The following is a 125,546-nucleotide window of genomic DNA, read 5'->3' as shown; positions in this document are numbered from 1 at the left end:
GTGAAACTCTAGGTTTATCTCAATCTAATAATTGAATTAATGATAGTGTTACAATCAAAATGAAACTCTAGGTTTATCTCAATCCAACCAATTTGTTTTCCTAATTTAGATATGGATTTAAAAAAATTGTGTCTTTTGATATTTAAATCTAGAGGAAGGTTATACTTACAAATTTGTTTTTACAACCTCTTACAACCATATATCATAACCGTTAATTTCCGCCAATCAACGGTTGTCATTTATTATGAATTGATAATTAATTAATGAGTTTAATTTGCGAAAATCATATCCGTTGATCGGCGAAAATCAACGATTATGATATATGGTTGTAAGAGGTTGTAAAAAAAAAGGTTGTAACTATAACCTCTCCCTTAAATCTAATATATCTCGTAAGTTTTTTTATATACCTTTTGAGTCAAATTTGAATCAAAACTTTTTTCGATTCAAGGTTTACTTTTTGAAAATCATTATTGATAAAAGATTAATTATATTTGTTGAAGAATATTAAAAACAATCAACTCATTAGCTCCTATTAGGGTTGGCAAAACGTGTCATCACCTCAACACAACTCGTCAAAATACGGGTCGTGTCAACCAATGGAATAAATGGATCGTGTGCAAGTTTAGGTAAATGTCTCAGGTTGACTCGTGTGTCGACCTGTAAATTTCTTTGAAACTTTGGTAATTTTTACATACTCCATTGCGGTTCACGGGTCAACCAGCATATTTTATTCATCTTTTCCTTTTAATTTTTAATATTTTTAGAAAAAATCAAATTATCAATTTTTGCGAATCAACTCGTGTGACCATTGACCGGTGGCGGGTCGTGTCCAGGTTTCATTTTTGACCTGCAAACAAAAACAAGTCACGTACGGGTTGGACAATTTGACCGTGGATCAAATTTGACACGACACGACCCGCCGATATATTTTGCCACCCCTAGCTCCTATTCAGTTGATAATGACAATATTTAAACCTAATATTTCTGGTAAGTCTTTCTTGACATGCCTTTTGATTCAAATATTAACTCAAAACTTTTTTTAGATTCAAGGTTTATTTTTTGAAGATGATTATTGATAAAAGATTAATTATATTTGTTGAAGAATATTTAAAAAAGACGAAAGTGGATCCTCTCATGTGTTATTTAATATGACATGGTCATGGGAATCATAACACTATACAAAGGTGAATTAATGGTTATAAGAGAGGAGATAGAAAAAAATATTGGAATAGAGGTAGTTACAAAATCATAACCATTGATTCACCTTTGTATGTGCACATGTCCATGTCATATTAAATAAAACATAAGAGGATCCATTTTCAAAAAAGAGCGCTCTTGTAAGTCCTATTTTAATTTAAATTTTAATCTTTTTTTGGTAATATTAAATTTCTCTTTACTTCTAAATGATAAGGGTAAGAACGCAACAAAAGGATATTTAAAAAAATTGGAAAATTTTCAAAAAAAAAATAACAAAAACTTCAATAGTTTTTAAAGAAGGAAAAAATTATTACAAAAAAAAAAAAAATCGATTTAGTTCATGAACTGATTTTAAAAAATAACTTAGTTCATGAATTATTACCAATTTTTTTTAAGTGTAATACAATTCAGTTCACAAAATGAGTTTAGTTCTTTTAATTATTTTAATTTGATAGTTTTTAAAAAGAAGGAAAAAATGGGTTTATTTCATGTACTAGTTTCAAAATAACAATTTAATTGATGAATTATAAAAAAAAATAAGTATAGTACAATTCTGGTATTTGACCCATTTGCCTTTTGATTAATAAAAAATTACAACTTCGTCCTCATTTATAAACTATTTAAAATATTTGACATTTTCCTTAAACATAATATCAATCTACCCCTATTTGACCGTTGATCAAAAATTATACTCGAGTACACTAAACTGCCACTAAATAAAATATACTCGAGTATATTTGACCAATATACTGGACTATATTGTCTTGCTTGAAGAAGTTCATCATTTATTGAATTATTTACCCGAGTATGTACCTTGATACTCGAGTATCAGGATAAATACTCGAGTATCCACCCCCCAATACTAGAGTATATGTCAGCCAGAAACCCTTAAATGAGTGGGTTTCGGCCTCATTTGTCACTCACCCATTTTCTACCCCGCAATCTTTCTCATTTCTCATCACTATTCCAAGCCATCAAGTTTGTATTCTATCTCATGGTTTCCAAAGCTTGTATCTTGTGAAATCATTGTCATTACACTTACAAATTCAATTTTTTTACAAAAAAATCCAAATCCAAGCCAAACCCTAGACCAAATTTCATGTTGAAAAATGAGCTCAAATTCAAACACTTATCCTGCAGTTATCTACCACAATGGGAGGCAAATTGAAGGTCTCAATGGTATCCGATTTGAAGGAAAAATAAAAAATCAAACGGGACATCACATACAATAAACTGAAGAAGAGAATTCACCAAAAAATGGGGTTACAAGGTAGCTAATGTATTCATTGCTTGATAGCCTGGTTAGAGACTCTAGTTGATAAAGATACAATATGCTACATTGGTAACGATATCAATGATGATGAAGATGTAGAGTTTGTCACAGATGCATTTGATAACCAAAAAATTATTGAGATATATGTTGAAGTTAATTCTGGTAAGTGTTTATCTTTACCCATGCATACAAGCACTCCATAGTATGTTGGTCAAGAAGACACATTTGTCGATTTATTTGCACCTACACAAGGGTTAAGTCATATAACATTGTGGGAGGGAGATGAGAATGAGGAGGAGGAGGATATGGACAACGTTGAGAAAGGAGAACCTGAGAGTGTTATTCCACTAGGTGATTTGTCAAATACTGACGTGGATGGTGATTTTGACGCTGACACGAATACGATAAGCCTGAGTTCCCCAACTATATCACCACTTCATGTTGACCTAGTTAGTAGTGGTAAGTTGTTAAATTACATTTTTTTATTGAACATTTTACATTTGTGTTGTTCGTGACACTGGAATGAGTGAAATAGCCGGTGAAATTTGAAGGAAAACTGGATGAAATTGAGGGGAAGAAAGACTAGGGTTTATCCTCTAACAAGTTGTACCTAGGTATTGGTTAGGGGGAAAATTGAGGGAGGAGAGGGTTTTTAAAAAACCCAGTCCGCGATGAATACTCGAGTATCCATGGTGATACTCAGGTACATAATTCGAATGATTTCCCATAATATAAACACTATTCGGGTACATAATTGAGTCAATAGTCGGGTACTTATTTTTTAAGCCAGTAAAAAAATAAGATCATTATTTCAATTTGTCTCCACCTTTTCATACTATTTATCCCCTTATGTAGAATAAAATTCTTATTCAAATTACTACTTTTCTTATTTTTCAAAATAAAAACACCTTCCACCAATATTCGCAGAACTACCATCAAATTGATCCTTGTTAAAGCATAAAAAAGTTCAAAATCTTTGAAATAAAAACTGTTATTGAGTATAAAAATTCAAAACGCTGAGGAAAGCAAAAACCATATATGCTAAGTGATGGCAAAAAAAAATTAAAATATTACTATTTTAATAAATAATTACGAATATATAGTTGTTTCAAAACTATTTACGGATCTATTGTACTCATTCACGCTCAAATTATGCGTGACAATTCACATCTAAGTTAGGCGTGACTCACAAGGATTCACGCCTAATTTAGGCATGACTCGTTTGGTGTTGACACGTGACACAAAAAAGTCAATTTACGAACCGTAAAATTTTGAAAAGCCATAACTTTTGACTCATGTATCAAAATCAGGTAAAAAAAATTTTGATTCCACAAAACTTTTTGTGATCTACGCAATGACACATCATTTGACATATTTTATCTCTCATAAACATAGTTCAAATTTGCAATAATGGTATTATAAGAGCGTTTAAACCCAGAAGCCTCCGAATTCTGGGTTTGTGATTTAATATAAAAAATAAATAAAGATTTGATTTGTGATTTAAATTAAAAAAATCTAAAAATTATTAATAATAAGGAAAAAAATATTTGATTTGTGATTTAAAATCAAAAATCAATTTGAAAAATTTGTATTAATAAAGGAAATAATTAAATAAATATTATAAATCTCTAAGGAAGAAGGATTTTTTTGAAATGTGTTTGTAAGAGATAAAATATATCAAATTAGATGTCATTGCGTAGATCTCAAAAATTTATGTGGAATCAAAATTTTTTTTATCTTATTCGGATATCCGAGTCAAAAGTTACGGTCTTCTGAAGTTTTACGGTTAAACTGTTAATTTTTTATGTCACATGTCAACACTAGACGAGTCCCGCCTAAATTAGGCGTGAATGCCTTGTGAGTCACCCTTAACTTAGGTGTGAATAGTTACGTCCAATTTAGGCGTGAATGAAGCTGCAAAGTAGAAAGCTAACGATAGCCAACGATATTTTAATTTTAAATTTTTTTTTAAAAAAATATTTTAATTCCCCCCTACCTAAGTTATACTAGAAAGCTGCAAAGTAGCCAACGATAGGCCAAGTATTTAGACAAATAAAGCCAAGGGAATAGTGACCAAAATGCCACTGTTTCCAATCTTTTTTACCTAAATGACACGCCAACAATGTTATTTCCCAATCTGCCACGTGGACAAGTAGCGAACTCTGCTTGCTGATGTGTCACGTTCCTGGTGGTGCACAAGTTCGCTACATGAGGTAGCGAACTAGTGCAATTAATACCCCTGCACGTTCCCACTTGCCCAGCCACGTGGCAGACATGCAGAGGAGTTCGCTGGCCAGGCAGACGAACTCTGCGTAACAGCTACAATGACACTTGGCAGACATGCACCAAGTTCGCTGGGTGGGCAGCGAACTTGGTGCAACGGCTACCTTTCCCTCCCCTATATAAACCCCCCTCCCAATTTCCCCAATCCATCTCCTCACTCTCTCTCACTCTATCTCTTTTACATTTTCTCTTCCTCTCTCATTGTGTTTCTCTCTCTACATTAAAGGTTAGTATTTTATGTAGTTATTTTTTTATAGCTTTGTGTATTGTATTTAAATGTTGTTAATAATTATTTTTAGCATGAAACCTTAGGTTAGAAGACAATTGTGACAATAGGATAGAATTGTTTGTTAGGAATGTATGATTTAATATTAGTGTTGTTAGGTTTTTATATTTATACTAATGTATTAATGAATAATATTAATTGTTTGATATTATATAAAGAATTTAAACTAGTTTATAAAATATTTATGTTAATGTTGTTAAATTTAATAATTAATAATTGGTAATTAGGCATTAATTACTAATATTAATTGTGCCACGATATTTAGCTATTGGTTGGTACCGTAGGATAGGGAAAATTGTATATTAATGTTGTTAAAATTTGTATTGAATAAATTATTCTTTATATTATATTTAGTTATAGGTTGAAATGTAGTTTAGAAAAATTTTATTTTAATGTTTTTAATTGTATTTAATAATTTTTTGATTATGCAAGATTTAATAATATTAAATTAGAAAACATTATTTAGTTATTGGGTTGCAAAATAGGTTACAAAATTTTGTAGATTAATGTTGTTAAATTTTGGTATTTAATATTTTTTTGTTATGCAATTCTTAATAATATTAAATTAATGACATTATGTAGTTATATAATATTAAATATATTTATTGTGCTAGGGTTTCCTTGGGATTTCCCCCATGCAGTCGGTCAACGTACGTAATCTTGCACCTGATGAAGCCGATAACCTTCAAAAAGCAAAAAAAAGTATAAGGGAGAGGGACAATCCTCTAATGATCAATCGCTTAATCTGAGGGAGGAGGCATGGATGGATGGGCAATCAAGCTTTAAAGAAATCTTCATGAGACATAATGGGGAATGGGATGTAGATGAAGAGACAAATCTGGAAGGGGCGGACAAGATGCTGTTAGACGGAGCAGATCGAGCTGCACAAGGGGATGAAGCTAACCGAAATGGAAACGAGGATGGAGAGCTTCAATCAGAAGTCACGCTGGAGATCCGTGAGGATGGGAAAACAAATTTCAAATTATCGAATCAGTTTAAAAAAAGGCGTGGCAGCCTTGGAAACAGTCACTTATTGTAAAACTGATGGGGAAGAAGCTTTCCATTAATTTTCTGAGGAAAAGTTTGGAGAGCATGTGGGCACGAGATGGTCATATTTTTGTCATAGATATAGAGAATGATTTCTATCTCGTTCGTTTTGAAAAGAAGACTGATATGGAGCATGTTTTATCAGGTGGTTCATGGATTATTTTCGATCATTATTTGGCAATAAGGTCATGGGAACCGGATTTCAATGCTTTTCAATCGGCAATTAACAAGATTACAGCATGGGTGAGGTTGCTTGGGTTTTCTATTGAATATGTGAACACTCCTTTGATTAAAAATGTTGGAGATTGGATTGGTAAGTTTAGTAGGCTGGATGCTGCGACTACTAACCTTGCTAGGGGCAAATTTGCGCGAATATGTGTTGAGATAGATCTTGGAAAACCTTTAAAAGCAGAATATTTGATTGAAGGGCGTTATAAAAAAGTGGAGTATGAAAAGCTACATTTAATTTGATACTCGTGTGGCAAATATGGCCATCGATCAAAATTTTGTAAGCAACTTTCTGAGTCAAATGATCCAGCTGGAGGTGATGGAGAAATGGCTGTTGATGATGTTGTAATAAAGGAAAAGGGGGTAACAGCAGTGGAGGAAGAGGTTCAAGATGGCTATGGTCCTTGGATGGTGGTCACGATAACTAAAAAAGGAAGGGTGGCTTCTGTTAGACGAAAGGGTGGAGTGGGAAAGGAGATAAAAGGGGATATCAGTAAGAGCAATTCTGATCCAAAGGAAGAGTTAAGGGAGCATGTAGAGAACTCAAGAAATAATACGCAGCATGAGGATGAGGTTAAGGAGTTATCGAATAATATCAGTGCATGGGACAAAAGCCTGGTATTAAGCACACATAAAAGGCGTGTTTCGAATGCTGGGGTGAGACTGGTGGAAACAAAGAATGCGTTTAATTTAGTCTGGGATGACATCATGAAGTATGATGAAGAGGATGTGATAGAGCCGATTGATCAGACGGAGGTTCTTCGGAGAATCCATAATGCAGTAAAAGTGAGATTGAATCCTGTTTTTGATCAAATTAAAGAGGATGCCAAGAAGGATCATGTGGAGACTGTTTCTAGTTCGGACTTACAACGCAGTATTTCGGTTATGCAGATCAATGTAGAGAAGTCTCATGCGGATGGCCTTGGCCGAGTGCAAATCCTGAAACCACCTGATTCTCGATCAAAATTTCCAAAGGATAACAATGGCAAGCCTAAAGGTAGTGTTTCTCAACGAGGAGTGGGAAGAAGTTATACTGGTCATTTGTCACAGGTGCAATCTCATCCTGTAAACTCTACTAAAAGTTCTTAATGTCAGTTCTCTTTTGGAACTGTAGAGGTGCGGCCAAGCCTTCTCTTGGTCGAATTCTGAAAATGTTGGTTGATAAAGATGATATTTGTATGGTTATTCTCTTGGAAACTCGAACTGGTAGCTCGAACAGTAGCAGATTACTTAAGAAATTAAAGTTTGATTCTGCTCTTTTCCAAGAAACGATTGGTTATTCGGGTGGCATCTGGGTTCTTATAAATGGTAAGCGAGCGAAGGTGCAATTACTATCACAGTCGAATCAGTTCATGCATATGAATGTGAAGATTGGTGGTCATAGTTTCTTGTGCACGGCTGTTTACGGAAGTCCTCGTGAAGCTGAGAAGCATGAAATGTGGGAGGAGGTCAAGCAGTTAAGTCAAAATATTACTGTTCCTTGGATCATAGCTGGTGATTTTAATGATATCAAAAGCATCGGGGAGAAGAGAGGCGGGTCACAACCTGACGTTGCTAAGTGTAGTAGATTTTCTTATTTTTTAAATGATTATTTGGTCGATGATCTAAGTTGTTCTGGCCCGATATTCCCCTGGCAAGGACCAAAGTGAAATCATCTGCAAAGGGTGTTCCTGCCCTCTTTTTCCAAAGGCAATGGAACAATGTGAAGGATCAGGTTTTACAGCCGTAACTAAGTTTTGGTTAAATCCGGATTTGGTGGAAGAGATCAATACCATCCTTTTGGTCCTGATTCCCAAGATTAAAAATCCAGATTGTCCAACGTTTGAAGCCTGTCATGGAAATTCTCATCTCTCCATCTCAGGTTAGTTTTGTTCCCCGTAGGCAAATTCAGGATATTCAAGAACTGGTACACTCAATGCACAAAATTAAAAATAAAAGGGGTTTTATGGCAGTGAAGATAGATTTGGTTAAAGCTTATGACAGGATATCTTGGAATTTTTTGAGGAAGATTTTGGAGGAAATTCAGTTTCCTATGCAGCTCATTAATCTTATCATGAAGTGTGTTCAAACATCAAAGATAAACGTCATGTGGAATGGAAGCAAGACGAAATATTTTAGTCCTTCTCGAGGTATTTGGCAGGGTGATCCTCTATCTCCGTACCTATCTGTCATTGCCTTGGAGAAGTTAACTCACATCATTAATACAGCTGTGAGTGGAGGTCTTTGGAAGCCCATTCGGATTGGTAAAGATGGCCCAACCATTTCTCACATTGCATTCGCGGATGATTTGATGATTTTTATGGAGGCTAAGAAGGATCAAATTGACCTGTTATTGAAATGTCTCAATCTTTTTAAGGAGGTGTCAGGTCAGAAGCTCAGTGTTGACAAAACAAGTGTTTTTTCTCCAAGAATGTCAGTGCTGAAGTAATATCTACAATTATGCAGAAAAGTGGTTTCAAACACGTGAAGAATATGGGTAGATACTTAGGTTCTATGATGCAACATGGTAGAGCTTCTAAGGAGTTATATGCAGGTATAATAGACAGGATAAGGGAGAAGCTGAATGTCTGGAATCAACAAACTCTCTCACAGGCTGGCAGAATTACTCTATCTCAGTCGATTTTGGCTTCTATGCCTTATTTTCATATGCAAAGTTGTAAGATTCCAGTGTCGGTTTGTCACGATATTGAGAAAATACAGAGAAATTTTATTTAGGGTGATAAGGAGGGTAAACGAGTTCATTATCTTATTAACTGGAGCACTGTAACGCAGCCAAAGGAAGTGGGGCGTCTCGGTCTTAAAAATTTAACGCTCATGAATGACGTATTACTTGCTAAAAGGGTTTGGAATTTTGCAAACAAACCTGATCAGTTGTGGGTTTCTGTTTTGAAAGCGAAAAATGAATGGGGGAACAGGAGAGGTGCTGGCTTCATGACTCGTGATGGGGATTCGTCCTTGTGGAGGAACATGTGTAGAATTTGGAAGGATATGGAGGGGAGACTTAAATGGGAGGTTGGAGATGGAAGAGATACTGCCTTCTGGTCTGATAAATGGTTAACTTGGGACTAGCCTCTTCATGATCTAGCTTTTACCACTGTTTCCAACTTCAACAATGAGCTTCGTGTGGCTGACTTGTTTAAACAAGATGGTGAGTGGGATTTTGATACCTTAGATCGTTGGTTTCCTACAAATATAATAAATATTTTCCTTGGGACATTGCCACCAGCTGCTGACGACGGTGCAGATATCAAGCTATGGGATTTGGAGGGTGCTAGTATCATTACGGTTAAAGATATTTACAAGGTGCTTACTGAGCATAATCTTAACGTTGATAACTTGTTTGACAGGTGGAGTCGATTGTGGAAGTGGAAAGGACCTGAGAAAATTAAAATCTTTATGTGGAAGGTCCTTCATGGTAAGTTACTTAATAGAAGTTATACTGCTTCTTGGGGAAACGGTAATGATGTCTGTTCGATTTGTCTAAAGGATAGTGAAACTATGCTGCATGCTCTCCGAGATTGCAGTGAGGTTAAACCTATATGGCTTCATTTTGTGCATCCTGATAGGTTAGGCAATTTTTTTCTGGAAGATTTCGATCAGTGGTTAATATTCAATATCAATATGGTTGTGACTGGAGGGGACGATGGATGGCTGTCGCTGTTCTTCGTCATCTGTTGGAAAAATTGGAACTGGAGGAATGGTTTGGTGCATGGTACTGCCCTGCCGAATATGAACGTGAGAAAGACGATCATTGGCGAGCTTGTGAGGAACATTCACGATGCTTGGAGGCATGCTCTTGGTAATATGTCTCAAAAAACTTCGATGCAAATTGATGTTGCCTGGCAATTTCCAAGTAGTGATGCAGTGAAGATTAATACGGATGGAGTAGCAAGAGGTAGTTCTAATCTAGCTGCTTGTGGTGGTTTGATTCGTAATGCCAAAGGGAGGTGGTTGGGGGGTTTTCTTATAGATAGGGTTCTTGTTCCTCTTTCAAAGCTGAGTTGTGGGGTGTTCTTCGGGGTTTGGAGTTGGCTTGGAGAAAGGGGAATCGCAACATAATTATCGAAAGTGATTCATCCAGTGTGATCATTGTGCTTACCATGAATGGTGCAGCAGTCCGTGAGTGTCATTTGATAGCTCGAATACGGACATGGTTAAACAGATGATGGTCCGTTAAACTCTTGCATATGTATAGGGAAGGGAATGTTTGTGCTGATTGGATGGAAAATTATATTCTGGATTTGGAAGATCACATTCCGTTTAAAATTTGGCGTGATCCTCCTCCTGGCATTCAGAATCTGTTGTTTGGTGATTTAACTGTTGTCGGTAGATTTAGGACAGTAGTTTGTAGGTTTTAGTTTGTTTTGTCTGTTTGTTTGTTGGGCTTAGGCCTTTTGTTTACCAAAAAAAAAATATTAAATATATTTATTTATAAGTTGAAAATATAGTGTTAAATATTAATTGTGTGATATTATTTATTGATTACCCATTATTATACAATATTAATTGAGAATGTAAATTTATTTAGGATAGAAAACTTAGGTTAGAAGCATTAGTAATTGTATCATATTAATTTTTTAATAACATTAATTGTGTGATATTATTTATGCATTATTTAATAAAATTAAGTAATATTTAATTATGCACATTTTTCTATGTATATTAATGTTGTAATTTTTTATTAATTAATATTTATTTATGAATTATAGAATATTGTCCAGATGTTTGATATTTAATTATTTCTTAATAATTAGAATTTAGTTTTTACATATTATAATTTTGTAATTGTAATATAATTGTTTTTGTAAATAGATCGATGGACCAGCACGACCCGCATCAGACTTTCATCGACCCGGGTCCATCCGACCGTACTCTCCTTGTGTTGCAGGAGAAACCCATTTCCATTCATGTGTGGAACTTATCGGATGACCCATCTGTACGTGATCGTGTCCTTAATGTTAGGCATGCTGCAACATATGATCACCTGGATATATCGGATGATATCAAGTCGTACCTTAAGCAGGCTAGATTTTATCATGTTGCGCGTTTGCGCAACCACGAGGTTAGTGAAAATTGTTTTTGTATAAGCTGCATTCATAGTTGGATGTTTTATAAATTTTGGTAAATTATTATTGTTTCGTAAACAGATTGATCACTCGCTGATATCGACCGTGGTTGAGAGATGGCGGCCTGAGACGCGTACATTTCATATGCTGATGGGTGAGGTGACAATCACCTTAGAGGATGTTCACCATCTGCTGGGGATGCCCACGGATGGGGAGGTTATCTGTGGCCGCGCTGGAGGCCATCCTTTCCAGCAGATGATTACAGATTTGTTGGGAGTTCAACCTGGGCGACAACGAGATTTTCATAAAAACCAATTGTCACTGACATTTCTTCGTCAGAGATTTCTGCATTACGCAGACCATGCCGGCACTGAAGCTGATCGGATGAGATACATGTGTGCCTTGATCCTGCGCATATTGGGGGGGATTTTATTCGTTGAGACTGCATCCAGCTTCGTCCCGGCCTGATATTTATTAGTCTTCGATGATTTCCAGCGGACGGGGACATTTTTTTGGGATTCTGTCGTACTTGCTACCTTGTGCAGGGAGTTATGCAAGGTCACAGAGCCCGGTCGATTCGATGTGCTTTATTGCTGCAGTTGTGGGCATGGACGCGGTTCCCTACCATCTCACCTGGTGTCCCTAAGGTTACTGATCCCGACGCTATATATGGAGTCAGGTAATTGTTTGTTTGCATTATCATGTTTTTATTCCAATTTGGATATTGTCTTTGTTGTATAACTGCTTATTATGTCCATTATATAAATTGGTAATCTTGTTTGCGCAATTTTTTTGCAGGTTTAACATTTATACGTCGAGACAGTTCGTCTACTCTCACATCAGACGCTACCGTCATCATATTGACGTTATGCCCAGCCGCAGGATACGGTGGAGGCCTTATGATGGATTCCCAGCACATCCGCTGTCAGGCGTCGAGTCGCGCAGATGGTTAGCTATATGTCCACTCATACACTACCAGGTTGTCGTGTACCAGCAGCCTGATCGAGTACTGCGACAGTTTAGATACAGGTCGCCAATCACGAGCGATCCATTACCATGTTCCGAGCTGCTGACTGTCACCCCTACTGGTAAGGGTGACGTGGACTGGAAGGACCGCCACAGTCTTTATATAGCGTAGTGGCATTCGAGAGATGCCCTTGTTGTACAGGGACTTCAGGCTAACACATCCGATGGACACCTCTCTGTCAACATTACTTACATCCAGTGGTTTTTCTGACATACTCGTAGGTGGATGACTCAGAGATCGGCGGTTCATTCCCATATGGTATGCATTTAGGTTTCATATTATACATATTGTTGAGTGATTTTATCGTCGACAAATTAATTTAACATATTTTACTGTGTTCTACATCGCAGAGTGACCGTATGGAGACTGTTGCTCACATGTCATCGGACGAGGCAAGGGGAGCATTCACATACCGTCAGATATACGACGAGGCGCTTCAGGCTCTGTCTTCCTTTGCTGAGTTTGGTAGATTGACAGACCCTAGAGAGCCTGCACCTCCGCCTACAGCAAACTAGGTGCATGTCAGACACGTGGCACACCTAGTTCGCTTTAAGGGGCAGCGAACTTGCCAAAGCTGTCAGCATTTATTGCAGTCAAGTTCGCTACTTCAGGTGTGCACCACCAGGAACGTGACACATCAGCAAACATAGTTCGCTACATTGCCTAGCGAACTTGTCCACGTGGCAGTTTGAGAAATAACACTGTTAGCATGGCATATAGGTAAAAAAATTGGGAACAGTGACAAAATGGTCACTGTTCCTAAAGCAAAGCATTGTTCCAAAAAAAACAAGCAAAAATTCCTCGAACTTACATCTTGAATATGGATGGAAAAAAAATTATTCTTTTGAATCTAAACCCACATTCAAACTTCGAAGTGTGCATGGCAATAATATTAATGAGGCGGCAGCACAGTGCACAAATCTAGAATTACATCTCCACAAAATAGTCAGTAATGGGACAATTACCTATCTACAACAACAAACCAAACAGACATATAACAGTACTAAATGGGAAAATCCCTACCGGGATATATTATTTTATCTATTTATTTTTATGTTTATTTTATCTATCATTTTTCAACACCGTTAGATAAGAATCTCAAGAGAAGAGATAAATGTTAAAAGTCAATTAAGATTCTTATTTAATGGTTTTGGAGAGTGATAGATGAGGTAAACATAAAAAAATAAGTAGATACAATAACCTATCCCTAAAACAACAAACCAAATTACATATAACAATACTAAATTAATAAAGAGAAAATATTTTCTCATGTTGTCGGAGACATCTTACATTATGTCATAGAGATAATCATACGGAACGATGCCAACCTTTTATAAAAAATAATAATAATAAAACTAAAGGGACCTACATATTTATCTTTATGACATGAGACAAGATATCTCCAATAACATGAGATTAATAAATCTCATTAATAAACACTTAAACAGTCACGCAGTATATATCACCCACGAAAAAGTAACAATCCAGCAGTTTAGTGATCCCTTATCCATGGACCTTGCTTCCTTTGGCAACTGCTAGCACTTTTTTCCATAAATATGACTATGTAAATTTCCATAATTGGATAAAATGGTATTCCGAAGGCTTTTATGCAGAAGACCCTGCAATAAACATAAAAAGATAAAAATGATTAAGCATATATGTGAAAGTAATTTTTACAGAAACAAGCTCTGAATCAAAACATCAACAATTGTTAAGAGTATGTGCGGTATTTTATGATTTAGAACATGCTTCTTTGCCTGATATAGATATTAAAGCAGGAGAAGAAATAAAGGATGACAAATATTAAACACTAAAGAATGCTAGCAAGAGCACTTATTGATCTGTATTAAAAAACATTCTACAACATAATTGGAATTTTCATAAAAAGTTTCTTATTATGAGGGGAAAACACAAATTAAAAAAATTGATGAAATAAAAAAGAAATATATAATAATACAAACCGTGGAGAAATTCAGTGCTTTCTGAGCAACAAAATTTCCGTAAGGATGCTGAAGAACATTCAAGAATTCACGGCTATCTATAATCTCCCGAATTATAATAGCAGCATCCTCTCCAGAAAATTGCAAGAGATCTTCCACCACATGGCTACCAAACTTATTCATAGATAATTGAACATATTTTCCGCGAAGTCCTGATATTATTGATGCATTTACCGTAGGCATCTTCATTCCAACTAAAACCTTCACCGCATAGTTCCTATTTGGGCATAAAGAAAGAAATTATTAAATATTAAAAATTAAAAACGAAGGAACATTCAAACTAAAATAAATATACAAAATTTACAAGCTGAAAGTTCAAAAAATGAATGAAGAATACTATGATAATCTACATTGTTATAATTCTTTTGAATAAATAATATTAAAAATCCCTGACTTGTTTCATTTTCATATACGAAAAAGAGAAAGAAAAAAACCTTATTCTTCATGTAGTTGATCGTAGCTTTTTTTTTTTCTTTTTTTTTGTCTTACTAGTAACATAATATTCTTTATTAGTAATTTTTAAAATTAGTTAGTAATCAAACTTTTAGACACTTGGGGAGAACCCAAATTTTTTATTTATTCAAAAATCACGATTTTCAGGAATATGGTGATAAATTGAGTTTTCTGAAAATATTATAAAAAGGTTATTTGGTAGGCTAAAATATTCCAAGGAATATTGGATTAATTTTCTTAATACTATGTTAGGTTGTATTAAGTTTTCCCTTGTCATGGGAATCCTAGAATATCATCCTCTTTAGAGAATGGTATTCTTAAATGGTATTTTAGAAAATTTCACACACAAAATAAAAATTCAAAAAAATTAGATTTCTAGATAAAATTTAAAAATCTCGTATCAAACGTGGATAAATAAGATTATTATCTTTAATTTCCCTAAAATCTTAAAAAAAAAAAAAACCTTCTATCAAACACCCTTTTACAAAAAAAGTTATCCCAAAAAATAAATAAAAAATAGTTAGTTACAACTAATCATATGAAGGTGTAAAAGCACGCGGAATGGATCCTCTCATATGAAAAAGTGATCCTCTGATCATGTTATTTGATCACAACCACTCATTGATGATGAGATAAAAGAGAGAAAAATGTATAATTTTTAAATGAGTGATTGTGATCAGATAACATGATCACATAATCACTTTTGCACATGAGAGGATCCAAAAGCAGCAGAGAATAGGGGTGGTAAACAAACCAGGGTCCTTTGGCTCGGCTCGTGAAGGCCTGAACTTACATGTTTGAAATTGGTTATTGGAACCAGGCTTGGACTTGTATAAAAGCTCGTTTAATAAAAAGGCCTGAGGCTCCAATTCAAAAGCTCGACCTAGTATATTAATTTTTATTTTTATTTTTTATTTTTTATTTTTTATACTACTTGTAATAGTCTCTTCTCTCTCCTCAATCCATTTCACTTTTTTTTGGTTAAAAAGATTTTTTGAATAATTTTGTTCTATATTATGTTGTTTGGATATACATTGAATTTATGAATATTTATGAAATTACTAGTGCTGTTGATTGTATATTCTGTTTGGATAAATTTTTGTTGTCTTATTTTTTTTAAACAGGCTAACAGGTCAAACCAGGCTTTTATTTTTTGTAAATAAGACAGGCCAAAGTCGATAATTATATTCGTAACAGGTAACAGGCTAGGTCAGGTCAGGCTGACACATTTAAACACAGGCTTAACCTTTTAAAACCAAAACTCGGCTCGGCTCGGCCCGTTAACCAGAGAACATCGTTGCCCTTTCAAATACGGGATGCAAATAAATTACAAAATAAGCAATAAAATATAACGAGCAGTTTTTGAGAGTTGGAAGTCAAACCCATATTTATCTTCTGCTAAGACTGCAGCATTGACTATAATTTCTTTAACCAGCAGAAATATAGCTTGTACCCGATCAACATGGCCCAGACAATTTTGAATAGCAGTAGAACCGCTTTTATCTGTTGCAATATCAATGCAATTCATTGCAACTTCATCCAAAATAACCTGAATGAAAAATCGTCAATTAAAAATTGGATGAAAAAAAAAAGGTCTTATTCATGTTCACTTGTGTGACATAATCAGTATTATTATAATTAATTAACTGCAATGTTGAAATAAATACAATCTCTTGTATCCATTCTAGGATGTGTAACCAAGTTTTTTTTTTTTTTTTTTTTTGCAATGTAAGAACAATTACATATGTAATGTAATCAAAAGAAGCACAAGAATGGGATATTATTATTGTGTGCATTACTTTTTGATATGCTGGTGGGAAAAGCTTCACACAGTGCTCAATGACATTAGCACCATTATCATTTTTCACCAATATGAGAATGATGGGATGAAATGCACATAAAACTGCATATAATTTATCTTGGGTTTCTACATTCAGCTCCAGCATTCTCTGCATAGCCCGACTCCTATATTATACCAAGAAAATTAGAACGCAAGAATTCCGTAAAATTCAATAAAGAATTCCATAAAATTCAATAATTTTTTTTAAAATTTCAAAGAAAATTAAGAAATATTAAATGTAATGGTACCCGTATTTGTCTACGCAGACATATTTCAGTTTCTGCATATCTTGGATAATCAATGAAAAAATTGCATCTTTCTGATCCACAGTGACAGTCCTTGCCTCAAAAATCTTCTGAACTACGTGATTGCCAAAAGGGTGTCTCATTAGCTCATGCAAATGATCCTTCACTTCAGAGAGGATCATTCCAATTTCCTCAGGTGTCCCCACATCAATCTTCCTCTGCAGTAAACGACAACCATATTGATCCTCTGCCATTGAAACCACCCTTCTCCTCACACCGTCAAGTGAATTAAAATTACAACGACCCACTTGTGATTGTGAGCGTTGCATCATTAACCTGTAACATTCTAATAACCTAACTCTATTCCAATTAGGATATTCAAATGAATTTCCCATCCTCCAATCTGGGGCAGCAGCAGCAGCAGCAGCAGCACGCATCCTTAAACTACTCAAATAGCAATCTTCTTGAATAAAAAGATTGGTCCCCAAATCACGGGAATAGTGATTCGTGGACAAGTTAAGTCCTTTCATAGCAGACTCAATGGCTTCTACACCAACAGTAGGGTTAACAGTGTTCTGAATCTGATTCAACCAATAAGACTCAGAACTCTGAACTTGGTGCAGATTCCATGGGGGAAAGGGATAAGGGGTTTCCACCACGGTGCCGTTTTGAGCACCGCGATTTTGAACAGAAGGATCAAGAATGATGGGTTTGAGATGATTATTGTTAGGGAACATTGTGGAATCTCTGCGTTCCATTGAAAGAGGAAAAAAAATACAGAAAAAACACAAACTATGGAAGCAGAAGAACGAGTTGAAGAAAAAGCGGGTTGTGTTTGAATTTATATGGAAACTATAGGATTTGATCATGAGAGTCCTGGTTTATCAAGAAATCATAGGATTTGATCTTGATAGAGATTTCAAGATTTGATCACGTACACATCTCTTTGGACTTTTATTTTATTTTTATTTTTTTCATGCAGGGAAAGCTTTTAGTTTGAATATTTGATTGGTAGGTGGACCCCACTTATACTAATTTGTTATTCATAATGGCATTATCATCTCTCCTTAAATTTGAATTTTTTTAAATGCATTGATTTAATATTCTCTCGAAATACTTTTAAAATACACCGTTTTATTTTCAGCTACCATAAATTTATGACTTGGTCAGAAGACAATCTTACTATAAATTAGGAAATTGTATTCCCGACCTTTAATTTCTTTACTTGATTGGAGAAGAGCGTTAGAATTCTCAATCAAATACAAATAAAAGGGAAAACTTGCCTGATTGTCCCATGTGCCTGATAATAAGTGCTAAATATGTTAACAATCTTGGATGACTCAGGGTAAAACTTGTGCATTTCTTCTAATTGCGTCTACGGTTTGATCAGATATAGGTTAATTGGATAGGAAAATGTGTCACGGGTTAACTTGATATTGGATCATTAAAGGGACTTTGTAAAAAAAAATCTTCTTTTTTAATTTTTTTTCTTTTCATTTTATTTTTATAGACATTTTTTATTGAATAAAGTAAAATTGAACTCGATCAAAATAGAATGCTCAACAAGATTAAAACCAAGATGTAATTATAAAGAAGGAATGAAAATAAACAATGAATTTTTTATTTTATTTTTTACTTTAATAAGTAGAGACATGATGCCTTATTAGTCTTTGCAACAATTTTTTCCGCTTCATTGTTGAACTATTTTCCAAAGATAAATGAACTCTAAAAAATAAAATAAAAAAAAAAAAAAAAACACACAATAACACGTATATTGGCCCCTTTTTCGTACATTAAATCTAATAGTATATATATATATATGGGATAGGATATTGTGACACACAAATAATGTTACGCACAATATTACGACCACATCTTAACCGTTGATTTCCGCCAATCAACGGTTATTATTTTTCAAATCAAACTCATTAATTAATTATTAATTCGCAATAAATGATAACCGTTGATTGACGGAAATCAACGGTTAAGATGTGGTCGTAACATTGTGCGTAACATTATTTGTGTGTCACAATATCCTATCCCTATATACATATACCTCCCAAAAGTATAACCTAGATGCTAGTCCAGGCATTAAAACCCTTCTAATTTAGCAGTTTAAGGGTCATGATTCCTTTATTTTTGGACAAATAGTATTTCAAATTTTCAAGAGCTTTTAAAAAAAAAAGTTTTTTTGACCAGAAAAAATATTTATTTAATTTATTTTTGAAACAATTATAAAAAATAATGCGATCATTTCCGCATGTTAACCGAAACAAGTTTGGCACGTCAACAATTTGAGATTTAGGGAGTATATTGGATTGAGATTTCGATGCACGTCAACAATACCAAATGGTGGTAGCTCAGTTGACGCATGAGAGCTAAATAGGTGAGGATGAGAGCATGCGTTCGAATCTCTCTAGTGCCACTTTGGGAGAGGTTTAAAGCATTAATCATGGACCCGCTCCGAATCAGATTAGTTGCGAAATAATAAACCGATTAGAATATTTTCAAAAAAAAAACACGTCAACAATTCTGATTTCCTCCTTTTCTTCCTCTCTCTTTCTCAATAAATTCTCTGTCTAGCTTCTCTCTCTAAGAGATATTTCAAGCAAGTATTCGCTTATTTAATTTATTTAATTTTATTATTGAAATAATACTATAGTAATTATTATTTTTAGGTTTAGGTTAGTGCTATTAAGATAATTTTGGTTGTATTTAATACAGTGACAATAGATTAGGCATTAAAATATAATAATTATTGTTACGATGTAACCAATAATAGAGGAAGAATCTTTTGACTCCGATGTAAAATTAAAAAAACTTATTACCCATCTTAGTCGTTGTTCTCCATGCACCATATTGTTATATGTTATTGAGTTATATTCATTAAGTATTATTAATGGAAAATAAATTATATCAGTCAGAAGCACGCAAATTAATGACTCAAATGAGAAGTAAGATTTTTCAATCTTACACCAGACTATTGGAGTCAAAAGATCCTTCCTCCCAATAATATATGTAGTGAAAATCATTATATAAATGTAATTGATTAATATGTAATCAGTATTTAAATCAAGAGTGTAAAATAAGTTAGTTTATTTATATTAGTAGTGATTAGTGTTGGAAATCGACACATGCAAACACAAATCGCAAAACAGAAAAGAGGAAAAGGAAAAGAGAATATTCACACAACGATTTACCCTGGTCCACCCTATGTAAACTACGTCCAACTTGTCTGTATTATATTTTCACCTTACCGCCAGTCATTACAAGTCACTCGGTTTACAAAAAAAAATATAAATACGATTAGAAAACTCTAACAACAGTTATTTATGGGTTTAAGCCCAAACTGTTAAGAAAAATAAAAAATTTAATAAATTAGGGACCCACAACAGTACCTGGCCTAGGGGCAGCTCCCTTAGGACCTCAATTGCCTTTCTGCTGACCCCGACAACAAGGGCTCTCATCAGCATGCGAAATATGAGTCATATCCAATAGTCTTCCACTTGGTGAATGCTTCGCATGTTTCTTCAATCCTAATACAGTTGTACATCATTCAAACTTCTCTGAAGTCACTGCCTTGGTCAGAAAATCAGCACTGTTGATCTTTATGTCAACCTCCCCCAGCAATACAACCTTGTTTTCAATCTTCTCTCTGATGAAATGGTATTGTATGCTGATATGCTTGGTCATCGCATGGAAACCTGAGTTCTTAGTCAAGAAAATGACGCTCAGACAGTCACACCCAACAATTATCTCTCCTTGTGCAAAGCCAAGCTCTATGCACAACCTCTGTAACCAAATAGCTTCCTTGACAGCATGTGTTAAGACCATGTACTCAGCCTCTATAGTAGATAAAGCAATAGTGATCTTATTCTTACTTATCCAACTGATAGCTCCGTTGAATGAGAAAACAACATATCCACTTGTAAACCTTCTACTATCAATGTCACCTCCGCAATCAGCATCCACAAAACATCTCAGCTCTAATAATGTCTGTCCCCTTGAGCCCTTCACGCCTTCATAGCATAAACCAAGGTCAGACATACTATAAAGATAGCAGAACACACGCTTCACCGTTGTCCAATGCTCTTTTCCTTCCTTGGATATATACCTGCTCAATACTCCCACTGCTTGGGCAATATTTGGACGAGTACAAATCATTGCATACATTAGACTCCCAACTGCACTAGCATAAGGAACTGATGCCATCTCTTCTTCTTCTTCTTTAGTCTTGGGACACTGGTCAACCGATAACTTAGAACCAGTAGACATGGGAGTCAACACAGATTTGCAGTCAGTCATCTTGAATTTCTTCAGAACATCCTCTATGTACTTTCGCTGACTCAACCATAATCTTCCTTTGTCACGCTCCCTCTTAATTTGCATACCCAAGTTCACATTTGCAGCGTTTAAATTTTTCATTTCAAACTGTTTTTCCAACAGTCCTTTTACAGTGCTAATCATCTTCAAAATGTTTCCAACGAGTAACATGTCATCAACATACAAAGTTAGAATAACAAAGTCACCTTCTAACCTTTTCATATAAACACAATGATCAACATCACAGCAATCAAAGGCAAGTTTCACCACATAAGTGTCGAATGTAATGTTTGGCCACTTCAAGAATTAATTACAGTCCCCACAAACTAACATGAGACTTTTCGGTGTGCTTTGTTCTCACTCACACACTTCTTGAAAAAACTTCCCAGGAGGTCGCCCATCCCAGAATTGCTTTAAGTTAAGCACACTTAACTATGAAATTCTTTCGTTCTGGGCTATCGAAAAGTAGATGCATCTTGTTAGTCTAGGTAGTACCAATTAATTCTTATCAGTTATCCCCAACTATAGAGTCATATACTTGTACAGTCTTTTGAATCCCTCTCTTTCGGGTGTGTATTTGATTCATGCATGTACCCCTCCGCTAGAAGCCTGCCAGGAGTCGCTCCTTGTTCGTGCCTCTTTGCACCAACGATCACTCTCCGCCCTTGTCAGCCATCGGGATGTTATATGCCCCCCAGTTTTCGTCTGGTTTGTCCTCGAACCACATCGTACTAGGAGAGAGGCCATGCTCTTATACCACTTGTAACGCCCGACAACTTCAAAAATCGATGAATGTCCCTACAAACTAACACGAGACTTGTTGGCTTGCTTTGTCCACTCACACACTTCCTGGAAAAACTTCCCAAGAGGTCGCCCATCCCAGAATTGCTTGAAGTTAAGCACACTTAACTATGGAGTTCTTTCATTCTGGACTATCGAAAAGTAGATGCATCTTGTTAGTCTATGTAGTATCAATTAATTCTTATAAGCTATCCCAAACTGTAGAGTCCTATACTTGTACAGTCTTTGGAATTCCTCTTTTTCGGGTGTGTATTCGATTCACTCATGTACCCCTCCGCTGAGAACCTTCTAGGAGTCTCTACTTATCCATGCCTCTTTGCACCGGCGATCACTCCATACCCTCGTCAACCACCAAGATGTTAGAAGTCAGTTATCAAAGGAGGATAACTGCCAGTCGAAGGCATGCCATATAACATAATATGGTTGCGGCCCCGTTGGCCATCAATACAGATGGTGTTAATTTGTAGATAAGTTTTTTAGACTGCCATTATGGACACTTGTAGTAGCACGTTGATAACCTTGAGCAACAATTGCTTTACACCCACACATATCTTCTATGTCTGGAAGGGGGATTCTTGTTATGTGAGAAGTCTATATTGTGGTTGCTTAACATTATGTAAATTTAGGGGTGTCAATTCTTGACAGTTGACACGAAAATTCATGCTTGGGTTGACCCATATTAAATTTGTGTCGTCTTCGTATTGGAAAAACATGACACGCAAAATTCCATGTCGTGTTGCGAGTTGGGTCATGTCAACACGAATTCGACCCATTTTTTTAATTTTTTTTGTTAATTTGACCATTTTTTTAATTTTTTTTGTCATTTACCGTTTTGACCTATTATTTGCGTGTTATTTGTGTCGTGTCATCCGCAAGATTTGCGAGTCTTGTTTGTGTCGAAGATTCTGATACGAATAAAAATTCGTGTCGTATACGTGTTACATGTATTCGTGTCTTGTCGAGTGGTTTTGACAACACCCTATATATATTTGTTGGGATGAAATTTTGAGTATACTCCCACATAGGGTCGAGCTCGGCTCGGCTGGTCGACCTGCCCGTCAAACAGGACGGGGCGAACTGAGTTTTACAACCCACTCTCAAAAATGGGACAAGATAGGCTAACTCATTTTTTGACGGATTGATGACGGGGAGGGACGAGGCGAGTTAGTGAAAAATAGGCACGACCCAACCCGTCCCGCCCGGTTTGCCGATTTTTTCAACCCACTCTTAAAAGCGGGGCGGGCTTACTCGTTTTTGGGGGGTTGATGGCAGGGTGAGGCGGGCCGCCCACTTTACCACCTCTACTCGCACATATCAACGGTGTTTGTTATCCTATTTAGGGATATATTTGTAAGAATAGTCATATTAATTATAAACTCTAATACTATTAAGGAGAGACTTGGATTAAAAAAAGCACAAAGGGATAAACGATAAAAAAATATAGGAGACAAACCACAGTGGGTATTTGAACTTTCAAAAGAAAAAATGGGAGGTAGGAAGTTAAACACAAGAAAATTAGTTGAACTTTACCCAAACTTTTAAACTACAAAGACCTGCAAAAAAATTCTGTGAAATTATAACAATCTATAAAATAATATAACCTAATTTATTTAAGGGGAATTTTTTTAATGAGGTGTGACATTTAATTAATAAATTATTTACGCAGTCTCAAACCACAAAAGCCTAATTCCCACTTTGACTATATCCTCACACAGACCTGCAAGCTTTGAGAAAAAATAACTACCGTAATTTCCCCTCGTAGTAATCACAACATATCTAGTAACAGCTCACAAATTGACAACTGCTTGCTACTTTCATATGCTTCACCAATCCAATCAATGTATGATGTATGCTCTCAATTTGAGGATGTGAGTAACTGCCAACAAGAAATTCATGTACAACTCCATCCATACTAATCCAACTACTTCCTGGCTGTTTCTTGATCCCCTTCTCTCTCATTTCCAGTCGCAGCGTTGAAACTTCATTCCATTGACTATCAGATGCTAGTGCATTAGCCAACATCACATAGCCTGCAGAATTATTTGGGTCTACTTCAACAAGCCTCATGGAAACCTCTTGGGCCAACTCAACTCTAGAGTGGAGCAAGCACCCTCCAAGCAAAGCACCCCAGACAAAATTGTTAGGCTTGAAAGGCATAGAAGTTACAACCTCAATAGCTTCTTCTATACATCCTACTCTTGCAAGCAGATCAATGTAACAAGCATAATGTTCCAATTTAAGAGAGTTGGAAAAGGTTAGGTCTCTGAAAATCTGGCGTCCTCTCTCCAACAACCCAGAGTGACTGCATGCACTTAAAACACCAACAAATGTTCCAGCATTGGGTTGTAAGCCAAATTCTGGCATTTTGTAGAAGAGTCTCAATGCATCCTCTCCTTCACCGTTTACTGCAAGACCCATGAGCATTGCATTGAATAAGACGACATCTTTGGAGACTGTATGCTGAAAAACTTCCTTTGCCCTTTCCAAACAGCCACATTTAGAATACATGTCAATTAAAGCTGTGGCGAGAATTTGGTTTGACCCAATGGTACCATTATGTCCAATAGATATCAGGTACTCATGAACCCAACCACCAAGACTCAGATCACCAATTTGAGCACACGCTGAAAGCACACTAACCATCGTAATGTGGTTAGGTCTAGCGGTTTGTTCTTCTACCATCATGCGGAAAAGACTTAAACCCTCCACAGGGCAACCATTTTGAACGTATGCACTAATCATTGCATTCCAAGGAACCACACCTCTTTTTCCTGTTGTAGAAATTCGGTCAAACCTTTCTCTACTCTTCTCAATCTTCCCCCATTTTCCAAACAAATAAAGGATAACCGCATTAACCGAATCATGACAAATTTCTCGAGTATCATCAATCAATTCCGAAAGAATGTCAACCCATTTCTCAATTTTTGATATCTCAAGGCTAGAACAAGCTGATAAAACACTGACCAGTGTATCATTTTGGGGAAGCAAATTCTGCCTAATCATGACATGGAAAAGCTGCAAAACCTCCTCACTCTGACCAGACTGAGCACAACCAGTAATCAAGGAAGTCCAACAGCTAACTGCACTTTTGTCAGGAATTTCATCAAACACTTTGCGGGCAGATAACAAATTGTTAAAGCCTTTAGCGTACACAGCAACCAGCCCATTACTAACAAAAGAGTCACCAATGAAACCCATTTTCTGAATGTGGGCATGAATCTGTTCAACATAACGGGCATCTTTGGTCCGAAAGCATGCCTTAAGGAGGAAAGAGAAGGTTAAGTCATTAGGTAAAAGTGGACGCTGTTTCAAATCGTTGAACACGGAAAATACGTGAAAGAAGTGACCCTCTTGGGCGAGGACTCTGATGATGGCGTTAAAAGGGAAGATATTTGGATTTCGGAGGCGGTGAAAGACCCTGAGAGCAACGCAAGATGGGTACTGGCCAATGAGGCGCGTAGCTATGAGATTGTCTTGGTGCGCGCCAACTTGAAAAATGCGTGCATGGATTTGGAGGAGATAAGAACGCGGAAGGTGGCCCTGTAGGAGTGCAGCAAGGTTTGTGAAGCTGTTCGGGTCTGCAGTGGAAGAGTGAAGAAGCGCAAAAACAGAGGAGGAGCAGAGTTTGAACTTTTGGGTGGGAACGACACAGAAATGGGACGGTGAAAACATATTTATTTTATTTTTATCCGAATTTTCATTTGAAGACCGCTAAAAAATGTCACATGTTCGAGGTTTGAATCTGAACAAACAAGCTGACTTCAAACAACAGTTGTTACTTTAGAAAGTACAAATAACTCTTCCTTAAAACTGCTTTATACCTGAATTCTGATAAAGCATTTGAAGGTTGTACATTTTGAACTGCTGATGGGAAGCAAAAAGAGTTTTGAAGTGCTGACGTGAAGCAAACTGTGTACTTCAATAATCTGTTATTTTGAGGTCGTCATCCACAACAGTTGCACTATATTTTTTCAAAAAATATACAAGAACAAGATGTGTACTCTCTTACTTCGATGCGTAAACAAACTAGTTTGGCGTCGTAAGAAGCTACTTATAGTCACCAAAATCATTTTACTTCGATTTCACTTTCAACCAAAATGAATTTTAGACAATCAACTTCATTCAAAATTAAGGTCGCAAAGGCTCTCCGAAACACATATGAACACATATTTATATGGTGTAGAGCAGCCATCAATGAAATCCAACTAATCCAGCAAACAAGATGCATAAAGGTGTAGCCGCAGTTATTTTGTTCTTCATAACGAGTTGAACTTTTAACTAAAAAGATAAGAGTAATTACAGAAAATTTTAAGATCTTTCTTAAAGTATTCCCCCGAATGAGTTGTTTTGATGATTTTATCAGCTCTTTACTGCTGGGTCAAGACATCAAATGATATGAATCAAGTAGAAATATAAAATCTAGATACATCTAACTCAATTGTGTTATCGAAATATAAACTGATAAATAATCAACTTCATCTAGCATCTCGTGCAACATAGTTCGTCACAATATTTCCATAACCTATAATATAATCACCCAGCACCAACAAGTAGGTTTGTGCCAATCAACTCTGATCCTTCCCATGGTCTTGTGCCAGTAATGCAAGATTTATTTTTCTGTAAGCAACGATATCTCCTCAGCAGAAGTGACTAGCACTTGTGTCTGTGTTATTATCTCTTCATGTTGAAAAGAAAAATCATGTTGAAACCGCACGTTTATATACAGATTGAACCACCAAAATTTGAACAGCATTCAAGCAACTTGTTCACTCCCTGAGGCATCATTCTCAGCATCACTTGTCAAGGACAGCAGTTCCATCAACTCCATTCGGTACTCGAGGCCTCTAAGATAGTGTCCCAACAGCATGCACCTTTTTATAGGGGGGTTATCAGTAAGGAAAGTTAGTTTTGTTCAGAACATTTGCATCAACAAGCAACGCACTCATAAATAAATATTCCAAATCATCTTTCGAGCTTCATAATAAATTCTGATTCCCTTTTGAACATCATTAACTCCTAAATTATTCATTCTTGCACAATAAATAAATAAAATACATATACAGAAAAGAAAGTACATAATCAAAAGCAGGGGGGAAAAAAACTGACCAAAAAAGCAGACGAGCGAGATAGTCCCGTGTTAATGAAATAATAGGCTGAAATTGAAGTGAAGAATTCTCAACAACCTCAGCACAATCCTCACTCCCAGCATTTGCTGTTCCAACTGTTGCATTCTCTGACATTGTTGAAGGTTTAGAATGCATCTTGGGAGAAAGGGTAGCAAGGAGACCATGGACAACAGAGAGGATGGTGTCCTTCAGCTCGGGGGATGTAAATTCTGATAGCTGAGCTACCTGCTCATTAGCCACATACACAACCAACTAAAATACTGATATAAATTGAAAATAAATGCAATGAAAACATAGTTAAATGAAATAGGCGAGCAAAATCTAATAATGTCACAATAAAGAATACCAGGGAAAGTGCTTCTTTAAATGTTTGAACGAATATTTGGATTTGTGACAACCTTAGAATTTCCATCATAACGATGGGAAAGTATAAATGTTTTAAAGAGCATAACAACAACCAAACGCCTTTTCCCACTAGGTAGGGTAGGCTACATGAATCAGATGACTTCCAGAAATCATATGAACGACAGTGTTTTAAAATACATTAAAAATAAATTAATTAAACATGAAAAATTTTATATGAAGAAAAATATCCTTATCGATTGTAGAGAGAATAAGCAACAAATGTACCAAAGCGGAAATCACTTAAAATAATTTTGTGTTAGATATTTTCTTCTTCCCGGTCATTTCATACACAGTGCACCGATACAACATTATAACAGCAAAGACAAATTGTCAGTCTTCATATGTTTCCAAGCTATACATCAAGATAAATACTGGGATGAAAAACCAAGGCCAGATAGAATTGCACCATGCTAATACATAGCCATTACACAGCATATACAGGGGGGAAAAGGTCTGAATGCAAAGACAACTAAGGAATTTTCTCAAAAAGGCAAAACCTGTTCTGGTTGAAGAGATCTCAAGTAATCCAATAAATCGTTCTTTTCTTCTCCAACAAACTGTTGCATTTGAAGAGCAGCACTTTTCCTTTTCACTTCATGTAGTTCCTATAGAAATGTCGCCAAAAATTGGAAAAGAAAGTCAAATGAGAAAACTATTTATTTCTAATATTGGTCTATTTGCAACTAAAGGATTTGAATTTGAATGTAAGATCAATCACAGCCATGGTTATCAAATGCGGGTAGCTGCCGGAAGCGGCCAACCCACAAAAATGCTATAGCGAGTAGCGGTATAACGCAACAATGAAGTCCTATGCATGAACCTGCCATCTTCAATATGGTTGCTGGAACAGAGTTGTACAAATATTTCAAATCAAATAGTGAACTAGCTATCAAATACAACAGAAGAAATTGTACTAAAAGTCCAAAAAACTTAGCCAGAATTTATAAGATATTTCTGGTTCACTAATTTTAAGGTATAATTTTGAATTATTATAAAATTAGGAGTCAACTAATTTTAGAACAAAAATCAAACTAGAAGAAAGGAATGTCATCTTCATTTGTACAGATATCATAAGGAGTTCACATAGGAGTAGTATTAACAAATAAAGGCAGAAAAAGAAAAAGAGAGAATAAATCAGGGGGAGAAAAAAAGGAAAAAAAGAGGCCAAAAAACAACAGAAGGTCTGGAATAGAGAAAATCATTGGAAATGGAGGGGGGACTAGTCGTCGATCACCGAAAGTTGAAGTTGGTTGCCGGAAGTGAAGTTGGCTGCTGGTCCGCTCAGAAACGAAAGAGAATGGTGGACGCACAGAGAGAGTAGAGAATTCACATTTCAGATGGAAAGATCGGTTAAAAAGACCATTTAGCCATTAAAATATGACAGTTGGAACTTTAAGTGGAGAATAAAAACGGAAACATGCACTCTGTCCTTGTAGCGGCGCTATTGCGCCGCAATTGGCCTCTACAACTGCTACGGTGAAGTGTAGCATTGTGGCGCGGCCAATAGCGGACTGTGGCCGCTACCCGCTACAGTTGCAGTATAGCACACAAAAGCGGCACAATTGATAACTATGATCACAGCCAAGCAGACAAATTAGAGAGCATGTCCAAATTAAAGGATGAAGCATATCATGATATGTGTGACTATCGAGAATTTGCATTGTCCAATGCAAAATACATTTCAAAAACCATTCAATACACCATGAATCCCACGCTTAAACTCTTTCTAGTATCAAGGAAGGATCCTTAAATTTACAACATACCTTTTTCATGGAAGACAACTGAGATTGCAAATTGAAAATATATTGTTGAGCTTCCACAGATATTTTACCAAGGTCTTGAATGTCGACATCCTCGTGACGCTTATCAACTTTGGAAGACAAATTATTGTTTCTACCAAAGTCAATTACATTTACACTATCATGTAGCAACCCTTGTAAGTCAAGCTTAGTATTTTCTGCCTTTGGCTTATCTAGATCTCTTTCATCCGTATCAAAGTTTTTCTCCAGGCAAAGCCTATATTCAGCATTGCGCAGTGTGTACCTGCAATACAAGAAGAAATCTTTTCATATTCCCTCAATTTGGACAATCAGTACCCGGTCATGCATGAAAAGGACAACATTCATTGGAAGTTTCAAAAAAATCGGGCACATTTATGAACGTACATCCATGCAGATTAATACTTGTAAGAACAATATTCTCTCCCTTCGCCAAAGGACTTGTCAATTTATCTAAACAACTCAGAGAAAAGGAGAACCAAATTACAGGCTTCAAGAGGGCATAATTTATATGATATTTGAAAGCAAACAATACCCCTACAACCATAATAACAGTCCTATGAGCTCCAGACAGAGAATATACATATATTACTGAAGTATTTGACACAGTCATTGACATTGAACTTACCCAGTCATCATTGAAGAAACCAGTAACTTGGAGAGGGGTTCCCACAAGGCCTCGACGACGACATGAAACTGATCAGATGGAAGCAAGCCCAGCATACCAGATATAGTCCTTTTCATGGCATCTGCTGTAGTTGGTGGAACATCTTTCTGGATGTGGCTCACATCCAGAGGTTCTATCTCTTGTATCAACTCCGTGAGAACTGATTTCTAGAAGAATAACGCTCAATTGTCAAATTCACTGTTATATATTGTTGTTATATATTAACAAAAATGCTAATTACAACACATACATCTTTCGGATGAAATGCCACATAGGAAAAATGTTACATGAAACGAGAAACTGTATTATTGTAAGGAAGGGCTTCTTTTCCACTCTAATTGTATTATTAAAAACAATGATTTTTTTTTTTAAAGGAATAAAATGAATGGAAAAACCCATAAGTCAGCATAAATTAGAGAAAAAGAAGAAAGGGAAGGAACCTTGGAGGTGAAATCGCCGAAGGAGTTGGTTGAGGAAGCAAGAACCAAAAAGGGGGTTCGGGATTTTGTAGGGTTTGAGACATGACGCAGAGGAGAGAAAGACAGGGATAGGGAGGGGCGAAAACGCGAAGGTGAAGGGTGGGTACGGAAGAGAGGAAGAGAGGAGGAAAGGGTTGCCATGACGACAACACCCACTCTTCCTTCCCTTCTCTCTTTCTCTTTCTCTTTCTCTTTCTCTTTTCTAGCAGCAGGGTATAGCAGCCACAATAATAAACATAGAGTAAGGGAAAGAGTAATTAATTGTGGGTGATAAAAAACGTAGAAACAGGCCAAAAGACAAATGGATCCACCAATGGAGTAATGGACTACGGATCAGTCAAGACGCAAGCATTTTGGTTTTGGTCTATAATCTATGCAGAAATACTTCCATGCCACACATATTTCGATTTATGTGATTTTCTTTTCTTTTATTTTTTAAATTTTTTAACTATGGAAAGTTGGAAACCACTAATGGGACGTTTGGTGCAGGAGATAAATTTTACTATCAGGGAAATATAATTAGTGGAGAAATAATTAAAAAATTAAATTAGTGGAAAAATGTAAAAAAAATTATTTGGTAGATCGAAATATTACCAGAAAAATTAACAAATATTTACTAAGATTATATTTTGTTGAAAGTAAAAGATTGATGAGAAAAATATCAAAAAACCAAAAATATCCCTTTAAAATATCGACTTTCTTTATTCAATAGAGTCGTTGTTGCAATATCGTTTGACACCTGTTCGACATGGCTGGAAATACCCCTCACAAGCTCATGTTTATGTTTGTGGAGCTATAGTTGCTGCACAAAGCATCCGCATGGCTGGATCAACTCAAGATTGTGACAATTACATGGTGGATCATATTAATGAGTGGCATGTCTTACAATGGAGGGGACCAGGGATATTTGATTGAAATATTTACATGGTGGCATAGGATAGCAAGACACATGAACTTCTTGAAGCATTCTTTGATTGGTGATGAGGAGGAGAAGAAATAAATGAAAACTATGTGGTTTGCTGCTGAGCCTCCAATTCTTTGCATGTTCTTCACTATCTACATTTGATGCCTTGGTTATGCTACAGGGACTATGATTGCAAGTGATATTGCACATGAAAAGTGGTGGAAGGTGCATGATGCAATGCCTGAGCTCCCTCAAGTTTTGCTAGTTGATTTCTAAACCAACGTATCGTTTGCACAAAATAAGGAACAACCACGCCTCAGCAGCAACCAATGATACACCCCAGCAGCAACCACGCCTCATATTTCAATCTTCACTCATTTCTTACGCAAAATAAAGACCACATAGAGGAGAGAGGATCTGACTAGCTGAATATCAGGGGCATTTGGGTAGCAAAACACGCGCCAAATTTCCACTTCTCTGATTCTCTCCAAATACCACCTCCACGGTCGCATTTGCAAATAGTGATTTCTACAAAAATTTACACACAACGCAAGGTTTCATGGGGAAAGAGGTTCCCTGGTTATTTTTGTCACACTCTTCTACCAAACGAGGCTTAATTGAAAAACCACTCTCACTTACCCATCAATCCCCCTAAAAACCACTTACCAAACACCCCTAAAACATGTTTCTATAGAAAAATTTCTCCAAAGAGAAAAACAAAGTCCATAATTTATATGCATGATTTGCCTAGATACAGTATACAAATAAATTAAGGGTTTTATAAGAGTTATGTGGTAGGAAAAGTGATTGTGTAATGTTATAGTGATTCGTTTTGCATGCCATAATTTTCTTTTTCTTTTTTCTTCAAAAAGTGTGGGTCCCACAAAATATTGTGTGTGTAGGAAAGTTTGTTGTGTCATGCTAAATGACAAATGCAAACCCCATAAATTAATCACAATAGTTTAGTTGAGTTGACGTATAAAAATTGAGTAGGTAGAAATGAGAGCATGTATTTAATATTTTCTAGTATTATTTTTAGGAAGAATTTAAAATCTTAATCTTGGACCTGCCCCTAAATAGCAATCCTGTAGAGAGGTTTATAAAAAAAATTAATCAAAATATGCACAATTTAGCAAACTATTGGATGACTATAAGAATGATAATGAAAAAGGTAATTAGAACGACTTAAAAATCGATGAAATTAAATATGGGAAATGCAACAAGCCAACACATTATCATCCATGTGTTGCTTGTAGGTCTCGAAATCAAATTTTGCGAACTCATCTTTCCCTTCCTTAGGTGCAATAGGTAAAGCAGCGTCAAGGACATGAGCAACTTTTTCGGCCCGAAGAACAATTCTTACGTTCTGATACCAATCCATGAAATTAGGATCGATAAACTTGTTCGTTTCGAAAATAGTATGCAGAGACAAATGTACTGACATATTAAGCTGAAAAGTATGTAAAGATAAAATAATTAATATTGTTATAAATAGATCATATTATTAAAGACTTCAGATAAATGACCCCTCTCGCTATTTTATCTAAGTCAATGACCCTTATCTTTATTGACCCAGGGCTTATTTTTTTTAAGAATTTTTGTAATGGGTTAAGAGAATGATCATTTTCTTTGATTTCCGTCTGAGATCGCAAGGTCAAATTAAACGATGGGTTGGTCATTATCAACAGTAACTCATACCTTTTCTTTTTCTTAACATTAGTTTGACAACTCTTTGTCACTTAGTGGTGCATCTCATACAACCAACCTGACACTATTGCCCCAAGTACATAAGCTCGGCTGAGCCTTGCAACTTATGCACCCCGGTCAAGTACAAACCACCATCCTAAGTGTCTCTACACTCTAAGCACTCGTCTTACCAAAAGAAATAGTGGGATCGAACTGAGTTATAAAGTATCACCACATTGAAGAGATTCAATTTGTACCGACAGTGGGAGGCAATCATGCACTTGATAATTGTTCATATTTAAAGTTCATTTTACTTTTATTAGGGATTTACCAAGTCTCATCAAACACGCATATTGTACTATCATGCTAGTCGTTGCCCTATATCAAACATCTACAACATACTATATGAGTCGCTTTTACAGGATAAATGATTCATTTATTGCAGATAGTAAATGATGGTGGGGGCACTTAGAAAAAAATAAATAAATAAATTATAGATTTTGGTATGGGTATGTGGAAGGAGGTGTATTTTCTCCGATAATAAGATAAATACATCTCCCATTAAATATATATATAACATTGTTGAGATTATCTTTCTCATTATGCTCACAAGTTATCTAATAGGAGACAAAGTTATTTTTTTCATATAATATGTAATATAATTAAAATAAATAAAAGATTACTTCAGAATAATTTATTTCAAGTACCCCTTACTACCCTTGAGTAGACCCTAAAGATTTGTTTAATTTAAGGGAATGTTTTTTTTTAAAAATTTAATAATAATTTAAAAACATCACCTTCTTTTTATCATTCATTGTACAAATATCTAAAAACAATTAATAAAACAAAGAATATTTTCTTAAAAGGATTTATTAGTCTTATGTTACATAACAAAAACTTTATCTCCTACACACACAAATTCAAGATGGGTCTCACTTTACTTTTTATCTCCCTCCTCCTGAAAATGAACCCCACCTACATTAATGAGTCTGTAGGAGATAATTCCTACTGCATGAGAAAACTATTAACCTTTCTTAAACTAAAGTCATCCTTAATTTTCCTTTTATATCACCCTGCAAATTGATATAGTCAATATAGGTTGAAAATTTCATTTTTTTTTTCACTGACAAGATGAGAGGTGCCATACCGGGCCATTTCCCAAAATGAAAATAGAGAGAAACCCAAAAAAAAGCCCATAAAGGGAATGATGGGCACATTGCTCTTCAAAGTTGAAAGTTTATAAACCCATTAAACATTAAACAAGGGGACTTTAAGAATGGCACAAAGACAGAACTTGGATTAAACGCATTGCAAGCCCTATAGTTTTTTATTAGTGACTTATTCACATGGATGAGAACGGTGGCCCAGATTTGCAGGAGTTGTAGGAGGGTAAACGTAGCACGCACCGCTCTTTTTTATCTTTGGCGCTGAGATTAATAAAAAGGGAACTCTCACGAAATAAACACGACACAACTTGCTCTCTAACTGCATCACATTCACATTAGATCGAAATCCGACAAACCCTCTCTCTTCTTTATCTTCTCTGCATCGCCTTTCCCATTTGCCTCGGAGAATACTATGTTACCGACAACAACGACAACAACAACGTAAGTTCTTTTTTTACCCTACTTGCTTGTCGTTCTGTCTGTTTTGCCATTAATTAACATTCTTCTTTAATCTTCTCCAAGCTTGGCTAAATCATTTGTATGCAGTTTCTTCATACTTTTTTATTTTTGGGGGCGAGGTTTTTTTTTTTCTTTTCTTTAATGGGGTGGAGCAAAATGCTTAAATATTTTATCTTATTGGGGTTGTTGAGGAAGTAATATAGAAATAGACAATGAAAATCACTTCACATTCATCTTGGTATAATAAAAAATGCTGGAATGTTGAAAATGGAGTGCACCTCAATTGCTAATTAGGTGATTTGAGCTGCTTCCTTTGCTCCCTTCCCCAAATCTCTCTCACTTAACCTCTTGTTGGTTGTTACTTTGTTCATTATTATTTAGTTCAATTCAATCAACAATTTTCTATTTCGTGTATAGCTGCGGTATACTTAGAAAACATGATATCCAAAGCCACTAGGAGTTGGGTAGTGATGAAGGGCTCAGTAGTTTGCATGAGGTTATAGGTTTAGACCTCAGTGCCAAGCTGCACCTGGTGAGCTTTGTTCTTTACATTGTCATCTTTGGTTGGTGGCTCATTGTAAATGAATATTAATTGTATGAATGAAGATTTTGCCATGCTTTCAGCTGAGTATATTCATTTTAATGTCTTCTTTCCCACTCCCACATTTTCAACATGTATCGTGTAAAAGGTAAAGATGATTGATTGTTTTGTTTGTAGTTAATAGCCTTAGCTTCTGACTATGGTGGTGGATGCTGTGGTGGTGCATGTTTCCTCAGACCAATGACTAGTCCAACTGGAAATTTAACAAGCCATAACGACCGTACCGCTGAGAAGATGGGAACTGAACAATGTGAATTTTCTGAAAAAACACCTCGGTTAGGCTCTAAATGTTTAGACAGCGAACATAGGGTGCTTGATACTGTGTTAACCAGATCTGTTACTGATGAAAAATCAAATCAAGTTTCTTCCAATTCGACTGAGAATTCGGTTATTCTACTGCCTGAACCACCTCAACATGACTTGGAAAAAACACCTCAGATAGGTTCTGAATGTTTAGACAGTGAAGAAAGGGTGCTTGGTACCGTGTCAACCAGTTCGGTTACTGATGAAATATCAAATGAAGCTCCTGCCTATGCCACTGAGAATTCTGTTATTCTACTGCCTGCACCACCTCAACATAACCTAGAAAAAACACCTCAGATAGGCTCTGAATGTTTAGACAGTGAAGAAAGGGTGATCGGTAACGTGTTAACCAGTTCTGTTACTGATGAAAAATCAAATCAAGTTTCTGCCACTGTGACTGAGAATTCTGTTATTCTATTGCCTGCACCACCTCAACATGACTTAGACTGTCAGACTGTAGAAGGTTCATGCCTTCTACAAAGTACCTTTGAACCAGTTTCTGTTTGTTTGCCTGATGATAAATCAGAAAACAAATGTCAGTCATTCTCTCGAAATGTTCAAAATGAACCCTTAGAAATAAGTGATACAGTAACTAGCTTTGTTGTTGAGGACCAAACGCAATCCATTCCTGCCCAAGTGAACATGAGTTCCGTCAATGAACTATTGGATCCAGCTTCAGGAGATGTTGGAAAAAATATTAGTTCCAACAATTCAGAAAGAAAGTCTAAAAGCACAACTCATATGCAATTGAAGCACAAGAGTAAAAGAAACTCGAAATTATTGAAGAAGTATATGCTAAGGTCGTTAGGAACCAGTGATAGAGCTTTGCGATCAAGGACAAGAGAAAAACCTAAAGCACCTGAACCAAATAGTAATTTAGTTGATGTTAATAATGATGGAGTGAAGAGGGAAAGTGGGAGGAAGAAGAAAAAGAGAAGAGGGGAGGGAATTACTGATCAATTTTCTAGAATCAGAGCTCAGTTAAGGTATTTATTGAACCGAGTAAGCTATGAGCAAAGCTTGATCGATGCTTATTCTGGTGAGGGCTGGAAAGGATACAGGTGTGTAACTTGAACCATTACCTTCTGCTTTGGTTAGCTCTATATTTGGATTTGCATTGTGGTCTACATTAGATCTTAGCTTCTTTATTAATATCATTTCTATTTGTTAATTGCCGGAAAACTGAAATGGAACTACATCTGGAGTATTCTTGCTATTAGTGTTTCAGACTTGACCTTGTTTTCAGATTTCAGGATAAGATACCATATAAATTGCCTTTTGCATGTTGAATGACTGTAAGTCTGTAACTGTATGTGTTAGAAACTTAGAATACTAGGATTATTATTTGTGTTTGTAGTCTTATTATGTTATGAGTTTGAGTTCTGAAACAGTATGAAAAACGTGTTCGGAATGTAAACTAGAACTCTTTTCTATTGCATTTGGATAAAACAGATTAATGACATCTTAGGTATTTGGATATGACATTATATTCAGATTATATCAGATATTATTCTGATCATTAAATCCTTTCCTAAAATAAACATAAGAAAATTAATTTTATAAATACCTTATGTTCCCTATAATTGCCTGAAATTTCTGTCTAAAGAATGCATCAACCCATGCATGGATCTTCCTAGATTGACAAAAGTATATCATTTGAGTTTTATCTTACGTAAAAACACAATTACAAATGTTTATTACTAAATACAAGCTTGTAAAATTCGTATTTTATCTTTGATGCTCCATGTGCTTGGGAATCGTTTAATATGGCCCCTTTCTGTTTTCCCCTCTTAGCTTTCTATCACTTAATTTATTAGATGGTTTGATTTAGATTTGAGTCAGATCTAGTGCCACGAAATTGACTCAAAACAGAAGCTGTTCAGTACTGCCACAATCTTAATACAGGAACGGAGCTAGTAAATCAGTTGTTCCAAGCTTATCCTATGTGTGCTGCATCTTTATTTGCGTCGATGAACTAATTCTTTTTACTCTAATATTTTGGAGAGTATATACACACACATATACACACTTTAGTCCAAATGCAGTTTTCATTCCTCCATTTCTTATAGGAACAGAAGGACATTGAGTCCCTAAAGATGCAGAGAAGAGAATATATATATATATAGAGAGAGAGACAGAGAGAGAGGAATTCTCTATCATTGATGTATCTTGAATATCATAAGGGTTCTTCTTTTTTTTTTTACCCCCCTTTTATTTTTACTTATATATTTATATATATATCATTGTTATTATTATTATTTTTTTTTTATCCCTTCGTACCTTTCATTTTGGGTTCATCTACCACCGACCCCAATTAGTTTGGGATAAAGGTGGTGTTGATGTTGATGTATCTTGAATCAAGGGGAGTGATCTTCTACAAGGGAATTTTCCTTTTACAACTGAACAATGTGCCAGGTTACAAATTGTTCCAAAAGATGCCCCACCTATACAATTTCTGCTATTTATCTCACTAACGAACTGCCATCCTAACTGACTAATTGTCTTCCTGACTAACCTGACAGCTTCTCTAATTGTTTATAGGATACACTCTCCACACCCTTCCTCCATCACTTTGAGTCTCGCCCCTAACAATTTAAGTACTTTTTTTGTGATCCTATCATTTCCTTTTGTCGCACATTCATTTTGAGCATCGTCTTTTTTTAGAGCTGATGAATTCCATGATATTAGATCATTCTGTCATTTTTGTTGTAGTCTTTGCTAGGAATTCATTTACTCATGTTTTCTTGTGAAGCTGAGAAGCACCCTATAGTTAATAGTGTACTACTATAAAAGTCTCATCATGGTTTTGTGAACCTTCAAATGCCCTGAGCTTGTTTTCATTTTTACTTGTTTATGAGGTGGATAATTTGTGTCTATTTGTTTGATTGCTATAACGTTGCAGTATGGAAAAATTAAAGCCTGAAAAGGAGCTTCAACGGGCTAGGTCTGAAATACTTCGGCGTAAATTGAAAATCAGGGATTTATTTCAAAATTTGGATTCATTGTGTGCCGAAGGAAGGCTTCCTGATTCTTTGTTTGACTCTGAGGGAGAGATTGACAGTGAGGATGTCGGTTAATCCTTTTATATTTCATTCCTAAATGAAATTTTCTCCAGCATTTTGGAGTTGTGAATGCTAGCTTTAAATTTATGGTGCAGATTTTCTGTGCAAAATGCCAGTCCAAAGAGTCGGGCACCAATAATGATATAATTCTCTGTGATGGTGCTTGTGATCGTGGATTTCACCAGCTCTGTTTGGATCCTCCATTGCTAACTGAAGACAGTAATGTCTCATCTACCTAATTCATTGGTCGCTTTGTGCTTCCAAGTTATCTATCATTTATGTATTTACTTCTGTTTCTACAGTTCCACCTGGCGATGAGGGTTGGCTATGCCCAGGATGTGATTGCAAAGATGACTGCATCGAACTCGTTAATGACTCCTTAGGAACAAGTCTCTCTCTTAGTGACACCTGGAAGGTCAGTGAGCAAATTTAGTCTCGTTGTCATTACTTAATGAATCATTAACTTTTTGGATCTTTCCTATCCTGATCACGTGACTTATTCTTGTTCAGAGGCTTTTTCCTGAAGCAGCTGCTGCTGCTAGAAACAATATTGATAACATGGGACTTCCTTCTGACGATTCGGATGATGATGATTATAATCCTAATGCTCCAGAAGATGTGGAGGTTGAAGGAGGTGAGCCAAGTTCTGATGAATCTGAGTATGCTTCTGCTTCTGAGAAATTGGAGGATTCACGCCATGAGGATCAATACTTGGGCCTTCCTTCAGAAGATTCCGAGGATGATGATTTTGATCCTAATGGTCCAGATCCTGACAGTAGAGTCATGGATGAAAGTTCAAGCTCTGATTTCACATCTGACTCTGAAGATCTTGCTGCTGCAATTGAGGATAACATGTCCCCTGGAGGACAGGATGAAGATATCATATCTGCATCATTGGATGATATTAAGAACTTTAAAGGTTCTAGCGGACAAAAGTGTAAAGTTGGTAGGAAGCCATCTATAGTGGATGAACTGTCATCTTTACTAGAGCCAGATCCTGGCCAAGAGGGCTCCACTCCTGTTTCTGGGAAAAGACAAGTGGATAGGTTGGACTACAAAAAGCTGTATGACGTAAGTTCCTTTCCATGGTATAAGATTTAAAATACTATTCTTGTTATCAAAAATAAAATAAAAAAATACTATTCTATGGTTCTACATGCATGGTCTGCCTTTCTTATTTGAAAATAGGGTATACATTACACAACTTGACACATGATACATAATGCTTGCATGCTCTCACGTGTGTCATTTGAAATAGAGTCAAAGTTATTTAGTGTACCATTTTTGGCTTTATTCCTCTCCCAATATTTTAGGCAGCTATGTTCCTTTTGTAGGATCCCCAATTAACTTGGGTTAAAGGTGTTGTTGATGTTGATGTTGATGTTCCTTTTGTAGGAAACATACCAAAGTGATACTAGTGATGATGAAGATTGGACTGCCACTGCTAGTCCAAGTAGAAAAAGGACACTCACTGGTAAAGTGACTCCAGTGTCACCAAATGGAAATGCCTCAAATAATTCTGTACATACTCCTAGGAGGAATACCCATCAGAACAAAGTTGAAAATACAAACAATTCACCCCCTAAATCACTTGAAGGCCCTGGGAAATCTGGTTCCAGCGATAAAAAGCCTGGGTCTTCAGCATACAAAAGACTTGGAGAAGCTGTAGTTCAGGTAATGGTGAATTATCTTCTAAATTTGGTTTGTAAATTTATTTTCTCTTCAGAAAATCTTTCAACTGAGTTTCTATTTGCATACATATCCCTGGCATTGTCTTCCAATTAAATCGTGTCCTCCATCAAAATTGAAGTGCAAAAAATAATTTTTTTTGGGGTCAGGGGGGTATCTTTTTGGTAGACAACTTAGAGTTTACTAGGTAGAAGATCCAGAATTTGCCTGAAATATGGAAAATATATTGGAATACATTGATAAAAAAAAATTGTTTGTCTGATGATACCTGGTCCTTTTATGGGAATGCTAGTTGTTGAGATATATAAAACCATTAATGTAGCCTCACCCAACAGCTTAAGCTTTTGGGTTGAATTGGTTCTTTACATGGTATCAGAGCCTCGTGTCCCGGGTTCGATCCTCATTGCCCCCCACTTTCTTTTTAGTGGAATTTCTTTCTTCGCACAGGTAGGTGGGCCTGTGCATTGTCCACTCTTCAAGCCCAGTGGGCTCTCGTGTGAGGGGGCGTGTTGAGATATATAAAACCATTAATGTAGCCTCACCCAACAGCTTAAGCTTTTGGGTTGAATTGATTCTTTACACTAGTTATCATCCCCGGTGCAATACACAGATTTGTGATTCATTTATTGGTTTATATATTTATTATTATTCATTAATTTTTTAAAAAATAATAATATTAGACTTGCTTATGTCATCTAAGATCATATACATATAAATAAGAAAGCACTAAAATTTGTTTCAAAAAAGTGTGCTGAAATTTGTTTTGCATAAAGTTCTGTTAATAAATTATAGTTTTTTAAAATATTTTTGATTGTATGATAGCCGCGTTTTTATATATTTTTGAAGATCATATAAGGTAATAAACTATTAATTCGCTAAAAAGAGAAGTTAGGTTATGAGAATGGTAAAATAAAAAAAGGATAGACTAAATTACCAAAAAAGAGAGAGAGGATAGACCAGTGTTATAAAACTACCTCTAAGCTCAGAGTATAGGGAAGGCTCTATAGTAGGCAGCCTTATCTTGCATTCGCAAAAGGCTGAGTACATGAATCAAACTTGGGACCTTTAGGTTATGTGGCATCAACACCAATTATTGTGCCAGGGTTCTCCTTCATTATGAGAATAGTAATTTCATCTAAATTGGGTTAGTCTTTAAAGTAAATATTTTGAAATAATTGTTAGAATAGTTGTAAAAATAGTTCAGTATATATATAGTCCCACATCGTATGAGCTCAACCTATTAGTTCTTTTAGTCTCTTTAAATAGAGAGCTCTTGTACATTGTAATACACTATGATTATTCAATATACAATTATTCTTTAATCTCAAGTTGGTATCAGAGCTCTTTAGCTCTGGGGATCCGCTTCCGCTAAAACCCTAAGCCCACTGCTTAGGTGTTCTCTTCTACTTTGCCGTGCATTCTTCCGGCGAGTTTTTTCTCTAAGCCGTGTGTCTCTCCGGCTTGTTTCTTCAACTGTCAGAACCACTTCCCGCCGCCAACAACTGCCGCTCGTCACTGTTCAGGCCACCGGAGCACTGTTCCGGCGAGGTTTTAGCCCAGACTACCTGCGATCAGGACCGTCTCATCCCGGTGACCAGTTCTGTGGTGGCCTGACCACCGTCGCGTCAGCCACGCGCCTCCACGCGCCGTTCTTCTCCTCTGCGCGTGGTGCTCACGCGCCACCTTCAACCGGCGCGTGTGCACTGTTCCGGTGGAGTTTCCCGGCCGTTCTTGGACAGAACTTCTCATCTTCTTCTCCTCTTTCCGGATCTGTGCTTGGTTCTTTGTGGGTCTCACTTTAGACGCGTGGTTCTCCTTGATTGGATATCGTTTGCCTTCGTTTACGGCTTTTATATTCTGTCTTTAAATGGCAGCAGCGTCCCCTGATCTCTCGGAGGTTAACTCTCCTTGTCCTCCTGTCAAAACTTCCTCAGGAATCATCTCTACTAATATTGGGCCCATTACATCTTCCAAACTGAAGGATTCTATCTCTCTTGCTGCGAATATAGCTCAGTCAGACAATGCATCATTTGGTTCAGTTTCTCTCTCACTTGCGGATTATGCTGCACTCCAAACTCTTCTCAAGAAGGCTTCTCCTCAGTCTCAACCATATACTGGTAATCTCGTTGCTTGTGTTTCTCATTCTACATCACTTGGCACTTGGATATTTGACTCAGGTGCTACCGATCATCTCTGTGGTAATACGGAACTCTTTACATCTCTTACTTATTCTGATCATTTACCTTCTTTTACCCTCGCGGATGGAACCAAAGCCCCAGTTCGTGGGATTGGACAAGCTCGTCCGACCTCTACCTTAGCCTTGACATCTGTTTATTACATTTCTGGCATCCCTTATAACTTAATTTCTATTAGTAAGTTGATCCACTCCCTCACTTGCACCATTACTTTCTCTAACCATTCTGTTTCTGTGCAGGATCCGGGTACGGGGAAAATGATTGGAGTGGGTCGTGAGTCACAGGGGCTTTATTATCTGGATGTGCCTCGTCCTTCAGTGGCACTCTCTCACAGAGAATCTCCACAACTTATCCACAGTCGCCTCGGTCATCCAAGTATTTCAAAGTTGCAGAAAATGGTTCCTCTTTTATCCGGTCTTCAGTCTTTAGATTGTGTGTCATGTCAACAAGGGAAGCATACACGATCTTCTTTTGCCAGTCGAGTCAATAAACGAGCTGATGCCCCTTTCTCTCTTGTTCATTCAGATATCTGGGGTCCAAGTCGTACCTTGTCTGTTTTAGGTTTTCGGTATTTCGTTACCTTTATTGATGATTTTTCCCATTGCACTTGGGTCTATTTAATGAAAAATCGTTCTGAGTTATTTTCCATTTATAAAAAAGTTTTATACTGAGATTCATACTCAATTTGGTGTTTCTATTCGTATTCTACGTAGTGATAATGCTAAGGAATATGTTTCTATTGATTTTTCTAATTTCTTGGCCACACAAGGTACTTTACATCAAACTACTTGTCCTCACACTCCACAACAAAATGGGGTGGCTGAACGTAAAATTAGACATCTCATTGAAACTGCACGTACCCTTCTTCTTCATATGCAGGTTCCCCTTCACTTCTGGGCAGATGCTGTACTAATCTCTTGTTTTCTCATCAATCGCATGCCCTCATCTGTGCTCAACAATGACATTCCTCATAACCTATTGCTTCCAGATGTTCCTCTTTATCCTCTAACTCCACATGTCTTTGGTTGTACTTGTTTTGTTCATGATCTCACTCCTGGTAAGGATAAGTTAACATCCAAAGCCTTTCAGTGTATCTTTCTTGGTTATTCTCGTCTTCAAAAGGGTTATCGTTGTTATTCTCCCGATCTTAAGCGTTACTTAGTTTCCGCTGATGTCACTTTTCTTGATCAACAACCCTTTTATTCTATCCCATCTCAGTTGTCACAGGTTGATCATGTTCTTCCTGTCCCTTTTCTTGACTTGTCTTTGCCAGCTGCAGGTGCTTCTATTCCAGATGAGCAACCTATTGCTTCTATACCTGAGAACCGTCCACTTCTCACCTATCAGCGTCACAAAACTGTGCCTCCTGTCGACTCAACTCTTGCTGACTCATCGCCCACTGTTGTTGCTTCTTCTCCTCCGGATCCTTCACCAGAGGCTCTTCCCATTGCTCAAAGAAAAGGTACACGTACTACTCGTAACCCTTATCCTCTTTATACTTTTTTGAGCTATGGCCGTCTTTCTTCACCTCATTTCACCTTTGTTTCTAGTCTTTCTTCTATTTCTATTCCTAAGACCACAGGTGAAGCACTTTCCCATCCAGGGTGGCGCCAAGCGATGCTTGATGAGATGACTGCACTTCATTCCAATGACACTTGGGACCTTGTTTCTGCTCCTCCAGAGAAGTCTACAGTTGGTTGTCGCTGGGTGTTTAGTGTGAAAGTTGGATCTGATGGCCATGTTGATCGACTCAAGGCCTGCCTAATTGCAAAGGGTTTTACTCAAATATTCGGCCTTGATTATAGCGATACATTCTCTCCGGTCGCTAAGATGGCGTCAGTTCGCCTATTTCTTGCTCTTGCTGCTATTCGTCACTGGCCACTCCTTCAACTTGACATCAAAAATGCCTTTCTTCATGGTGATTTACAAGAAGAAGTTTATATGGAGCAACCACCAGGTTTTGTTGCTCAGGGGGAGTCTGTGAAGGTGTGTCGTCTTCGCAAATCCTTATATGGTCTCAAGCAGTCTCCTCGGGCATGGTTCAGTCGCTTCAGTTCTGTTGTTTAGGAGTTTGGCTTAATTCGCAGTAAAGTTGACCACTCTGTGTTTTATAGGATCACATCTCCTGATAAGTGCATCTATTTGTTAGTCTATGTTGATGACATCATCCTCACCGGGAGTGATCAAGCTGGAATTCGTCAGTTAAAACAGTATTTATTCAGTCAATTTCAGACAAAGGACCTCGGGAAGCTGCGTTACTTCTTGGGAATTGAGGTAGCACAATCTAGACAGGGCATTTCTATCTGTCAAAGGAAATATGCCTTGGATATCCTAGAAGAGACTGGTATGTTGGCGTGTAAGCCAGTTGACACACCCATGGATCCTACTATCAAATTACTACCCGGACAAGGAGAACCAATATCTGATCCTGGACGTTATCGGAGGTTGATTGGGAAACTCAATTATCTCACTGTGACTAGGCCGGACATTTCTTTTGCTGTTAGTGTCGCTAGTCAGTTTCTTGATTCTCCGTGTGATTCTCATTGGGATGCTGCTGTTAGGATCCTTCGTTACATCAAAGGAGCACCAGGGAAAGGTTTATTATATTCAGATCAGGGAAATACAGAAATTTGTGGTTATTCAGATGCTGATTGGGCAGGATCACCCTCGGATAGGCGCTCTACTTCAGGCTATTGTGTTTTCTTTGGAGGAAACCTGATTTCTTGGAAAAGTAAGAAACAAACTGTTGTTGCCCGATCTAGTGCAGAGGCCGAGTATCGTGCAATGGGAGTTGCTACCTGCGAGCTAATCTGGTTAAAGCAGTTGATTCGGGAGCTCCATCTTTGTGAACAGAAGAAACCCATGACTCTCATTTGTGACAATCAAGCTGCACTACATATATCCTCTAATCCTGTATTTCATGAGAGAACCAAACATATAGAGATCGATTGTCATTTCATTCGAGAAAAGATTCAGTCAGGAGAAATCAAAACGGAATTTGTCAACTCCAATGATCAACTCGCGGATGTCTTCACTAAAGCTCTTAGGGGTCCTCGGGTTGAATATATTTGTGGCAAGCTGGGTGCTTACAATATATATGCTCCAGCTTGAGGGGGAGTGTTAGAATAGTTGTAAAAATAGTTCAGTATATATATAGTCCCACATCGTATGAGCTCAACCTATTAGGTCTTTTAGTCTCTTTAAATAGAGAGCTCTTGTACATTGTAATACACTATGATTATTCAATATACAATTATTCTTTAATCTCAAGTATAATGAAGGGTAATTTGATTTTGAACCACTAATGGTATTGATTGAACTGAAGTTTCATCTGAATTGAGTTAGTATTCAACATACTCATCTTCAAATCATAAGAGGAGGAAAGTATGCTAAAATCTTGAATTTTAACCAATGAGGGTTGGCATACTTGGTCGAACCTTTTGCCTGTACTCTTTGGTTCGATTCTCAGGTTTCCTTTCCCTTTTTAGTAGGTGATATGTAATCTCACCCTAAATCCTCATAGAGGTCGGCGGTATTCTCTGGCCGTACAAGGGAGGATGCTTTCCCCTAATCTAACTATTAAAAAAATCTTGAATTTTAGTAATGACATTTATTGAGACTGAACCCAATTTTAGATGGATTTGAATTTGACTAGAAAGTAAACAATTTTCTAGATTCCTGACCCACATATTTAGCATCCTAATGGCCAATGAGATTTTGATTCTACACCATCGTCTGTTAACTACCTCAAATAAAATTCATAAAATAATTCTTGCAAAAATTTAAGTAAAATAATAAAAATTTAGTATTTCCAATTGTCTAGTCATATTCCCTCTAATTATTTATATTTATAATTTCCTAGAATTCTCTTAATCAAGCTGTGCTTTTTTTAAATAAGTAAAATTCTATTTTAATCATTCTAATTATTTATTCTCACAATTTTCTCCACAGTATTGGAACCTACTCTTATTTAAACGTATGTTTTGAAGTTTTATTTATATCTTAGATAATATGATATTTTTACAAAACAATGTTTTATTTAATTAACTTACTTGAAAAATATACCTCATAAATAAAAAATAATTTCAACTTGTATATTATTACTAGTCCTAGTCGTATAGTGGATTGACTCAAATATTAAAAAAAATATGCTTCATCTTAAGTTCTTATCAATGTAAATATTAATTTATCTTGTTTAAATTTCATAAACAAATAGAATATAGATGGGTAAGTTTTTTTATTAGATTCTCAAAATGTATACTTTTTGTGGATGATCCGATGATATAGTCCTAGTTAAAGAGGCTGGAGGAGCATTTACCAAAAAAAAAAAAAGAGGCTGGAGGAGTGGTAAATTCAACATCTTTTAAGTTGTGGAGAGGCTTTGGAATCCAAGGATTTTTGGTTAAGTAGGAGTATGACAGTGTATATGGAATGCAAAACCACTGAGATAAGAGTTAGAATGTTGCATGAGTTGCAAGGTTTAAGCATTTTGGGTTCATCTTATAAAGTGACTGGGATGAAACACTTACACGAGATTCAAGCTGGGTGGATGAAATAGATAAATGTTTTTGGTGTAACTTCAAGGAATATTTTACCGAACAATTTTAGAATTACCCATGTTCTATGGTAGTTAATGTTGGGAAATGAGGTGCCAACAAGAGCAAAAAGATAGTTTTAATGAAGATGAGAATGCTGAGGTGGATAAGTAAACATACAAGAGAAGTTAATAGAAGGCACAAATCTATTTTAGAGAAACTTGGAGTAGCACCTATTGAAAAGAAGATCACAGGAACTGGCCCAAGCTGGTTCAGTCATGGGAGAAGACCAATGGAGGCTCTAGTGAGAAAAGTGGTTCAAATGGAAAATAGTCTGATTACAAAGGTAGAGGATGACCTATTAAAACATTGGGAGAAACCATTGAAAAAGATCTGGCACTAAATGGTTTTCTTGAAAATTTGATTTTTAATAGAGTTAAATGGTATTGATTAATTGATGTGGTTTTGACCGTTTCTAGTGGGATAATTGCATGCATTTTTTTATTTTTTATTTCAAGGCGCCAGACTCTAAAAAATTTGTTTGACGAAATCATTTCTTGGACTTCTTAGAAATGTAAAAATATTTAAATTAATGAGTGTGTGATTATACGTTAAATATTTACAAAATAAGAACTTTACTATTTATAAATTGGTGAAAGGAATGTGGTAAGTATAAGTATAAGTAGTTCGAGACTGAGAGAAACATGAATACACAATTGGGAGTGTCAATAGTCATATCCAAAATTCAAACAAGATTACAAGCAGCTGCATTTGTGCTGCATCGAGCCATCATCCACCTTCTGGATGCCTTAACATGCTTGTCTCGGTATATAGTCAATTGACTTACAGATTGCATAGCAGCTTATGTTGTTCATTTGATGCATATATACTTTTGTGTCTTGCCATTCAAGAGCAGGCTAACACATAGGCGCACATTTGCATGCATGTTAAGGTAAAAGCTTTAACTTAGAGTGACTATTCTTGTATTTTCAGAGACTTTACAAATCTTTTAAAGAAAATCAGTATCCAGATCGAACCACAAAAGAAAGCTTGGCACAAGAACTCGGACTCACTTATCAGCAGGTCATATCTTTTAGCATTGCTCTTGCATTTAGCTTTATCTTGTGATCTTCTGAATTTACCATTCTTTTTCGCCTTCAGGTTACCAAATGGTTTGACAATACTCGTTGGAGCTTCCGGCATTCATCACAGAGGGAAACCGTTCCAGGTAGAAATGCTTCGCAGCAGGCCACAAACAGCATAGCTGAAAATAAGGGGGAGTGGGAATGGGAAGTAGTGTCCCAGGAGGTCAGTGGAGAAAAACCAAAAACCTCAAGCTCTGGAAAAAGAAAGCATTTGTCCGAACCCCAGGCATCTGAAGCAGGGCTGGTTGTTGATGACGCTGCAACGATGTCTCCTGCTTGCTCATCAAAAACTCATGAAATGCAAATAGGCAATAAAATAAAGACAAGGAAAAGGAAATAACTCAAGCTTGATCTTTTCCTAAGGCAGCAAAATTAAAGTGTCCATCCTTTTGTGAGATTGAGATCCTCTGAGATGATCAGCTTGGATCTCGATGGATTTGTTTCCATTCAGGAAGGTAATCTCAAAATGTGTTCCATTGTTTGTATTGTTAACAAAATTAACTTTCTAGATATTCATCTCGGTTGAGTTAGTTTTAGCGTTGCCCCTCACTCAAACACTCAGAATAGTTGTCAGTTACTAGTTCTAGAATTTTTTCTTTTATATTTATTTTTTTCCATTTAGAGAGACCTCATTCCTTCCTCCAAATGGTGTTCTTCCTTAACAATACAAAAAGCAAAAAACAGATGAATATAGGGGAACAATTTATTTTTGTACCTCAGGATTTAATGTCATCATTGTATTAACCTGCAGGCAGCCCTAGTAAATGTTGCAGCTAATGTGTTTGATTTGCTTCATAAACATGCAGCGTTCATCTTGCAGTGGTAGTAACTTGGTAGTTTGACATTCAGGATGTTCCTCCACTTTTTGAAAGATTTTTTTTTTCCATATGTTATGGAAAATAAATATTATGGAACTCTGATCTGAGGAACAGATTGGAATTGGAGCATCAGATACATATGTTCTTAAGTGCCACATGCTTATGATTATAAGGTTTAGAATATGCTATTTACCTGTCCAAAAATGCCTTATGAGAACTCGCATTCACGGTGATTAACTTAATGACTTTTTTTGTTTCTCGACCATATGTGGGAGTGTGCAAAAGTGAAATGGAAATAAATCACAGCATCAAGGGACACGTAGGAGTGTTGACTCAACTGTAAGATAGGATTGTGTTGATTCAAATTCGAAGATCTAGGTTCTGTTCATGTTGATACTCTTTGTTGGTGAGTCCGGTGTGTTTGGGCTTGTTCTAGTCTTGGAAATGAGGAATGATGCAACCTTAAAAAGAGGTAGTAGTATGACGAGAGTGTTAGCAAGAGTTAAACTTGTGTCTTCTGGGTGACTCCAGTTCAAATACAATGTGTTTTGCTGCATAAGGGATAGCAATGTGTTTTACTAGTTGGAGTGTAATATCCGGTTGTTTAAAGGATCAATAACTGTTCTCATAAATCAATACGAAAATTTTTAGTGTGATTTGTATTCATTCACACACTTCTTACTTGACTCTAGAATCTAGACTGGTGGTAAAGCTCGGCCCACGTGCCAAAGGAATATCTACAGCTCGACCCACGTGCCAAAGGATTATCTACCTCCCGCCTTGGTCAACACTCAGGATGTTACATGTCCACTTCTCAGTGTGGTTTGTCCTAAATCACTCTTTCTACTATTGGACTTCAGAATCTGGATTAGTGGTACAACTTGGCTCATGTGCCAAAGGAATATCTACTCCCCACCTTCGTCAGTGTCCAAGATGCTACATGCCAAAGGAATATCAAACCACACTGTACTGGGAGAGAGGCCCTGTTCTGATACCACTTGCAGGATCAATGATTGTTTCCACAAACCAATACGAGACTTTTCAGCATACTTTGTCCATATTCACACACTTCTTGAGAAACTTCTCATGAGGTCATCCACCTCATAATTGCTTCAAGTCAAGGACGCTCAACTATGGAGCTCTTAAGTTATGAGCTACTGAAAAGTAAATGCATCTTGTTAGTATAGGTAGTAAATATTAATTTCTTTACAATCTTATACCTACATATCCTCTCGATTAAGGGTGTTAACGAGTCGAACCGAGCTTTGTTCTTAAAAGGCCAAGCCTGTATTTAAATGGGTCAGCCTGATCAAGCCTGTTACCTATTATAAATATAATTATTGGCCTGTGACCTGTCTTATTTATATAAAAAAAAGCCTGATTTAGCCTGTTAGTCTGTTTAAAAGAATAAGACAATAAAAATTTATCCAAACATAATATATAATCAATAACACTAGTAATTCCAAAAATATTCATAAATTTAAGGTATATCCAAACAGCATATTATAGAATAAAATCATTCAAAAACTCTGTTTAACCAATAAAATGGATTGAGGAGAAAGAAAGGGTTATTACAAGTAGTATAAAAAATAAAAAATAATAATATACTAGGTCGGCCTGAGAGGATCTAAGGCCGAACTTTTGAATTGGAGCCTGAGGCCTTTTTATTAAACGAGCTTTTATACAAGTTCAAGTCTGGTGCCAACAACCAATTTTAGACACGTAAGCTCAGGCCTTCAAGAGCCGAGCCAAAGGTCCCTGAAAGGCTCCTGGTTCGTTTAGCACCCCTACTCTCGATCTCTCTCGTTTAGGTATTAATTCGATTCATTCATGTACCCCTACTATTAAAAGTTTGTCAAGAGCTTTCTTTTACTGTCACAACCCCTCTCGCCTTAACAACCCAAACGTGCAAACTTTTTCCTTTTTTTTTAATTTATTAAAGTGGTGGGTCCCACAAAATTTTGTGTCCGTAGGAACTCCACCTCTCCTCCTGCAACATGACCATGACCATGACCAATCGAATCTCCTTTTTTTGGCTTTGTTTATGCTTGGTAGAAAAGTTGATAAATGGGAAGGTTGAAAAAAGAAAGAGAATCACATAGAAAAGCAACAAAATTCTTACGTCAAATTTGTATATTGAAAGAATGAAAATGAGTTAAAATCGAAAATGTTTCGTTTTCTAATAAATAGAATTTTATTTCACTCTATTTTATTTTGACTTATATTTATTGCATATAATTATCAAGTAATATACTTGAATAAATTAAATACGGAAACGAATTGTAATAAATAGTAAATGAAATTATTATTTTATTTTATTTTCTTGTCAAGCTCAAAAAATTCCATTTATGGTAAATAGATGCAGTAATTAAATCACAAAGTTTTAAAACAGAACCAAATTATGATAATTATATATTTTTTTGGTTTAACATTTTTTTATGGGTTAGAGCCTTAGAGGTTATTTTATTTCAAGATAAGACATAACAAAAGCTTCAACAAGAACTTACATGTAATAATAATTTCCGACTCTATCAATTAAGCTAAAACTCAATAGGAAGATTTATTTATGTAGTTAATTTTGAATTAATTTTCACAAGTTTTTGGTAAATATAAATATAAATAATAACCATTTATTTTACCTTTTATAGGCTTGTAAACAGAGATGGGTAAAGATGTGAAATAAACAAGCCCGATTCGCATAACGTAATGAGCGATTCACATATCCAGTGCCTGACCCGAAGGGTCCATGTCCAACAACCAAATTGCTTAAGACCGAGTCTCACTCGACAGTCACTGAGTCAGTTGAAACTCGAAGGAAGCGATGATGGAATTACAAGTTGACGAGAACGACTTGAAAGCCGCCGGCGCTGAGCTTTTCGCCGACGGTGGCCGGCAAGGCATTCGCATCCATGGCTGGCTGATCGAGTCTCGGAGGCACTCCATACTGAAATCTTCCACCCTCCAAGAGTGAGTAATTCTTGCATCACGCTTAACCCTAGCTCCTGAAATTTCAAATTTTCGGAACCACTGCCTTAACCGTGCGTTTGGTTTGATAGTTAAAAAGAAAAAGAAAAAAAGCAAATCATTTTATTTGGTTGTTATTGATTTGTTTTGTTGGAAGAAAAATCAGAGCATTTTGTTTTGATGATGGATGTGGCTTGCAGGTGGGAGCAGAAACTTGAGACGTCTCATTTACCAGAAATGGTTTTTGGGGAAAATACTTTAATTCTAAAACACTTGAGTAGTGGCACCAAAATTCATTTTAATGCATTCGATGCTTTATGTGGCTGGAAACAGGAGGCCTTGCCTCCTGTTGAAGTTCCTGCAGCGGCTAAATGGAAATTTAGAAGGTAAGATTGGGGCATTTGGTTTTCATGTTTTCTGCCTGATTACAAATATGCTTAGCTCAAAATTCTTTTTATCATTGTATTCTGATATGCTTGCTTAGATCCATTTCCTATCTTTTTATTCTTGGAAATTTTTATCTGGTATCAAAGTGCCGGGTAGTTGCTCGAGGCATTGTGCCATCTACCCTCCCTATTGAATACGGTATAAATGAAAGTGTGAAAGTTTTCTTACGAGCATGTTGTTTTATTGATAGCTCTGTTTGTTGTTGGTCTCACATTCTTTTGGGAAAAAAATTGTGCAGCAAGCCCTCTCAGCAAGTAATACTAGATTATGACTATACATTTACAACACCTTATTGTGGAAGTGGCATTATTGAGACTGATAATGATCTGGTATGCAGTCCTTCTTTCTTCTCCTGTCATCCTGAATGCCATTTTTCTTTTATTTGAGTTACTTGTACATTATTTTTTTTATTTTATTTTTTTGTGGTATGAGTTTTTGCTGATACAATATTTTGTTAATAACCCACAGCTGTATATGCTTTTGTTAGAAGAAAATCAGGATATCGCGTTAGTTTTATTATTCGTGCTGTTACTCAAGATATTTGATTTTTGTGTGGTAGATTGGGAGAGAAATTTCTGAGGAAAACAGAAATATCCATTGGGAAGACTGCAAGGAACAAATTGATGTAGTTGCATTGGCATCCAAAGAGCCCATACTTTTCTATGATGAGGTGGGTAGTAAGTACCTTAAAGGGTTACTTAGCAAACCTCTATGTGCAGAACTGCTTTTACAGACAAATCTTTCTGTGGGTAAAGCAATTTCTCGTTTGTATTGTTAATAAAAAATGTGCTCAAGTGAAAGAAAGAAAAAGCACATAACCAAGTAAAGACCCCATCAGTTCTTTGCCGTTGTGCTCCAATTTTAGAAATTTATCATGCTGTTAATCTGCACACACAGTGAAATAGTTTAGTGAAATCTGCTGTATATAAATGATATTCCTGAAACAAATTAGAGGTGTTCATGTTTCCTTGTCTGAGTGTCTAAGCTGTAGTAAATTGTCCGTATTCTCTTCCTTGCTGGCATTAACTTGAAATGAATCCTCATCATGAACAGGTGGTCTTATACGAGGATGAACTTGCTGATAATGGAGTATCACTTCTTACTGTAAAAGTGGTAATCCCTAATTTGGTTTCTTTTGTTGATATGCAAAATAATATGATTGCCAATGACTGTTGATGTCACTTTCTGGTTTGTAGAGAGTCATGCCAAGTTCTTGGTTTCTTCTCTTGCGATTCTGGGTGAGTACCCCCTCTTCATATACTAAATTAGTAATTTTCTTCATAAAGTCTTTTGAGTGAAGCTACACATAGTGGATTAGTTATTTCATTATTATTATTCTTATGGTTGATCTCATAAATCATGCCGATCATATTAGACACTGAAGTTATTGCTAAGGATCTATTATACTCCTGAGAAACTTGGATATTAGTGTCATTGTGTTAGTCAGCACATTTACTTGCTTCACACCAGTTCCACTAACCTTGTAATTTTACTGGTTGATCTGGTACTATTAAAGCTTAGAGTTGATGGAGTGTTGATTCGACTGAGAGAAACTCGTATGCATTGTGTATTTGGTGGAAGCACAACTCCTATTATACTTCGAGAGAGTTGCTGGAGAGAGTCTACATTTCAAGATTTGTCTGCGGTAAGTTTGTGCTTTGCATCATATGCTATGTTCCTTACATTAATTCCGAATGGTACTTTCATTTGTTTTTGTTGACACTGTAAAGAAAGATATTGGGTGGATGCTTGTTTACTGCTCTCTATGCTCAGCTAGTCTATAGTAAAGATTTTAGGCATTATTTTGAAACAACTTGTATTATGCGTATTTCTCTTTTTGCTATATAATATCTTGAATGAAGTCAGTGCTATTGTAGTTTCTGGGTTAGCATTACTGAAGTTTCTTCTATCTCTGATGTTCTAATACACATATCAATCATAGGTAACAGGAATAGTCTAGACTTATTTTTGTAAGAGAACTGTTAGTTTTTGTTAGAGAATAATATAAACTATTAAAAAATTGAGCCTATGCCATATCACGCTTCTAGTCCAAAAGGTTTTTGCGTGAGGGTGTGACTTAGAGAATAATATAAATCATTAAAAAGGCCCTCACCCAACAATTTAAGTTTTTGGGTTGAATTGGTTCTTTACAGTTTTCATTGGGCTTCTGATGAAATACATATGCCTTAAATAATATCTTAGAAATCTAACTTTCGGTTGCCGAGATCTTGTTGGCATGATAACTAGCTGAATACTTGAATAGATTATTCTGAAAGATTTGTTGAACATCTCACTTTTGATCACCGAGAGTTTGCTTGTGTAAAAATGCCATAAATAGTTAGTTGAGCATGAGAGAGAGCATTCCTGTGGAGGTACTGTATCAAGGACAAGCTACTTTGAGTCAAGAAGGGAATGGAATGAAGATGCAAAATTGTTTTCTCGTATTATTTGGTTTAATTAAATAGATAACAAATGGTTTATAACTTCCGTTAGTGGGTAACTAACAGAAGAGAAACGTCAATCTTATAAAATCGGCATTTTTTCCTCTATAAAAAACAGAAAAATTAGAAAATGTAGGCCCACACAAACAGTCATATTTTCTTGTTTATTATCTACTCAGTCCCCACTCATTTGGACAGATTAGAAACCGGGCTATTTTATTGCTTTTTCTCCAAATCTCTTCATTTATCTGGTCCATTTTGTTATTAAATAGAAGGAAGGACAAGGCTCCTCTAAAGTGAGCAAGTAAGAGTGTATCTACCATTGATTTAATTTAAAATACATTCTGACCTAACCCACTAAAAGTTGAGGTTGAATAGACTTAATACTTACTCACTTTAGAGGAAGTTATTCCCATATGGAAACATGTAACCTCTCAATTATGTTTATTTTTTACTTTAAAATCTGTCCACCTCAAAAAAAGTGTCAGTATTTAAGCCTTATGACAATGACAGACAGCTAAATGACTGGGGGTGGTGATAGACTCAGATTATACTAGTTTTAATTTTTCTTCACTATTTTTCCTCTTTATCATTTACTACTACAGTTACAGTTTAATATTGTACTGCTTTCTAATTTTACTTGATTGTCTGATTGACTGGTGCAGAAAGGTTTCCCTTTTGATTCTGCTGCATATAATGATCCAAGCATCATCAGCCAGAGGCTCCCCATCATCATGCAGAGGACCCAAAAGCTTGTAATTTCCTCTTAAGTTATAAAGCTGTAAATTCCCATAATGCAAAAGGGATTCTGATCAATTCGTATCTTGTTCATATTTTATTTAAACTTATATCATCGCTGTTGATACCATCAGTTGCTTGTTATGAGATAAGCTCAAGTTGAGATGCGTATTCGTCATGTTTTGTACTTAACAAAAGGTGGGGGAGGGTTTTAGGGGCTGATTGTCATGCGTGGAACCAAGGGGACACTCGAATACTAGTCATTCGGGGTGGCTTTTAGGGCGTACTATAAAGCTTTGGATCCAATAATTTGTGTTACTTTTTAGTATCATTCGTGTAATTTGTTTAGGAAACGCGGTTTTAAAGCAACTGAAATATCACTGGCAGATAGCAATGGCCCCTATTGTTATTTCGAAGAAAAGCATGGCAATGGATAACAAAGCACTATGTAGGTTTACCAATTTAGGAATATCTCGTACTCTTGAAATGCTGACAAACGTCAGCTTTGCCTCCTTGCTTATTTTGATAATAGTCACTTCCTAAATTTCTACATTTTACTGCTATGATTTGACAAAGGAGCGAATAATTAAATTAATCCACGAAGAAAGTTAGGTCGGTTATGTTAGTCTTCAAAAGATAGAAATTACTTACGAGGTTCTTGTATGTGCAATTTATCGTGTAAATTAGTCGTTACGATAATTGACGTTAGTTACTGGTAATAGAGATACCGTAGGTCATATTATGTTTCGTCGTTTCTTCTGACATGCCTAGAATCGGCAAAAGTTAGAAGTAAAGGCAGATTCTATTATTTTCATTTTCAGTATGTCCTCGTTTCACTTTGTTCTTCAGTTTTAGTTGATCCTGACTCCGATTTCGTATTTAGCTTGTTATCTTCATTTTCATATTCTATTGGGCATTTCTTTCCTGTGTTCCAACACTTTTAGAATGATTGACTAGTGTGGTGAGCATCAAAAGAAGTTGTGTGTTCTAAGTAGCCAGCCAAACAAGATTTCGGGACTTGAAACATGTGAATGACATCGATGGTGAACCAACAATTATTGTTAGATCTCATATCAGAGCACGGTAACATCTACTGGTACATATTTTCAAATTTACTTTTTCCATCTTTCAGAACTGAAAGCGTCTCATATTTTAGCATCAACTGAGTGATTCAATAATTCTATTGTTCTTTAGGTCATTATTTTTGTTGGATGGTTAAGGCTGACAGGTCTTGGCCTCACCCACAGCACGTGGCTGATGGAGCCAAGCTTACTTGGTCTTCCAGCATATCTGAGTTCTATACCACTTACATCTTTGTTGTTGTCGGTACATTTCCAGGACTCAGAATTCCTACTATCTTAAGTTTGAAGACTAAGCTGATAGATGAAGTGCAAGGATTCCTATAATATCTCAATGTAGACCCAAGCTTGAAAGAAACACATAGGAGGGGCTTTGCTAGAGATGTTAATGATTTTTGACTACTCAGGTAATAAGACAAGGTTTTTTTCTGTCTTCACTCTTGTCCAGAGTCCACTGTTGCTGTTACAAGATTTGCTCAAAGTTATGATATGATGTAAATGGGAAGAGACAGGCAAGTAATATAGGTTATAAGTGTCTAGCCAATTGCAGTTAACCAAATGAGTCTGTTAAGGATCATATAGTTTGGTGTTTGTGAAGAAAGTGAAAAGCATGACTGTGAACATGTCACGCCAGTTAACATGAGATCAATTTGACAGGCGGAATGCACATTTAAGGACCTAATATATGGACTTAATATTTTTCAAGGACTATTTTGAACAGAAATAATACGGACTTCAAAGTACCGTAGCAAATCAGAATTTTTTTCTCTGCAGCATGAACTCGTCTGACTGTAAAGTTTCATTCTGGTTTGTCAATATCAATTAAAATCCATTTTAGTATGGTGATTTTAGAATGGAAGCTTTACATATGTTGGAAGCATAGTGTCTTGAACGGACATAGCATCCACAAAGTCAAGTGTTAGCGGTAATCCTTGCTCACAAATTTTTTCAATTGAGTAAGATGTTGTTTGAAAGTACATACAGAAAGAAAACCAGATTTTCAAGGTTGGAAAGCAAAATCTCCTTCCTAAGTCAGTATCATGCCAAGTGAGCATTGCACATCAGGAATTATTTCATGCATCGAGAAAATAAAATAGATAGCCAGGTGTTATTATCTGGGTTTTCTGGTGCTACACACTTAATCATGTATAGACAGTGGAAATTATAAAACTCCTACCATCACTATGCAGTACCATCATCTGAGTTGTTGACTCTTCCTGCTAAGATTAATGAGAAAACTCTTGAGGGTGAAGCTCCCAGCTGAGGCCAAAAACTGTATCAGAGTCTGAGGTCTAAATCAAGCTTGAGTGACTCCTGAGGTAGCTGGGGCTGTTGTGTAACCAAACGAAAGCTGCCTGGCCACACCAGATCCGTTTGATCCTCAGGTGTGAAAGGTGTCCATGCCATTCCAAGCCCTGCATATGAATCATGGAAGCTCGGTGCCAACATAGTTCCTCCTCTGCATGGCTTGTGCACGAGTGAATGGGGCTGGACACCAAGTGATCGAATCATAGGAGTGTTCATGGGCAAGCCCATTATTGCCATAGTCCTCTGAGATTGAAATCTTCTGGCAGCACCTCTTTCCCTTTTGTGAGCATTCTGATGACCCCCTAATGCTTGTGAACTAAAGAACTTCCTCATGCAGAAGTTGCACGAAAAAACTTTGGTAGTAGCTGGTCTTGGTTGTGAATCAGGGTCTCCTGCTGTTGAGAGTGCAGTGCCTCCTAAGCTCAGGTTCAACCACTCTTCGGGATTGTCATCTTCACTTCCATCATTGTTCTTGTCTCTGTTAATCACTTCACCTGGTTGTTCCTTGGCTGTTGTAAGAGTTGTTTCATCTTCCTTGATAATCATTTCTCCCTAAATTCTCAGATGAGTTCTGGTGATCAAGGGAAGTTGAATAGATGAGAAAAGGCTTATTGGAATCCTTTTTAAGGTTTGATCAAAAGCTGAGAAAACTAAATGGACGGGGGTATCAATCAGAGTGTAATGGAAGTGAGATGGGATGTTTTTTATTTTATGTCATCCCAATCAGTAACCCCACCTATTTGATGCTTGGTGCTGTAGGGAACAATGCTTACGTCATCTTCACTGTTGTCCCCATTCAAGCTTAGGATTCCCCACTATCATCTTTTTATCATTTCCCTCTTTTCTCCTTATAAAGTCCCAACCTTTCTTGGCTATCTTAGGAATAGCCTTAGAAACATATCGTTGACAATAGTAAATCTTTCCATCCATTGTCAAAATCAAATCTCACAATTTATTTGAAGTGCCTGCCATGTGTGCTTCTTACCCATCATGTAACAAATCTATCAGCTATTCTCTTTTCCCTGAGTAGGGTGGATATGATGAGTTTTTAAGATGGTGTCTTCATGTTTATCCACTTTGGCCACTTCTAAGAATTATTTTTTGTTTATATCCCACCTTTTATATTCCAAATTCCAATTGATAGTGAAAGTAGGATCTGACTTCTAGCTTTAGCATATGTAAGGTAGGGTTGGTTTGGCTTTTCATTGCTTTTTGATTTGATGTTTAGTGGGGGAGAAGGTACCATGATCATTTCCAATAATGGTGGTGAAAAGTTGGAAACGATATAACATGGTCTGTTGCTATATTAGAATAGTATTCCCCGAGCCAGGTCATCAGCGTGAATGTTTTCTTCTTGTGATTTATTGGTGTTCCTCTACAAACTTGTAGAGGACAATGTATATGTACAATGGCAGAAATGCATAAGGACCCAGTTGCACTTGCACTTACTTTATCTCTTTCAATTGTTCTAGACAAAAGCCACTTGTACTTTGTCTTTCCTTAAATAAACCCAGGCATAACATGGGAAAATTCCAGAGTTACCCTGTTACTTAAAGATGGTTCTCCACTCACTTTCTCTCTGAAATAGACCATAGAAAAGACACCTCACCAACCAATCAGAGCTCAGCTTTGTGGAGTGTAAGTTGGAGATGGAAAGTGTTTTGTCAAGCATTGATAACCCCGAATTCAAAGAGCATAGTCATGGCTTCTGGGTTATGGATAATGTTGGAAATGATCATGGTACTTTCAAGTTAGGGGGAGACACTGAGACAGTTATATTTCTAGTTTGAGTGTTGGATAATTTTTTTTTCTTTGAATTTTTGGTTGGATAATTTTTTTTTTCTTTGAATTTTTGGTTGGATAATTTAGTGAGGTAAACAAGAATAATCCAACTTCAAATTGATTAAACAAGAAGATTAGTTTATCCAACGACATTAAAGTGCAAATCCTGTATAAAGAAAAAAAAAAATAGATGGGTCTGCATAAATCTTCACGGAAAAGGTAAGGGAAAAAAGTAAACAAGTGCTTTTGCTTGTGCATGAATCATGATGTAATAAAAGAACAACAGTAGTTACTTCAAATGCTTGAAGATAGAACTGAATAGAATGGAAGATTCTTCCAGGTCCTTGTGATCAGATCTACATCTAAAATTAGAGAATGTTCCTGCTCCACTTCCGTTCAGATAGTCAGATTGAGGGTTAACCTCAACCCAAATCATATTCATACATGACTTAACAAATTTACCTTGTAAACCTTGAATGAGTAAACAAATATATAATAAATGAACAAGAGATTCGTCGGTCATATAATTATAAAATTGTAAATATGATTTTTTTATTACATTTTATAAATTAATCTCTATCAAGAAAATGTAATCTATTAAGTGTTTTTAAAGATATTTTGATTAAATAATAAATACTAAATATTTATTTATTAAATGATTTTGTTATAATATTTAAAATATTATATTTAAAACAAAGACGTGCATAGATAAGAAAACTAATAATGTAGGGATAAGATCTGTTTATAAACTTTTTTTGCAAATTATACTAAGTACGACCGATCGTACACTACATGATTAAAATATGACCGATCGTACTTAGTGTAATTTGTAAACAAATGGTTTGTAAATATATCTTAACCCAAGTAATATGAATTGTTGTTAAAAGTTGTACAAAAGTGAAACGGCTGTGAAAGTCAATAAGGCTCTATTGGGGTTTGGTGTAACTCATGTTGATGGCAGATTTCATCGGAGGAATCTGACATCCTCCGCAGAAGTAAGAAGAAATACAAAGGAGGGGATTCTTCTTTTAGCCATGACCATACTATGATGCCAGGGGAGGAAGAGTGGATGGAGGAAGGTATCTCCTTCAAGGAAATGTTGATGCGTCACAACAGTGAATGGTGTAGTGAAGAGGAGGAGAACCTGTTAGACCATATGATGAAGAGAAGGAAGAACAGCAGAGAGACATAAACAAGGAAATATAGCCCGAGGTAACATGGGAAGTGGACAAAGATGGTCGTACGAATTTCAAACTATTAGATGACTTTAAGAAGAAGGCGTGGAGACCGTGGAGGAAAGTAATGTATGTCAAGTTGTTAGGTAAGAAATTATCCTTGTCTTTCATGAAAAAAAGGCTGAAAAAACATGTGGGCTAGGGAAAGCAAGGTGAATATCACTGATGTTGAGAATGGGTACTTCTTGTTTCGATTTTCAAGCCAAAAGGACTTAGACCATGCCTTAATAGCAGGTCCTTGGGTAATTTTGGATCATTACCTGGCGATTCGTTCATGGAAGCCAGACTTTCAGCAGCAATATCAGGTAGCAATTGCTTGAATTACTGCATGGGTGCGCCTTTCGGGATCCCCATGCAAACACAGAGCTGATAAAGGGGATTGGAAATTGGTTAGGAAAATTCATCAAGGTTGACACAACTACAACATCGCTGGCTAGAGGTAGATTTGAACGTATATGTGTTGAGCTAGACCTTACCAAGCTGAATACAAGCTAGAGAGAAGACTGAAGCAGATGGTGTGCTACACTTGTGGTCAATATGGCCATTGAGCAGAGATGTGCCCAAATAAAAATTCTCTTGAAGAGGCGGTGACAACCCAAATTCAAAATAGAGAGGAATAGAGTGGAGAAGTGAGCACAAATTCATCCCAAAAACAAACAAGCCAGAAAAGGAGAATAAGTATGGACCTTGGATGCTGATCAAAAGGCAGAGGAGATTTAACTGTAATGATAACACTGCTCAAAAGGGAAAAAAGGAGGCTCGAAATTCCCAACCTTTAATGCTCTGGAAAAGGAAAATAGTTATCCAGAAGAGGAGAAGGAAGAAAGTTTGAATGTGGAAACCAATGATGAAGGAAATAATGATGCTCAGCCACATATACTTAAACTATGACAGCTCGATAGGTTGTTGAAACAAGTTCCAGCTACAACTTAGTAGGGGGAGCAAAGGGGGATCCATTAAAGAGAGCAACTCGGGTCCCAGAAAGGAGATGGTAATGACAAAGGCGAAGTCATCTGAAAACCTCAATGTAGCAGTAAGCCCAAGACGAATGGAAAGATCAGCGAGACAGGTGGCCATAATTACAGAGAAAGAAACAACCTAATTGAAAGAGGTCCTTTTAATCCATATTCCCTCAAGAATTTGATGTTCTTCAGGCACCAAGGCCTCCTGAGCTGGAGCATGAAGACATGGAGCAGGACGATCCCCCTCAGGTGGTGAATGCTTGTGAAGAGTTGACTGGGAAGTCTTCACCTATGAAAATAGAGGTGTTGGTACTCCATAACCATGTAAATTCTTTTTATTTCATTTTTATGTCAATTCTCTTCTGGAATGTGAAAGGAGCTGCTACGAAAGAGGTAGGGCATGCGATAAAAAATCATCTGATTTCCATGGTGGTTCTATTAGAACCGAAAACAAACAGTACTTATGGGTCAGCAGTCATGAAGAGCTGTGGAATTGACAGCAAATATGTGGAAGAAGCACATGGATTCTCAGGGGGCATCTGAATTATGTGGGCTTCAAATAAAATCCACATAGAGCTAATCTCTCAATCAAAGCAAATGATTCACTCAAAAATCACAGTTAGTAATGGGGACAGATTTCTCTGTACAATTGTCTATGCTAGCCCAAGAGAAGCTTAGAGACAATACCTCTGGGATGATTTAAAGACGATGAGCAGAAATTGTATGGCATTAATAGTCATTCTTAAATGGGGATTTTATATTTACCACATTTACAAGTTATAACTAACTTAATCACCGTTACATCAGATTTTAATTCAATGGCTCATAATCAATTCTTATAATCCTAATTTTTTACTCTCTTATTCTCTCTCATCCATTTTTTTTTCTCCTCTCTCCGTTTCAACCATTCTCTGTTTCAATTACCCCAATATCAAAAATTGGGGTTTCGCCATTTGTGCCTTAGCAGTGGAAATTCGCAGTCATTCTCAATTATTGTTGTTTGTGAATTGGGGTTTCGCCATTTTCACCAATAATTGATTGTGGTCAAATATTTTAATTAAATATCAATTGATTTCCTAATTAGATGCCGATAGAAATATATGCCAAGTATTCCTCTTTTCTTGTAATGGTAATAAGTGAGGGTTCAGAGCTAGAACGAAGAAGCGACACATTGCTATAGCATCAACAACACTACTTTTTGGCACATGACACATTGTGTAGGGTTCTCCGATGCTAGAGAGAAGAAATTTGCAGACCTAGAGAGAGAGAAAAAAAGTGGATGAGAGAAAATAAGGGAGTACAAAATTAGGATTATAAGTCTTGATTATGAGCCATTATATTATACTTTGATTTAACGATGACTAAATTAATTGTAAATGTGATAAACTTTTTTGTGGTAAGTATAACCCTCCATTTTTAAAATAATTGAATAGTTATCACTACTTTTTTTTAAGTACACCATAGTTATCACTACTTTCTTACCCTGCTAATGATAGTTATCACTACTTTTTTTTTGGTAAACAAAAGGGCTAAGCCCAACAAGACAAGAAAAAGAAAAAAGAAAACCGAAGAAGAAAGAGATACAATGCGATCTCTTCCCACTGAAGCAAAAACAACCAAGAATAACAGGTGTATTCCTCCTGGAGGTTCCTCAAAGAATATCTGATCCTCTTGCACAGACACATCTAGCAGATAATTTGCCAGCCAGCCAGCACACATATTGCCTTCTCTAAAAATATATTGAAGCTTAACCTGCTAGTCTCTATCAATCCATGTCCATATTCGAGACAACAAACACATCTCACGGATTACTGCACCTCTCTTGGTGAGTCCAGTGATCCCTAATAACAAATCACTTTTCAGAATTATTTTCCTAAATTCAACATTCCATGCCTTCTCTAAACTATGCAAGATACCTCAAAGCTCAGCTCTAAATGCTGTACAGAACCCCAGACTATATGCAAATCCCCCCAACCAACTACCTTATGCACTACAGATCACTCCCCCATAAGCTACTAAACTTGGATTACCACGCACTGCGCCATCTGTATTTATCTTAAACAAATCCAACATCTGGGAATTGCCGGGCTATATTTAATTGACTACAACCAGCTGATACACAAGACTTCCGTATACCTGTAGCTAACTCCACATCCTGAACAAACTTCATAATAGTTTCAATTTTAGTATCGATTGGAGGAACTATCTCAGCCTGATTGACTTTATTTCTCCAATGCCAATTCTTCCAACAAGTGATAAGAAACATAGATAGCCAACCATCCGTAACCTTGTAACTTGCATCCACTCCAAAATTAGAAGCAAGCCAGGAATTAATATCCATATTAAAGAATCCCGATTGCAGATCAATTGGGATAATCAACTCCCAAACACTTTTAGCGTTGCAACAATCTCTTAAGAGCATGTAAAAGCGATTCGTTCTCTCTAGAGCAACATAATAGTTATCACTAATTTAACTAGTCTAACATCCACAATATTGATAAATTTTAACTAAATTCTATCAATTTTTTTCTGGATGAGTAATATTACTCTACAACATACGGCAAAAGCTAATGATTTAAATTTACTTATTTTTTAAAAAACTTTCTTTGCAACATTCTAATTATAGACGGTTATATATTAAAATAAATTAATCTAAACATACACCTTATTCTTTTCTAACAATATCAATCCTCCACTAGTCTGGTTTCTTCCCCAACTTCAATAAACATCCCTCGAAGCATTCGATGGAAAACAGTATTATTCCCAAATAGTTGAAAGAAACACGTCAAATGTACAGCATTTAACCAAAAACCAGATAGAACAAGAATCAAGAACTACTCTTGACTGCTGTTGTGATTTCGAAAGAACAAAGAGATTCTTCTCTCCTGAATAAGAAATAGCCAAATTAAAAATAGAATAACAAATGAGAGTCTCATTCAAGATTCCTACAACCATTACTTCGCAGATAAAACTCCCCATAATTATTGGTCCTCCATATTCTTGAAGGCAGCTAAGCAAATCCAACAGCTTCCTCACGTACCTGCAAAGCAAATCATACAAAAACAACATAAGCACCAGAGATTACACAACATTAAGATTTAAGACAATATTGCTAAACCCAGCATATCAAATCACTAGTTCAAAACTTTACATTGCATAAAGGAAACTTTTCCCAATTTAACGCTCATGGGCACGCATAGCATCTGTTACATAGAAAATTTAAACCACCAAAACAACGGGAATTCCCAAATAGTGTCAAGCTGTCATAACATAACAGTCCCATCCAACAAATACTTTGACAGAGTAAGAATGTAACTATTCAAAAAAGTAGTAACCGCTAAGCGCAAAATCCAGGGAAGGGACTTAGACCCATTATATGGGTCCATAGTAAGCAGACCTATCTTGCATTTGCATGTGACCGATTACATGAATCGAACCTATGGGTCACATGGTGTCCAGTGACAACACCAACCGCTGTGACAATGTTTACCTTCAATCAATGTTGATATAAGATTTCCTTTTTGGGATAAAAATACTTATAGAAGACTTAACATCAAAAGAATAGGCAAAGGTTGTTATCATCCTTCACATGAAAGGACAGAATGCAGCTTTTGACTACCATGCCTAGCAGCGTGTAGCTTTCAAATTGTCTTCTTACGAAAAATTTGAAGCGGAGCAACTTCATTAGCACAAAAATGTCACATCTTTCAGAGCAAAGGATTTGGAGTTGGGTCAAGGAAGTCATTTTAGTTTAACCATAATAATTGATGGGGATTAGAACCTCACCTCAGGAGTCAGGATCACCTGTGAAAGGAATGGAGTTTACCCATTAGTAGTATTAGAAGAACTGATGAAAGGGCTGTACATACAGCCATTTCAAGGATGACTCTGGCATGGATTTTATTTTTGTGAAAGTAAGCAAATTTATGCATTGAATAAATTGACAACAAATGCCCACACTGTCCCATCCACATAACTTTTTTTGTGGGAAGCCTTCGTATTTCTAGTTGAAAAACATAAACTACTTTATATTTTGGTAAAACGAGCAGGGATACAGTCTTAGTTTTTCATTCAATTAGGACTACATCAATAAGTGCTCACTGAGAGCATAGATTTTTCAATGTTAAAATTAACAACAAAGTATCACACCCAATGGATTGTCGGAGTGCATGCCCAGGGGAAACAAAATTGATTTCAAACAACTTAAATAAATAAATAAAAAGGAGAGAGGAAAGAACATTTAGATGTCCAGGAAAATCCATATACTGCTTCAGTTCATCTCTAAGAAACATAAACCACTAACTTGTGTATGGTTTAATTGAAAAATATGATTGAATTCATAATTTCGAAAAAAAGGAATAAAAGGGAACCTACTATGCAGCATTCTTCTCTTGCCATTGGAGGATCGATGTCCATGCGCATCACCCATCTTTTCCATTCCTACCTATAAATTGGAATCTTAATACCTTCTTATCAACCAAGCTAGACAGACTCACAAAGTTCTACCCAGTTCATCTCTTCACATAGAGCAACACAGCACTAACGAATTTTGAATATCTATTAGCCCTACAATTTAAGGTCTTCTAGAGTCTAGAATATTTGTAAATTTAAAAAAGAAAAAAATAGCATATTTGGGGAGGAGCCAAAAAACAAAAATGCAAAAAGAACAAAAAAAAAAAACCATTTGAAATGTTTTTCATGTATCCTAGTAACAAGCAAGACTCACAAAGAGACTACTAGCGATCTTGACAAGAACGACGGAAGGTACCATGGGACAGCTCGCAACAAGCTCGTGCACTGACAGTAATGTGTGACGTCAGACATGTTAAAGCCATCGCACTATGCAGAGGTAAAAGTGATTGTACGCAACCCAATTGCCCCATGTTCCTGTTCCAAAAAAGACAGAATAATTTAGAATTTCGTCAATTAAGCAAAAAATCAGTGAAACTGGGAAAAGCGAAATGGTGGAAGTAAAGTAAAATGTGGGATGGTACATGGAAGCAGGCATGGAAAAGCGGCGGGACTGGATGCGAGGTGCGTTGAGTGACGGCGGACGGATGCGGGGAAGGGGAGTGGGTGCCGCCGGGCGGAGTGAAGCCCTAGCTGAAGACATCAAAGAGCGAGACAGAGATCCAGATCGCCACGCCATTTGTGTGTCAATCGGAATCCAATCTCAGAGACGAAAACAAAAAACACCAAATTTTAGGGCTTTGAGAGGGTTTAGTGGGTCGCTGCTAGTGTTGCTTGTAGGTTTTGACTGGGATATATCTCTGACTCTGATTACTTGAAACGATCCCGTTTTCTGTTTGCGTTTTAATTTTCTACCCTGTACTTTTTTCTTGTGATTATATTGGTTTTTTTTTTTTTAAGATTAAAGTTTAATATATTAGGGCAACATAACCGGCTCGGTTCAAAGGGATGACCTGATGAGGTGGGCTAAATTTTACAGTCCATTGTCAAAAGCGAGATGAGAATGGTTGACTCAATTTTTGATAGATTGATAACAAAAAAACAGGAGATAAGTTAGTGTAAAAAATATTTGGGTCGGCGGGCCAACCCATCTCTCCAAACGGGACGAGATGGGACGGGTCGGACAAGTCTGTTTATTTTGTCACCTCTATTGACATTTTTAAAAAAATTTACACATATTTAACTGATTTTGTTATTTTCAATGGATAAATACGTAGAAAATGTTTATAAAATTTGAGAAATGCATGTAATCTCTTAAATAAAGATGTCGAAATGTTAGGTGCAAATTTTACAACAAAAGAAGCCTAAAATATGGGAGTGAATGCCCATAATGTCTCTGCTCATATGCATTAAATAAGAAGAGTTCAACTAAAATTTATCAACACTAATAAAAAGATAAATAAACACAAAATTGTCACATAGATATCTTATGTAAATTTTTAATATGAAAAATGAATTCCTCTTAAAAATAATAAGGACAAGTTGAATGTAGATATTCGACTCGAGGTGTAGAGTTATATAGGGCAAAGGGCAAAGTGAATGTAATTATTTAAATCAAGCTGTGGATTTATATAGGAGTGACTTTTTTAAAATCACTTTTTTATTTTATTTTTATCACTCGAACTCGAAAACCATAAAACAATGTAATTAGTCTTTTAACTCTTGGTACCAGGCTCGTTCACTCACTGCTACATTTATTTATTCTTTGTGCTAATTATTGTAAATATTAGATACTGAATAAGACAAGAGACTCAACAAAACTATGTGTGACGTTACTATTAAATTTAACTTCTTTTTTTTTTTGGTAAACTAACTTTTTTAAAGCTTGTAATTGTAAATATTTATATAACGGATAGGATAAGATAATGAAAAATTAAGGCTTGTTCGTTACAAAATAAAAGATCTTATAACATAATTTTATACAAAGTCATTCGGTTTACGCATTTATATTTAATAATTATATAACAAATTTATTAAGCCTCAAGTTGTCTGATAAGTTCTGAGAATTAATAAAAATATAATATTCCAATTTCAAATCAATCATAACCCTCGCCGGCATGTTCTCCTTATACTCTTCATCTTACCATTTTAACTCAAGTCCAAAGTCCCTCCAATGTTTCCAAAGTCCCTCAATAAGTTTGTTTAACCAATGCGGTAATGTAGAAATAGCGTAAAATAAGCAAAGTTTGTACTATTCTCCTTAATCTATGTCTTCCGTAGGCAAATGACTCTTAGAATCCAACAGGAAACAAGAAGATTAATTTATCACGATACAGTGATAAACTTTAAGTTTATCTTGTTTTATAGACTAAAATCACACGAATTATCAAGTCAAATGAGTGAAAACTAGAGTTTTGATATAAAATACATGAACTAATTGATTTATGAATTAAATAATATTTATTTGTTATTTTGAAAGGATTTGAAGATGAAAGGAGTCAAATTTGAAGATATTATAGATAGAGATCCAAATTAGAAGATATGAGGATCTATCTAAAAAAAATTAAGAAGTATCAAGTTGTCGAAGAGGAGGCTTAAGCACCCATTTCGAGGCTTAAGCCCCTTAAAATTTCAAAAATCCCAATCAAAGAGCAAAAGCCACGGCCTCCGGGCGCTTAACCCCCAATTTTGGGCTTAAGCGCGACCAAGAAGAAAAGTTCAGACTCGAAGAGCGCGTTTAAGCGCGCTCCAACTTGCTTAAGCGCGCCACGTTAATTTTCCTTGCAAATCTTAGGGGGCTTAAGCGCGCTGATTCAGGCTTAAGCGCCCCAGAAACCCAACTTAGGCCCATTTCGAGGTGTTCACTTAGGGCACGAATTCTTGGCCATTAAAAAGGCAATTACGGTAAGAATTAATCAAGTTTTTCACATTCAAGAAGAGTTCTTGGTACTTGAGGCAGAGGGAACGCGGAGGATTCATCGGTTTATGTTCGTGGATGGCGGAGACAGATCAAAATCAAGTTTTCGCTGGGGATATTGAAGATTCACCAATCAACTATGGAGTTTGGGGAAGCTTTTCTATTTTCTTTCGTTCTTGATCTTGCTATGTCCGGCTAATTCTTTAAGTAGTTAAGGTTAGATGAAATTTAATCTATTTATTATGCTTTGAACAATTCGTTATGTTAATTTTCCTTTTTATCATGAATGAAATTATTTGTTTTTAATGCTTTATATGAGCTTGAATCTTATATATTGATCTTAGGTAAATACATGACAATAGGAATGTTGGTGTGTGATCCGTATCTGATAATTTCATCGTAAACTTTATAATTTTAGGGATAGACATAGGATTTGCGTAATCTTGAGATTCTTGAATTTAATGCTTACTTTCTTGGGGAATAACCGGGGAACTAGGGTTCTTGCAATATTGTAAAGATTTAGGGTAACAAGGGATTGAGCCCTAATTACATAAGAAAGAATTGACTAAATTGATATTAAGGACGATTAACGTAAAGAAGGAATTCTAACGTAATAGAGAGATTGAAGGAAATCGAAATCCTAGCTACGTTCTTCTACATTAGTTAATTCAAATATTTAATTTCTTGCTTTTAAATTCTTGCGAGTAATTAGTTTTAATATTTTAAATTTCAAATTCAAATCATGTTACCAATATAAATTCGATTGTCCAACTTAAGTTGCAATAGTGAATTAGTGCTTGAGTATAATCCTCGTGGGAACGATCTCTTATTTAATCATTATATTACTTGTACACGATCGGTGCAGTTGCCGTGAGGTCCCAACATATAGCAAACTACATCCAACATTGAATCCAATGACAAATTTCATAAAGCAATGCATGTTCCTTAATAAGAGACTTATTGGAAAGGTTGGAAAAAAAATTCAAGGATTCACTTGGCTAAAGGAGTATGTCTTCACACACTTCAACCGATTATTGTATGAGTAAACTCTGCCGGGTGATAAATTTGCTAGGACCATGGTTTCTCTATAATGTAGTCTCACTTGGGAATTCTGGTTTTCTGACCAAAGCCCTACTTCACGGAGATCTCCTTCTTTCCAGCAGATGTTGACTGTCACCCCGCCACGTGCTTTCAATCCTTTTACACAACCATTTGCCCATTTATCCCGAGGCAATGCAGGAAGCAAGTAGAGGTCCTTCATTGTGCTTTGAACAAGCATTTCTGCCACTGCTGTTGAAAAACTGACACCAAACAATGTTTTTTCTCAGCCAAACTAATTCAGAATTATTAGTATCGTCACCAAGTTGTTTTGTTAATTCTAGAGCAACAGTTTCATCACAGCCTAGGCTTCTACATACAACTTTGAAGTTTACATCTTCCAAACAAGTGGGTGAACTTTTATAGGTTCCAAAAAAAATTTAGAACCAAATGAATTTCTCCACCTTTTTGGAATTGCTTTTCAATTAGATTGATTCTGTTTGAGATATTATTGAAGAAACTAAGAACCAAAGTCTGGAGTTATAATGAAGGATAAGATGCAATAGATTCAACTGGATATAATAATTGCACAAGTGTTCAAAATGTGTTTTTTTTTTTTTTTTGGGGGGGGGGAGGGTTCCTGCATGAGTACACAGATCTATCACAGACTAATGAACTCCATGAAACAAAAATTGAAGCCTTAAAATGACATATAGCAAATGAAATTCTACCAAGAATCTCATGATAGGAAAACTTAACTTTTTTCAGAACCAGAACTGCAGAACTAAACACTCACCCCATACCCCCTCCTTCCAGAAAGTAGAGAGAAGAAATATACCTCAGCTCAAGCTTTTATACATTGAAGTGAAATTGTAAAAATAAAGAAACATGACAGTTCTTACATAAAGATGGTGCTTACCCAAAGTTTGCATCAATCTGGAAAGGGGGGTGTGCTGTGAATAGGTTACTGTAAAGTCCTCCTTCGAAATCACTCTCATGATCAGGGTCTACTAAGTCAATCAAGTGTTTTATCATGCGATATGCATGCTCACTGTTGTGAAGATGTGCCCACAGTGAAGCTTTCCAAGTTGTTGACCACCCTGGACCTTCGTCTCCTGCAACACAGTGCAAGAATGGCAACTATTGTTGAATTATATTATTTCTTAGTATCACAGTTGAGAAATATAAAGCTTCTTGTCATATATACATGGTTGAACTAAAACATAGTAATCCCTAATCCGAAAATGGCATATAAATCCAGGAGTACATTATAATAGTCTACTAAACTAACTAGAGGCTTTAAGACAGTAGATAGTCTATTATGAAGGTACTCTCAACAAAAAAAATCACTTCAGCTATTCAAAAGTAACAGATACATGTTACAGTTACACTGCATCTTATATAAGATATTAATAATGACATATGACCGTTCAAGTTCTTCTAAGATATGGATTTTCAGCATAATAAATAACATAGATGCATATTGAAAGAAAAGATAATTATTAACTAATAACTCAGAAGAGAATTTAGCATTTAAAGTTCTCATAAAAGACCTCTTTTAGTTAGACTATAGTCCACAGCTTTACAGAGGTCTGGGGTTTTCTCGAGACTTATAGTGTGCCCTGGAAACAGGCCAAACAGATGTGAAACATGTCGATGATGTACATCCGGGTCCTGAAAATCTTCTGCCTGCCAAATAAATAAGGTGTTAAAGTTAAAATGGAATTGGTAGCCTACAGCAGAACTAGGTCATTGCAGACCAGAACAAGATATCAAATGACAAAAAGAAGCCAAATGGACACTAGAGAGATTGAGGCAAGGAATGCAAATATTAAATATAATTGCATACCCATTCCATAATGGAACCATCCCTAGCAATTTTTGTCGGAGGAAGCTTAGACTGAGACTCAGTGACTCTTTTTATAATAGCATCATCGTGTTTTCCCAAAACCTGTTCTTGAGAAACTTGGTGACCAAGATAAAATTAGAATAATAGGAAACTAGTATTGGTTTGAGCACTAAGATTAGTTTCACCTCGGCAGCAGAGATGATTGTAGAGAAAACTTCTTTTATGATTGAAATGTCCATGGTTGATGAGTAGCTCACACTAGCAGGCTTTTGATCTGGTGCAATGAACATGTGCTCTGGTGAAGTTGATGGGTTAGTTTCCAATAATCCACCACCGCCTTCAATCAACCAATCCAACAAAAATGATGTACATCCTTCCAACAAAGGATATGCTTTATTTTTAAGAAAATCCTAATATAAAAGAAAAACCAACCATCACTTGCCTAGTAATTTTATGTGAGTGAGATAGCACACAGAGAAAATCTAATTTATGAATATAGTATTTACAAATAAAAAACACAGATTTATGTGCCATAATAATATATTAGATTCTTCATCCCTCAGTAGTTTGTATCTCATAACTAGCCTATAGTTATAACCTCAAAGGTTCATTGGTAACACCAGCAGTAAATAAGTTGCATTCTTACACCCACAAAAAGAAACTTGAAGAAGTCATAATTACATTCTTATGGATGTGGTTTGTAAGTCCATTAAATTCCCTAGAACTATTAATCATCATAGCTAAACAAGGTATTGTTTGGATTAGTATCAGATTTGAAATCTCATTGTGTGCATAAACCATAATAACCAAAAATAGATCAAAGTGGTTATGCAGAACCCTATCACAAAGTGAAAATAAATAACACATTTCAACATATATAGTTCACCTTATAGATATGTCATGAAAGTAGAAGCGAATGAGTTTGGTAGAGTTTGGTATGTGGCATGCAAGGAACACGCAGCTCTACAAAGTATGACAATTCATGATAGGTAATTTCAATAACACAGGGAAATCTAAAACTGTAATTAAATCACCCTACACAGCCATTTTCACAAGATCAGTTTTGAGTAAATACTTAAAATCAAGGCTTAGATAATTTATGGAAAAACAGAACTTACTTTGTCCATTGTATAAGTATAATGCTCCCATAGATGGGTACAAAGCCAAGCTCCACCCATTGGCCAGAAAGCCCAAACAGCCTCACCTCGATCTGGGGATGTTTTCGCCCATATATCAGAAACTTGATGCGCAACCCAACCATTTGCTTCATAGTTCACCTGTATGCAGGATCAAATGAAATTCTAGGTAATATAAAATTCATAACATGGTGGCCAGATACTGTGCTGATGGCACTATGCTAGAATATTTTTTTCTTTTGCTTTTTTGCTCTGCTACAGATTTTTGGCATAGGAAAGAGGGGTGGGCGGACAAAGTTACTGATAGCTAACTAGCAGAAAGGGCCCCCTTTCTTGAATAGAATGCCAAGAATTATATGAAAGGGAAAAGAAAAAAATACCTTTGCAGTCTTGCTACCATTCACTGACAAAGAGGAAATGTAATCAAATAACGGCTCTTGACACTCATGTAGGTTGCAAGAAAGGGACGGCCAATAATTCATTTGAAGATTAATGTTCAAATGAGGAGCACCGCTGGATAACAAAAAAGGGAGACAAATTACAAACTCTCATGAATTCTTCATGAAATTACTTCTAGATGCATATTTGATACTCCATATCCATCTAAAAACTCTAAGCTACCAGATAATCTAGAAACTATGGCACACAATTTCTTTTTTATTCTTTTATTTATTTGTTGCTAGAAGAGGGTTGAAAAGAGAAGGGAAAACGTACTCCCATGCAGGCTCAATTTTGTTGTTCCATATACCCTGTAGGTTTGCCACCTGAGTTCCAGGACGTGAAGAAGAAATTAGTAGATATCGACCATATTGAAACAAAAGCTCCACAAAGGAAGGATCTTCGTCAGTTTGAAAAGATTTGACTCTCGCTGAAGTTGGAACAGTATCATCACCTCCCATTTGAGAGGAAACCAATTTCCTTTCGTCCAGAACAGATTTTCCTAACACAGTCTTGGAGCTTTTAGAGAGTTGCAATGAGACACGATGAAATATATTCTGATAGTCATTCAAGTGACGTGCATAAAGATCAGCGTACGAAAAATTTTTCACAGACTTCATTTTACTGAGGGACTCAGAAGCAGGATCCTTCTTAGAGTCTTCAGGCTTAGTAAATGGCCCATCAAAAGAAGAAGAAGCTGTCAGAAGTAAAATAGCCCAATCTGAACCTTCAACTCTTAGTTTCTTATCATCCAAAACACGTAAAACCCCTTTGTCATTACTAATCTGTATATCAAGAATTGCAGAAAACTGTATCCCCTTTGGATCTTCATCTGAATTCACTTTTGGCCGGATCCTCATGCCAGGGCAGCTTCCTCCCATGATTATCTGATTTTGGCCACTAACACGTGAATCATGATGTAATTTGCTATCCAAAGACACTGTAAATGATAATGACCCTGACTTGCTAGCAGAAAATCTTGACACCATCACTTGGTCCTGATTAGAAGCAAAATGTTCCCTGGTAAATTCTACATCACCCACAGAGTATTTTATTTTTACTGTTGCGCTATCCAAATCCAGCTCCCTGTGATAAGACTCTTTTGAATATTTAAGATGAGAATCATCAAACTCTAACTGGATATCACCAAGAAGTTGGTATACCTTCATATCAAGAAATAACAGTTAGGGTTGACTGCCAACATTGTATAAAGCTTCATTAACTCATCCAATTGAACACCAATAAGCACATAGTTCATAAAAAATTAGAGGGAAAATGGCTATATAAATTGTAATATACTACATACATCAGAAGGATCACCAGACAACTTGACAGCTGCTGCCGTAGCTTCAGAGTACTTTCTATCATCAACAAGTTTTCTGACTTGAGCAAGCGCCTCTGGAGCATTTTTGTTGGTGTAATTGACAGGCGTCCCGGTCCAAAGTGTGTCCTCTATGAAACAATTTCAAATCTTCACATTAGCACACTTCATGAAATGAAAAAAGCCATAAGCTGATCAGTTTCGCTATGTAGAATGCAGCATGACCTTATATCCCTGATATCTCAATTATATATAAATTTACAACTAGAAATGCCTATAGTATTCCTATCAAAGTAATCTACATGAGATTTGTGATTCACAATAATTGGCATTTCGAATCAAAGTAACAGCAACTAAAAGCAAGAATGTTGTTTATTTATTTACCGTTGAGCTGGAGAACTTCGGATGGTACGCCACCCCAAACCATGGCACCGAGACGGCCATTACCGATGGGGATGGCATCGGTCCAGTGGGTTGCAGGCCCAGAAAAAGTAACCTTCAAGGGCCTGGGAGCCTCTTCTTCTGCATTCGTTAAACTTGGGTTCCACCAGTCCTTCTGTGGGGCGCTGCGCACCAGAACCCATTCTGCATCTTCCATTGCACAAGAGACTAGAGAAATGAATGAAGGAGTGGGTGGAGCAGAGGAACCTGATAGCTGTGTTTGTTCGCTCTTACTCTTCACTTACAGCGTGAAATAGCTGAGATTTTCTTTGAATTGGACACGCATTCAAGTCTTGCAGGCCCCACTGCTCAGGTACCCGACAATGCAATATCTAACCATATTTAATTGATGTTAATGTTATACAAGAGATTACATACAAGGCGTTTGGTGCATAGTATATATCCAGCGTTTGGTAAAAGAATAACATACAATTAAATTTTAATACTATTCAGCATTTGGTACGGTAATGTATAAGATAATATTCTCTAATATTTTAAAAATTAATATATTAAAAATAATTATTTTAATATATTAATATTGAAATGATATATTAGTTCTTCGAAATTATATTTGTAAGCAATATTAATACATCAACCTCTTATCAGGCTTAATCTCACCTACTTAGGCTTGATTAAGTTATACATCATTTTTGATGTATTAAAGGATTCTGTTGTATAAATTTATACTATACGATGGTTATACCAAACAACTGAAAATGTCATAACATATAGTATAAACTTATATTTTAAAACATTATACATCATACCAAATAGGCCCCTATTGTTAATTTCTTAAATAAACATAATAATAGATTTAAAAAAAAAACACTCCAACTATCGAACTTAAAGTAAAATAAAACATGTAAATCAAAACAATAAATATACGAGAATAATATAAATCATTAAAAAGTCCCTCGTCCAACGATTTTAGATTGAAATGATTCTTTACATATTACCAGAGATTTAACAAACTCAAGATCACGAGTTCGATTCCTACTGTCCCCACTTTCAGAGTAAGTTAAATAAACATAATGTAAAACAAAAAAAATTAGACCTATGCAATATCTACACTTCAAATCTACAAAACTCTTGCACGAGAGAATGAGTTAGAGAATAATATAAGCTATTAAAATGTCCAATTTTAGGTTGAAATAGTTATTTACCGTAATATGGATACTTTTTCTTTTCATTTTCTGTAGTAGGTGCCTCTTTAAAATAGGAACACACTCACTCAACTGACTAACTGTATTTATTATTATGAATGGGTGTAGTATATTTTATGAGATGTTCTGTGTAAACACAGGATCCGGAGTGTGCTTCTATTTTCTATCTTTGTGGTGTAGAAAAATGGGAAATATTCCAACTTGCACGTGAAGGGAGGTCAGATACTCAGATGCGGTGAGAGTTGCAGGGCAGGCAGCATAATCACGAGACATCCAAGATTGTCGTCTAACCTTGTAGATACCCATATGTTTATAAAGTATTTGATTTTCGAAATGAGTTATTCTGGAGGAAACTTGTGTTTAGAGTGAATAAAGTTATATTTATTTTTAAAAATAAAATTATGTTGTATTTTAAATGCATTGAAGTCTCGTGGTATTATGTTTTAATTTCTTAAGTTTGTTTTGTGGATATCTATGAATTACAATCTAAAACATGTTAAACTATAAAACATTCAAATCCGAATCAAAATTAGAAAGGAGTGAGGAGATACGTTTACAACAGGCTTTGGTATTAGCAAATAGCAACAGTTCAGCATACTCGTGCTTCCAACTCCGGAAATCTATATCCAATGTAGACAATTATCGACTATACCAAGGCATCGAAGCAGTGTTTACTGTTCTGAAAATTCTCGTTAAGATTAAGAACGATACTTTTGTGATGAGGCAAGCATGGGTATCCGTATAACTAATAAGAGTAGGAATAGGAATTATAATACTACTCCTACAGCATACAAGGTGCTGAAAAAATGTATTTTTATATTTAATGTTTTACTTGTATTATAATTTTTTAAATTCAATGAGATGGAAGTTATATTTTTTATTATTTTACCATAAATATTTTAGTACATGAACTCCTAATAAAAAATTGGTAAAAATATATATTATGTATATAATAGTTATTTACATAGAATGATTATCATAAAATTTAATTAAACTTTGTATGCTATTTACAAAATTTGTAAGTATTTGAATTTTTTCGTCAAAGTTGTAATATTTAACATAAAAAATTATTTTATTTATTTATTATGCTTTGTGAAATTTTATTTCAAATTGTTATTGCTCAAATATTTATCCACTTTTTGTCTTCTTATTATGATTCTGTGTACTAAATATACTTTTTATGTTTACTTTACACAGTTCTACCTTTAACATTTTGCTAATATCGAGCTAATTAAACTTAAAACGTTGTATTTGTTATACTCTTTACAAACGTTGTATTTTTATATTTTTTTGGGGTAAGCCACTATTCATTAAAAATCGTTAATGAAAGCCGTTTGAAAATGTTGGGAGCCAACCGTCAACTTAAATACTTAATTATATGACTTTCTACTTTATTCATAATACATTTTGTTGGGCATTTTTGTGAGCGGATGCATATGAAACTAGACATGATAGTTAAAGCGTTTATTTAAGTAATGCACCGATGGCTATTGTACATACATAAACCATAGTACCATACACTATAACCTTACTAGTAGCTAAGCTTAGATATATATATATATATATATATATTTACACATACGTCTCCCCCTTTTTTTGTGGTTCATTTGGTGGAAGGGCTTCACGTAATTATGTGCTTAAATGCCTAGGGAATTTTCCCACGAATCAGAGGCAAATCAACTTCATCGCACCACTCCACACACCTAGTTTCAAAATAAGAACCTTTTGCTTGGTTGGGCCAATAGCTAACCCAAAATTCACCTCCTATCCTCCACTTCAACACACTCCCTTCCATCTCTTTGCTAAGCCTCCACCCTACTTCCTCGCCATATTCATCCCCTGCAATAACCACCGACCCATTTTTACCAAACGGTCTATTTGCCCCGACATATCGCCCTCTCAGGCCATGAACCGGGTCATCACCCGCTCGGCTCGTGGGCTTCCATGTGCCTACTTCCTGGCCCGTCATATTATCGCACAAGACGACGTCGAATATCGCCGCATTCCCTTCCGCTTCTTGATCCATTCTCCAACTCCTATTCCTCGTTCTCCTTGACGTCCTCGCCGACGCTTTTACCTTCGCAATTTCTGATTTTTCGAAATTGCCCTTCACGATCTTCTGAATTTCCACTTCTCCCTCCTTGTTCTCCGTGGATCGGCCCAAGCTTAGCCCAGCCACGTAGGCCGCTCCGATTTCTGGGCCCACCCAAACCCGAATCCTAGACGGAAAGTGTTTCTCCTCAATAAAATCCACGTCATCATTTTGGTTGAAACCTAACCTCACCACGTGGAGGCGTATGTTATCCACACGTGCGTTAACCTGAATGAATCCATCAAAGAATCCAACGGTGTATTCTAGCTGCACGTGTGCCTCAAGTTGGTGGTGAGCTAGAGCGTACCGAAGCAATGACTCCTTGGCATCGATACCGGGGAATTGACTTTTTTGACCGTTGGTTCGCGCCAGTTTCATGGTCATGACGGGCGCGTAGCCTTTCAGAACCCAAAGACCATGAGCCTCCGCCGCGTAAGAGAATTTAGGATTCCGGCACGGCGTAGAAGGCACCAGTGTCTGTAATCCTACCCCGAGCTCTCTTATAATGCACCATTTTGCTATTATGTAACCGAGGGTGCGCATGAAGCACAGCTCCGTATCGACGCCCACGGTTATAAAGAAGGTTCGCAGAATGGAGGCGAGCCTTGACGACGTCGTTTCGAGCGTGGGAGCGAGTAGTGAGTGGAAGTAGAGCGAGCCTGCTTCGCTGGGCGCGTCGCACACGCAGAGCCAGAAGAGGCGCATGGTGAAGACTAGGTTGAAGAAAGTTGAGAGGGATTCAGGTGTGTGAGAGTCCATGATCCATGCGATGGGTTCGGGCTTCAGCTTCTGGAGTTGGGACCTGGGGCAAGTGCTATCGTGCGCTGTGGGTGATAGGGATATGATTTCTTGGAGGAGTTGGAGTAGCAGAGGGAGGAACGGGTTTTGTGAAGAAAGGTGGCATTTTTCGGAGACCCAAAGAGGTTTTTGAGCATTGAATGGATGAAAGCCCTGCAAGCACACTGTGAAGGTCACCACTGCTTCTGAGTCTGACCCGGAGGTTCTCTCGGCTTTCAGGTGAATAGAGCTAGTTGAATTGTCCTCACCCGGTTCCGAACTCGCCAGTTCGAACTTGGGTGATGAGTCTGACTCGCTCCATTCATCCGAGTTGGGGAGTTCGGATATCCATGACCAAATATCCATTGTGTGTTATTCTGGGTGGAGGGTTGAACGGGAGGGACGTGGTTTTAAGGAGGGAATGGATGATAACGGGATGGAAGCAATTAAAGCCACGCAAGGATGAGGAACTGGTGGTGCTAAGGGGCTGTTTGTGTCTTATTTGAGGTATTAGCTAGATTGGACTCATTGATAGTATCTAGTTTTCTTTCGCTTTCTTTCTACTTGTATGGTTATTGAATTGAAAGGAATTTGCTTTCGTTTCCATGTGATAACTGCAGACGTAGATTCAGATTTTGTTTCAGTTAGTTTATGGGGCCTGACGCCTTACACGTGTTGAAGTAAACTTGGCTACTAGGCATGCAACGTTTGGAAGTTTATAATTTGATTATCTCTTGGAGTATAATATTAATATGGTTGATTTTTATGTTTGTATTGGATTGGAAATTAACTATTTGTTGAGTTTGAGGCGATGTTAGAGTTGATAACTTAAGATTCGTGACATGTGGTGATTAGCTAGGTTAATAATAACTTATATACTTCTCATAGTTTTTTAACAGCTAGCTTTGCATTACATAGTACATACTCGTGTGAATTGGTTTGTAATCGAAAATAGAGAAAAATAAGAACATTCAAAATGATGGAAATGACTTAAAAAAATTGATGGAAGGAGTATTGACCCCTTCTATGATCACTGTCTGGTTGTGTGGTTTAGATTGAACAACTGTGGCTCCCCACTGGCCGTGGAGAATCTGGAGATGCTCCCAAAGAAACAAATTCATTTTGTTAAAAGAAACAAATTCATTTTGTTAAATATATTATATTTCTTTTCAATAAAACCAAAAACGTTATCTTTCCATTAGCCCTGGTCTTGATTGATATCTTGCATAATTTACAAGAAAAAAAGAAAGTAGTAGTTTGCATACGCATTACTTTTCATGGTTGTAATTTATTATGATCAATACCTATGGAAGCAAACAAAACTTATTTTGTGACAAAGGGAGGCCAAAGACCCACAGAAGAAACCTACAAACTAATGAAAGCGGTAATCGGAATGGTACAAAGCATCCACATTCGGCAAGCAAAATGAGGTCCATATCCAATTGTTCTGTGTAAAAACTGATCATACAAAATATAATGTCCATTTGTTCAATTCAATAACTAATCTAAATTTAAATTACATAGATATTGTATGCATAATCCATAAATTTAGTCATCTTGAAAAATAATGCTTATGCAAAGCTTGATATTTTGTTTTAAAGAAAATTAAAGGACCCATTCAAAAAATATATAGCTGATATAGTTATGGGAAATTATATTCTTATGTTGCATAAGATTTCTCTCTCATTTTACACTCACATAAAAAGACGTGCATCTCTTTTCTTTTCTTTTTCTTTTTTCTTTTAAATTGGTGGGCTCCACTTAATTTATCTCACAACATGAGATAACTTCTCTCCTACAACATGAGAAAAGTAAAACCCTATAGTATATATATATATATATATATATATATATATATATATATATATATATATATATATATATTACTTTTTTAAGTACGTTACATCAACTATTTAAATGATATATTTTTTTAAAATAAACTTATGTTACTTTTTTTAAACTGTATTTAAAGTTCAATGTTAAATCGAAAAGTATACTAACAATACCCATTACTGATTAATAACATGTTTGGATTACAGTTAATTAGTATAAGTGTGTAAATTGAGTTTCATCTACAAATATTATGTCTGGAAAATTTTTGGCTAGATTGTGTTTAATATGAACTTGAGTAAAAAATTACATTAGAAGTTACCTTTTTCATTGTATTAAATTATGAGTTTTATAAGAGTTATGTTGTAGGAAAAGTGATTGTGTAATGTTATAGAGATTCGTTTTGCGTGCCTTAACTTTTTATTTATTTTTTTGTTTTAAAAAGTGTGGGTCCCACAAAATATTGTGAGGGTAAAAAAATTTGTTATGTTATGTTAAAGAATAAAACGAAAACCCTTAAATTATAGTTTGCAAACTATAATTATCCAACCATGCTATAAATGGGTGACGATTAGACCTTTTACTGTACATTATAATTTTATGTTACTTGTCCCTCAGGATGTGAAAAATGTCCGGAAAAAAAATGTATAAACTATATCACAAAAGTTATCAAAATAATAATAATAATAATGAAAGATATTTTATATCAATATAATTATATTTTTAATTTTATCTGTTGATCTCATTTATATCTAAATATTTTAATAATAATATAAGCACAAAGTAAATAGGCAGGTTACTATTTTGTTGGGTTAACCACTGATCATCTAATTTAGGGAAAATATCCAAATATTTCAAGTCATGTTAACACAAGAATTACATGTTAAATCTCTTTGGGATGGATAATGTGGAAATTTTGTATTTATCTATCTGTTTATTCATGTTGAGAAATTGTATCTGAATATCAGTTATTGAATACATGCGAAGTGAAAGATAAATATAAAATTTTCACTTAACTTAATATCATCAAACACATGGATGAACAAATATAGCTAGAATTGTTCCAACTTAAAAGGATGAATCCTTTTTTCATTGTACGAATAATCATTTCTTCAAATCACTTGTTACCTTTTAGGCTTTGTTTGAGGGTTGGTTTTAGGATGGGAAGAAAAGGAAATAGAGGGTTTTAGTAAGTTCTTCCCTTGTTTGGGAATTTAACAAAAAAAGGGGAAAGAATTGGGAATTTTTACTAAATCCTCCAAACTCTTCTTTCTTCTTAAAATTAAAGTTCCCCCAATTTGAGGGGGGAATATTAAAATTACTTATTTCCCTTACTATTAAAATGTGAATCATTTTTAAATGTAAAATTATTAGGAAAGTCTCAAATATCGTCAGAATTTATCAACGAAAAATATTTCGTCAAAAAATAGTGTTGAATTTTTTTATGAAATTATATACGTCAAAAAATTTCCGTCAAAACTAAAGACGAAAATAGAGACGGAACCAGATTTTGCCATAATCACTAACAATTTTTTTACGGAAAAAAAAATTCATTCAAAATTATTAATAAAATCTAAATTCCGTCAAAACTTTCAACGAAAATATTTCCGTCCAAAATTTTGACTAAATACATTTCCACCGAAAAGTTTCGACGTAAAAAAATTACATCAAAAAATTTTACGGAAAGCATTTTCCTCAAAAAAATTCGCAAAAATTTTCGACGAAAAATATTTCCATAAAAAATTTGTGACTAAAAACATTTCTATAAAAAAATTTGACGAAAAATTATTTTTGTCAAAATTCTTTACGGAATCTAAATTTTGTCAAAATATCTCTCAAAAAATATATATTTATCGAAATTTTTGACGAAAATATTTTCATTAAAAATTTCAACGAAGCACATTTTCATCAAAAATCTTTGAAGGAAAAAAAATTTCATCAAAATTCGTTAAAGAATTTAAATTTCGTCAAAAAGTTTTCGACGGAAATATTTTCGTTAAACTTTTTGACAAAAAAAATCTCTGTCGAAATTTTTCACGAAACACATTTCTATTGAAAATTTTCGACTGAAAATATTTCTGTCAAAAGTTTTGATAAAAAAATTGTTCTACCAAAATTTTCATCAGAACACATTTCTGTCAAAAAAATTTGACAGAAAATATTTTCCTAAAAAATGTCGACGAAAAATATTTTGATAAAAAATTTTGAAGGAAAAAATATTTTGTCAAAATTCTTTACAGAATCTAAATTTCGGCGAAATTTTCGAATGAAATATTTCCCTCAAAAATTTTGACAAAACAAGTTCCGTCGAAATTTTTGTTAGCACACATTTCCATCGAAATTTTTTACGGAAATCTTTTTTCGTTTAAAAGATTTGATGGAGGAAATCATTTTCGTCAAAACTTTTGACGAAAGCTAAATTTCGTCAAAAAATTTGATAGAAAGTTTTTATCTTAGAAAAAATTTCATCGTTTTTCGATGAAAAATATTCCTACGAAAAAATAATTGTGACGAAATTTTCATCGTTTGCAACGTAGAAATTTCGTCAAAATATGATCTTTTTTAGTATTGTGAAAAGTACATAAATAATTTTGGTAGAAATTTTAAATTTAATTTAATTTGTAAAATTTAATAATTATTTTCATTTTAAAAATGGGGTAAAATGATAAAAATATCTCATTAATCCTCTATTTTTCTCCCTTACCATTAGGGGTGTTCATAAACCGATTCAAACTGCAATAACCGAACCGAAAAACCAATAACCGAATAAACCAAAAACCAAAATATCGAAAATCGAAAAAAATCCGCAAATTTTAATTGGATTGGATCGGTTTTCGGATTGGTCAATGAAAACCGATCCAATCCAAACCGATCCAATATATTAATTTCCCTTTACCTACTTGGATTTTTTCCCGATCATAGCCCAAAAATTTCTAAACCAAAGACTCATTAACTCATCAACTAAACGTAAGAATAAGCCTAGTCACATCTCATTAACAAAATTTAATTTGTGTAGAGTTTCATATCTCATTGCCAAAAAAGAAAAAACTATATTATCGCTTAATGATGCTTTTATATTTTTAAAAAATAAAATTACAAAGTCAATATATATAAAAGATGTTATTTGCACAATAATCATGAAATAAATTTTAGGATTTAAAAAAAACTGAAAACCGATCCAATCCAAACCGAAAAAAATTGGATTGGATTGGATCGGATCGGATTTGGAAAAAAATTCAAACCGAATGGATAATTACATGATCAAACCGAAGGGATTGGATCAGATGATATTTGCTTCCAAAACTGATCCAATCCAGACCGCGAACACTCCTACTTACCATATTTTTAACTCCCAAACAAGGGAAGTACCCTTCAATTTCCTTCCCTTCCTTCCCCTCCCTCCTCCTTGGATCCCCTTCCCTTCCCTTCCCCTCCAAACTCCCAAACAAATGCCAGTGTTATGTTCCTTCAATTGAAAATTAACACTTCATAACAGGAAAACAAAAATTCTCTCACTTTTTAATAGGAACATTTTTTTTTCTTTAGTGTTAGCTTTTTTTGTTTTTTTAAGTATTATTTTTGAGAAAAGTGTATGTCATTTTAAAGTATGTAAAGTTATGTCATTTTAAGAGAGAAAAAGATAGATAAAGGAGGAGAGAGAGTTGACAAAAAAATTAAAGGTGTGGGCCCCACCTATTTGTGAGAGTAAAATGACACAAGTTATGTCATTTAAAAGGATAAACACTTTTCCCATTATTTTTAAACTAAAGGGACAAAACACGATAACATGTTTTGTGATCGGTTCACACACACACACACACCATATTTCATTTATTTTTATTCATATTCCATTTATTTTTATTCCATCATATATCCAAGTAAAGCATATTCTAACCAACATCATGCTTTACTACTATATTTAAAAAAAAAACAAAATTCCAAGGATTTATGTCCACACTTGCGGACATAGGCGACCAAACTGGTCCGCCACTGCGCGCGAACACGCATATATACTGCGCGCGAACACGCATATATATATATATATATATATATATATATATATATATATATATATATATATATATCCTTACACCGGTTAAGAGTTAGAAGTTTTACACTTAATCTTGATCATTGATCCATTTGTATCCAATGGCTCACATTACTAAAAAATTAGAGCTCTTAGATATAAGTGGAATCAACGGACAAGATTGAGAATTTAACTTATACTAGTGTAAAATGATCTTGATCATATATATATATATGTATGAAAAAGTATTTGTCATATTAAATAACATAAAATTATGTCATTTTAAGAGAGATATTTTTTATTTAAAATTTTAAAAAAAATCATTCATTTTCTCTCCCATGATTTCTATTTCTTGTGTCTATCTCTCTTTTGAAATGACATAACTTATGTCATTTAAAATGACAAATACTAAATCCATATGTATATATATAGGGGCAGGATCTTCTTACACCGGTGTAAGAGTTATTACTCTTACACTCAATCTTAACCATTGATTTTTGCATATCTAACGGTTATAATTAATAATTAGTTAATGAGAATAATATAATTAATTACAGTCGTTTGATAGACGAAAATCAACGGTTAAGATTGAGTGTAAGAGTTATTAATCTTGCACTGGTGTAAGTTGATCATGTCTCATATATATATATATATATGTATATATATATATATATATATATATTATTTTATTTTATTTTGTGTATGTAATGGTTGAATATTTAAGAATGCGGGTCTCCTTCAAGATTTGAGTACTCTTGATGTTTTTACTGAGCCATTTGCAATTTGATGTAATCGCAGTACTTGGTAGGTGTAGTTGCCGCCGATAAGCTCAAGGGGATTCTCTGCAGGAATGCGGCAGTTGGTGTTCTTTATTTTAATTTTATTGAGGGGTATGAATCTGTCCAATGCATTTATTTCCCATTAAAAACGCTTTACGTTTACTGCCTTGGCACTATTTGACTTCGGTGAGTTTATGACATCACTATGCTTGCTAGCTTGCATAGTATTTGTTTTTATTGCATGCTTCAGGCTGTTGCTGCGTCCCTGCTTACCCTTTCCCCGATAGGGTAGATTTCACTTTGGGGTAACCGGTAAGGATGCAGAACGCTCCAGCATGTGAGCGCTACAGTCTTTATACATTAAATTTTACTAGGAGTGTAAATACTTTTATTTGACAAATAAAGAGAAAACTACGCTCTACCAACAACAAAAAAGACTCTATTGATTAGTAAAAGATTTTTGGTACGATAGAATTTTTTTTTGACCCGAAAGAAAAATTGCAAGAGAATATTACGAGAAACTTTTGTTGCCTGATAAGTAATAAAAAAGTGTTTGGTAGTCTAAAATTTTACAGAAAAATTTGGATTAATTTTACTAAAATATGTTTGGTTGATTGTAAAAAAATGATAGAAATATTTACTGAAATTATCTTTTTTCACACCTAAACAATGGCTCATCAATTGAGGTTTAATAAATGTATTTTGATCCAGGGCATTTTAGTCACAATAAAGTGTCAAAAATTTCCAGGGAAAAAAAGATAACCACCCTTACAATTGCAAAATTTTGGAACCCATTCATGAATAAAGTGAAAACACGCTAAACTTTTTTTCAAAGACATCTTTTTCCTAATCCTCCTATCAAATATTGACTATTATTTTTCTTATATTATTTTCCTGACTAATTTATTTTTACCTCCTACCAAACAGTCCCTAATTGCTTGAGCGCTAGTATTGATTAGTTATTGCTTGAGCTAGTATTGATTAGTTATTGCTTGAGCGCTAGTATTGATTAGTTATGGCCTTTTCATTTTTAGCTCATGTCTCCACAAAAATAAATTTGGAGTCCAATTCCCTCTAATAGTTTTACCTTCTCCTTTTACTTTATGAGGTTTAAATTGGGTGAATTTTTTAAACTTTCCAATTGAGAGTTAGTTTTTTAACAAAAAATTTAAAATGAGGAGAGATTATATTCTTTTTTTTTTGTATAAAGAGGAGATTATATTATTTTAATATTTAAGAAAGGCATTGAATTGGAACCCAGATCATGTTATTGTTAAAAGCAAAAGTCAATTGAGTAAGTCAATTAAAATTGGTCAATACAATTTAGTTGATTTTTTTGGGGTAAATATCACTTTTAAACTTTGAAAATTAGAGCTTATTCTCAAGTACAAGAATAAAAAAAATCAATTAATTAACAATTACCATTCAAAAGAAATCAAATCTCAATGTACAAGTGGAACAACAAACAACAAACTAGTTAGGGGCACAAATGATTTAATAACCATTAATACAACAAAAAACACAATTATTAAACCATAATCACCAAAGACATTACAACTTACAAATCTAAAATGCTCAGTCATTCGCAAAATTATACGGTTTGTATAACTATTTTAAAATCTCTTTAATTAAGTATATACAGAAATTAGGTAGGTTGGCAGGGGTGCTAAACGAGCCAGGGGCCTTTGGCTCGGCTCGTGAAGGTCTGAACTTACATGTCTAAAATTGATTGTTGTACCCAGACTTGAACTTGTATAAAAACTCGTTTAATATAAAGGCCTAAGGCTCCAATTCAAAGGCTCGGCCTTAGAGTCTCTCAGGCTTGCCTAATATATTAATTTTTTTATATTTTTTTTTTATATTTTTGTACGACTTGTGATAACTCTCTCTCTCCTCAATCCATTTCATTCCATTTTATTAATTAAACAGACTTTTTGAATGATTTTATTTTATATTATGCTATTTGGATATATATTAAATTTATGAATATTTATGGAATTACTAGTGCTGTTGATTGTATATTTTGTTTGAATAAATTTTTGTTGTCTTATTTTTTTTAAACAGGCTTAACAAGCTAAAACAAACTTTTATTTTTTTTAAATAAGAAAGGCCACATGCTGAAATTATATTCGTGACAGGTAACAAGCTTGGTCAGGCTGACACATCTAAATACAAGCTTAACCTTTTAAGACCAAAGCTCAGCTTGGCTCGACCCGTTAACATCTCTAGCAATAGCTATTCGTAAGCATCGTAGCTCCCAAAATCTCAAAAAGAATATCCATACCAAATCCAATAAGATAAAGCATGTTCTAGAATACTTGGTATTAGGTAATGGTTGAGTTAGCAACTAAGCATCCTGTTGGAAAAGCATGATTAATGATCTAGCACTAGTAAGTAGTAACAAATGGTTATGTTGGTGGTGATGAGTGTGACAGGGGAATTGAAGTGGTGCATTGGAGAGCGAAAACACGGTTTTCTCGGGCCAGGTGGGTTTGACCATTGGTTGCCGAAAACCGAAGCCGTCCTTGGAAAGAGCCCAGTCACTCACACTAAGCCCAAGTCTGTAACGGCTGCCATTTACTTCACCACACGGTCCTTTCCTCTTTTTCTTTTGTTTTCTTTTGAGTTTTACATATCAACAATGACATAAACATAGTTACAAATGTCTTCCTCACTCTCTCACACTTGACACTTGTTCCTCCCTTTTCATCATCATAACTCTCTCCTTCTTCTTTCTCTTTCAGAATCTGTGAAACACAACTGGTTAAATACCATTCCCATTCCAAGTCCTGAGCATTTCTCTTTTCTTTCCTTTTTTCTTTCTTTTTTCTTTTTTTTTTTTTTTAAAATGGAGGCCAAGGAGGAATTTGAAGTGGACCATCTGATGACACCCACAGGGACCAGTTTCTCTGAGTTACTATTCGGAGAGGACGATGATAATGAGAATGCATTGGGTGTCGGTGTGGACCAGACCTACAACCTTAGCCATTCCCCTGTTTTCTCCATTCACAAGACACCCAAAATGCTTTGCTTTGGTAACTATCAAAATGAATGTGACCTATTGCTTTCTGAAACCAACGCTACCACTCAGAAATCTGTCATCACTTCCAGTGATTCTTCATCTGCTTCTTCCTGCAACTACAGCAACACCGGCTTCAATTCCTTACCTAAGTCTAATGTCTGTGATAGTATTTGTTTTATTTTTATTTTTGTTTTTTTTTATGGTCATTTCAATTGGAGAATGACCTTGGTGGTATTATATTGATTTCTTTATCTTTCTCTCTCTTTTTTGGTTAAAGAGTTTGCAGAAAAAGCGAAATGGATCGGGACAAGAACCGGTGACGACCAGGGCAGGTTCTGGAGGCCAGAGACCACCTAAGAAGACCAAAGCAGAGAATCCTAATTCAACCGGACATGCAAAGGTGAGGAAAATCAACTATTGAAGTGTTGCATGTCCCTCTCTCCCTTCAATTAAACTCTTGCAGAGTAACAAGTCACATGTTTATGTCCTTTCCTAATAAAAAATAATGTTATATGATTTTTTGTAAGTGGGAGATATATTATATTCAATTATATTATATAGTCTCATATTGTTTAACGAATTGTTCGAAATAGCAGAGGAAGGAGAAGCTTGGGGAACGAATTGCAGCATTACAACAGCTTGTTTCACCCTTCGGCAAGGTGAATGAGATTCAGTTTTCTTTAGAATTGGGATTTTGTGAATTTGTGTGATCAATGAATATTCAAAATGGGGTTTTTCCGTTTTTGATTGAAATTTGGAATATTGAAACTGCATGCGCAGACAGATACAGCTTCAGTGCTTCACGAGGCCATGGGGTATATAAGATTTCTACATGACCAAGTTCAGGTCCTGTGCTCCCCTTACCTGCAACATTTGCCTTCCTCAAACCACCAACTTGAGCATCAGCATGTGAGTCCCATCACAATCGTTCTCAGAATCGTCTATACGTTTACGATTTATTATATTAGTATAACTTGGTTTTCAAACAAAATCTACAACTAGCAAAGGTTTAAGAGGGTAAGTTGCAGGGCCTGCTTGATGGGGACAATACTGCACATTACCTTACTTGAAAATGTGTTGACCCGGGTTAGCAGCTCTTTATGGTCACTCACTGCAGTCAAACTGTGACAGTTTGACGTTTAAGGTAACTCTTGATGACTAAGATTTTTAATTTGTATGCGTTATTTCAGGGGGACGGAGATAACAAGGGAGAGGAAGTGAAGAAGGACTTGAAGAGCATGGGTCTCTGCTTGATCCCAGTGGGATGCACCGTACACGTGGCAAGTAGCAATGGTGCTGATTTCTGGTCACCTGCTGCAATAGGGAACAATGTTTCACCATCAGCTAAGCAGTAAAACGAAAATCAATGACTTGTTTTCAAAATTTGTATCTTTTTGGAAATGGGTTCCTATATGTCTGCCCAAATTGGAGATATACTCAATATGACAGCTTATTTGGAGATAGAAGGATGACAAGGTAAACTGCAAGAAAAGGCAAAGAGGGATAACAATTAACAAGAGTAGTTCAAAGTTCACACATGGAGTACAAATGAAAGGTCATGATTTTAACCTTATGTAACATCTGTTTTGTGGGGGGTCATTTTCTGAGGACATCTATATTCTATAGAAGGAATGAAATATTTTATGTAGGATTTAGGGATGTGTGGCTTTGAACTACATAGCAGTCTAGGATGCCATGTATTTTAATATATATTTTATCTCTGGAAATCTCGGTAGGTTCAGATATTTATAATTAAATGAAGTTATTCCAAAAGGGTTGGCAACTTTTTAGCAAGGAAAAACAATAGAATAAATGAGTCTTGAAATGTGAAAAGCAGTGTTATAAAAATCAATCCGACACGATTGGTTGGTTTGACCGATTCACTCGTAAATTGGATCTCCAATTGATCTAATTTAGGTATTAAATTGATATTTCTATTTGATCCGCTAAAAAATTGATAAATTGATTTTGAATCTAGTTGAGCTGGTATTAAATTGGCATTGATTTTTTTTTAAAAAAAAATTGATTTTGTAAAATTTTGGATAAAATATATGAAAAATAGCACTAATGGTATTAAAATCTAGATAATATGAATTATAATTTATAATACTTATATTTAACTTATACGGTTAAATTAGTGATTTATTGAATGAATTGGTGACCCATTAATTTAGTATCTGAACTAAATTGATGACCGGTTCAAATTTAATAGTACTACTTAAAAGTTTCACCTTGCTGTGAATATAAAAAATAGCATATCCAAAATATTCAAGTATAAATATGACTATTGGAAAAATAGAGAAAAATTATATTTACAATCTATTTTCGGGTATAATATTTTATAATCATATTTTAACTGTTAATTTCTATTAATTAACAGTTAAATTTTTTGCAAATTAAATTTATTGATTAACAGAAATTAACGATTTAAATATGATTATAAAAGATTATAAATAAAAAAATTATAAGTATAATATTTTTCAAAAAAATATATTTAGGATATTTTATTCAGGGTGTCGTCACATGTGACGGGATGGCCGTGATTTTGGTTGGAGTCCAGGACAAAAATTGGAGCGGTACAAGTTCAATAACTGTAGGTCCCTCGTCCGACTACGCGTGATGTTATAGCTCCATTTAAAGCTTTCGTACTAAGATGATCGCAACTTCATTGATAAGATGTTGGCGTTATCGTTTTTGACCCTTATGCCCCTTAATTAATAATTAATTACCAAATTGCCCCTCATTCAAAACTATTTCGAAAATTTACCCTCCCCAACAAACATAACACCAATCTGCCCCTGTTTGACCGTTGACCACGAAGCCTACCCGGGTACACCATTACCTACCCGGGTAAATTTTGAAACTTTTTATCTACCCGAGTATGTAGGGGTGTACCCGGGTAGAGTTCTTGAATCTGGGAAAATGTTTGAATTATTTACCCGGGTACGGAGCAGTGTACCCGGGTAAATCGCGTCCAGAAACCCCAATATGTATGGGTTTCGGCCATTGTTGCGAGGTATAGGGTTTTTGAAACCCCAAAATCTTTCTCTCTTACCCTCTCTAATCCGAAACATCACACATATTTCATCTCATCATTTCAGAAAGCTGAATCTTGGTGGGACATTGAGATTACATCTCCACACTCCCATTTTGTGCTAAAAAATCCGAACCAACCTCCAAACCCAAAACCTAGATCTAATTTTTGTGTGAAAGATGAGTTCAAGTCCAAACATGGTTCCTATAGTTGTTTACTACAATGGGAGGCATTTTGAAGGTCCGAACGGTGTCCGATTTGAAGGAAAAACAAAAACGATGAAAATCAAAGTGGGCACTACATGCAATGAACTGAAGGAGAGAATTCTTCAAAAAATGGGGTCAGAAGGCATACATTCCATCCACCGCATGATAGCCAGGTTAGAGACTGTAGTGGATATGGATACAATATACTACATTGGAAACGATATAAATGATGATGAAGATGTGGAGTTCGTAACAGATGCGTTTGTTGAATGGAAAGTATTAAAATATATTGAGATATATGTTGAAGTTGATGTTGGACAATCTTCATCTTTACCGGTGCATACAACCACTACTGCACACTGTACCGGTCAAGAAGATACAGTTGTACGATCTTTCTGCACCTCCTCAGGTAGCATGGGATGAGGATGAAGAGGATGAAGACGAGGACTATGTGGACAGCGAAGATGAGGGAGAACCTGAAAGTGCTATTCCAGAAGGTGATTCGTCAGACACTGACGTGGACGGTAATTTTGAGGCTGACATGAGCGCCGTAAGTCTCGGTACCCCAGCCTTGTCACCACTTCATGTCGACCCAGTCAGTAGTGGTAAGTTATTAAATTTGAATATTTGCTTTAGACAATTTATTATTTGTGGTAAGTTATTAAATTTGACATGATCTTTAGATGCAGGGTCTGAGGAGCCATTCTGGAATGAAAGCCAACATTATTCATTCATTAACTGGGCGCACCCTAATGACGAGTTGGAGATCCTATATGGCGATGATGACTTGCACGGAGGTTGGAAGTTAGGAGATCCGTTATTTGTGCAACAAGAATTTGGGTCCAAACCAGAATTGCAACATGCTGTGAAGATACATTGTATGAAGGGGCGCAGGACAGCCATAGTTGAAAAAAGCGACGAGTCAAGATTTGTTATGAAGTGTAAAAACCATGCTGACGGTTGTCCCTGGTATATGAGGGCAATTAAGCCGAAGAAGGGAGCTAACTGGGTGGTCCGTAAATGGGGTCAAGGTCACACATGCCTAAATCAAGGCCTAGCACAGGATCATAGACAGTTGGATTCAAATGTCATTTGTGCGGCTATAATGAGTATGTATTCTACTGTTTATTTAATGATTCAGATTAATTGAGAATATGGTAAAGTTAATTTTTTTTTCCAGATATGTTAAAGGAAGATCCATCCACAAGACCAGCTCTGATACAGGAGAGGATACAGGGAACATATGGATACAACATAACGTACAGGAAGGCCTGGAAGGCAAAAATGAAGGCCATCGTTAAGTTGTTTGGTGACTGGGAGAAATCGTACGCATTCTTGCCAAATTGGCTGAAGTATATGACGGAGGTGAATGTGGGTTCTGTGTTCAAACTTGATACAAATCAATGTTTTGATGAACGTCGGGTTTATACAGACAGGGCCGTATTTCAAAGGGTTTTTTGGACATTTCACCAATGCATTGAAGCATTCAAACACTGCAAGCCTATAATTCAAATTGACGGCACTCATCTGTATGGGAAGTACAGAGGTACTCTATTGATTGCAACATCTCAGGATGGAGATGGATTTCTGCTCCCTATTGCCTTTGCTGTTGTTCCTCCAGGTGAGTAAATAATTTTGCTTTGGGGTATGTGAAAGCATGTGACCCTTCTTTGCCACTTCATACTGTAAATAATTTCTGAGCTCATCCCTATTGACTTTGTTGTTGTTCCTCCAGGTGAGAGGTTGGATGATTGGTCCTGGTTTCTTAGCCTTTTACGTTTTCATGTCACACATAGGCATGGTATTTGTCTAATATCCGATCGTCATCGAAGCATCATAAGGGCGGTGAAAGACCACGGAGGGTGGCAGCCTCCATATGCTTATCATGTATTTTGTCTACGTCACATCGGAAGCAACTTCAATACCCGTTTTAGGAATGTGGAATTGAAGAAAACGTTGATGAAATTAGGTAATGTACGGTATAATTACTCACATTTTCAACCATTTGAAGAAAACGTTGATGAAATTCACTAACCAATGCATATGTCATGGTTTTTTGCAGGGTACACATGTTCAAAGATAAATTTCGACATTAGGTACAAGGAATTTATCGAGAACAATCCTGAAGTTGCTTCATGGTTGGATGCGATTCCGAAAGAGCAATGGTGCAGGTCGTATGATGAGACAGGACGTAGGTTTGGTCATATGACAACTAACCTATCTGAGTGTGTGAATAAGGTGCTTCGTGGAGCACGAAATCTGCCTATATCTGCATTGGTCAAGATGACATTCAGTAGACTCGTTGAGTATTTCGTCAAGAGACGTGAAGGGATTGAAAAAGATATCTCACAAGGTTGGATAATTTCAAAGAAGGTTGAGGCAGCGTTGCAAAAAAAATGATGAATTGGCTGGCACTTATCGTGTGAGGATATATGATAGTGACCTGTTATTGTTTGAGGTTGAGGATGCCTACAATCAATCTACACACGAGGTCGGTGACATCATGAGAGTGGACTTAATCAATCGTACATGTCAGTGTGGTAGGTTTACAGCAAGGAGGTATCCCTGCAGTCATGTATTAGCAGTTTGCAAGGTAGCCAAGCTAAACCATTATGATTATGTGGATCATGTTTTCAAAATTCCAACCATTGCTAAAGTATATGCTGCACACTGGTTTCCTATTGGCAATGAATTGTTGATTCCATCCGTTGTTGGGCCTACTGTAATTCCGGATGCTCAGTTGGTACGTGCAAAAGGAAGACCAAAGTCTTCAAGGATTCAGAATGAGATGGATTGGGTTGAGTCTCAACCCTCTAGCAGTCAGAGCAGATGTAAGCATTGCAAGCAAGTTGGACATAACATTCGTACATGTCCATTGAGACTAAGACAAGCATGATTACGTATTGTTTTTGTGTAGTACTTTGTTTTGTAATGACAATCACTTTACGTATTGTTTTGTTTCCTTGTACCCTAAACTTTATCTTGTATTAGTTATGTATTGTGTTGTTGAAATGTATTGTTGAACTGTATTCTTGTGTTGTTGAAATGTATTGTTGAAATGTATCCGTTAAGTTTAGCGAGTCACTCGTTCCGTATTGTGCAATCCGAATGTCTACCATACCCATTTACCCCTTCCCCGAGTCAGTTAAGGTTATTGTATTACACATCAATTACCAAGATGCTAACAAAATGGATTGAACAGCACCTGCTGCTGCATCTGCAACTGGTCTACCCGGGTAACTCGTAATGATATACCCGAGTACATCTTACCCGGGTAGACTATTCGTGGTACCCGGGTAGACCAGTTGCAGATGCTGTTGCAGATGCTGTTTTGGCAATTTTTGTTGCATTTTGGTAATTGTTGTGCAATACCTACATACGGTATGACTTGGGGGTGGATTGATTTCGTAGAAATAGGATGCAGTAATCAAGATGTGCGCCAATCAAAGTTGAAAATGAATAATAAACTACTTTGGGTTGAATTGATTTCCAAATTAATTATGACAATATTAATGCAAGGTCCCATACTAATGCATAGAACCAACAAGTCTGAACGTGCGCAAAACGAAAATTTCATTCATTCAAATTTTGAACATCCAGTACAAAAACATCCATGCAATGTAGGTAAAGTTCCTAAATGTACCAAAATGACTACATTACATCAAACTAAATCAATGATATGAAACCCTATGGACACACTAATCCGATGCCGTGTCCTCCCCATTCTCTTCATCCGATTGTGTGTCATCCCCATTGTCATCATCCTCCTCCTCCTCCTCCTCCTCCTCCTGAGTATGGGCACCCTCGCCAATTAAACCCTCCAAGCGTGAAACCCTTGTGTCCAACCGTGCAACCCTTGTGTCCATCTGGTTTCGCCACTTGCTCGTGCTCTGTCTATATCCTCTAAAGTCAGTAGTCAGATCATATAAGGATGCCATGACATGATCAAGTGTCCATCCACCCTCAGGAGGAGCTGGTGGTCGCCGACTGCGGGTGGGACGTGTCGGTCTGACATCAACCTCAGCAACGCCATCATCATCGTCATCATCATCAAGGCCTACATCATAAACCATGAAAAACAAACTTCAATACCACATTAAAAATTAAACAACACATAATTGCATAAACTCATAAAGACCAACACATCACCTGCAGGTGCATCCTCCATCTCAGCATCGTGGTGGAATGGGATCTCAGGTGGTTCTGGTGCCTTCTTCCACGTCCAGATACCCGCTCTGTTCGGTAGGATCCCACACTGCTTCAGGAGCCTCTCACCAAATATAGCATTCCAGCCTCTGGCGGTCTTCAAGGTCTCTGTTGCCATAGGCACTCCAAATCTATGCAGAATCTTCTGCACCAGAAATGCAAAAGGCAAGCTGCCTTCCACATCAGTATGCATATGTAATGCCTCCAGTTCACCTGCTGACTGTGAAGGAGGGCCCACAGGATGACAAAGTCCCCTTCCAGCACCTTTGAGTGATTATGCGGGCGCTGGAAAATAATATGTGTCACCACATAATGAAGAATGCGAGCAGAAACTGACAAGTTGCTAACAGGATAATGAGCAAAATGACCGGGCTCAGCGTCTGCCCTCCTAGTCTCTGTAACAATGGTCTCCCGGTTATAATCACCAAATATATGATGGCTGTCTCCATCATATAGTGCTGCTCCTGAGACACCATCAAAATCGAACCCCAGTAGCTCCGTCCAGATAGGAGCAGTCATGATGATATCAATCCCGCATACACGGGAAGTCAGCTCGCCTTGCGAGTAGCCAAGGTTCTGGTAGAAGGCTCTTACCATAACCTCCGAGTATGGGCACCGCATCTCCGCCAGGTGAAGTAAATGTGTCTGCTCAAGAAGCGGCACGATGTCAAAACGCTCTAGGTTGAAGAATGCCGAATCCAGTGATTTCGGTTCGCAGATCTTCCGGGTCATGAAAAACTTCACGAACTTCTCGTGTGAAGGAATGTCATCCTCAAACAAATATCCGAACGTCAAGTCCGGAGCCTGACTCGAAGCAGCCTGGGGCTGAGAGGATGACGACCCATCGTGACGACTCTTGGTTCTTCTCTCGGAATGGGTCACTGGCAGCTTTGAAACGCGTCGAGAGGTCATTGTGTCACACTATTAAACTGAAAAAATAACCAAAATCAGAAATTAGATACATGTTAGGGTTAGGGTTAGGGTTAGGGTTAGGGTTAGGGTTACATTCAGGGTTAGGGTAAGCGTATGACATACAAATTGATAAAATAATTCGGACAGAATCAAATGATATAAACGAAAACAATGAATCAGAACAGAAATCATAACATAATTGAAAAAACTGAAAAAAAAATGCACCTTTGATCGATTTCAATCGGTAGAAGGCAGAGAGGTTGCAAGGTCCGCGAATGATGATCACAAACAAGACGAATTAGTGCAAGATTATGCCTGAAATCGCTCAAGATGACACTCCTCCAGCAGCTCTACTCGGGTACCCCTTTTGTGGGTTTTCGAATGGGGCTGCTGGGGTATTTTAAAACCCTACCGTCGCGATTTACCCGGGTACACTGCTCCGTACCCGGGTAAATAATTCAAACATTTTCCCAGATTCAAGAACTCTACCCGGGTACACCCCTACATACTCGGGTAGATAAAAAGTTTCAAAATTTACCCGGGTAGATAATGGTGTACCCGGGTAGGCTTCGTGGTCAACGGTCAAACAGGGGCAGATTGGTGTTATGTTTGTTGGGGAGGGTAAATTTTCGAAATAGTTTTGAATCAGGGGCAATTTGGTAATTAATTATTAATTAAGGGGCATAAGGGTCAAAAAGCCTAGTTTGCTTAGATTTAACGAGTGTCACGTAGTTTCAAGTTTCATCTCATTATTAGTTCAAGGCTAGACAATTTGACTTTGGATTTCAAAAAGAAAAAAAAATATTCAGTTTGCTATGGATAAATTTTGCAAAAAAAAGAGAGAGAGAGCGGGGGGAGGGTGGTTTTAGATTACACATGTATATAATGTATATAAAATTTAGAGTAATTTTTTGGTCATCAACAAATTTCACAACGTCCATTTTAGTATCTAACAAATAAAAAAGTTCATCGTGATTTTTAAGAAATTCAAAATAGATTCATTTAGTTGAAATCGTTGTCCCTTAACAAATTCAAAAAAGATCCATATTAGTTTCTAAAAGAACTAAAATAAGTCTATTTTAAATTTTTTAAGGACACCATTTTATTTACTAGGGACAAAAGTAGACATTGTGAAATTTGCTGAAGAAAAAAAAAATATTTACACTAAAATTTATATTATGAATAGCAAATCAATATAAGTAGTGGGCACCGGGAAGAGGGGATTGGGTTTGAAATGTAGAGCACGTTTGAATTGTGTGATAGAGATGGAGAAGCAGTAGCACACTAAAAGCTCGTTAACACTTCACGAGGCTGAAATTGATTATTTCCCGTACGGCTAATATTTCAATAAGGGGGTATGTTTGTTTTGATACGGGCCTAATTAAGGCCTATGCTTTCAACTTAAATATTGTTGCCTCCCCCCCCTCTCAGCCTAAGTCCAAAGACCCAAAATAAGTACATAAATAAGTATTAACTGTTTAATATGCATGTTAGTCTGAAACCTTCGTACAACGCTAGTCTTCATTATACTTCAAATTATCTATTTATATGGTTATTTTTTTTACTAGCTTTATGTTTAATTTTTCATTTTTATACCAAATTAAATATAAATTGTCTAATAAGAATGTAATCGAATAACTTTGATTTGAATAAAATTATTTAATTTAGGATGATATTACTTCAAATTATCTATTTATATGGTTATTTTTTTTACTAACTTTATGTTTAATTTTTCATTTTTATACCTAATTAAATATAAATTGTCTAATAAGAATGTAATCGAATAACTTTGATTTGAATAAAATTATTTAATTTAGGATCATATTTTTTTTTTTTAAATAATATCATCCTAAATGAAGATTTTCCTAACTAGCATATTTGCAAATCGTTAGGTATGGGTAAACTCCATTTTTCTTAAGTCTGGTAAAATTGTCGTTCGCACATACGAAAAGTGTCAAATGATAAAGAAAACTCGGTCATTGAATTTTATTTTATTTTTTTAATAATGCAAAATATTTTGTATTCAAGCCCTATGCTGCTCTTGGATCTGTCACCTTCTTTTCTTCAATCTTCCATGACAAGGCGTTTTTCTGTGGATGAAATGAAATTTGGTAGATGTTGGAGTACCCAACATTCTGCCTTAGCAACGGGTCGGAGTCCTATCAAACCATAATGTTTGGGTTGATAGAGGTAAATAGAAAGAATCTCTTACTAACAATTATAATTTTTAGTCTAATAATAAGTGCTCGATCCAATATTTAATATAAGAGCCATGATTATTGGTTTTGATTCTCCGAGATGACACTTTGAGAGGAGCTATAGAAAACTAAGAGGATTTGAATATGTTGTTATATTTAATGAAATGGCTGATAGCCAATATATACACAAGTCGGTTATACAGAATCAAGGAGGATCAACTAGAATAAAGCATACTGTTCAACAAACTATACATGGAATAATAACAAACTATTCTTGCTAAAAACTAGGACTTAGTTGCTAAAGGATAAGATCAAAGGTGATCTTCTCCTAACACGCCCCCTCAAGTTGGAGCATGAAGTGACGAAATGCCCAACTTGCTGCGAAGAAAACTGAATTGCTTCATGCCAAGCGGTTTGGTAAATATGTGTGCGAGTTGCTGATCTGTACGGACGTAGGTAGTAGTGATTGTATTGCTGAGAACATGATCGCGTACAAAATGACAATCAATCTCTATATGTTTGGTACGTTCGTGGAAAACTGGATTAGCAGCTATTTGCATGGCAGATTGGTTATCACAGTGCAACTGCATAGGGTGTGAATGTAGAACATCAAGCGAGTCCAGAAACGATTTGATCCATAACAACTCAGCTGTAGCTGCTGCCATTGAACGATACTCAGCTTCAGCGGAGGAGCGAGACACTGTGGGTTGCTTCTTTGTTTTCCAAGAGATAGGAGAAGTACCCAACATGATAAAATAACCAGTAACTGATCGACGGGTGAGTGGACAGCTAGCCCAATCCGAATCAGAATATCCACGAAGAAGGAGATCATTGTCGGATCGAAGGAGTAAACCTTGGCCAGGATCAGTTTTGATGTACCTTAAAACGCGGATGACAGCATCATATTGAGCAATAGTAGGATTTTGCATGAACTGGGAAAGAACATGGACGGAGTAACTTAACTCAGGTCTAGTAATTGTCAAGTAAACCAAACGTCCTATGAGTCTTCTGTAACGTGCGGGATCTGAGAATGGAGGACTTTCTGTAACTGCAAGCTTATGATTTGTTTCGAGAGGGAAGGCACATGGTTTGCACGCAAGGAGACCAGCGTCTTCCAATATGTCGAGAGCGTACTTTCGTTGGCTCAGAAAAAGACCTGATGGACCGTGAGCTATTTCGATGCCAAGAAAATATTTAAGAATCCCCAAATCCTTGATGTGAAAGCATGACTGGAGAAAGACCTTGACATCGGTGCATAAGGCATCATTGTCGCCTGTTAGAATAATGTCATCAACGTAGATGAGAAGAGCAACAAAGTGGCCATCTTTGTGTAAGGTGAATAGGGTGTAATCTGCCTTGGATTGGATGAAGCCATATGATTCAATGGAAGACCGCAACTTAGCAAACCAATTGCGAGGGGACTGCCGCAAACCGTAGAGAGATTTACGTAAGCGACATACTTGATGTGGTTTGTGATGATTGAAACCTTGTGGAACGCGCATGTAAACTTCTTCGGTAAGGTCTCCGTGTAGAAAGGTATTCGTAACATCCAACTGGTATAGGTGCCATGATTTGGCAGCAGCTACCGCAAGAAGTGTTCGGACACCCACCATTTTGGCTACAGGAGCATATGTATCGAAGTATTCTTCTCCAGCTATTTGATTGTTACCGGCAATGACCAACCGTGCTTTGAATCTCTCCACTGTACCATTTGAGTTGTACTTAATGCGGTATACCCACTTGCATGGAATGGCACGTTTTCCTGGTGGCAAAGAAGTGAGTTCCCACGTGTGATTTTGTTCAAGGGCATCTATTTCTTTTCGCATTGCTACACGCCACCTTTCATCAGTTACAACATCCTTGAATGTTTTTGGTTCAACACCAGAAGAAATGGCAGCAAGGAATTGTTGATGTTTAGGAGAGAATCTAGAACAAGAAACAAAGTTAGCAATAGGATAAGCCATACCTGAGGAAGGACTGGAAGAAGTAGAAGAAGCTAGTGGATTATGTGCGATGACTTTGGAGCATTCGAAATCTTGGAGATATGATGGAGGACGGAGAGAACGGTGACCACGTCCCAAAGGTGCAGATGGATGTGTGACTTCTGGGGGCTGTTATTGTCGGATAGAAAGCTCATTGGAGACAGTAGGGGCAGATTCGGGCTGAGCCTGTTCAACAGGGTGAGTGTCTTCAATTAAAGGGACAGGGTTGGTAACAACTTGGGAATCAAAGGATGGGCTTTGTGGAGCAAGGTTTGGTTCGGGTGATATGGGGTTATGGGGGTTTGGGTCGTGAGGAATATCAGTGGTAGGAATGACTGTGGTTGGTGCAAAAGGAAAGGTGTTCTCTTCAAATACCACGTCTTTGGATACAAAAACAGTATGTGTTTCAAGGTTATAAAGCCTCCAACCCTTTTTGCCAAAAGGATATCCCAGGAACAGACACCGAGTTGATCGAGCTGCAAACTTGTCCAACGGTTTGGGACGTGGATGAGCACGGCAAAGACATCCGAATATGCGAATATGATCATTGCTGGGTGTGCGGTTGAAAAGACATTCATATGGTGTTTTTCCTTGGAGAAGAGGAGTGAGGGTTCTATTGATTAAATGTACCGCAGTTAGAACACATTCACCCCAAAACTCGATAGGAAGTCTAGCTTGAAAGCGTAATGCTCTTGCAACATTCAAAATATGTCTATGTTTCCGTTCAACACGACCATTCTGTTGTGGTGTGTCTACACATGATGTTTGATGTATAATTCCCATATCGGAATAAACCTTGCAGAGATTATGAGCACAAAATTCTGATCCATTGTCGGAGCGTATTATTCTGACCATGGTATTAAACTGATTACGTACCATGAGAAGAAATCGAGTTAAGTATTGGAACGTTTCAGACTTGGTGGTCATTAAATAAACCCAGACGTTTCTGCTATAATCATCCACAATTGTTAAAAAATATCTTGCACCGGTTAGAGAGGTAGTTTGATATGGACCCCAGATATCGCAGTGAATAAGATCAAAGCATGCATTAGTTTTATTAATGCTAATAAGGAATACAGTACGAGTTTGTTGTGCGTGTAGGCAAATGTCACAAACTGAAGGAGAATGACCCCTATTTTTATTCAATGTAACAAAAGGAGAAAGCTTAAAAACTGAAATGAAGGGTGACCCAATCGACGGTGCCAAACATCTGCATTCTGTTGAGTGTGAGCCGCACATGCAGTAGAGATGGATTTGTTGTTGGATGAGTCATGCACATAAACACCAGCTTGCAATCTACCCAGTCCAGTCTTGATCCTCGTTATGGGGTCCTGCAATTCACAACCATTGTGAGTAAAAGAAATGATGCAATTTGTATCAGCAAGTAATTGAGCAACTGATATGAGGTTGCATTGTAATTTGGGAACATATAACACATTCTGAAGAGAAATATGAGATGTCAACTTGAGACTGCCACTGTGATTGGAAACAAGTTGATCACCATCAGGTAAACCTATTGTAGTGGGTGGAATAGATGTAACATTGGAGATTAAATGGAGGTTCCCTGTCATGTGTTGAGAAGCGCCACTATCCACCAACCAGGTAGAAGGCAGAGTGTGATTACCAGAAAGGGATGTAGTGTTAGCAGACGGTGTAGTGGAGGAAACAACCATGTTGGCAATTTGCTGTAGAAGCTCAGGACTCAGGTTGGGAATCGAGTTTTGGTTGGACACTATAGGTGTTGCAGCTGCTGTTTGTGATGCAGAAAAATTGAATGGGTTGGGACGCTTGTCATTAGCATTGATATTGACAGCGGAAGAATCTGAATCAGAATCAGCCATTGGGAAAGTGGATCGATACCTTCAAACTGATACCATATAGAAAACTAAGAGGATTTGAATATGTTGTTATATTTAATGAAATGGCTGATAGCCAATATATACACAAGTCGGTTATACAGAATCAAGGAGGATCAACTAGAATAAAGTATACTGTTCAACAAACTATACATGGAATAATAACAAACTATTCTTGCTAAAAACTAGGACTTAGTTGCTAAAGGATAAGATCAAAAGTGATCTTCTCCTAACAGGAGCATGTATTGGAAGATTGTTGGAGAGGCCAATAAAGTCAAATTGAACATACCACTAATAACTATAACTTTTCGCCTAACAAAAACGTGTAGTAAACGTTGTATCCAACCGTATATATTTGAATATGTAGGGAGGATCGTACATAAAGAAAAAATTTGGGTGTTGGGTATATTTTTTTCCAAGAAAAAAGGAAGAATCATGTCCTACTGACTTTTTGGGAATTGTCCCAACAATTTTTTCTTTTAAAAAAATAAAATAAAATTGCAAGACCCATTTATTTCTTTTCGGGTGTTGTATTTCTTATGTGGCTGTGATCAGCACATTTTTCTGTAGATAGAAACAAATGGGTTTCATCAGTTTTTTCAAAAAGAAAAAGAAAAATTAAGTTGAGCACGTTTTACGAACTGAGACTAATATAAGATGAGTATATTTATGTCACAGAAGAATTAATTTTGCCTTTGTTTTTATGACATAACTACCTAAACTATTTCCTGTTATTGGAGGATTATAAATCCCATTTTCCAAAAGGAATTTTTTTTTTCAAAAGATGAAAAGTTTACCAAATATGAAAAAAAAATCCATTTGAGTAATCGAGTAGTAGCAAAGTTTTAATCCGTGCCTAGGAATGTTTTGAAACCTTGTACTGTTATTCTCGTATACTGTTAGTGTCGTCCAATACTGAAATTTTAGTTTCACGTTTTTTACAATATTTTGTTTAACTTTTGTGCACGATTTATCAAAATAAAGATTTTCTTTTTGAATTATTATCCACGCAGTTAAATTTATAGTTGACACGTGTATGTAATTTTGAAATATAGTTTTTTAGTTAACCATATAAATTTATGCATGTGTACTATCAATTGGACTATTGGAGTATTTGAGATGCACAGCCTCCACTAATAATTACTTTCATAATAAACTTCAACTGTAATACGCATTGAAATCAATAGTCCACAAGGCAAAATATTAGTTAATTTTCTGAAAATGCGTTGTATTGGGACCATATATACATATTTTAGTTAAATTCAAACGTATGGTCACTTGATCGGGCAACGACTATATTAAAACCAAGTTTTTACTGATTGAGAGAGTGGCTTTCAGCTAATTTCTGTTGTAGTTTGTAACAGTAACTACTCCCATATCTCTTGTATCATGCTTGAAGCATCGCTAAGCCACGAAATTTGACCCAAAAATTTTATTATCCTCAGGAGTCAGCAGCAGCTAATTCAATTTGGCTTGGTCTACTCTTATCTAATTAATTGGGTGAAGATGTAGATATGAATGGACTCAAATGTTTTTGGCTTCAAAGAATGGTTTAAATGAGAAGATTGTTGATTATTGTTTATTTATATATGAATAAGGGCTGCCGAGTTTGCCTTAGACCACTGACTTGGACGTGTATATCAATAAAGAGATATGGTTCACAACATCAAAAAGATAAAAGTAGATGAATTCAAACTCAATTCCCAGTCTTTTCCAATACTAGTTAAGAGTCCCTTTTAATGAACATCACGTGACAACCTGCTGTCTTAGCTAACTAGCAGTAACGAAGGCTTTTAATGCTTGAGTTGCCATACATGCTTTTTTTTTCTAGAAGAAAATGTCTTCTATTGTTAAGAGAGATATAAAATTATCAATATAGCATTTTTTAATATCTTAAGATTTTGGATTGAAGCGATTCTTTTACATGGCATCAGAGCTAGAATGACCAAGTGGTCATGGATTCGACCATCACTGGCCCTCACTTTGTGATGAAAATAAAAAAAAAACACAAAATAAACTAAAAATGGGCATGTGCAGCACAAGGTAAACAAAAAAATAAGTCCGTGTCAAATTCATACTTCAAGCTCTAAGTACTCTTGCATGAGGAGATGTGTTAGAGAAATACAAAATCTTTAATTAAGTCTCACCCAAACCTTAAGGTTTTGGATTCAATGATTCTTTATATCTATATTAACAAAAAAAAATTCCTTTGCTGGATAATTTTTAATAGCATTGCAAATGGGTTGTGTTGGATTAGGTTTTGGTCTAAATAAATTAAATATATAAAAAATGTTTTGAGAGTAGTCTAGCCTATTAATTAGTCTAATGTAGGCTAAATCATAAATTTGACCTAATTCATATTTAAAAACCAAAAAAATATTAAGAATTAAAAAATAATAAAAATATTAATTTATTGCTTAAAATAATGTTTTCTTTATTTAATTCAAAATAAATAATATAATATTAATTCACTTGTAATTTTATAGGTATAAAAATAGGAATATAAAACGGAGAATGTTATATTTACAAATTTTTTGTTTACAAACTCTTATAAATTATACTATGTCTGACCGGTCATGCTTCAATCAAGAGTGTATGACCGGTCAGACTTAGTGTAATTTGTAAAAAATATTTATAAATGGATTCTTCCCCATATAAAACATAGGGTTTAATAAGAGTTATGTTGTAGGAAAAGTGAAGTGGTCATGTTATAGAGATTCCTATTCCGTACCTTAGGTTTTTTTTTTTTTTTTTGCTTCAAAAAATATGGAGCCCACAAAATATTGTGTATGTAGAAAACTTTCTATTTTTTCTATTGCATGATGGATGCAAACCCTAAAACATATTATTATACCTTACCGGTCCCACCCAATGTAATTTAGAGCGTATACCTTTCGTAACCACATTATCTAATAACGAACCTAATTTTAGCCAAGGCTTCCAAAAACAACAACAGTTAGTTAAATTTTCCATACGGCATAAACTTTCTTTCAATGAATAATAAGGTTACTGGAAAAAAGTGTAAGTAGAAAAATCATCCGAGAAAGAGGAAAGAAAAAAGGTAAGAACATTTAATTTCATAAATGTATAACTGATATCAAATGATGGTAGCTCAGCTGACGTTAAAGAATTGAGTAGGTGAAAGAGAGAGCATATGTTCGATTCTTCCTAGCATTGTCTTTAGAAGAAATTTAAAATTTTAATCCCGAAACACGCCCCGAATCTGACTAGTAACAAAGTGATTGAAATATCTTAAAAAAAAATGTCTAACCGATAAAGTATTTTGTCTTCCTGCATCCGCACATTTCCACCCTTCAAAAAACAAAACAAAATAATAATAATAAAATAAATAAATAAATAATTTGATAGTAGTTTTAAAAAATAACCCTTGATACAAATTTAAATGTACTTATCAAATTTGACGAGGTAAGGTCTGAAAAGTTATCTGAACACTTAAATTAAACACATAATTATGATTCATTAATTGAGGGGAAAACACAAACTTCTAATTACGACATGTGGAAACCATCCACTAAAAACATTGACAGATTTAAGTTATTGAGTCTCTATCACTATGAAAAGAGGTAGAAAAAATGTTAAAAGATGAAAGCAGAGCATAAAATTATTCTTTCATAAAATTAAATAAAATTTATTAGATTGATCAATAAAAAAATTGTTTAAATTTGATATAAAAAATTATTAGATTTTGAAATGAGTCTGATTTCAGTTATTGTACGTACTTGTAAAGATGTACTCAAATATAATAGATTTGCGAAGAATAATTTTAAAATCAATTTAGTTCAATTCTATTTTTATTCAATAATTTCAAGCAGATTGTTCAGGTTTAATTTTCAATGCATAGACAAAGGAAAGCCATAACTATGTACTAAAAAAAAAAAAGGAAAGCCATAACTCGAAAGATGTACGGCCAAATGTTTAAAGTTAATTTATTTACTATATATATTTTTTGGAATAAGTTATTTTATCTACCTCTTCTTTTCTTTTTCTTTTTTCTGTTTTATCTATTTTTGCCTATCACTCTCCAATATCATTAGATCAGAATCTTAACTACATTTATCATTTCTTTCTCCTATTGAGATTCTGATCTAATGGTATTGGAGAATGGTAGACAAAGGTAAAAAAATATTTTTAGTCCAACACTACTCAGTGCGACAATACTATTATAACTATGTATTCTGAGGAGTACATAATTATAATATTAAAGTTATTTTTTTCTCTCTTCCTAAACTTGTCTGCTAACGTGGAGAGAAAAAAAAACTTTTTTTTTTGGTAATCAGAGAAAAAAAAATTAATATTATAATTATGTACTCTTCATAGTATATAGTTATAAACTTTGCACTAAAAATGCTCTCCAAAGGTAGGCGAAAAAAAGTAGGTAGAATAATATATCCCATATTTTTTAAAAACCATTTTATCTTTTTTTATTTTGCATACATTTTATTGAGTCTTATTTCAAGACTAAAGTATTTAATTTGTTCTATTTCAAACTTCAAATTCAAAGCACAGCAAATAATAACCTTCAAGTTCAGCTATCTCGGTCGGTCACGACAATAACTAAAGTCAAAGAACAAAACGTGCCTTTAATTTCAAGCTTTAATTGAATTGATAATCCCCCACACACCCTGTAAATATAGCATTCATCATGCTCCAGACCAAGCTATTCCAAAATATTCTGTTTAGGTGCTTACCATCCTAACATCTTTCCTAATTAAGAAACTAGTTAATTAACAAGAAAGAAGAAATGAAGGGTTACTTTCTTGTAGTGGCACTTAATGCAATTTCTCTCGTCATCTTTTTCATTTTGTTCTCTTACTCCATGAATGTTGAGGGCATAAGACCTCCTAAAGATCAATCTACTCCTTCCTTCACAAGTTCAATTAGCAACCGGGCTTATTCTGGGCCAAGTCACAGAGGACGCGGTCATTGAGGAAAGTCTTTGACATTGTCTTCAATTTTCTCTTCATAAGTTTTTTCTAAATGCTACAAGCACATAATAAATATAGTGGTTCGAAAACTCTGTTTAATGCTTAAGCAAAGGAGCATGATTTAGGGGTTTGGGATGTATATTTGGTAGAGTCTTTGACATTATCTTTAATTTTCTCTTCATAAGTTTTTTCTAAATGCTACAAGCACATAATATATATAGTGGTTCGAAAACTCTGTTTAATGCTTAAGCAAAGGAGCATGATTTAGGGGTTTGGGATGTATATTTGGTAGAGTCTTTGACATTGTCTTCAATTTTCTCTTCATAAGTTTTTTCTAAATGCTACAAGCACATAATATATACAGTGGTTCGAAAACTCTGTTTAATGCTTAAGCAAAGGAGCATGATTTAGGGGTTTGGGATGTATATTTGGTAGAGTCTTTGACAGTACGTTACACAGGCTCACACGTGTTGTTGTCCAATGTAGCAGATCGAAGTGATCAATACATCGATGTAATTTATATTTTTGCATACTTTTCTGTTGTGAGAAAATACTGTGGTATTTCCCTTCAATATGATGTTAAGGCTCTAATTAAGAGGTTAATGAAACAGTCTTTAATCAACCGTGGCTTTTGTTTTAATTTATGAGTTTGAAAGCTGCGAAGTTTGAAAAGAACTCTTGTCTATGTATCTATGTCAGAAAGTGAACGTCTCAGTTCTGAGCACTATCTATCCTCTTTGTTTAAAGTGGGATCTGATCATCTTGAGATACACCATCCCAAAAGCTAGCTCAAGGGGTGGGAGTGCCCAAAGCCTTATAAACTCCACATCAGTTGCTCATACAACTAATGTGGGACTAATATCTCAACACGCCCCATCACACAAGAGCCCTTTGGGCTTGAAGCGTGTATTATGCACATACCCAATTTTTGATTTACCTTTTTTTGTGCATTTTGTTTTAATTCCACTTTAGATGGAGGACGGTGAGACTCTGATACCATGTAAAGAACCTTGGGATAACTTGCCCTTGCATGTAGTGTAAGGAGACTTCACCAACTAAATCAGTTCATATCTTCCATGAACGTAATTGGTAATTTGGTATGCCAGCATGCGTTCATATTATACCTTCATTGCTAGACGATGCTAGTGAGCAACGACTACAAATTTAATGCAAACAAATCCAGCTCCAACCTTCAGGCGCATCAAACGCAAACACAATCGATTTTGAATGAATTTAATTTATTAAATTCATAATATTTTATTTAATATTCTTAAAAATAAATGTTCGAGTTTATTTTTTAATGGCAAAGAGGGAAAGCTAACACAAATAATAGACGGCCAAAAGTTTGTAGTTTAGAAGTCACTAGGTTTTGATTTAGTGGTGAGGTACTTGAGTAATTTATATTAGGTTAAGTATACACTCAATTCCCTCTTGTATACAAAAGTTCATAATTTATTTAATAATAGTATCTTATTTTATATGAATTTTTTTTCTAATAATTTTTTTATATGAATTAATTAAAAAGGAAACAAGATATATATAGGATAAAAGATATGAAGAATATTTTTAAGTGGCTTGATTGATAAACTAGCATTGAGTTCTCAAGTATTTTTGGTTGGGATGTAATTCGGGTCGAGCCAGCCTATTAGGCCCGGCTAAAAAACGATTAGGGCGAGACCGATTCAACTTGATACAAAGTATATATACAAATTTTTATATATTGTATAACTAAATCATAAAATTTAGAAATAGAAAACTAAAATATTATTTTATAATATGTATTTCAAAGCAAATTTTATCAAGAAAAAATAGTATCATGTTATGTTGTCTTATAATGTATTACGTACCTTCCAGAAGGAAATTTTAAATTTATTAATTTATCTTAAAAAATTACAAATTTTAAAATATTATCTTAAACCAGACCAGGTTGGACCAATTTAAAGTATGGCCCAATACTAGTTTCATAAAATTCAAACTAGGTCAGGTTGTTGGGCCAAGTATGGTCTTCGGTATCCCTGTTCCCTATCCATAACATCTCTCAGATTTTTATATATCATGTCTTAAAATTAATTATTATTTTTTTAGTAAATATTTAAAATTAATTTTATTGGTTGAAAATATTGTAATTCTTATTGTCAAACATATGCATTCAAGAATAGTATAGGAATTTAACAATATAATAAGCATCTTATATATATGAAAATTATACTCTTATGTTATATGAGATTCATCTCTCAGGTTACGCTCACATAAAATGATGTGCTTTTTTTTTTTATAAAAAAATTTGATGGGCCCTATTTTATTTGTTTCACAACATAAGATAACTTCTCTCCTATTACATGAGAGAAGTAAAACTCATATATATATGAGAAAAATATTTCTCAAACTGCTTGACATATATTTATCTCCGGTCACTCCAAAACTACGACGTTTGTTTATTAATTTTTTTATATTAATTGAGGAAAAAATATTTCTCCAGTCACTGGAAATAAAGTTATTTTCAGTGAGCTCAAAATGACGTCGTTTTGAGATTATAAGATTAAAAATTATAATGATAAAGACTCATATAACCCTGCAATATATTATAATTACAAAAATATCTTAATTTTTGCCCCAAAACGACGTCATTTTGAGCTCATTGGAGATAATTTTATCTCCGGTGACTGGAGAAATCCTTTACCCATTAATTGATTCACCTTTAAATGGTTATGATTCTATTTTTCTCTCTCTTCTTTTATCACGGTTAATCTATCTTTGTAGGGTTATAATTTAGTAGTCGGAAATAAAATTATCTCAAGCAGTTTGAGAAACGATAAGCCATATATATATATATATATATATATATATAGGTTCACTTTTTCTGCAGTTACTGCAGATAAGTTATCTGCAGTAAACCAATTAATTAAACTTTTTACAATTTATTTTAAAAATAAATTATAACTATAAATATTATCATGTTATGTTTAATTTATATTTGATTTCTTGTACCATTGCCGAGGTGTTTGTTTTAAGCCGTAGAGGTTCTTCTTCGATCGGCAAGCCAAATATTCTTTTATGGAGCTCAAAACCCTTCAGGTTGCTCCATATATATTTCTTTATCAAGGTCGTTATGAAGAAATGTTGTCTTCACATCCATTTGTTCCACTTCGAGGTCTATTGATGCCGTCATGGCTAATGCAGTTCGGACTGGAGTCAATTTTCCTACAAGGAAAAAATATTTCTTCTAAGTAAACTCCTTTCTTTTGATTGCAGCATTTCACCACAATTTGCATTGTATCTCGGCTTCTGACCATTCTCCTCATGCTTAATTTTGTACATCCACTTATTTTTCAAAGCTCGTCTCCTTTGAGGCAGCTTGGTCAGTTTATACGTCTGATTTTCACGCAAGAACTTCTTCTTGTCCTGTATTGCTTTCTCCCGTTCTTTCTTGTTTGAGCTCATCGTAAACGTAAGACTATGTATATATTTTTTCATTATCAAAGATTATGTATTGGTATAGAATTTAATGTTTTATGTCAAAGAAGATAAATTTATTTTATATATATATATATATGAGGTAGGATCCTTTGACACCTCATCTGAGAGCCGTTAAATAAAAAAAGATCAATTGTGTCACATGCTTACAAATCAGAGTTGTCGATCTTTTTTGATACAACGGCTCTTGGATGAGGTGTCAAATTTCAAAGTTGACACCGGTGTCAAATGATCCTACCTCTCTATATATATATGGGTTCGCTTTTTCTGCAGTAAGCCCAATACGACGTCATTTTGGGGCAGAAATCATGGTGTTTTTGTAATTTTAATTTATTTCAGGGTTATAATAGTCTTTCTATTTATAATTTTTTAAGATTTCAATACTAAAACGACGTCGTTTTGGAAATAAATGCAGATAACTTATCTGCATTAACTGCAGAAATATTTTTCCCTATATATATAAAAAAAAGAGAGAGAGAGAAAAAATATGTGCCCGAACCTCACATCATTTTGGATGGGGATGGGGTTCATACGTCTTTTTGGATGGATTCGTGGGTGCCAGGATGTCCTCAACTTGTTTCTCTGCCCGTTCAACCTATTCCTCCTATTATGACTCATTGGTCTACGTCTCAATTTGTAACTTGTTATGGTAATTGGGACTGACCTTTATTTCAGCACCTTCTTCCTACTTCAGTATTAGACAAGATTCGTAGTGTGCTCCCTCCTACAGTGGATCCTTCTCCGGACCGTGTTATTTGGGCAGGTAGCCAAGATGGGGTTTTTTCAGTGAAATGAGCTTATAACTATCTCATGGGTACCTCGCATTATCATCAGGATAGGATTTGGAAGGTAATTTGGGCTTGGCCTGGTCCTGAATGTATTAGACAATTCTTATGGCTTCTCTACAGAGGTTCTCTTTTAACTAATGTTCATAGAGTGCATCGTCACATGGCTACAGATGCAGGGTGTCTGAGATGTCATTATAATCTTGAGGATAGTTTACATGCCATTAGAGATTGTCCTGGTGCCAGGGAATTATGGGAGCATTGGGTTCCTTCTGATAACCGTAGTGACTTTTCTCCATGGATCTTCACCTATGGATCCAGACAAATCTAGGATTAAAAGGTCCGTTTCAAACTGATCGAACTTGGCCTTTGTATTTTGGGGTGATAGCTTGGTGTTTGTGGGGGGAAAGAAATAAGGCGATCTTTGATCAAACTATCACCTCGAAGTATGGTCTCATTAGGCGCATTACCTATACTTGTGGTAATATTCAATTGGCTAATGAAACCCTTATTAAGATTGGTCATCAGGAGCTTAGAAGAGAGGAACGTCTTATTCACTGGAATTTTTCCTCTGAGGGTTATGTTAAACTTAATGTGGATGGTTCTAGCATAGACAGTGGGCAAAGGACTGCATGTGGTGGAGTCATAAGGGATGCTGCTGGGAACTGGTTAACTGGTTTTACAAAATTCCTTGGGAGTGGTACTTCTACTTCAGCGGAAATTTGGGGGTTCTTGACAGGTATGGATCTGGCTTGGCATAAGGGATTTAGGAGAGTCTTTGTGGAGGGTGACTCCAAGGTGGCTTTGAAATTTATAAGAAAAGGGTGTGACGTAAGTCATCCTCTTTCTGCTTTAATCATCTAAGCTCGTAGCATGCTTCAAAGAGACTGGATTATTCAGCTTAGTCATACTTATAGAGAAGGCAATTTTGTTGTTGATTGGCTTGCTACTCATGCACCTCATCAGGATGGACAACTGATTGTGCTAGATGTCCCTCCAACGGCTTGTTTGGAATTGCTTCGTAATGACTTGAGGGGAGTTAGTCTCCCAAGATTGTGCCTAGTATAGGGCTTTTTTTGATGTTGCTTTAGTTTTCATTGTATATCCAAAAAAAATGAATAAATTTATCTTCTACAACATAAACATAAGAAACATTAAACTCGTTGTTATATTATTCAAAAATATTGTTATTTTAATAATATAATAATACATTAATAATTGATTATATAAAAATTTGGAACCACAATAGATTAAAAATTAAATTCTATTTCGCCATGAGGGTAATTCGAATGAACTTTAAAAAAAAAATACTCTTTTTTATGGATTTGGTGTTTATTTTTTTAAAGGGCATATAATTAAGTTACCTTAAGTGAGAAAAAGAGATACATAATAAAAAAAGTATGGAGGAAAAAATGAATAATTTTTTTAATTTAAATTTAAAATAAAAAATATTAATTTTAATTAAAAGGACCAGAAAGACAATTTTTTTTTATTCATTCTATAAGACAGGATGGTGGTTGTACCGCGCTCCCATGACTTTCTGGTCTGATTGCGATGACTGCCTCTAATAAACGCGTTGCCTTAAAGGTCAAATGATATTATCTTTGTAAAATAAAAATTCATGCAGCCTTTTTAGTAGGGGGTTTATTACTCTCAAGTAACAGCAAAATAAATTTTTGTTCCTACAGACACATTCAAAAATGGGACCCACCAAGGTGAGAGAAAAAAAACAAAAAAAGAGAGTGGCTCAGTTACCGATGTGAGGGCAGGAGACATTGTGCTTTTGCTGTTACTTAAGATAAATAAAACTCTTTTAATAATGTCTGTAAGTTGTAAGTAATGTAACAATACTTGCAAGTCATTCATTGCGCGAATTGTGTAAATGTGGCCGGTACAACCGATTGAACTCATTTTCGATTGACTCGTTAAGTCTCAAAATTAATAATTTAAATATAATTTTTGAATCGTTGAACTGGCTTTTAATTATCTAAATTGATCAATCAGTCATGATTTATTAAATGATAATTCAATTTAACTGTCCCAAAAATTGATATATATATATATATATATATATATATATATATATATATATATATATATGAATAAACTACGGATATCTTCCATTGAAGACAATTCTGTTCGGAACGGATCCAAATTAAGACTTTAAATTCTTATAATAATTTAATTTTTCATTAATAGCTATAGAGAATTATCTTTATATTGATTATTATAAGGGTCCATCATATGTCCTGTCACATGATATAAGATTATGTTGTGTCACACCTTATAACTATGTATTTTGGGGTACATAGTTATAATGTTAAAATTTCTTTTTTTTTTCCATGTCAGTCGATAAATTTCTGAAAAAAATTTAAAGAGATTTTTTTTTAATATTATAATTATGTACTCTCTAGAATACATAATTATAAGAGGATGACATGATAAAACCTTATAGCATGTGACAGTACAAACAAAATAAACCTTTATTATAGTACTACTTATCAACATTATTTATATTCATACGATAATATCTAGTAGCGGAGCCACGTTAAGTATTAGAAGGCCTGACCCTAGTTAAAATTTAAAAATTAGTCACGTTGATATTTTAATATTTGACACCAACTAAATTTTCTTTGTTCCTAACTAATTAAGAAAATTGGCTTCGCCACTGATAATATCCTAAATTCTTAAGAAAAATATCAACTTTATATTTATAAAAATTAATGACAATTAAATAAAATATATTAGAAATCGGATGTACAAGACTCAAACATAGCTCCCCAAGTCAATGGATAAAGTCATCCTACCTTAGTGGCTATTAATTATCCCAATAAAATTTAAATTATGAAATATTTTAATACATAATAAGCTAAGCGAAATACGCATTAGTGGCTGATACAGTGCAAGACTACTCAAGTGGCGCATGATATATAGGCCAAGTTTTTTTTTTTCCTGAAATAATGAAAAGTTTAAGTGGAATTAGATAAGAAAAATTCATATGGGTCAGAGAAGAATCTCAATTTATTTGAGAATTTTCGATAGAGATTACATATCACTCACTATTTTTGGAAGAAATTATATATCACTCACCAATAAAGTTCTCACATTGGCGCGTCAAATTTGAACCTACACCCTTATAGGATATGGACTAAACCCTTAGACAACTGTGTCCACTTTGTTGGTACATATCGGCCAAGTTTGATATAAGTATTTGTAATTCAAAAAGTAATTCACGAGGACAATGATCATATTCATGGGGAGACTTAAAAATGACATCGGCCTAACAAGTCTCAAAAGTCACGTATAGAAAATAGAAGAATGTATACTTATTATCATTTTAGACTTACTACTTGATTATTTACCATTGGATCAATTTAAAATCAACGACATTTACTTTTTTTTTTTTTTAACCGTTGATTTCCAATTGATCCAACGATAATCAATTAGGTAATAAGAATAGTAAGTTTAAAATGATAATAAATATAACCACCTAGAAAATAATCGAGATATATATACTAAATCTGACTCGTTGGATGCAAAATGACTAAATTTGTTTGATCTTGTTTATTTAAGAAAACCATTAAAATTAGATTTTGGAGTAATACCCTATTCTTCTCGGTCGGTTGATAAGCCCAACATAATAATGCATGGTAAATAGGGATATTAACGGGCCAAGCCGAGTCAAGCTTTGGTTTTAAAAGACTAAGACTGTGTTTAAATGTGTCAGCCTGACCAAACCTGATACCTGTTATGAATATAATTATCGGTATGTGGCTTGACTTATTTACAAAAAATAAAAGCCTGATTTAGCCTGTTAACCTGTTTAAAAAAACAAGACAACAAAAATTTATCCAAATAGAATATACAATCAAGAGCACTAGTAATTCCATAAATATTCATAAATTCAATGTATATTCAAACATCATAATATAAAACAAAATCATTCAAAAAGTCTATTTAACCAATAAAATAGGATAAAATGGATTGAGAGAGAAAGGGCTATTACAAGTAAAATAAAAAAATAAAAATTAATATACTAGGCCAGCCTGAGAGGGTCTAAGGCCGAGCTTTTGAATTGGAGCCTGTGACCTTTTTATTAAATTAGCTTTTATACAAGTCAAGTCTAGTCCAACAACTAATTTTAAATATGTAAGTTAAAATCTTCATGAGTCGAGTCAAAGTTCATTTATCACCCCTAATGGCAAACATCTTAGCATTTTATAGCTAAGATATTCAATATAATAGATTGAGATATTGATATTGTTACATTAAGCTAATACGCTATTCGAATATAGAAAATCCCTTTTTGTCTTTGGGTTGCATTTTATATGGGTTTTATTAGTGTTATGTAATATAATATAAGTGTTGTTTTCAACTCTCACATCAAAAGGAGAGAGAGAGTGAAATGATGAGAGAGAAAGAAAAACATGTGGACCCCACCTCTTTAATGTGTGTGTAGGAAAGTGAAGTTATATTATGTTAAATGATAAAGATAAATTTCTATATAGACACATACAAATGGATAAGCTTTCCACGGCATTAACGAGATATACTCATTGGCAAAAAAAAGAAGTAACAACATAGACCAAGTTGCCCCTCTCTCCCTATGTCGACATTTCTCAGCACTAGAAGATTTGACTCGGTCATTTAACACCCCAATTGCCTGCAAGATTCAAAATGGGGTAACTGTAACATGTTAGTGCCTTACAATGGCCATTCACCATCCACCGGTAATGTTAGTGCCTTAAGAGTGGCCATTTACTATCCACCGGTAATATTAGTGCTTTATGTGCATTCACCATCCACTGGTAATGTTAATTAATACATATGCTTGACTTTGTCTTCTACATAAAGCACCAAACACAAACTTAGTATTCACCTAGAGAAACCAAAAGGTTCTAAAGACAACCATGACCATGCATGCCCTCTGTTTCTTAGTATTCCTTGCAACAATGCAAGGAACGCAAGCAGTTGAATACACTGTCACCAACAACGCCCTCACAACTCCTGGTGGGGTGCGTTTCCGCAATGAAATAGGAGCAGAATACGCGAAGCAAACACTGGACTCTGCGACCCAATTCATATGGAGTGTGTTCAAGCAAAACACCCCCGCTGACAGAAAAAATGTGCGGAAGGTGAGTTTATTTGTAGACGACATGGATGGTGTTGCATATACTAGCAAAGATGAGATTCATGTGAGTACAAGATATGTCAAAAGCTATAACGGGGATGCGAAAACAGAAATTACGGGGGTGCTCTATCATGAAATGACACATGTTTGGCAATGGAATGGGAATAACCAAGCTCCAGGTGGATTAGTTGAAGGTATAGCAGACTTTGTGAGATTGAAGGCAAACTATGCACCTAGTCATTGGGTAAAACCCGGACAAGGACAGAGATGGAACCAGGGTTATGATGTCACAGCTCGTTTTCTTGACTACTGTGACAGTCTCCAAAATGGGTTTGTGGCACAATTGAACAAGTTGATGAGGAGTGGCTATAATGATCAATTCTTTGTTCTGTTACTTGGGAAGACAGTTGATCAGCTGTGGAATGACTACAAGGCCAAGTATGGCAACATAGCCTAAGAGCTTTTTTATATGAACAATAAGCGAGTATATCGCATTCTCTTTGTAACTAATGGTGTAAATAAACTACTTCAGGCTAGGTTAGGCTTTGACTTAATTAAATTAAGTCTATGTAAAATATCTTTGGACTGACCTGGTCTTTCAGCTTGTGTAAGGCCAGATTATAAATTTGGTCTGACCTGTATTAAAAAATAAAAGTTTTGGCCAGTTAGTTTGTTTAAGTTTATTAAATATTCAATAATTAAAAAATAATTAAAATAATATTGCTTTATTATTTAAAATTATTAAATAATAAATTTATTTATTATATTTAATATAAATAATATGATGACATGTAGGTTTATAAGTTTAGCCATATTCTATTTAACTATTTATAATAGGTCAAACTGATCTAATATAGATTAAGCCTATGCCCCTCTAGGCTGGTCTGACTCATTTACACCCCTATTTATAAGTTTGTATCAATTCTAAATAAAACTCAATAAGTTACGGTGTAATTGGGCCTGAGGCCTTCTTGTTACCAAAAAAAAGAATATTGAACCATCCGGACTTGTGAATTAGCAATTTAGCATGACAAAAGTAGAAAGGCGATTTCACAGATGGACGAGTAAATTAAGGAAAGAAACGTTGAGAGGATATCTGTCTATTTTAAGTGGTTTTTTTTTTTTTTTTTGGTAATCTATTTTAAGTGTTTTTACTCTATGTGATTGATTCAATTAGTATAGAAAAAAAAGTATAGATTTTGTTTACTCCAGATTAATATTCTAATATGGAAAATGCGCCACTTAACATATTTGGTGCTTTTTTTTTTTTTTTACTTGTTAAAAATATGATTTTTAATATTGTTTTCTAAGATAAAAATTAGTTAATTAAATTTTGATAATCAATTGCTTTTAGCACGTCTTTTTTGATTGATAATATAGTCAATTTACAAAATATTTTATAATTTATTTCTTCTCTAACATAAATTTCTTAAATTATATAAAAGATGAGAAAAAAATTTTGTAGTTGTGGCAAAAATTATTTGTCTGTCATAGAGAGAAACCATAAAGGATGAGAAAGAAAAATATAATAAAGAACTCACTCCTTTTTTTTTTTCTTTCTCTATAACGGACAAATAATTTCTAGCACAACTTTAAAAATGATTTCCCCACAAAACAAAGAAAAAAATATTTGTCTTTTTTAAGGAAATTTTTTGATGGATAATATAAAAAATAAAATAAAATTAGTGTTTTATAGAAACAAATACTACTCAAGTGGAACATGACATACGTCGGCCAAGTTTGATAAATGCATTTGTGATCCAAATAGTAATTCACGGTGACAAACTGACAATGATCATATTCACGGGGAGACTTGGAAACGACTTCAGCCTAACAAGTCATCAAAGTCAGGTTTGGTATATAAGATAATCAAAATATGGACCAAAATATGACCCGTCGGATGCGAAATGACCAATTTTTTGTAATTGTTTATTTAAGAAAAACAATAAAATTAGATTTTGGATTAATAGCCTATGCTGCTCACTAAGTTTCTAGGCCCAACATAAAAATGCATGGCAAACATCTTAGCATTTCATATCCCAATAAACTATTAATCACCCCAAAATCATGATAATTATAATTTAGCTGTGTGAAAATACAAAAAAGATGACACAAACATAATGCTCCAACACCATATAACAAAACATAAATTAGACATGTGGAACAACGCATATTAATTTAATTGATAGACTAAAACAGAAAACACAAAGCATAACACAAATTTCGTCACTATAGTTCAAATGGGAAAGTCCAGCATTATTAATCCACCGTTGGGTAAAGTAATATCTATTTGAGGGAACTCCAATAAATCAAACCCGAGAAATAAAAAAATGTTCTTATTACACTTTCATAATTTAATTCAATACGAAAATACCAATGAATAGGATGTAGCACCGAAATTGACAGATTATGTTTTTAGTGCTATCAGCACAATAAGAACACCCTCCGCAAGAAAAGAGGCCAACTCTGATTTTTCTTGGGGTTCCCACTTCGCAATATTGTTCTAGTAAGCAAATACGCTATTCGAAGATAGAAAACAGTCTTCCGGTTGCATTTGTCTATAGACCCATACAAATGGATAAGCTTTCCGTGGCCTTAACGAGATATAGTGTTTGGCAATAAGTAAAAGTAACAACATAGACCAAGTTGCCCCTCTCCCCATGACATTTCTTAGCACTAGAAGATTTGACTAGGTCATATAATATAACACCCCAATTGCCCGGAAGATTCAAAATGGGGAAACTGAAACAAACAAGCATTCAAAAAATAAAAATAAAAAATGGCGTAGAACGACCTCTTGCTTGACTTTGTTTTCTACATAAAGCACCAAACACAATAGTTGAACCACAAACTTATTCACCAAGAGAAACCAAAAGGTTCTAAAGACAACCATGACAATGCATCAGCATGCCCTCTGTTTCTTAGTATTCCTCGCAGCAATGCAAGGAACACAAGCAGTTGAATACACTGTCACCAATAACGCCCTCACAACTCCTGGTGGGGTGATTTTCCGTGATAAAATAGGAGCAGAATACGCGAAGCAAACACTGGACTCTGCGACCAAATTCATATGGAGTGTGTTCAAGCAAAACGCCCCCGCTGACAGAAAAGATGTGCAGAAGGTGAGTTTATTTGTGGACGACATGGATGGTGTTGCATATACTAGCAACGATGAGATTCATGTGAGTGCAAGATATGTCAATAGCTATAATGGGGACGTGAAAACAGAAATTACAGGGGTGCTTTATCATGAAATGACCCATGTTTGGCAATGGAATGGGAATAACCAAGCTCCTGGTGGATTAATTGAAGGTATAGCAGACTTTGTGAGATTGAAGGCAAACTATGCACCTAGTCATTGGGTAAAACCCGGACAAGGACAGAGATGGAACCAGGGTTATGATGTCACAGCTCGTTTTCTTGACTACTGTGATAGTCTCCAAAATGGGTTTGTGGCACAATTGAACAAGTTGATGAGGAGTGGCTATAGTGATCAATTCTTTGTTCAGTTACTTGGGAAGACAGTTGATCAGTTGTGGCAAGACTACAAGGCCAAGTATGGCAATATAGCCTAAGAGCTTTTTTATATGAACAATAAGCGAGTATGTCGCATTCTCTTTGTAAGTTTGGATATCAATTCTAAATATTCAGCTGTTACAATTCAATAAGTTATGGTGGAATGAAAATTTTTATATTTGTTTAGAATATTGAATCATAATTTTTGCAATTATATTAATGTAGGACCGGTCGTACACTGTGTGATTAATGTAGGACCGGTCCTACATAGTGTAGTTTATAAGAGTTTGTAAACAAAAAAGTTTGTAAATATAACCTGTCCCGAAAAGTGATTTCAGAGATGGACGAGTAAATTAAGGAAAGAAACCTTTAGAAGATATCTGTCTATTTCAAGTCTTAATACTTTATGTGACTCGTTCAAAATTTTATTTATTAGCAGCATATAAAAAAAGGAATAGATTTAATTTTACTCCAGATTAATATTCTAATATTAAAAATGCGCACTTAACATATTTGATGCTTTTTTTTAACTTGTTAAGAATATTATTTTTAATATTATTTTTTAAGATACAAAGTAGTTAATTAAATTTTGATAATCAATTGCTTTTAATTAGCACATCTTTTTTAATTGATAATATAGTCAATTTACTTAATATTCTATAATTTATTTCTTGTCTAACATATATTTCTTAAATTATATAAAATATAACATTGAAAAGTATATTATCTGACTTAAAGCATAAGTTTTTGTGGCCTTAAACCTCGGCATCCTATGGCTACGTGTTTAACAACACAAGAATAGATTCTTTCATATTAAATTTTTGTATCATCTTATTATATTAAAATTTTGTTTGTTCTTACACAGCTGCTCGACAGGTGCAATAATAATAGCAAATTAAAGTTCTCCTTTGAAGACAGAGTCCACAATGCTTCACCTTTCCTTCAGGTAGAGGAAAAGGACTAGTGCTGTTGAACTACCGCATTAAGTATGTCAGTGGTCTCGTATAAATGTGAATAGGAAGACTTTTCAGACATTTATAAGAATTACCTGAGCTCAAATTCTGTAAATTTTTTTGCTTCAGTTTTTTTCCTCTCTCTACTCCTGTAAAAGCTTTTGTAAATTTTTTATGCCTTATTTCAATAGTAAATCCTCGCGTGCGTGTGTCAAAAGTTTTGCAAAGTAATCTGTAACAAAATTTTCACACAAAAAGCCATTAGAATTAGTTTAATAGTGAGGGGTTTGTATAATTTATAATGAATTCGAACCTAATATCACTATTATATTAAAAAAAATCAAGCAAACTTAAATGAAGAAAACTTGCATTGATATTAACGACCAATAGGAGGAGACTTGCCATTGCAGTCAACATGTATGAGATTTACAAGTCATAGCCCACAAGCTATTAGACATTATTGTCCCAATCATCACATGATTTATGGGGCCTTTTTTTTCTTTTTTGAGTATATAACACGTTATGGTAAGGGTATATTGGTATATATAAAAAATAGAAGTAGGAGATATTATTCTCTTTTTTTAATATCATTTAATAAAAAAATCCTAGTTGTTTGATTTTATTAAGGAAAATAATGAAATCAAATACAAATGATTGTAAAGTTAATAAGTTAATTTACTTAAAATATTTATACAATAAATAAGCAAAAAAAAAAAAATTAAATCCTGAACAACAATTTTTATTTTTATTTTGGAAATACAATGAAAACTAAAGCAACATTAAAAAAAGCTCTATACTGGGCACAATTTTGAGAGACTAACTCCCCTCAAGTCATTACGAAATAATTCCAAACAAACCATTGGATGGACATCCAGCACAATCAGCTGTCCATCCTGATGAGGTGCATGAGTAGCAAGCCAATCAGCAACAAAATTGTCTTCTCTATAAGTATGACTAAGCTAAATAATCCAGTCTCTTTGAAGCATGTTACGAGCTCGGATGATTAAAGCAGAAAGAGGATGACTTACGTCACACCTTTTTCTTATAAATTCCAAAGCCACCTTGGAGTCACCCTCCACAAAGACTCTCTTAAATCCCTTATGCCAAGCCAGATCTATACCTGTCAAGAACCCCCAAATTTCCGCTGAAGTAGAAGTACCACTCCCAAGATCTATACCAGTTAACCAGTTCCCAGCAGCATCCCTTATGACTCCACCACATGCAGTCCTTTGCCCACTGTCTATGCTGGAACCATCCACATTAAGTTTAACATAACCCTCAGAGGGAAAATTCTAGTGAATAAGACGTTTCTCTCTTCTAAGCTCCTGATGACCAATCTTAATAAGGGTTTCATTAGCCAATTGAATATTACCACAAGTGTAGGTAATGCGCCTAATGAGACCATACTTCGAGGTGCTAGTTTGATCAAAGATCGACTTATTTCTTTTCCCACACAAACACCAAGCTATCACCCCAAAATACAAAGGCCAAGTTCGATCAGTTTGAAACGGACCTTTTAATCCTAGATTTGTCTGAATCCATAGGTGAAGATCCATGGAGAAAAAGTCACTACGGTTATCAGAAGGAACCCAATGCTCCCATAATTCCCTGGCACCAGGACAATCTCTAATGGCATGTAAACTATCCTCAAGATTATAATGACATCTCAGACATGCTGCATCTGTAGCCATGTGACGATGCACTCTACGAACATAAATTAAAAGAGAACCTCTGTGGAGAAGCCATAAAAATTGTCTAATACGTTCAGGACAAGGCCAAGCCCAAATTACCTTCCAAATCCTATCCTGATGATAATGTGAGGTACCCATGAGATAATTATAAGCTGATTTCACTGAAAAAAACCTCATCTTGGCTACCTGCCCAAATAACACGGTCCGGAGAAGGATCCACTGTAGGAGGGAGCACATTACGAATCTTGTCTAATACTGAAGTAGGAAGAAGGTGCTGGAATAAAGGCCAGTCTCAATTACCATAACAAGTTACAAATTGAGACGTAGACCAATGAGTCATAATAAGAGGAATAGGTTGAACGGCCAGAGAAACAAGTTGAGGACATCCTGGCACCCACGAATCCATCCAAAAAGATGTATGAACCCCATCCCCTAAAATGATACGAGAATTCTCTAGAGTTTGAGGCCAATACTTAACAATAGCCTTCCATAAACCAGAATCATTTGCTGAAGCCGAGATACTTGGAATGAGCCTCTCCTCCACCTTATACTTGTTACGAAGGACCCGAACCCATAATGAATTACAATCAGTCATGATACAGTGACCTAGCTTCATGATAAAAGCCATATTATTCTCTTTAATTTTATGAAAACCAAGCCCCCTTACATTCTTCGGCAAACAGACCGTCTCCCAAGAAACCAGGTGAGCTTTCCTTCGTTCAGAAGTTGATCCCCAAATGAAATTCCTAGTTACACTTTCAATACGACCACACGTACCACTAGGAATAATACAAGTTTGCATAGAATATTGAGGAATAGCAGAAAGAACTGACCTAGCCAAAGAAAATAGTTATATCTATTATCTAACTTTCTTTTCTCCTTACATAACAAACAAGGAGCATGTTTAACTAGGGGTATAAATAGGCTATGTTAGGTTAGACTTTGACTTAAATAGGCCAGGTCTATATAAAAAAAAAAAATATTTAGGTCTGACCTGGCTTGTTAGCCTGTGTTGGTCTAAATTACAAGTCTGACTTGATCTATATTTAAAAAACAAAAACTTTAGCCTAGGTCTGTTAGCTTGTTTAAGTCTATTAAACATTCCAAAATTAAAAAAAAAAACTAAAATAATATTTATTTATTATTCAAAATTATTAAAATAATAATTTTATTTATTTTATTTAAAATAAATAATATGATATAAGTCGGCCTATAGACTTATAGGCTCAAGATATACAGAAAAGCATATGACCTGCTTTTTAAATAGATTTTTTTTTTAAATCTAGGCATGTTATATTTGATATTTTGACTATTTATAATAGACCAAACTTTGCCTAATATAAACTAGGCCATAAGCTCCAGTAAACCCATTT

The 125,546-nt window shown here is 35.5% G+C and overlaps 13 protein-coding genes across 21 annotated transcripts; 6 read left to right on the top strand and 7 right to left on the bottom strand.

Annotated features, from left to right (window-relative positions):
* Window positions 1-13,942: 13,942 nt before the first annotated feature.
* Window positions 13,943-17,703, bottom strand: LOC133316185 (pumilio homolog 12-like). The gene is made up of 5 exons (XM_061517908.1): window positions 16,949-17,703; window positions 16,660-16,825; window positions 16,192-16,409; window positions 14,369-14,624; window positions 13,943-14,026 (listed from the first exon to the last, which is right to left on the bottom strand). Exons 1-5 carry the CDS (start codon window positions 17,701-17,703, stop codon window positions 13,943-13,945), a joined length of 1,479 nt encoding a protein of 492 aa, XP_061373892.1.
* Window positions 17,704-23,783: 6,080 nt separating this feature from the next.
* On the bottom strand, window positions 23,784-25,741 carry LOC133316184 (pentatricopeptide repeat-containing protein At1g08070, chloroplastic-like). The gene has a single exon (XM_061517907.1). It carries the CDS (start codon window positions 25,739-25,741, stop codon window positions 23,846-23,848), a length of 1,896 nt encoding a protein of 631 aa, XP_061373891.1. The 3' UTR covers window positions 23,784-23,845.
* A 719-nt stretch (window positions 25,742-26,460) lies between these two features.
* On the bottom strand, window positions 26,461-30,745 carry LOC133316172 (uncharacterized). Its single transcript, XM_061517894.1, has 6 exons — window positions 30,486-30,745; window positions 30,007-30,212; window positions 29,364-29,643; window positions 28,098-28,205; window positions 27,176-27,420; window positions 26,461-26,940 (listed from the first exon to the last, which is right to left on the bottom strand). The coding sequence occupies exons 1-6, from the start codon at window positions 30,663-30,665 to the stop codon at window positions 26,823-26,825; spliced, it is 1,137 nt and encodes a 378-aa protein (XP_061373878.1). The 5' UTR covers window positions 30,666-30,745; the 3' UTR covers window positions 26,461-26,822.
* Window positions 30,746-34,595: 3,850 nt separating this feature from the next.
* On the top strand, window positions 34,596-48,981 carry LOC133316176 (homeobox protein HAT3.1). Of its 2 annotated transcripts, none has more exons than XM_061517898.1 (9): window positions 34,596-34,721; window positions 35,458-36,704; window positions 38,546-38,711; window positions 38,801-38,924; window positions 39,008-39,120; window positions 39,216-39,776; window positions 40,101-40,379; window positions 48,118-48,207; window positions 48,286-48,981. In XM_061517898.1, the coding sequence occupies exons 2-9, from the start codon at window positions 35,521-35,523 to the stop codon at window positions 48,607-48,609; spliced, it is 2,841 nt and encodes a 946-aa protein (XP_061373882.1). In that variant the 5' UTR covers window positions 34,596-34,721; window positions 35,458-35,520; the 3' UTR covers window positions 48,610-48,981. The 2 variants fall into 2 exon arrangements, with proteins under 2 accessions (XP_061373882.1, XP_061373883.1); XM_061517899.1 differs by having other exon boundaries at window positions 34,684-34,721; window positions 35,465-36,704.
* A 2,842-nt stretch (window positions 48,982-51,823) lies between these two features.
* On the top strand, window positions 51,824-55,998 carry LOC133316200 (TIP41-like protein). The gene is made up of 8 exons (XM_061517923.1): window positions 51,824-52,054; window positions 52,252-52,437; window positions 52,737-52,827; window positions 53,058-53,168; window positions 53,552-53,611; window positions 53,695-53,736; window positions 54,015-54,143; window positions 55,605-55,998. Exons 1-8 carry the CDS (start codon window positions 51,909-51,911, stop codon window positions 55,707-55,709), a joined length of 870 nt encoding a protein of 289 aa, XP_061373907.1. The 5' UTR covers window positions 51,824-51,908; the 3' UTR covers window positions 55,710-55,998.
* Window positions 55,999-57,703: 1,705 nt separating this feature from the next.
* LOC133316211 (zinc finger protein 7-like) lies at window positions 57,704-58,821 on the bottom strand. The gene has a single exon (XM_061517934.1). The coding sequence runs from the start codon at window positions 58,608-58,610 to the stop codon at window positions 58,035-58,037; it is 576 nt and encodes a 191-aa protein (XP_061373918.1). The 5' UTR covers window positions 58,611-58,821; the 3' UTR covers window positions 57,704-58,034.
* Window positions 58,822-64,715: 5,894 nt separating this feature from the next.
* LOC133316213 (uncharacterized) lies at window positions 64,716-67,292 on the bottom strand. 8 transcript variants are annotated; one of them, XR_009752173.1, is made up of 5 exons: window positions 67,038-67,292; window positions 66,812-66,930; window positions 66,418-66,487; window positions 65,830-65,847; window positions 64,716-65,083 (listed from the first exon to the last, which is right to left on the bottom strand). XR_009752173.1 is itself a non-coding variant. In XM_061517937.1 (5 exons), exons 1-4 carry the CDS (start codon window positions 67,190-67,192, stop codon window positions 65,831-65,833), a joined length of 357 nt encoding a protein of 118 aa, XP_061373921.1. In that variant the 5' UTR covers window positions 67,193-67,292; the 3' UTR covers window positions 64,719-65,083; window position 65,830. The 8 variants fall into 8 exon arrangements, 3 of the variants coding, with proteins under 3 accessions (XP_061373921.1, XP_061373922.1, XP_061373923.1); XM_061517937.1 differs by having other exon boundaries at window positions 64,719-65,083; window positions 66,418-66,483; XR_009752174.1 differs by lacking the exon at window positions 66,418-66,487 and having other exon boundaries at window positions 66,770-66,930.
* A 2,928-nt stretch (window positions 67,293-70,220) lies between these two features.
* Window positions 70,221-75,792, bottom strand: LOC133316191 (alpha-L-fucosidase 2). Its single transcript, XM_061517914.1, has 10 exons — window positions 75,537-75,792; window positions 75,138-75,283; window positions 74,108-74,994; window positions 73,774-73,906; window positions 73,376-73,534; window positions 72,443-72,667; window positions 72,258-72,359; window positions 71,962-72,097; window positions 71,328-71,523; window positions 70,221-70,671 (listed from the first exon to the last, which is right to left on the bottom strand). The coding sequence occupies exons 1-10, from the start codon at window positions 75,748-75,750 to the stop codon at window positions 70,353-70,355; spliced, it is 2,517 nt and encodes an 838-aa protein (XP_061373898.1). The 5' UTR covers window positions 75,751-75,792; the 3' UTR covers window positions 70,221-70,352.
* A 2,368-nt stretch (window positions 75,793-78,160) lies between these two features.
* On the bottom strand, window positions 78,161-80,131 carry LOC133316168 (uncharacterized). The gene has a single exon (XM_061517891.1). It carries the CDS (start codon window positions 79,989-79,991, stop codon window positions 78,402-78,404), a length of 1,590 nt encoding a protein of 529 aa, XP_061373875.1. The 5' UTR covers window positions 79,992-80,131; the 3' UTR covers window positions 78,161-78,401.
* Window positions 80,132-89,109: 8,978 nt separating this feature from the next.
* LOC133316214 (transcription factor bHLH113-like) lies at window positions 89,110-90,934 on the top strand. The gene is made up of 5 exons (XM_061517940.1): window positions 89,110-89,439; window positions 89,561-89,683; window positions 89,877-89,942; window positions 90,064-90,192; window positions 90,474-90,934. Exons 1-5 carry the CDS (start codon window positions 89,110-89,112, stop codon window positions 90,636-90,638), a joined length of 813 nt encoding a protein of 270 aa, XP_061373924.1. The 3' UTR covers window positions 90,639-90,934.
* Window positions 90,935-93,022: 2,088 nt separating this feature from the next.
* LOC133316219 (uncharacterized) lies at window positions 93,023-95,343 on the top strand. Its single transcript, XM_061517946.1, has 5 exons — window positions 93,023-93,128; window positions 93,207-93,632; window positions 93,704-94,144; window positions 94,259-94,492; window positions 94,586-95,343. The coding sequence occupies exons 1-5, from the start codon at window positions 93,065-93,067 to the stop codon at window positions 94,921-94,923; spliced, it is 1,503 nt and encodes a 500-aa protein (XP_061373930.1). The 5' UTR covers window positions 93,023-93,064; the 3' UTR covers window positions 94,924-95,343.
* A 22,434-nt stretch (window positions 95,344-117,777) lies between these two features.
* Window positions 117,778-118,619, top strand: LOC133316207 (uncharacterized). Its single transcript, XM_061517931.1, has one exon. It carries the CDS (start codon window positions 117,793-117,795, stop codon window positions 118,468-118,470), a length of 678 nt encoding a protein of 225 aa, XP_061373915.1. The 5' UTR covers window positions 117,778-117,792; the 3' UTR covers window positions 118,471-118,619.
* A 2,166-nt stretch (window positions 118,620-120,785) lies between these two features.
* LOC133316194 (uncharacterized) lies at window positions 120,786-122,536 on the top strand. The gene is made up of 2 exons (XM_061517916.1): window positions 120,786-121,633; window positions 122,395-122,536. Exon 1 carries the CDS (start codon window positions 120,905-120,907, stop codon window positions 121,586-121,588), a length of 684 nt encoding a protein of 227 aa, XP_061373900.1. The 5' UTR covers window positions 120,786-120,904; the 3' UTR covers window positions 121,589-121,633; window positions 122,395-122,536.
* The last annotated feature ends 3,010 nt before the right edge of the window (window positions 122,537-125,546 follow it).

The sequence above is a fragment of the Gastrolobium bilobum genome, unplaced genomic scaffold (genome assembly GCF_033153095.1).
Source record: "Gastrolobium bilobum isolate Gb01-03AN ecotype WA unplaced genomic scaffold, APGP_CSIRO_Gbil_v1 utg25868, whole genome shotgun sequence".
NCBI classification, from domain to species: domain Eukaryota; kingdom Viridiplantae; phylum Streptophyta; class Magnoliopsida; order Fabales; family Fabaceae; genus Gastrolobium; species Gastrolobium bilobum.
Note: the sequence above shows the minus strand (reverse complement) of the source record. Positions and strands in the feature narration are given on the sequence as shown.

Bases quoted from the DNA above. Each gene is read 5' to 3' on its own strand.
- LOC133316176 (XM_061517898.1), top strand. From the start codon at position 35,521: ATGACTAGTCCAACTGGAAATTTAACAAGCCATAACGACCGTACCGCT. The intron at 36,705-38,545 runs GTGTGTAACTTG...ATAACGTTGCAG, and splicing joins GAGGGCTGGAAAGGATACAG to TATGGAAAAATTAAAGCCTG. The intron at 38,925-39,007 runs GTAATGTCTCAT...CTGTTTCTACAG, and splicing joins TCCATTGCTAACTGAAGACA to TTCCACCTGGCGATGAGGGT.
- LOC133316185 (XM_061517908.1), bottom strand. From the start codon at position 17,703: ATGGAACGCAGAGATTCCACAATGTTCCCTAACAATAATCATCTCAAA. The intron at 16,826-16,948 runs GTACCATTACAT...GGTATAATATAG, and splicing joins GTCTGCGTAGACAAATACGG to GAGTCGGGCTATGCAGAGAA. The intron at 14,027-14,368 runs GTTTGTATTATT...TGTTTATTGCAG, and splicing joins AAGCACTGAATTTCTCCACG to GGTCTTCTGCATAAAAGCCT.
- LOC133316172 (XM_061517894.1), bottom strand. From the start codon at position 30,665: ATGGCAACCCTTTCCTCCTCTCTTCCTCTCTTCCGTACCCACCCTTCA. The intron at 28,206-29,363 runs GTATGTTGTAAA...ACATTTCTATAG, and splicing joins AGTTGTCTTCCATGAAAAAG to GAACTACATGAAGTGAAAAG. The intron at 27,421-28,097 runs GTTTTGCCTTTT...GCTAATGAGCAG, and splicing joins GATCTCTTCAACCAGAACAG to GTAGCTCAGCTATCAGAATT.
- LOC133316191 (XM_061517914.1), bottom strand. From the start codon at position 75,750: ATGGAAGATGCAGAATGGGTTCTGGTGCGCAGCGCCCCACAGAAGGAC. The intron at 74,995-75,137 runs GTATGTAGTATA...CTTGATATGAAG, and splicing joins TGTCTGGTGATCCTTCTGAT to GTATACCAACTTCTTGGTGA. The intron at 72,098-72,257 runs GTATGCAATTAT...TTTATTTGGCAG, and splicing joins ATGGTTCCATTATGGAATGG to GCAGAAGATTTTCAGGACCC.
- LOC133316168 (XM_061517891.1), bottom strand. From the start codon at position 79,991: ATGGATATTTGGTCATGGATATCCGAACTCCCCAACTCGGATGAATGG.
- LOC133316211 (XM_061517934.1), bottom strand. From the start codon at position 58,610: ATGATTATCAAGGAAGATGAAACAACTCTTACAACAGCCAAGGAACAA.
- LOC133316207 (XM_061517931.1), top strand. From the start codon at position 117,793: ATGACCATGCATGCCCTCTGTTTCTTAGTATTCCTTGCAACAATGCAA.
- LOC133316194 (XM_061517916.1), top strand. From the start codon at position 120,905: ATGACAATGCATCAGCATGCCCTCTGTTTCTTAGTATTCCTCGCAGCA.
- LOC133316184 (XM_061517907.1), bottom strand. From the start codon at position 25,741: ATGTTTTCACCGTCCCATTTCTGTGTCGTTCCCACCCAAAAGTTCAAA.
- LOC133316214 (XM_061517940.1), top strand. From the start codon at position 89,110: ATGGAGGCCAAGGAGGAATTTGAAGTGGACCATCTGATGACACCCACA. The intron at 89,684-89,876 runs GTGAGGAAAATC...TGTTCGAAATAG, and splicing joins ATTCAACCGGACATGCAAAG to CAGAGGAAGGAGAAGCTTGG. The intron at 89,943-90,063 runs GTGAATGAGATT...CTGCATGCGCAG, and splicing joins TTGTTTCACCCTTCGGCAAG to ACAGATACAGCTTCAGTGCT.
- LOC133316200 (XM_061517923.1), top strand. From the start codon at position 51,909: ATGATGGAATTACAAGTTGACGAGAACGACTTGAAAGCCGCCGGCGCT. The intron at 52,828-53,057 runs GTATGCAGTCCT...TTTGTGTGGTAG, and splicing joins TTGAGACTGATAATGATCTG to ATTGGGAGAGAAATTTCTGA. The intron at 53,612-53,694 runs GTAATCCCTAAT...TCTGGTTTGTAG, and splicing joins CACTTCTTACTGTAAAAGTG to AGAGTCATGCCAAGTTCTTG.
- LOC133316219 (XM_061517946.1), top strand. From the start codon at position 93,065: ATGAGCGCCGTAAGTCTCGGTACCCCAGCCTTGTCACCACTTCATGTC. The intron at 94,145-94,258 runs GTGAGTAAATAA...TTGTTCCTCCAG, and splicing joins CTTTGCTGTTGTTCCTCCAG to GTGAGAGGTTGGATGATTGG. The intron at 94,493-94,585 runs GTAATGTACGGT...GGTTTTTTGCAG, and splicing joins GAAAACGTTGATGAAATTAG to GGTACACATGTTCAAAGATA.
- LOC133316213 (XM_061517937.1), bottom strand. From the start codon at position 67,192: ATGGCGTGGCGATCTGGATCTCTGTCTCGCTCTTTGATGTCTTCAGCT. The intron at 66,931-67,037 runs GTACCATCCCAC...TTTTTGGAACAG, and splicing joins TTTTCCATGCCTGCTTCCAT to GAACATGGGGCAATTGGGTT. The intron at 66,484-66,811 runs GTACCTTCCGTC...ATTTATAGGTAG, and splicing joins TTGTTGCGAGCTGTCCCATG to GAATGGAAAAGATGGGTGAT.